The sequence below is a fragment of the Tiliqua scincoides genome, chromosome 5 (assembly GCF_035046505.1).
Source record: "Tiliqua scincoides isolate rTilSci1 chromosome 5, rTilSci1.hap2, whole genome shotgun sequence".
Lineage (NCBI taxonomy): Eukaryota > Metazoa > Chordata > Lepidosauria > Squamata > Scincidae > Tiliqua > Tiliqua scincoides.
The window spans coordinates 35,638,448-35,763,301 of NC_089825.1; the positions used below are offsets into that span (position 1 = coordinate 35,638,448).

A 124,854-nucleotide genomic window follows, 5' to 3' on the forward strand; every position below is an offset into this window, starting at 1 on the left:
ACGGGACACTGCTCTCTGTGCCCCGCCCCCTACCCCCATTAGTTAGAGACTTACCCTGTGCAGCTGTAGATTCTTCCCTACACAAGCTTGTTACAAGCTTAGCAGCTCATAGCGACCTTCAGGCTGCCTCTAGGCAGCCTGGTCGCTTAAAAAAAAAGTAGACAAGGTTAACACCTGTAACATGTAATGTGCAGGAGGCCAAGCCAGGGGCCTAAAGGCCATTTCATTGGGAACACTCTTGTCCTTGGACTCCTGGAACAAACCTACAGTCCAAGACCCAGCCTCAAATGGTGTCTTTTCCATGAAAGAAACATATTGCTGAAGGGCAATTTTAAGAAGAGTCGCTGTTGGGAGTGTGGAAAATTGAATATAATTTGATGGGGCATTAAGCAGGGCTTCAGAGGATGGAAACTGTGACAAAGGTCAGAAACTTTCCCCTAAGCAAAGGGCCCCTTCAGTGTTGCTAGAAGCAACATCTCTCAGCACCTTTGCTGGAAAAGCATCACAGGAAAGCTTGTCCAATGGTGGGAAGACAGACTGACCATTCTGAATCAACAAAGTCAACAGGACACGTCTGTCTTGCATATTGCAGGAGCATTTTGTAGAGGTCCCAAGACTTTTCCCAAGGTATCAAGGAATCAAAATTAAGGATTCCTCAGGGTTTGGGATACCTCAGAAGGACCTCTAGACATGTTTTCTATCCTGTCGTATTAGTCTTCTGTTTCTTTATTTAATCTTTTACCTACTCCCAGATTAAGGGGCTGTAGTGATGCAGATAGAGTGTGCACAAGGGGGTCCAAAGCTGCCATGATAGCAAAGGAGGGACACTTGGGAAATAGCTCCATGGCCTCAGAGTCTGGTTGCTAAACTAGAAAGGAAGGTTATCAAATGCTGTCAATGGGGGGTGTCGGGCTCATATGCTCAGATATGTGCCTTCATGGGAGCTAAGATTGTCAACTAAAAGGCATATGATCAAGGTGTTACACCACTCAATCAAAAACTGTGTCAGAAACTCATTATAAATGTGTAATTTATAACCTGGACGCCTTTAAAAGGGGATTGGACAAGTTTCTGGAGGAAAAATTCATTACGGGGTACAAGCCATGATGTGTATGCGCAACCTCCTGATTTTAGAAATGGGTTATGTCAGAATGCCAGATGCAAGGGAGGGCACCAGGACGAGGTCTCTTGTTATCTGGTGTGCTCCTTGGGGCATTTGGTGGGTCGCTGTGAGATACAGGAAGCTGGACTAGATGGGCCTATGGCCTGATCCAGTGGGGCTGTTCTTATGTTCTTAATTTCATGTAGTATGCAATGTATTTGTATATTGTATATATATAAATGTGTAATTTCATGCAGTATGCAGTGAAACAAACCGTTTTGAAATATCTCTATTCTATCAAAAGTTATAGCCAAAAGACAGCAGGGGGTGGGGCAATGGTACATCACCAGACCCAACACCTGCGGTGTTGCCCTGCCCACTGCATGGGATGAGGCCCATCACAGAGGTGATGCACTGGCTTTCCACACTGGGTGACACAAGCCCTAGTGACGTCACTGCCACTATTATTATTGTACCACCTATAGCAAATGAGAGAGGAGCAATGATAAGAAAAAGCAACTTGCTTAAATCCCACACAGAAAGTTCATGGGTACACTGAAATCTAGACTCAACTCACACAAACTCAACTCAAGTTTCTATTCTGGAAAGAGTATACCACACCAGCCCATGAAGTGCTACTCTAGGAACAGAGATCAAAGTGGATGCATAAAGGCAAATTTCATTAATGTGGTTTGTATTTTGAAAAGCAATATTAAAAAATTCTAAATGTTAACATTTGCTTGTACAAGTTTTAGGTTCATATTGCTTGGCCATTTTGACATAAATTATTGCTTACTAGCTTTCATAAATACACAACACAATGATATATACAGAGGCCAACAAGCATGAAATATATAAAGGGATACATTGGCAACCATGTTTCTGGTAAATTAGAGCACTTCATACATATCAGTTCTAACAAGAGTGGATAAGTACAAGGTGTGGTCCCTGAGAAGTTAGGCAAATAACCTTGGTTTGGGCTTTCTATTCTATGACTGTTAATGCAAATTGACAGCATGATGGCACTTCAGGGATAAGACTACAATGGGCTAGACAAGTGGCCCTTCCCCTATTTGTTGACAGTGCCCTAGTACTTAGCAGTGTAAGAAGAATACAATAAATAGGCTATGCAAATAAATAGTAATTAACTCTGCTAAAAAGATTAATATTTACAGTTCATTTGTATTTTTTACAGCCCAGTATTTTTTCACTGAATTTGTGGCACCTTTTTTTTCTTTGTTCACCAGGGTGCAACACAGGTTCAACTGATAAAGTGATGGTACATCAAAGTATTGTTGTGAAACACTGGCTTCTCTGTTTTTGATTCTTTTAGCTATCACCTCTTTCAGCTGATATGAATTAACTAGGCATACAGGACCAAGCCAGAATGAATCATTTTAAGTTCCATCAAGTTCAATGGGAGAATAAAGCACAAATTCAACTCTCTCCCATTGAAGTCAATGAGATTTTATGGTAGAGAAGTAAGAACAGATTTCCTCCCATGGGTGAGCCCTGCTTTGTCTTGATATAAATGACAGACATACAAACTAGCAACTCAAACACTGGTTCAGTCTTGCTTGTCCCTCCTTATGCTTCAGAAGGGATGTCCATTTATCAAGTGGCACATATAGATTTATTAAATTTTAAAAATCCACTTGTAACTTTGTTCTTTAAAATCCCAGTCAATTTAAAGAGAGTTACAAAGTGCTTCAGGAATGGTGGGGGTTGCAAAGCATATGTGTTAGTCAATCAGTGCTGTGCAGAGCCAACTTTTGCTGCATGAATAATTTTTCCTGAGCTCAACCCTGGAGAGAAAGTTGTTCATTTAAACAGAATTCAGTGAGTTTGCCTCCAGAGCAGCTACACTAAAAATTATCACATCAATTTCACTTTGACTGGATTGTAATCTTGGGTGTTTGCAATAACAGACTGCAACAAAGTCATGGTCATCTTTATCACAGGTGCAACACTGCCCTATATATCAGCATCATTTTTAAAAGGACAAGAGAAAAGCATTACTGTATGCTGTTTTCTAAAACACTTCCTAGTTTTTATAGATATATCTTATATTATTTCTGTACTCACCAACCATTATTCTCTCTATGATATGCTAGACGAAATATAAGTTTTAATACTTAACACTAGCTCATTTCTAACTTCATGGGCAATCTTATGATTTATTTTTAACTTGTCTCTTTGGCTGAGAACTGGCCAAGTGGCTGATCAGGCTGCAAGTCTAACCCTTACCTAGGAAGAAATCCTACTGTATCCTGTGTGATTTATTTCTGAATAGACAGAAATAAGGTTACTTTATTAATATCTCAAAAAGTGCACTCACTACTTTCATTAGTTACGGAACACTGATGAGAACTGTCTGTGGGGTACAGTACCACTTAACCTAAGCTAGCTCAGACTTAAGATTTGAAAACCATCAGATCTTTGAATTGTGCCACATGGAAGAATACGCAAATGGGCTAGATAATGAACGGAGGAAAAGGATTTCAAAACTGCAACTGAACATGAAAATGAAAGCTGAATTAATGTCATTGCCTTGCTACTCCCACCCTCAAAAAGATTAGTGCACTGAAGCTAGTCCACTAAACATTTTGTTGGCAAATGTGCTTCCAAATATGGGTCTGCTGGTTAACATAACTAAAGAAGAGGGCATTTCACAGGAGATGCAAAAATCATTTTATGTCCACTGATGCTCCCTTGAAAATGCCCCCATTTGTCTGGTCTCAAACGGGGGCATTTGTCCGGTCTCAAGCGGGGGCATCCCTCCTACGTAGGGAACAAAAAAAATACAAAACCAAAACAGTAAGGGCACATCTGCAGAGGAGAATCACAGGTGTGGGAAAAGTTTAGCATTTGCCTACTGATTCTCCCCTAAAAAAATCCCCCTACCACTGTCTTAAACAGGGTGTTAAGACCCCTTTATCTGCTTTTTAATATCCAGTTTTGCTTTCAGAAAGATTGGTTTGTTTGCACATGTAAAATACTATTTACAACAGCTTCGATCTAAAGAAGCTATTTATGAATGTGAGCAGAACTACTATATGCAGTCAAAGTTTTATGTTGCAGCAACTCCCACAGCCAAAGAGACAAGCTGCTATTCAGATTCAAATGCATTCATAGAAAGCTTCATTAATATGCCTAAATAGCTTATCTGGAGTGTTATCAATATGTGCTACCATGTTAGCAAGAGGTTAATTAACTCATGACCAGTTAGCTTTTCCCCCTTTTTATAGGGGGAAAAGCAGTTTTAAAAGGAAAAGAATAATACAATACAGTATATTCAACTAGTACAATCGGTTACATTGCTGAAACATATGATCTCTTTATATTATGCTTATACATTATTTTTGCTTTGCTCATATTGTTCATATTGGGAAGACCAAAATGTATTTCAAAGAATCTCCCTTCTCCATCTCTGCAAAAAATAAAAAATAAATAAAAATTAAAAAAAAAAATGCTACGCCACTTAAAGTTGATTTTAATTTTTCTTCTGTTAGGGCACAATCCCTTGAAAAGGAGCTTCTGCAGTACAAATTCTTCAAAGATTATGTCTTAATAGCCATGAGAAACCAACTGGTAAAGAGGAGAGTTAGCTGCTTTACTTGTCTCAATTTTGAAGGAGGACTGACCTCTCCAAGCTCCCTTCCTGGTCTGGCATAGTACAGTATTGCAAAGTAGTACACTCTCAGTACCACTATAAGACAGTATTTTGTATAAAGCTGCATATAAACAGATTTTCACAGTGAAATGCATTATTACCATATACTCTGGGCAACTACTAGAGATCCCTTAACATTATGATGAAGCCATTCTGGCGACATGTGAAATGCAGATATATTTTCAAGAGCAGATCTGAAAACAGCTTTACATACTGCTATGAAAACGAAAATTGATGCCAAGCAGGAGGAATATTAGAGGGAATTATTCACTTTTGAGTCACATTTTGACATCAGAGAATGTGACTTTTTGACACCAGAGTTTGGGTCTTTCCAGACAAACTGTTCACCATGCAACAAATCAGCATCTTCAAATATTTGCTGAATGAGACCGAGGTGCCTTCTTCAAGAAAATTTTTATCTGGAAAATTTTGATTTCACTGAAAGAAATTTTGATCTCAAGAAAGAAAGGTCTGGAATGTAGGTATGGAAGTATCACAGAACCTGTGGAGAGTGCCTAGGATTCTACAGATGAAATGAAATGCAATGCCCTTCCAATGCTGTACCATGTTATAATCCTAACAGCATTCAGCTTTCAAAGAGTTGAAACTGACTAATCTCAAGGCAATGTGAAAAGCTGTCTCTTATCAGATTCAAGCCTAACAACAATCTTTGGATTTTACTTTGAGACTTGATCTGGACTTGCTGCGGAGGTTAACCTGATAAAGGGCGTTGCCTGGAGTCTAGTCATTTTCAGTCCCTATCCCAGTCTTCATTTTGTAGGTTGCTGTGCTCCCCCCAACTTTACATGCTGGAGTGCACACAAAGCCTTTCAAAAAGCAGGGGGAAGCAGAAAAAGCAGGGGAGGTGACCATACCCACAAGCACAGCTTCTTTTTTTCTTTTATGTGTAGATAAATGGATAATACTTTTGAATGCAGAATTATACAAACATCCTACAAAGGCTAAAATGTAGTAGGGTCAAGACTTGAACTAACTCTCTGGATAAGCAGTTATATTCATTTTGCCTTTCAATATGCAAGAATGAAGAGTGTGTGCTCAGCAGCTCAGATTTTGCACAGCCGTACAGTATTTCTAAACATTTTCAGTAATGGTGGTAGGTGAACCATATGTCCCCAGAGTTGCGGGGGGGGGGGAAGGGAGGGAGAGTTATTGTCACTAGCTGAGTTGTCATATGCGGTACATGCATGTCCTTTCTGTGCAACAGAAAACATTCCAGACCAAGACTCTAATACAGGTTGGGCATCCATTACCCGAAGTAATTGGGACCAGAAGCATTTTGGATATCGGATTTTTATGTATTTTGGAATACTTGCATATACCTAATGAGATATCCAAGTCTAAACAAGAAATTCATTTATGTTTCATATACACCTTATACACCTAGCCCAAAGGTAATTTTATACAATATTTTAAATAATTTTGTGCAACCTGTCACATGAGGTCAAGGTGTGGAATTTTCCACATGTGGCATCATGCCAGTGCTAAAAAAAAATGCAGTTTTTGGAATCATTTGAATTTCAGAATTCTGGATAAGTGATGCCCAACCTGTACTGCAGGTACAATTTGTACAACCCAGTACAAATATTCTGCTTTTGTGGCTTTCACACAAGAGCTGTTGCTATCTTACCTCCATGCTGGAAGTTGATAAATTGTTGGCTGCAATTATGCTTGGATCAACCCTTGCTTACCTATTCAGTCACTGCTTAGAGTACACCTGAGTCTATCTAAGGTAATTGCAGTAGTTACTGAAATTAGACACAGGACAACCATCAAGGAGTAAAACATGCAGCATCTCTTTGTAATAAGCTATAGGCACATCAGCTGTGAAAACTGCTTGCCAAAATCAGAACTAGGAAAAGAGCAAAAGATGGTTCGAAAATGTAAGAAGCATTAGTTGGGGGGGGGGGAACCAAACTTTGGAAATGCCATGTTCTCTATGAATCAATTGAGCGTATTGCACTTTATACCACATATTATACCAATGCAAACTTTTGCTTTATGCTATGAACCACTTTTTGAAGGTAAATTAATCGGTGGCTGCTTGGGTATAATTTTACAATCTGTTTTAATTCTATCTGTATTATGTGCTCTAAGAAGTTGTCTTTATGCTTCAGTTTTGCACTGGTAGCTACACATCACAGGGAAGGTAAGATTGCTCAGTACTTTCTCTCATTTTCTCTCTCCTCTTTTTTGGGGGGCAGCAGTCAGTACTTTGGCAGCATACGATTAGCGAGGTACATCCCTGTGTGGTGAATAATGAACACCTTAATCACATGCTGCTGCTAGTTAAAAAGTTCCTTCATGGAATTATGCAAAGTTTTCTTTCAATGTAACACTGACAGAATCTGGATTGAAAGCCATTCTGGACCAACACTATTTTTCAAGGAAACCAAGTTTTTGAATGTGGAGAAGGTTGTTTTTCAATTCCCCATCCGGAAGTTGAAAGGAGCTGGCTTTTCTCTCCACCTGGAAGGCAGTTGCATATAGCCCTACTTCTTGCTTTGTGGGAGATCTTTGCGGATGTTGTGGTATCAACTACTGATAAAACTCAGTAAACATCTCTCTCCTTAGGGAAGCAACATGCTTGACATAAACATCCACTTCATTCAAAGTGCTGCAGTTGTGTGAATCCCCAATGCACATGGGGCTCACACACGGGGCTCAATCCTGTGAGAAAGCTCAAACAACATCTGCTGGTTATCAATGATGTGCAAGTGATGGACATAGGGCTTCAGCTCCTGATGCTCCTTTGGGGGCACTTCACTTCCTAACGTTTTGAGAAGAGAAAAACAAAGAAGAGGTTAGTTATTTTGCAGCTTTGCTCTTTTTCCTGAACTCATACCCAAAGTGCAACAAACCATTACACAGTGACACTATACAGCTTTTCTTGCCAGCTAATTTGACTTCTAAGTACATGTGGCCATGGATGGTGATTTTCAATAGACCCAAACCACATCTGGGTCTGCAGCTACTGACTTTGCATTTCTATGCTCCTCAAATGACCTCCACAGGAGTAAGGAAGGTGAAAGGAGAAACATTGACTTTATACCATTTGAGTGTTGTCTGATCAACACAATTAGTGGAATGAAGTAGAAATATGCAGTACTGTAGCATGAAGGTTGTGGAATGGATGTACCATTTTAAACTGCAGGTGGAGGTTAATATTTTGAAAATGTCTCATTATGTAAAGAAACTGTGCAAACAGAAACCAAAGGCAGCAAAGAACAGACTAAGTTAGAACTCCCTTCTCTCCATATGCTGGGTTTTTACTAGTTTTTTGCAGGGAGGGGATTTTTTCCCCCCCACTTGGGGAACATTAACCTGCTATCACCTCACCTGCAATTTTAAAATGGTAGTATATATTCTACTACCTCAAGACACTTTGTAATTCTGCTATGTGCATAATTCAGGTCCATTAATGAGTACTCAAATAGCCTTAATAGTGAACCAAATATCAGTGTTTTACAATAATATTGAAACAAAAACAAAAATGTTTTGGGACCTTTTCCAGGTACAAATCTTTCAGTTAATGTGAAAGATAAACATTCCAACAATGCAGAAATATCAGTCCCAAATTGGTAAAAATATGTGCATGTCATAAACCTATGAATCTCTTGCATATCATCATGGCTTTTTGGCCCCATTGTTTACATTTACTTTGCACATTTGATATGGGGTGCTCTAGTCCATGAAAGCTTATGCCATCATCTTAGGCACATCTACTCAGAAATAAGTTTCACTGTATTCCGTGGGGCTTACTCCTACGAAAACATGTACAGGATTGTAACCTGAATGTGTTTAAAGTACCAGAAGCCTGCTGCTTTTGTTAAAAATATGACATTGCATCATAAGAGTGGTCAGAGAGGCCTGCCCTGAAGAATATTTTTCATACTTGCCCACAGGTTTGGCTAGAGAGAAAAATCATAAGTATAAATCTACGTACCAAACTGGTTGTGCCTGCAATGTCTTAATGATCTGACTGCATCTGCAATCATGTGCTGTAAGGATAAAACGTACAAGTATTATTGAGCCAGTGATTAGAAAGTAATAGAAGAATATATTGTTTAAATTCCAGTAGCAGTACAAGAAGAATATGCATTACTTTTCTGGGCCAGCCATAGGTGGCAAGACATAATCCCCTTTTTAGGTATTTTTTTCTTTCCCTCTCCCCCCCAAACACAGGCAAAAGAGAAGAATATTGTGATGCCCTAAGCATTAACCCAAGGCTGCTTAGCATATCACAGAAGACAAGGTAACCATGTGAACTGCGCATGCATTCACAGTCAAGAACATGTCTCTCTCTTTTTGGACCAAAGTATTATTGTGAATATAACCACAGAGACCCATGATTAGTTCTAGGTAATGTGGTAAGTACATGTAGCGTGCAGAGAAAACTGCATATTACAGGCAACTTTGCAGGTGTACACTGATACAACTGTACCTAGCAATTCTCTTTAACATGTGGTGGGCCTGAGGTGCTTCCTAGATCTTTACAAAAACTGCTTTGCCTTTATTGCACTAAGGAAGACAGCACAAGAACACAGTGGTGGCAATTCTTCACTTAGCCTGTGAACTTCTAAGTGCAAAGAGGAAAGCAGTATCAGGATCATCACCCACTATGCCTCTAGGAAAGCCACCTGGATGCCATCACTATCTGCCTCTTCAATGCAGAAATTCCTGGGTTGAACAGAAAAATGTTCCTTCACTACATTTCTTCAGTGCTGGAAGTTCTTCAACAACAGAGGTACTTTGCTGATAACTAGAGTAGTATGTTATATTGCAACTGATTGTACTACACAAGTGTGAAATTTGGTGCTCTTATTTTCTTTTAAATGTTGTTAAACATGAATAATGCCTGGGGAAACCTGAGAAGTCAAAGATGGAACAGGATATTCAGCAGTTAGCAGCTTAGACCTCAGAGCTATGTGTAGCTTTTTGTCTCCACTTAGGAATAAAAGAAACAGAATATACTGTACTTTATACCAAATAAACATTTGTCAGTTTGCTTGGGCTGTGAATTTTCTATAGGCTGCAGAATTAAACCATTCTGGATACAGAAGTTTTGCATTTTCTGCAGAGCTTTTTTAAAAGCATGAAGCTGTAGAGCACTGGTTGTAGCTATCACACTTCAGAGTAATCAATCAATGTAACAGAAGCTGGCAAGGTGCACACATGCAGACTGACATGGTACCCATAACTGCATGAAGTGTGATCTCCAATACTCAGCCTCATGCCTTTCACTTTGACTAAAATGGATAGACTAAAATGGATGTACACAAATCATGAGAAGCAAACTGAAAAGAAAAAGTGACAAAACAAGTCTCCTCCTTTAGTAAGAGCTGGCAGCTTAGCCATGTTTGAATAAAACTAATCATTTCTGATTCATGATGCAGCTGTCAATAATCTATGGGGTCACATTAGCATAACATTTTTCTAATATGACTTCTAAGCATGCTAAAAAGTGGCAGTAACCATAGCAGGAAAATTCTCTCATACTGCTTCACCGCTTCTAGCCTTAACACTAAGAACCTTTATGAGTACCCATTAGAAAAAAGCTGGAATTGGTTTTGTGCCAGATTTTGATCTAATATTCTTTTCATACTTCCTGCTCTTTACTATCATGGGAAAGATGCAGAAATAAAAAGGAGTTCTAAAAAAGAAAGATGAAACAGAGGCTTAAGACACTGCTAAAAGTCTGACTGTGGTTGCTTAGAATAATTTCATTCTCTGATTCTTTGAAGGCTTCAATAATTTTGCTGTAGGAATAGCAATAATGTCTTGATGATGGAATTGAAATTTGATCTCTTATCTTCAATTTCTACCAGACTATCTCACAGGCCTCAGTTCACAGGGTTACTTCTTAGAAGATGTGGTACATATATTTGAGCAGAATTCAACATGTCAAGTGTTGTATCCAAACCAAGATGCCAGGGTCTGCAAGTGCATTAACATGATAGCATGCAACTGTTCTGACTAAGAAATCCTGGTTTGCTAATCCTGCATGTGCATGCAAGGTTCTGATTGCACCTGGGAGGTCTACAGTGGGGTAAATCCATGGGTTTGGTACCTGCGGTAAGCCAAATTCATAAAGAGGCCCTACTTGTACATGTGGAATCTGCTAAGCAGGCCTGAAGTGACATCATTAAGCAGATGATGGCCAGAAATAAGCACTTTGTTCTCACACAGAAACTCATTAGCTTCAAATGACAGGAAAAAAAATATGCAAATCTTGTTCATAATTTCAAGATATGAAAGAGCCCAATTATCAAGCTGGAAGAGCCCAATTGCTTCTGGGGGGGGGGCTCACATGCCTTATATTTGAACCTAAACCAGCCAGCAACCTGGGCCCCACAATTTTTCATTAGGGAAACAGCCATTCCAATGAATGGAGCTTCTAACTAATGAAGAACAGCCTATACAACGTCGGAAACCAGCGAATTTTGAGAAAATTTCCTACCCACTATGGCTTAGGAAATAATGATTTAGTATTAATAGCTGCTTATTTGAGAAATGATTTTCTTCCTATGCTGTTCTTTTCTTAGGCAATATAGGTCACAGATGGCTGCACTGATTAGAGAGAGGAGGAAACCTTTCCAATTTCATTTCACATGTATGGTCAGATCTCAGGCTGATATGAACTGGCACAGATCCATGAAGCTACATTGCCTTATTCCAGCTGAGGGCTTGGTCTATAGTGTTTTTCTGTAATTATTATTTGATCACAGTTGCAATCTAAGTGGAGGATACAATCAATGGAACCAAAACTATTTAACTGTATGGCAATTAATTTGAAGCAACCTGTCTGCAATTAGCTTTGGCTACCTGGCATCATACAGGAAAATAAACACAGCCTGACAAGCTTGCAAAGAAGCAAAATGGAATACCTTCCCAAATAAGAATATGTGTTGCTTGGTATAATGCGATATAGAGCATCCCTCAGTAGCCTCATGAACTACTGCTGAACAAAATAGCATCCCTCAGTAGCCTCATGATGCTGCTGAACAAGATAGCTGATAACTCTGTAGAAATGTCAGTTCCCCTGATTGTGCAAATGCTGCTTCTTCTTTAAATACTGTACAGGCCTTCCATTTATCCTGAAATTTGATCATCTTTTTTATTCTTTTCTCAAACTGAAACACAAAATCTAATGAAGCAGCCAAGGTACCATGTTCAATATAAATCTTCCTTCTGACAGCTACAACTCATCTTTTTGCTGTTTTTAAGGTAAAACTTCTAGGTTTAGTAACCCATTTTGAAAAGGTTGACTTTCTGAACAAGAGGCAAATTTGATGCATGACAGTCACCTGTATCTTTTTGTTATTGCAAGCTTAATCCATGTTCTGCCCTTCCAAAAGTTATTCATAATTACTGTATCAAAAATGTTTCATTTTTAAGTTTCATAATCCCTGATCTTTCTAAACATGGAACCCAATAAATATCTCTGCAAAGGCTTAAATCTAGCTACTTAAATGCACAGTGAGAGGAATAATGGGCTACTGTAGAGGCCACAATTTTATTAACCCTTCGAACCATCAAATTGCTTGGCAATTACCTAAGGCAGCAGCAGTTCCCAAACTCTCTGGCTAAGTGTTTGTGGGGGAGGGGGAAAGACAGCAATGCAATTGCCATGATTGCACCACTGCTAAGGACATTTTTTTTTTTTACTTATCCCTGGTAGCACTAGCCCTCTGGAGAGTGCAGGAAGCCTGCAGACCCTTCTGCAAGGCTCCCTAAACTTTAGAATACTAAAAGAAAGTGATCACAACTTACTTCTGGATTTCTAACTCATAATTTTTTTTCATAAAACTCAATTTAATAATGAGGAATGTTACATACCAGCTTTTCAAAGTTAACCAGGTTGTCCAAGAAAGTTTTATTTCCTTCATGTATGAATGTTACATCTAAAAAAACAACAAAGATATTGTCACTGAAATTTTTTTCCTATTTTCATGCTCAGTGGTACAACATGATAGTAATGAACTGTAAACAATGATTATGTTTTTCTGCATTTTTGCTCCTAGATAAAAAAAAAAATCAAAGTGCTTAACAGCCATTATTGCATCATTTGCTACAGCAACTAAACATTCATGATTCATAAACCTCCTCCACTTTTTCAGTCCAGTTATTTTCAGTTCTTTAAAAGATGGGCTTCCCCACTTTCCAGCACTGAAGCATACATTTCTCTTGATTTAAAGCAGGCAGGAAATAGGATTGCAAAGCTGCCTTCCTAAGCAAGGTTATGTCCCCCCTGCATCATAGGGACTGCCACTGGTATGGCATTTTTGCCTTTGAAACTATACTGAAAAATCTGCAACGGCTGAAATGTAGCTGGGCAAGCTTTGGCTCTTATAAGGTAGAGATCAGCATTTAGAAGACCATGGACAAAATTAGAAAGTTGCCAACCTTAAAGTGGAAGAGAAGTATGGAGGTAGCAGTAGTTTTTTCTTCAAATGCTACCCCCTTCTCTACCTCTAATAATTGAGCAGCATCCTAAGAACACGTTTCTAGGATGTGTTCGCTGCTCATGCTTTGGATCCAGTGTTACAGTGTAAAACTGTATGCAAGAAGGACGGGACAAGGCTGGTACTTTTTCTAAGCGGCAGTCTTGTGCATGCAAATTAACCACAATGATGTACCACAACAATTGGCTACCTTTCTTGTCATTCTTTTAATGTTATCTGCCGCTAATATAAACGAAGGATAGCAACACTGCCAACATCACAGTATATAGGACAGCAAATCTGCTCCTAGATAGCCTTTGCATTCACAAACTCTTTGGGACTAGCCTCGGCCAATTGGTTATGCAGACTGGCACACTTCTCCCCTCCTTCCATACTGCTGCACTTCCCTCCAGCCTCGATGCTTAAAACCAGGTGCAGCATTACACACTATACACTCCTAGCGAAATTGCTTCGCCTGCCCATCATGAGAACAAAATGAAGAAGGTGAAATTGTTACTGTCAATGCTAATAAAGAAGGCTTTCTCCTGAGGACAGAAAAGTCTGAATGTGTGCACCTTAAAGACTGCATTGGAAACCTTATGAGGACAGAGAAGGGGAGGGAAAGAATGGAAGAAGAAAAGAAATTTGCTTTGCTGCCAACAACTATAAGTCTAGATAAATTCAGTGGAGCAGAAAATTGCATCTGAGCTACATTGCAAGAGCGAAACAGTGTTTTATTAAATATTTGAAAAATCAGACAGATTTTCAAAAGCAGTGTATGTGAAACAACAGGCTTGGTGTTGAAATTCAATTACGTTAAAGGGGATATTATTTTCAAGGTACTTTTCCCCCTATTTAAAAAAAGGGAGGCTACTTAAAATTTCCTTTGAACACCTGTACTGAATCCATACCGAACAGATGTTGGTGAATCCACTCAAGGAGACTAAGCTACAGACCAGACCCAACATGGTGAATCCAAATGGAACAATTATGTTTTCTGTTCTGCTGATCTTTCTATCCATGTTATTGTCCGTGCCCTGCTCCCATAATCCAGCACTTTTTGTGCATTATAGCTATCAAGACAAACATATAATGTATACAGTGAAGGCCCAGGCACATGATGTAGTATCCTTGCTGAAGCAGGTTTGGGCAGGCAAGTGCGTGTATGCTTCCTAAGAATCCTATGTATGCTTCCTTGAACTTCCTGTAGGAAAAGTGGGATATAAATGCATTAATTTATTCATTACAAGGAGAAACTAGAAATTGCTAGCAGTATCCCAGTGTTCAAGGCTACTTCACACCTTTTGTGAGTTGCACTGCTGAAAAACATTTTTGCAAGGCAGAATCTCTAACATGTGTACATTATCATCATGTGGATAAAGCCAATTCTGTGCAAATTACCCTCACCAGCATCACACTTTCCCAGGATTGTTGGCACTGAGACTTTCTCAGTGAGTAGTGTGTCATGCCACCCAAGTAACAACATTTCACACCCAAAAGGTGTGGTCTGGAGGTTGAGCTGCTGCCTTGCCTAAAAAAGCTAAGCAGCATCAGCTTGGGTCTCACCTTGGATGGGTGATTGGAAGCTAGAGGTGATTAGAGATTAAGGAATGTGAGCTGACAAGAAATTGATAACTTCCTGAGAAGCAGCCTAAGGTGTTTTGCAGCTGCCTGTGGAAACTTGAGCTATGAAAGTTTCTAGAGGCTAGAGCTATGCAGTCAGGATGATTACTGCACCATGAAGGGAAACATCTGGAGAAATGGAGGATTCTATGAGTTTCTCTCATAGAATACTTGTAAAAACCCCATTTGAAAAAATGGAGTTTATGATCATTCTACTTATGTAAACAGCCTTGAGTCTATGAGACTTGAGTCTACAACAGGGGTTCCAAACCCCAGCCCGGGGGCCACTTGCAGCCCTCGGGAGCTCCCAGTCTCCAATGAGCCTCAGGCCCTCTGGAGGCTTGCTGGAGCGCGTGCTGGCCCGATGCAACTGCTCTCAGCATGAGGACGACTGTTCTACCTCTCACCTGAAAAGGGCTCCCTCCACTACTTGCTGTTTCACATCAGTGATACAGCAGTGGCAGTGAAGGAAAGGCTGGCCTTGCTTTGTGCAAGGTCTTTTACAGGCCTTGAGCTACTGCATGACCTTCATTCATTCATATAAGTTCCATCTCTAATAAATTCATTTATGTAAATTTATTCAAATTTTAAATGTAAATGTTTTTCCCCAGCCCCCGACACAGTGTCACAGAGATGATGTGGCCCTCCTGCCAAAATGCTTGGACACCCCTGGTCTACAACAAAGACAGTATATAAATACCGTAATAAACAAAATAAGTGTGAAGAATTTAGGCCTACCATAATGGGGAATGATTCACACAACTGATATGAGCCACAGAGTATTGTGGGAAGCTGTGCTAATATTGTCTTTGAGCTCTTAAAATCACATGGGTTCCCAGTATACATGAAGTTCATGAAACAATAGCTGTGGAACAACTAGCAATGGTTGTGTGACTTTTAGAAGCTGCTGCAACTGCCCTTGGGGCCCTATTCCAACTAGAAACTACTGAAATTGTTGCTGGATAGCACCTCAGGTATGCCAGGGTTTAGCTTCTTGCACAAGACATAGGGAAAGAGAGGTATAGTATAGTAACACCTTTGTATTGACTCTGCCCTAAAATTAAGCTTCTTTGAAGATTACTTTTTATTCAAGTTCTTTATTGTAATGTTGTATTTCAAAATATGATGAATTAATCCTATTATGCCAAGGGTTTTTTGTCCTTTTTATGATTACATCATGTCAAGTGACTTTAATCCCTTGCCTACATAAAAAGAGAAAGCAATTGCTGACTCATCATACAACTCTATGCATATAGTTTCCCAAAGAAGGTTAGGGAAGGTGGAAACAAAGAGTAATTATCAGTCATATAGTTGGACAGAGCTATTGGGAGAAGTGGAGTGCTCAGCAGTAATATTGACACTGCAGTGTGTTCCATTAAAGATGCACCCAAGTGTGAACTAGATCCATTATACACATAGCCTGCAGGGACTACAAGATCACTAGCATAAAACAGAGGAAGATATCTTGCTGTGAATTTTGTATTAGCATTACTAGTCAATATCTGAGCTATCGTTTATAATGATCATCCCCATAATAAAGGAATTGTATCAGAATTAAGAAGACCAAAGAGAACACATTGTACAACAGCAGTTCAGAGGGACAGGAAGAAAGCATAGTAAAATCCCATGGCCAGCAGAACAGATAAAGAGCACAGAACCTGGCAAAATAAGGGCAGGCTGACAATACAGGTTCAACAGAAGACTGATGCTTACTATTCATGATATGCTGAATCATGAAATCTTGCTTACTGGGCAATATACCATGGAACACACAAATATTAAGAATATTTATATACTGCTTTTCAACAAAAAAGAAGTTTACAAAGCGGTTTATATAAAAAAAAATCAAATAATTAAATGGCTCCCTGTCCCAAGTGGCTCGCAATCTAAAAAAAAAAATGCATGAACCAATAAATGCCTATTTTGTTCAGAGTTATAAAGTTAGGAGATAAATGGAACACTGTTTTTATATTGACGTTCTAGGGTCAATCTCATGGCTTTGGAGCAGGGTCACCTCTTGCAATGTCTCCATGGTATGAAAGATCATAAGAGTGATCCCTCCATGATAATCAGGCTGCAGAGTGGTGATCAGGACACTGCCTTGCCCCTCAACCACAGTGGGTGACACCTGGAGCCAACCCATCCTGTGCATGTGTGACTAGCTGCCCTTATTGAGAGAGTAGATGGATGAGGGAAAGGAGTGACCGAGGGCTGGAAGTCAGCAAAGCTCCAGCCAGTAATGTACACCTGAGTTATGGACATCCCATTTTATGGACAGCCACAGTGGTGCTTTTTCACAGACATATTCCATCAGGCCTTGTGGTTTCACGCAGGTGCGACAACACTGTTCTAACTTACGTCGGTTCTGACTTACCAACAAACCTCTGGAACAAAACCAGGATGTAAGTTAGGGATTTACAGCCCAATTCTATGTATGTCTACTCAGTAGAAACTCAAATTGAGTTAAATGGGACTTCTTCCTAGCTTAGTTGTATAGGGTTGCAGCCTTAATGTAGTTACCTGAGACAAGAAGGCAAACAGCTGACAAACAACCCCTCCACTCTCAATCTGAGAGGCGGGGTAAAGGCATTACAATCAATCAATATATTAATTAATGTAATGCTTGAAAGGTATTTGTTTAGTTAGTTAAATTTTAAAATAAGGATTTATTTATTAGGGACAACGTACAGCTCTTGATCAAACCAAATACTCCTAACTCCCAGCTCTAGAATCTTGTCTGCCGAAAGGTTTCCTAGGACCCTCATCTTGTCTGTAACTTCATGGTCCTATGACTCTCCTTCCTTGCCACTCATTTTTCAGCACACACGCTTTTCCTTTTGATTCTTCTTATAAACATGCACTATATATCCATTTAAAATGTAGACACACTGTTGATGCTGCAATGCAGACAAATGCTGCTATAATTAAGCAATGTCACATTCTAGTTTAGATTAACTAACACAAACAAAGGTCCACACAGAATTTAGCGTTACCTTTCAGTAGCAAAGGCATGAAGGGAATTTTCGGAGACTTCATTTTCTTGAATGTATTCCTATAGGCTTTGTGATTCAGGGAAGGGTCCTGCCAAAACAATTTGATTGTAATGAAAGGAAAGAAGAAAATCAATATGCTTTTAAAAAGGACAATTTGAAATCCATTATACACCCACAAGCTCAACATGATTTAGCTAATAAGAGGTTTCCTTGAAAAATGAGGCAGAAAAAGGATTCCTGAAGCAAAAGTGCTCATTAAGTTGCAATATTATGCATGTGTACTGTACTTAGGATCAAGCTTCACTGAAGACACTGATTTACTTCCAAGTAAACTTGCATATGCAAGGCATGTTCATTCACTTTTGGGGCTATCACACCCAATGAGGCATATAAAGGAAGTAAAAAAAAAAGAAAATTCAGGCCCAGCTTTCCATTAAGCAATAAACCCAGGGAAACAAAACTCTTTTGCAGGAATAGCATTTTACTTACTGTCAAACTTTCAAGTTCAGTGAAGAGCTTCTTGAACTTTCCAGGGATTCTCTGTGACACAGAAAAAAAAAATCAAAGGCAATGGAATTTGAGAGGATCAAGTATGCAGAAATTTACTACTTTAGTGACATAGTAGAAATTTACTACTTTAGTGACCATCTCATAATTGGCATGCCTAATAAAAAATAATCAAGAGACCACTTCCTCTGGCAGTTCCTTTCCTCAGTACCAGAATTCCCCATTATGAATAATGCTTAAGAGTGATGCAAACCAGCTTTCCTTTTGAGATTCCTCCATTCATAATTCTTTTATGATAATTGCTTCCTAACATCTGCGTTTACTTTCTTCACCAACCTCTCTGCCTGTCTCATTTGTCTCGAGACCTATCCTGATGATTAAAATTCAAAAAGTGTTTTTAAATCACAATACCATTGCTAGCCCCAGTACACTACTGGTACCGCAATATTCTTTGTACAGGGGAGAATAATGAGGGAGGGAGCAAATGGAGGGAGAAAATTGGCTTGCTAATTTATTATTATGGCAGTAATATGCTTTCCATGATCAAATGGGAGAATGCACAAGCTAATGTTGCTAAATTTAAAAAGAGGGACAGTCTCAGTGGGGCATTGCTGAAGGGAAATAGTTACCTTCCTGGTATTCACTAGCTTTTAAGCATAATGATTACTATTGTTGTGAGTTGATGCAACAGGCACTAGACAATGTGTGTCTATTATACTGATGCAACTTTATTCCACATCATGAGAGACTTGTTGGCTCTTGAAAACATGGCATTTTTTTCCAGCAAAAAAATGTTAAAGCTTGAGTGCTGGGGAATGCAATATCCCTGCCACAGAAATACTACCTTGGGCAAAATGCCTAGAAACCCCCACAGCAATTAAATGACAGCTGCAGATGGAGACAGCAATGCAAGTTGGTATTTTTCATTCAAGATCTGAAATATGAAATGTTTAAATAATCTCTCAACCTTCTCAGACAGAGTCAAATTCAGCAATATCTTGACTTTCATCGCTTTGCTCTTTCAACCATTTTCAGTTATAACCGTATTTCACATTTTGTCCACATGCTTTCCTCTTTTTGCCCAATTTCACCCAACCTTTCACGACACTTGTATGCTTATTTTTCTTTTATTTCTGTTTACAGTAGTCCCTCATCTGAGGTTTGGCACCATGGATTTGACTCAATGAGGGTGACAAGCCTGTGTCTAGATGGCCACAAGAACCTCCCAGATGCAACCAGAAGTGCCTTTCAGTCAGGTCCAGGTGGTGTTCTGAGGTACAGGAGTCATGGATAACAAAGAGGGTCTAGAGAAGGTCTAACATACATCTAAACACACATACTAAATGTAACATCTCTAACAGCCTCAGGAGCACAGGACCTCAATTATTGATTGATTAAAAACATTTCTAGATTGCTTTTTAAAAAAATTTTGGGCTAGTGGGTTATGATAAGATTGTTGTTTTAAAAAGTGGGTTCCAGTGCTAAACAGTCTGAGAAGCACGGGTATAGACACTAAGGATAAAATACTTGTGATAAAGGAGAGTTCACCCTACAGTTTATTGGGGGAATTTTTTTATTTGTAACGTTTTGGTTTGCACTCTGTCTATGCTTATGAACTAGTTTTCTCAACTAGTTTTTCGAAGTTTAGATTCAAGTGTTGTCGTCAGCTTTGAGATACAGATGTTTCTCTCTCTCTCTCTCTCAAGAACAGCAGAGTGGTATTCGAATTTCTTTCTGAGTTATGCCTGCAATTTAATTTCATCTGGACTTTTTCTTTCCCAATTTCAGGGTAAGACAAATATGACAAAAAAATCATCTAGACCAACTAAAACAACAACAAGAATGCAATACTGCTATTACCTCCCACGTCTGAGAAAGCCGGCTGACGGATGCAGTGTTGAGACCCATAACAATGGCAAAGAATGAATTCAGATTTTTTTGGGCTTTGCAGCTATGGAGTTAAAAAAAATGGTGTCATTTCCCTTTCATACACATTCTTATATTACTGGAATGAAAAAGTATGTTAAACTGTTCCAGGTAGCAGCATCATCATCAAAGGGCAGGCTTACCTGGGAATGTCCAGAGGGGGGGGGGCAATCCCTTTCAAGGGCCCTGCTGATCTGACTTATGGTTTCCACAGGAATCATGGCAGTTCTAAAGTTTCTACTTGTAAATTCTAGAAATGCATGGTGACTCTAGATTTTCGTAACTCTATGTGTGACCATCTATGGTTTCCCCAGTAGACAGTACGTCCCAGATAGTGCACCTGCTGCCTTTGCAGGATGGAAAGGGGTGGAAACACACCTGCCTTGTCACCTGTGAAGAGTTGCCCAGTCCCTAGGAAAGCCAGCAGAAGAAACAAGGAAGAAGAGGCAAACAAGGTGAGCCAGGGAGCAGAGGCAGAAAAGGACCCAGAACTGAGTATGCCTCAGTGGATCCTGGTTTCAATAAGTTACACTTAGGCTGTAATCCTACCCACACTTACATGGAAGTATGCCCCATTGACTATAATGAGACTTACTTCTGAGTAGACATGCATAGGGTTAGTCTCTTACTTACAGACTGCAGCTTAGCAGTATAGCACATACTTTCAATATCAAAGGTCTCAGGTTCAGTCTCTAGCATTCTCAGATAGGACAGAGAATAGCCCTGGATACGTGCTGCCAATTGGTGTGGACAATACTGGATCAATGGTCTGACTTGGTATAAGATGGCTTCCTAAGTTATCCTCTCTGTTGTTCCAATAAGTACCAGTCCAACCAGTGAATGCCTGCAAATTACTTTTCCCCTCTCAAACTTATCAAGAGGGCAAACATACCCCTCCTGTCAACATCCATGAACTTTTTTATAACTACCAGCCCCTTTGTAAATGTTTAAAACAGTGCTGCACAGATTTTTTTTCATGATATTATACTTATTTCTGGTGCAAGCACCCTCATTTCAGAAAGTATGGAAAGGACTATGAAAAATCCCTACCTTCCATTGCTTCACAAATTGTTTTGTACTCGATATACAGCACCAAGTCTGCTGCTGCCCTGATGCACTTAAATACAGTACTGGACTTTAAAAGCCAATTGTAGGAATTTGCTCCCACCGACACTTTTATGGCTTTTAAGCATGCCTCCACAGAGAATTGATGAAAATAGGGAGAGTAGATTTTCAAGGGGTGATAAAAATATCCACAAAATGACCTCTGCCCAATTAGGCCTGGCACTAGAATTACAATTACACTTTATTTATTATTATTATTATTATTATTTATTATACCCTTTTCAACAAAAAGTTTAGCTTATGTGTATACGTTATGTGTAAGAGTGTCATATGCAACACAATAGAAATTTATCACATTTATTGGAAACTACAACATACATCCTAATGCTTAATATCTCTATTATTAACATTCAGACTTTTCTCAAAAATTCAGATTGCTAATAAGCAATCTTGTTCTTGTTTCTTGACCCTGGAATTAGTATTCCTTAGCTGCACTGTTTGGAGCTTTATCTAAATTAGATCTCTTCTCACTGTTGCCTTCACATATTCCTACAATCCTTGGATCATTCTTCATTTATTTTGCTGTATACTCCAGTATGTTCTGTAGTTCATTATTGCTGCAAATTTAATTAATATGCAACCTATACATTCCACTGACAAGTAGGTATTGCTGCTCACATTCATGTTACAAGCATTACCCATAAGTGTCTGTGATATTCAAAGAGATCATATTCCACACAGCAATTGCATGTAGAATGTTAGTGCTGCCTTATACAATAATCTCATTGTTCCAGCAACACAAAACAGTAGTTTTTCATGCTTGGGAAATGCAGTATTCCTACACATAAATATATATCAATTACACATTTTCGTTCACTATGCACTGATAACAGTGGTGTATCCAGAGGTTCTGGAGTCCAGTGCAACACCTAATGTTATGATGCCATGATGGGGAAGCAGTTGGAGTGTGAGCACATGCTCGCCTGCCGGCTGGGTGATTTCACCTAAACGACTGCCAAGAGAACACATGCGTCCCAACTGCTTCCCAATGGAGAAGGAGTTGGAGCGCATGCTCTGGCGCCCCTCCCCATGACATGCGCCATATTACACCACAGGAGCGGTATGTCTCTGATAATCTGGAATGGAATTTACTGACAGCACTACAGCTTACTCACAAATTAGCAGAATTTGTTTTAAACAGTGTTTAAACAGTGTTTTAAAGAGTAAGCTAAGTCAGCTGTCCATTTCTAAGCTCTATGGCAGCTGTTTTAAGAACATAAGAAGGGCATCCGGCCCCCAGGCCTTATGTCTGACACTCCTGGTCTAGGGCCTCTAAAAAGTTTGGGAACCACTGCATTATACTACTTAGAGCAGTTCCAGTATCAATTAACACAGAACACTGATGTTTAGAGGACAAATGTATTAAAATCTATGTCAATCTTTTCCAATGATTGAAAAGCAATGGAATCTCGCAAGTCACATAAAACCCATCCTTTCTATAAAAAAACAATCAAAGTTAGTACAGGTTGAGCCTCATTATTCGCTTGGGTTCCGTTCGAAGCACTCACGTGGATGGCAAAAAACACACTATAGCAAATCAATTTAAAAAACAAAGTTTCTTTGCTCCAGTGATTTAAAAACAGCCTTGCTAACCTTTGCGATGTAAGATAAGAGTCATTAAGAAGACAATCCATCAATCAGTCCTCCTCCAAGCGCTTACAAAGGCGCTTCACTCAGTTCCTCCCTTCACCAATGCAAAGTGATCACCTTTCTTTCTTTGCTCAGGGGGAAGAGAGGGGTTACCTGGAGAGAGAAGGATTGATGGATTGTCAGCCAGCTGCCCTCTCTCTCTCTCATTAACGAAGCTATTGTTAAAGGACTGTTCAGTTTTTTAAACTGATTTTAAAGGGGTGCATTTTTCCCCTTCTCCAGGGAACAGCACATTCCTTCTCATTTGCAATGGCCATTCATGTTGAGTCAAATTCATGTATAAAAAATCCGTATATAACAAGGCTGGACCTGTATTTGATGATAATGATGGAAATTAACATGCTGCTCACTGAAACAAACTGCATTTTCTGTGCAATTTATCAGAACACAATTCATGAAAGAACTTTGTTCAGATGGCAGAAGATTTGATAGGCACACAACAGATCATGAAATTGCACTTTACTAATAAATAGTAATAGTTTAATGAGATATGACGCAGTGCTCTGCATACAGAGACTAAAGATTAAAACACAGAAAATATTGAGTAGATAGTGCTTACATCTTATACATCTCTACATCTTATAACAATCATGCAAGATTTAATTGCTGAGATGCAGCTGGGGCAAGACCAGCACAGATTTTTCAAACTGCACTGGAAGAATAAAGAGAGAATCACATAGTGCATACCTATTTTTAGACAGAATACATTACTGTTCTTGTCTCACATATTTTATATGTGCATCAGAATGTCCTAACCAAATTGGACAGCGTAGCAATACATTTATTTTTATTTTTTTTGTGTTAAAAGGCTGACTATGCACAAAAGAGGATTCCAGTTTCAACATTCACACTGCACGTAACTTACTGAGCAGCAATTTTAATGAATTTTTTCACTAGCTGGACACGTTTGCAGAGTTGGTTGCAGAGGAGGATTTCTGTGGCCACCCAGAGTTGAACTTCATTGCATCTTTGCAGCAAAAGGCTAAGATTCACAGTGTTTTCCCCACTGCCCTGTCTGCTGAAGGTGAAGTATATCAGCTCTTGCTGTAAGACATTTAAAAAGTAATTAGGCATTTTATAAAAATGTAACACAGATTTTAATGATCTGGTGCATAACTGTTGCTACTCTGTCAGACAGCTCTTTTTAATAATATATGAACCGACCTCAAACAGTTCAGAAAGAGTTCAGAATCACAACTAATGTTGTGATAACTTTAGCAATTAACTCTTCAGGTCACAGCTATGAAAAATGCAAGAACAGTCTGGCTTGGAATTCAGTAATTGCTGATAGGTTTCAGTCTAAGAACTAATGAACTTGCTTTAGAGATCTTGATAAAATCTGTTTATTTTCCTTTGTCAACACTACATATGCATTTATACTTCTAAGGATGGTAACAAGAACTTTCTCCATAAGCCACAGAAAACATTCCATTTTTACTTAAACACATAACTTGCTGACAGCTCAATCTTAGGCATGCCTAAGTCAGAAGTAAGTCTCATTGACTTCAGTGGGACCCACCCCAGGTAAGCAAGTACAAGATTGCAGATAGTAGAGTCTGATGCAACTTTTGAGACACGCTTAGATTTTTACAGGTGGGAATCTTGAGTTGTATTCTAAGAAAGCTAGTAATGATTGTCCCACTGAAATTAATGGGATATTTAGTCATAACTAATTTGTTTCATTGCCTTCAATGGTCATGACTAATTTTCTTAGGATACAACTCTAGATTCCTACTGCATCCTTTTCTGGGACCAATTCATGAACTTTACAACTTTAGGAAGCTCCTGAAGAAAACTATTGCAGCAGCATCAAACAATTGTTTTGTTGAAATTACCCCATTAAAATAAAAGTAGTCAACAGAGATTACAGTCAGTATGTTCAAATTTTGCTTCTCACCTCGTGAACCAAGTTGAAAAGACTCCAGTCAAAGTTTGTTAATTCCAAAGCAAGATCCCAAGTGTTAATTCCCAAAATTCTCACTGATCGTTGCTGGCTTTCTTCATTTTCAGCAAAAGGGTTCTAAAAAAATCAGTGGACAGAAGGCAAACATTTCTGAACAAACACACATGACTGAAATCCCAACCATATAACAATCTCTATCTAGTAACATGTATTTTCTCTAAAACGTTTTGGCTTCTAAGATTGAAACAGTTGTCAATACTATAGAATTCATTCCTCAGTAGAGGTCCAACCTTGTTATACATGGATTTGACTCAATACGAATGGCCACTGAAAATGAGAAGGAATGTGATGATTCCTGGAGAAGGGGAAAAATGCATCCCTTTAAAGCCACAGTTTTAAAAAACTGCCTTTCTTACTGTTGTAGAGAAACAGTCATGCAAGAAATCATTTCATTCTTCAGCTGGGCCAGGCAAGGCATGGGGTCCTTTGCATTTCTAATTGCTGACGGGCAGCCCAATCCTGTGCTCCCGTGGTACCTGGCTGCGGCGGCACTGAAAACGGCCGCTGCATCCAGCACACCCACAGCAGCCACGGGCGGCACCTCTCTTTCCCTTCTCCCGGGTAAGGGAAGTAGGCCTGCAATGGGGCTACTCGATTCACCGCTGACCAAAAGGTTGGCAGTGAGGGAAGAGCGTTTGTGTAGGGCGCTGAACTCCACACGAACGCTCTGGATCCAGTGAAGCGGAGCTCCACTGGATCCGCCTCCCTCCCTCCCCAGTCCCTCTCCCAGCATGTCTCCCACCCGCCCTCTCGCTGCCTCCCGCTTCCCCCCACCCCCATTTACCTTACTGCGGCTCGGCAGTCCGTGCGACTGCCAAGTGGTGGAGGTCGGACACCTGCCCAGTGCTAGCCCAGAGCCAGCCAGCGCTAGGCTAGCACGGGCGCTCGCCCGGCAGTAAGCCTCATGAACTTGCCTTATGGCACTTTTGCAACAGTGTGTGCCGGCGGTAAGCCAGCACGTCGAGCCCAGGATTGGGCTCTGCCTCTCTGTAACAGTAAGAAAAGCTGTTTTTAAACCACAATTGAAAAGGGATGTACTTTTTAATTTTTTTAAACTTTTGTTTAATACATTTTATGGTATCAGCAGAGTCCTGGGGATGTCGAGGCATGACCTTATTCCCGTAGGAGCAATGGAGGAAAGAAACCTGGAAGTGGGTCTTTAAATCTATTTTTCCACTGTTTTTTTATCCACAGATTTTTTTTATCCACCATCCCACTATCAACTTTTTTTAATCCAATGGAACCCCAGTGGATAATGAGGGATGACCTGTATCGCTTCCTTATTACATTAGGTAACCTCCACCCCACCTCTTTTAAGTATTAATTAGGGACAAAAAAGGAAAGCAAAACTAATTGTTTGAAAAGTTAGGTAAAATATTGAAACCATTATCACATCAGATATCACAAAGGAAAGAATATCACAAAGGATATCACAATCATTATCAGAAGAATAAGCCAATAAAGCTTGAATTATGATCAAAATTCAAGCCTCAATATGTTTTGTGTTGCAAGTAAAAAAATGTTTTGCTGAGATTTTAGTGAAAAGCGGTATATAAATACTGTTAATAATAATAATAATAATCTAACAAATACATAAAATTATTGACCATGCTTCCATGTTAAGTATTACAGATACCTGTAAGAATATGATAAATTCCTCCATTTCCCCCTTATTTCCTGAGAAATAAGCCCAATGAAGTTCAAAGGGACTTAGTTTCAGGTAAGTGTATATGAAGCCTAGTAAAGTTTCAGAATTGCAGCATAATAAAGTTTCAGCTGAATATGACTTAATTAAGTTTTTATTTTCTAAACATGGTTTTCCTGGTTGTAAAGATTCTATTAAAATGTTACTGCAACACTGAAAGATTTAATCATGCAACTATGAGGGCTATTCCGAAAGTAACCTCCATTTGGCTGTTAAAGAAACAAGACTTAAGAAAAACAATTTAATACTGCTCAAAAGTTACATATCATACAAAACATCAGTATCATAACTGATACTCAAAAACACACATGCCCAGTTATAGGCATTTCACAAGAAAAAAAAACTAAGGAAAGAATACATAGGTGTGCGCTCCTTAGCGATGTTCCAGCTAACACTGGGATCGCATATCCGAAGACCACGTGTAGTCACGTGATCATCAGGGGTGCACACCCCTACCCTCTGAATGCAAGGGGAGCTCTGCTCCCCTTGCCTACAGAAGGTTGTCTGAGCCTCCCAGAAAAAAAACCAGGAAAACAGAAGTTGCACAATAGACATGATTTCCCTCAATCTGAGCCTTGCAGAGGCAGCATGCAAACGTGCACTGCCTCTGGGAGGCTCAGACAAGCCTCCAGAGGCAAGGGGAGTGGATTATCCCCTTCCTTGCAGAGGGTTCACATTGTGTTAAGCGCTGCTTGACAACAAGGATCGCAGTCCCGATCCCTGTCATTAAGTGGCACACGACTGTACACATCTTTATTTATAGTAAAGATATGTGAAATAAATTAACTAATCATAATCTTCAGGAGAAGAAAACTAGAAAATTCTTTATGCAGTATGATTTTAGAAACTCTCAGCTACCTAGTTTTTAGAGAGAAGTCTTAAAGATTCTGAACACACAGCCTTACCAGAGTATCAGTCAGATCTTTCCGGAATACAAACATACGAGCAGAGGACTCAAGGGATTTGGAGATTGCCAGATCATTTGGTTGTAATTCATGCTTTTCTTTAATAAGGATACAAAAAAAGAAACATATTGTAACTTCATATTTTGACACTGAAACACATTCTCAAAGTGGAAAGCAAATGTACCTTCTCTACAGTAGCTAACTATACATGCCTCCTAATTTAGAACCTAACAAGAGTTTCTCTAGAACAATGATTTTCAACCTTTTTCATCTTATGACACACTGAGAAGGTGCTAACATTGTCAAGGCACACCAACAGGTTTAGACAATTGACAAGGCACACTACCCTGCTGGTGGGAGGGGGCTCATATTCCCCAATGGCACTACTAGTAAATGACCCTTCCCCAAACTCCTGCAGACCATTCACAGCACAATGTGCCACAGCACAGTGGTTGAAAATCACTGCTCTAAAGGCTTGTTGATCAGCTCAATCTTATTCATCTGCTCCTCCCTCTGCTGGTGGCTGCAGCGTAGCACAGATTAAAAATTCAACAGCTTTACAGGCTCTTATTTAGAAAAAAAAAAAGAGGATAATGCTATCTAGGTACATCCCACTTGCCTTTAACAACTCTTACGGCAAGTTTTGGCCAAGTGATGCTAGTGGATAAGGTTACACTAACAATCCCTCCCATCTAAAAACGTCTCTTGTGCATTACTTGCGCAATGGGTAGAAGCTTACAGTTAGAACTAGCTTAACAGTGCTGAAAGCTGCTGCTGTTGGCACAATAGTTGGGGCCTGATCTCAGCATCAAGGATCAAGTTCCCTTCTAAGTATATCTTGTGTGCCACAAAAATTAATTGGAAGCAAAAGAGTGTGTCAAACTAGGACAGATGCCTGCAGTAACAGACATCCTCAGAAGTGAATTTTAAATCACAATGTGTAGTACCTGTGAACAAACTGTAAAATTACAAGTCAGAAGACTGTGAAAGACTTTTGATGCAGAACATCTGAAACATCCATAGTGCAATGTTAAAAAAAATTTTAGGACATTATCTCTAAGGGCCCAATTCTATGGTTCCCTGGCACCCAGAAAGGCAGTGGTGCCAAAATGTCTGCCACTGTATCCTATGTGGCCAGGAAAGCTCCCAGAGGTCTCCTCATGGTAAGGGGACATGGTTCCCTTATGCCATGTTGAGCCCAGGTGGCCCCAATGAATCTACTCAGATCAGCACCCACTATTGAGCAGGCACAGAACTGAGGAGAGTTGTGTCAGTCTCTGCAGCTTGGGAGGGGGTTTAGGATTTGACAGCAGTCTCTAACACTGTCTCCACTCCTCTCCCAGGCCTGATACTCCCACCAGCCAGTTCTGCCCTCCTCCATCCTTCCCCCTATCCTGAAAAGCCTCACTGCCAATCGGTGGCAATACTGATTGCCCAGCACTCACCCAAGGCACCGAGGCCCAGCGCCAACTGGCGCTGACCTCAGTGCAGGCACTGCGACCTTACCTTGGGCACCAGAGTGCCTTATGGCACTTTTTACAATATCCAGAACCGGTGGCAAGGCTAGAGTGTGGGCAGTAGATATTATCACTTAGACACAATACATGGGAATTAATATGCTTTACCACAGATTAGAGGAACAAAACTACCACGCTTGGCTTATGTGCACCCTTCACTGAAATAAATGGGTGTAGCTGCTTTTGTCCTATTCATTGCAGTGAGGCTGTGTGAATCGCACTCTGTGCAGTTATATTTATTTTTCACATTTTTATACTACCCTTCCCCCAAGGAGCCCAGGATGGTATACATAGTTCCTCTCCTTTTTTTCTCACAACAACCCTGTGAGGTAGGCAAAGCTTAGAGATAATGATTCACCCAAGGTCACCCAGGAAGCTTTATGGATGAGGGGGGATTGAAACCTGGATCTTCCAGGTCTGACTCCTAAACCACTACACCATCCTGGCTCAGTGTTCATTAATGGAATGCACACTAATGTTTTCAGATTGGTAAACAGTATCCTATAGCAAAACAGAAGTATTACAACATGGCTTTGATTTTATGTTAAAAAACAGTCCGATGCATTCTAGGCATGTTGTCTGCTTCAAAAGGAGCAGCTCTGAATTTATTCTAAATTCAGTCAGTGGCCTTTTGATACATTCTGTCACATTTATGGTTAAGCTATTTCTTTTGAGTTTTCCTCATATAATATCATGATGCAACAAAACAAAACAGATTTCCAGAGACCCAAATACATTGCTGTAAAACACTGTGGCCAGACAAATCATACAGAGCAAACATAACAATATGTAAGCCATGTGATTTTTGTTTCAGAGGCGAGTAATAAGTTTGGTGCTGTAAAAATTAAATTATTTTCTAAAAAAGGTGATTGGGCTCTAGATTAGGGGTCTTCTACATGTAGAAAGCATTACTTGCGGGACACACGTTTATATGCCCAATTTTCTCTCTCTTCCAGTTCCTGTACATTTAAACACACCAGTGCATTTTCCAGTCCAAAAGGGAGACCCATCCCTTTTACAGATGCCCCACCTCAATGCCCTAACTGTTAATATAAATCATGAACTCAAAGACTTATCTGTAGTGGCAAACTGTAAAACACATTTTTGAACATGAGAAGTCCTTCACAATCCAGTCCTCATGTGGAAATGCATTATCCAACAATACCAAAGAATTAGCTGTTGTCATGGAAACTCCTCTCTGCTAAGCAGCTCCTTATTGTAACTATGGTCATCCAGCTGTGGACCCATAGGGGAACAGACCTATCTTTGCAGTAGAAAATGTCAGCGCTCTCTTTCAGATAAGATAGAGGAGGAAAAAAACTGGGAATATTGATAGCTGAAAATAATTTACCTCCAGAGAACGAAACAGCTACCAAAGCCAGGTCTTCCTGTGAATGCTGAAGCTTTTCTGCTACAATTTTCAAGATCTCCTGAGCTGAAGTGGATACTTTAGTTTTTACGCTGACATAAGAATGTTCTGTTATATATACACGACAAAAAACTGCAGACAGGCAGAGAGAGAGGGAGAGAAAGGAAGAGAAAAATAATTCTATCAATAGAGACAAAATTTAGTAAGGGCTGGGAAAACTTCATAAATTGAATTACGGAAATGCTTTGGTTATAAGAACATAAGAACAGCCCCACTGGATAGGCCCATCTAGTCCAGCTTCCTGTATCTCACAGTGGTCCACCAAATGCCCCAGGGAACACACCAGATAACAACAGACCTGCATCCTGGTGCCCTCCCTTGCATTGGCGTTCTGACATAGCCCATTTCTAAAATCAGGAGGTTACGGTCATTCTTTGACAGCAGAAGCCACAGCTGCTGTACACTGACCTACAGGCACATTTCCTTTTTCCTAGAAAAACGCAAGAACAAAACAACAACACAGCACTGACAGATGGTGCTTCCAGACTAGAACAAAAAAGTGTGTGTTTTTGGCTGCTTTCATAGTTATTATTGCTAGCCCTGTTCAAGGAGAATAGTTATGCTGGGGAAACTTCACCCATTAACTATTAAAGCATTCCCTCTTTCTTACATTACTAATTACACTGCAGTAGCTGCTTGGCAAGCTTCCATCTGTCCATCCCTCTCACCTTGATGAGAGCCCTTGCCATGGCAGCTTATCCCAACTGCCCTCTATCTAATAGTGCCTGCCATTGCAGCTACTGGTAAAAGCTCTCCTGTCTGTCTACCACAAAGAGTACAATGAAGATTTCTTGCTACCACCATTGTTGCTGTTGCTACCCTGTGAAGGGGAAATTTTTTCTCCTCCCTGTTTGCATACCAGAAAGAGACGCCTGAGGGGGGGACATGATTGAGACATACAAAATTATGCAGGGGATGGACAGAGTGGATAGAGAGATGCTCTTTACACTCTCGCATAACACCAGAACCAGGGGACATCCACTAAAATTGAGTGTTGGGAGAGTTAGAACAGACAAAAGAAAATATTTCTTTACTAAGCATGTGGTTGGTCTGTGGAACTCCTTGCCACAGGATGTGGTGATGGCGACTGGCCTAGATGCCTTTAAAAGGGAATTGGACAAGTTTCTGGAGGAAAAATCCATTACGGGGTACAAGCCATGATGTGTATGCGCAACCTCCTGATTTTAGAAATGGGTTATGTCAGAATGCCAGATGCAAGGGAGGGCACCAGGATGCAGGTCGCTTGTTATCTGGTGTGCTCCCAGGGGCATTTGGTGGGCCACTGTGAGATACAGGAAGCTGGACTAGATGGGCCTATGGCCTAATCCAGTGGGGCTGTTCTTATGTTCTTAAATAGAGCTAAACAGCAAGTGCACAGCCACATTTTTAATTGTTTAAAAAGAAAGATTTCCCACGGGATAGTGACAGATGTGGGCAAATTGCCTTGCTGCAAAAAGAGAGAACTTTACTACATTGTACATCTTTTTCTTTCCAGTAAGGGAAGCTTCAGTCATTCCACTTGAAGAGTGGAGTAAGTGAAATGGACAAGGTTCCCACCCCCTTCTCCCTCTGCAGCAAGTTGATCTGGAGAAGCTTTTTTGCTGCTGATGCAAAACTAACTTTAGCTATGTAAGTACCAAAGTATGTAAGTATTTCCACTTGAGCATGGTTTAATTGCAAGGCTACTGTTATGCCCTACGTGCTTCTATGCCTGTCAATCACAGTGCAATCATGTAAGTAATGGTGCAACACACAGTACATGCAACACATACAATATCTATATGGAGGCACTGGTTCTTATAAATGGTGCCTCTGTATGTGTCTTGCTGGTTGTGAGTCTACAGGTGATCTCTACATTCCACCAAGGTGTCTGCAGGAAATGGAATGCCCTAAGCATGAACCAGCCACAGGTATGCAGTCTATAATATTCATTGAAAAGATGCAACACTACAGCCTTATCCAAAAACAAGGTCACCTTCCTTCTACTCATACTGTTGAACTTCGCAGTATTGTATAAAGTTGGAGTTTTGCAAACCAGAGTTCAAATTTCTGTTTTTCATGAATCTCATTCGGTGGCCCAGCATAACCTTTTAGCCTAGTCCACATCACAGGATTTGTGAGGATAAAATGAAATAACCCTACATACATTGCATTGCACTCCTTAGAAGAAAAACAGTATGGCCCTTATTGTTCCTGTTCAACCCAGCAGAGTGTATCTTCTACACTATATGGCTGTTGTTTCTTCTAAATGTTTTTTAAGGCTGTGAGCCTTTTTGAAATGGGAAACTATTTAATTATGTGGACTTCTTTGCAAAGCGGTAGATAAATATTCTGAACAGAAACCCATTTTCTGTTTTGTGAAGAGTAAATCTACGCAGTTCTGGAACATTGTGCAAATTGAAATGTTTGCACTATAATGGAATGTTTCTGCTGAACAACTGATTGCAATATGTGCAGTAAGTAAATGTATCTTTGTTTGCACAATGCAAAGAGTTTGGCATTGTGCGCTTGCACAGGATATTGTCACTGTGAAAGCTGCACAATATTCACACAAGTTGCCTCTGGGTGGTTTGGGAGATTTCCCTTCATCCTGCATCACAGGTCATTCCTGAGAGCAGCCCCCCCCCCATATCCTCTAGAGCAGCTTTTTGGGGAATGATGGGGACTGAAAGGGGAAGGAAGGTCTGCTCCTGTGAGCTTCCTTGCACTCACAGTACTCTGGATACAAGCTACTACGTTATGCTAAGCAAAGTATTTTTAATCATTTTACTTTTATAGTGGCTTTATTGCTCTTTATTACTGTGAGTCACTGTGGACATTATTTTACAAACAACAAGGTAGGATACAAATCTGGCATAAGATTAAAAAGCACTACATACTGCAAAATACAGAAAGGGATTTTCACTAAATTGAATAGTTCTCAACTTGTAATAATGCCACTACTACTAAACATTTTCATAGTGCTGCTTAAGTGTGCAAAACACTTCAGTGGCAGTATCTTGAACTAATCCTTACAACAACCCTGTAAAAGGAATAAGAATTCCCTTTCTGCAGCTGGAAACTGGAAGCTAAGAGGGACCACCTTGTCTAGGGTCACCTAGTGTTAATGGTAGAGGTGATACTTGAATTAGCAAAGTCTTGATCCACAGTACAATCTACTAGTTGCTACTATACACCAGCTCCCACAGCAATACTGGATTTAATGGTGACTTTGTTTACACCATTTATGTAGAAATGTGAAGATTCTGCACCAATCGGATCTCTTTCCATTGCTCCCTTTCACTTCTTACCTTCCTCTGTTTCATTCACAGTTCCTCTGTTCTGGAGCCAGTTCTCCTTGAGACTAAACTGATGCAAAATGGCTTTATGCTATGGGAGAATGAAAACAAACAACACTGAATAATAAACAAAGCAATAACTGCAAAGCTCAAGATAAATCTGGCCCAAAATTGTTGGGTATCCTTAAAAAGAAAGAAAAAGGAAATCCACCCATCCTGTCTTGGCTAAATGAACTGGGAGTTGTCTCAGGCAGTAGCAAGAGAACTGCAGAGTGAAAGAGCACTTAGAATAGCAGCAAATTGGTTTTGCGAGAAATTTCAGTGCTGTCTTATTTTCTACAGTTCTCTCTGTGCTTCCCCAGTAGTATTTTAAAACTCCTTAAGCTTTAATCTAGTTTATTTCCTGACCACAGCAACACATGGGAGCTATTTATATCAGGCTTGTTGCAGCCTTAAGTACCTGCAGCAGCAGCCATAGCACATGATCTGGAGTGAGGACTCTTGTCAAATTCAGGTTGCACCAGGCATTTGGGCATTGGCCTGACTGGGGCTATTTTACACTTGTGGCCCCTACCATGTTTCGATTTCTCACATTTGACAATCTTTCTTCCAGCCCATCATTTGCTTGCTGTGTTTTTTTTTCTCTCTCTTCCCTTCCTCTTAGCTTCTGTCATATTCTCCCTTCTCTCTCTCACTCCTGCATAGCAGGCTGGGCACACAGTTCCTCCCCCTTCCAGTTATAATTGCTTTAGGAGGAAGTGAATTAAATTTCCCTCCTCCCTTCCTTCCAACCAACAACCAAGTTTAGGAGTTGTGCAAGCTATGGCAGCTTAGAACTGTGTATAAAAAAAGAAAGAGTGGTGCTGTAACTTGTGTTTTATTATCTCAGTATACTAAGCCAAGTTGCAATTGTTGCCTGCTGTCAAGTTGTTCCTGGTGGCTATTTTTAATCGGTTGTCATTTATAATCAGGCCTGCTGCAGCCTTAAGAACCAGCAGCAGTAGCCAGAACACCTGATTTTGTGTTTCAATTCATGCAAACTACTTTGAAAGGCCTTGGCCTGAAAAGTGATATATAAACAGAAAGAAAACATTTTCACAGCAACATTGTCCCAACTAAACTGTAGGACAATGCTTCCTCTTGCCATTACCCTCCACTAGCTAAACAAACTCTCTCTCTCTCTCTCTCTCTCTCTCTCTCTCTCTCTCTCTGCACAACCATCTCTACCCCGATAAACTACCTGACATGTGCAATCAATATCTTTGCCCATATTTGCTTGCCCAAGTCTATTCAGATTTAAAACTGCCTTTTTGCAGACAGGCAAGGACATTCTGACTGGCTCTTGCTGGATTCTGGCATCTCAGCATATACTGGCTAAATGCTAATAATGCCACAGCCACTTTAGCTTAACTCACATGGCCAGAAGGAAAACCTTACATCCTGCTGTCAGGAAAAAATGCTTTGAGAACAGTGCTACAAGGTCTAGCCCAGCTCATACTTTTGGCCACTAGCCTTCAATGACTTAAAAGGAACCAAGACAGTGAAAAATAAGGTCACACACCAGTAATCAAGATAAAATGCAAATACCATACAGCTCTGCATTACCTTTCTGTGAGGTGAATATTCATCTACAGTGCTGAAACAAGAAAACAATACATTACTCTCTGTTCAAATACAAAGTCTTGACGTTAACCAAGCAACACAGGTGTACACATATTTTGTTGTCTTAAAAGTCATTCTTGAGTATATTTGAGAATCCCAAAATGATATCAGTTTTGCCCAACTGGCTCTAGTTAAACATAGCCACCTTATATGCCGATTCAAGCAGCTTATATAGCCACCATATATGCCGATTCAAGCAGCTTCCTTGTGAGGAAGTAATGACAAATCGGGAAAAACAGATGCCATTTTTTGATTCAACATCCCAAAACACCCCAAAAATATCCTAAATTCGTTCAAACATCCTTGACAACATCCTTGACAACTTTTTTAAAGAAGGTTTTCTTGTAGGCCTGTGTAATAATAATTACATATTCTTCCCATTTATGTCTACGTCCCTTGTTGGTTCCCTTGTGTTGAATTGTGGGTTGTAACACCTCAGGGCAGGTATCTGTGTCCTGTGTTTTGTTGCACTGACAGTATACCATCACCACCTAGTCCATTGCCATAATGGGAACATCACAGGTTACAAGTTGCGATGGGTATGTGAAACCTCCTGGTTTAGAAGTAGGCTACCTCAGAATGCCAGGTGCAAGGGAGTGGCAATAGGATGCAGGTATCTTGCTGTCTTGTGTGTTTCCTGAGGCATGTGGTGGTCCACTGTGAGATACAGGAAGCTGGACCAGAGGGCCTTTGGCCTGATCCAATCGGGCTCTTCTTATGAGAGTGACACTCTTTAGACAAAAGGGGGAAGCATGCAGTATGCAAAATTTAGCAACTACAGAAAAGCTTACAAACAAAAGAAATAATTTAGAATACAAAGTTCTAAATTAAAAGCACTTTTAATTCCTGTTGCTGCTTTTGTGTTGTTATAGCTGATTTACATTTTAATCTGCTCCTGTACCATTGTTTTTTAACTGTTTTGATTTTTTAACTCAGATATTTTATTTCTGTGTTGTATACCACTTTGAGCAGCATAAGAGTGATATATAAATAAACAAACAATTATTGGTAATTTACTTCCTTTCAAACTGCGTGAAACCATTACATTCAGTCACATTTTGAAAACTAAGTAAAATTTAGTCCATGCACTACACTTCATAACTGATAAGGATCAGCCACTCTCTCAATGCTTATTCCTGCAGGGAAAAAATAAATGACTACTCCTATTGTCTAAACTCTTCCATTGCAAGAGAACCACCCGATAATTATTAATGATTTCACAACACAACAAATATTCTGTTTGCAATGCTAGTTGCAATAGAAAGCTAAAATAATGTTTGACGGTATCAGAATTTCCCTTTCTGCCAACACTGTGTCTGTCAAACATGTCATTTCAAATTATTCCTTTGTAGTTGCAGAAAAGCCAAGCTTGCCTGAACAATATTAAATGCGTGAAATTATACTTGTGCTGCATTTGGCACCATTTCATTCAAAGAAAAAGAAAACAAAGTGTCAACCTGAAACCAGTAACTCCCTAAGAAAGATTTAAAGATGACCAACTTACTGGCGACGGTGCATTCCAAGTAGTTTTTGAAATTCTTTCAAATCCTTCTCAAGTATGGGATATTCATATACATCATCTAACACATTCCTGTATATTGTCTTTAAAAGGGGGAGAGGGAGAAAGACAGAAAATGAATGAATCAGCTAGACAGAACCGATGGTTAAAGCATAGAATATCAGACCACTGTCTTTCAGAAAATCAGTTGCTCGCTTGTTAAAACAAAACTTCACAAATGCTTTCAAGCTGAAATTTCTCAGTGCATAATTTCTGTTTAAAACACAGACACTAGTGAAATGATAGCTGCTGTCTTCGGAGGCAGTCTTTGTACCATCTCTAAGTAATGGTGTTAAAAGTGTCAGCACTCATTAGTCTGTGTGAACACTTTAAAGTGACATCTCAGGATATTACTTAAAGCCTGCCATAAGCTTGCAAGCATATCTCCCCTTCAGCATGAACACTCAGAATTCATCATAGCTCTGCAACCTGACAATCAAAAGTATAAGAGTACTACTAGTAAACAAGTTGGATACTAAAAGTTAATTATATTTTCACTTTTTAAAATGCAGTAACCTCAATTTCACACCTCGGCATCCTTTGTATCCACCTTTACAACATTCTATAAATCTTAAAATTGATGTGAGCTTGAGTTTCTGAAACTTTTCAGGCATTACATTATGGGAAGAACCTACCCTCTTAGCCTGAGCAAGCACCATGGCCAAACTTCTCCAATTATATCCCCCAACTTCATTGCCTTTTCATAGCCCCATTCCTGATATTCTGCCTTTTGAAAAGGTAGTATGTTATGATAGGGACTGGGAAACTGCTCTAGCTAGAGCAGCCACCATTCTACTTCTCTCTGCTCCCCCCCCCCATTTTTATTTTTTTATTTTTGGGGTGGATCAAGGTGGCAGAGCCATGTCTGGGAGTGGCTTGCCCTCTTGGCCAGTCCCTCACTCTCTCAGCTGGGCAAGAGAGCACTTGACTGGTGGGATGAAAGCACTTTCTGGCTACTTGCTGGTTCGTTCAGCTGAAAAGCAAGTGCCAGGTGAAGATGACAGGACCAGGCTGTATGCAGGGTAACTCTCCTGCCAGTTCATCACCACAGGCAGCTGATTCACCATGCCTCTTAGGCAGGTTGGCCCTGGGAAGGATTCTCAACTCAAGAGGAGCCTTGGAGTTCTCTCACACCCTCTCCCTCCACTGCATTACAGAAACAAATGGTTCTTTCCTCTTCAAAGGAAGATTCCATCATAAACAAAATAGCCTTGTTGCAATGTTTCAAATTTACTGTACAAAACATTTGGTAGTGTGGAGGCAATGGTTGACCAAGAGACAATGGTTGACCAAGTGCCTCTGATGAGTCAGATGCATTTACACTGTCACTATTACGAAGTCACAAAACTTTTGGAAGCTTAATTTAGACCATTTTGTTTTTCGACCCAAAATAAAATCATCATATGGCACTGAGTCACAGCTCTAATGACATACCTTTAGAAACTGTTTTAAATGCTCATCTTCGTGCAACCAGTCTTTGTAAAGCGAAGTCCACTGAGAAACCAAATGTAAGACTTTTCGCTTTCTGCAGGGAACGTCTAGACTTTCTTCTTTGCCTTGGTGGTTTTTAGCACAATAAGTAAAGCAAGTTAAGAAACAAAGAACATCAAATATGAAGAATTAAGAAATGCAAGAAATTCATTTGGGTTCTTTTCCTCACCTACTGTTCATAGTTAATGCTTAATTATGCTGGTGACCTAGGCACCTCTTTTTGGGATGGTACTAGCTGAATAGTTCCTCCTCAGTGAGAGAGCTGGTACCTTGCCCCTCCTGCCCCTCCTCCTGCCCCACCTCTCTCTCACAAGCTGGCTGGTGCTCAGTGGTGACATCAGCACCAAGCGCTGATCAGCACCAATCAGCTCTTGGTCACACCCTGCTGTTCCTGCCTATGCTGCCAGCACAGAAACTGGGGCCCACACTCTCATATTAGTACTTCAAGGAAGTGGAAATCTCTTCATACCCTATTTACACAAAGCAGTTTTCAAAAAGAGATTACATTGCTGTACCCATGCTGAAAAATGAAACTGTGGCTAGTCCATATTCCTGTGCACTGCTTTTGAGAAAGGCCTAAGACCAACATTTCTGTCCAGGAATCAGACTTGTTCTCCATTCCAGAATCCGTCTACTTCAGCCTCCTCACATCATGTTCTCAGGGATGCTTGAATTCATCCCAGCATAATATTTTCCACCAGTAATGAATATCAAAAATCACTAGTTAAGTATATTGGTCACAATGCAAAAATAAATTGCACCCTTATGTTGCAAATTAAGATGCAGAAGTTCTTTATTCAGTCTCAGGAGAACGATGGAGGGAACTGAAAGTGCCTCTGCAAATTCAAGGACAAATGCGCGAAGCTTGCCATTCCTGCCAACGAGCATGTCAACTGCAGAGGCAGAGAGTAACCCAACCAGTTCGGTTTACTAGAGCTCACTAGATAAAGGGGAAAGCAGGAGGAAAGTTGTGTATTCCTTCTTTTTGCAGAAGAAAGGATATTGCCTCAGTAGTGCCTGACACAAGTCATCTGTTGTCATGAAAACTGTATATGTGAGAAGGAAGTCATCCAGGAGAGTCTCTGAAAAGAAAGTTACAAAAACCAAAATAAATTTTTTGTAATCGAATTCATTTGATTTTTAAAGGAAGAAGCAAGTTATCCAACTGTTTCTCTTTTATATTTTGGGTATTCAACTGAGATTATGCAACTCGGGGCGCAATCCTAACGCCTTATGTCAGTGCTTTCCAGCACTGACATAAGGGCAATGCAGCTCTGAGGAAAGGGAACAAACATTCCCTTACTTTGAGGAGGCCTCCATGAGGGCCACCCAACTGCAGGATGCAGCACACATCCCATTGGCACTGCTATGCCAGTGCTGGAAGTACTGACATAAGGGGTTAGGATTGTGCCCTCAGGCTGCAATCCTAACCACACGTTCCTGAGAGTAAGCCCCATTGAACAAAATAGGACTTATTTCTGAGTAGACCTGGTTAGGATTGTGCCCTCAGAATCATAGGCACCCATCATAGGCATAAAAAAATTCAAAATTTTTTGATGCACAATTTGAATTTTTATATTTTAAAGTAAACCACAGAGCATTCACATCCGAGCTATAGAGATGGATGCCTGTGAAAATGGAGATGTGCATGTTCTTCCACTAATGGAGACATCATAATCCAGCACCCTTCTGAGTGCACAAAGTTGCTTCAACCACAAGGCATGTAGACAGAGTATCAACGAACACAGCACCCTTATGCATATATAAAGGTTAAATTCAAAAGTCATGATTAAGCACTATTGAAAACAATGAGAATTTTATTCATGCCTAACAAGCCCCATTCATTTCAATGGGCCTTAGTCATGACTAAATTTATTTGGTTACAACCTATAGGTACAAATTCAAAAAGCAGATTCATGGACAGAAACCTACACCCAAGTGCAGATTTCTATTGCTGGGTTGTAGCATCAATAGCATTAGAGCTGAGGTATTCAATCTGTGCGTCCCACTTCCCTAGGGAGGCGTGGCTAGCTACCAGGGGCGTCATGAGGCATCTCCAGGAGAGAGGTGGCCATAGCTGCAGGACCGAGTAGAGTAGTATAGCTTAGCTGCAAGTGCTGCATAGCTTGCTCTGCTCAGCTGCAAGTGCTGCCTCCCTACTTGCTGCTTTTCCTTGGCTGAGAACGAGGTAGGTGGGGCAGCTTGAGGTGAGGAGGGCATGGTGGGGGGAGGTGGGAGAGAAGGCTTGCTGGGCAGTGGCAGAGGTGCTGCATCTCATCAGCACAGGGCAAGCTCCTCACAGGCTTCAAACTGAGAGGAAAGAGTAAGTCTGTCACTTGGGGAGACCAGCCTGCTCTTGGGGGGGGGGTGTCCAAATGCCCAGCCTGCATTCCTCCATCTTGCCTGGGGTGAATAGGGTTGGCATCTGCATGTTGGGTGTATGTGTGTGAGCAGCCCCCATCTACTCTGGGGGTGAATTGTAATCTTGCTCAGTGCAGCTGCAATCCTTTCCACACTTTCCTGGGAGTAAGCCCCATTGACTCAAATGGGACTTACTTCTGAGTAGACCTACTTAGGCTTGGGGTCTGTGTCAGTTTAACCAAGGATCCTCACCTTTCTCTTTTTCATCCCCCTTCAAAAAAGAGGAAGAAGCCACTCTTGATGGCTTTGTCTCCAAAAATTGATTAACACATAAAAATACCCACTCCTTTTCAGCCACCCCCCTTTTTCCTCCTGCCTCCTGGGGGGAGGAGTTACTTCCCATGTTATTATTATTATTAACAACAGTATTTATATACCGCTTTTCAACAAAAAGTTCCCAAAGCAGTTTACAGAAAAAAATCAAATAACTAATGGCTCCCTGTCCCAAAAAGGCTCACAATCTAAAAAGATGCAACACCAGCAGACAGCCACTAGAAAAGACACTGCTGGGGGGAAGAAGGCCAGTTACTCTCCCCCTGCTAAATAAAAGAGGAGCAGGCACTTGAAAAAGTGCCTCTTACCGGTTAGCAGGGGTTAACTGTTGTTAGCTGCTATTGTAAGACAAAAGGAACAATCCTAGCTAGGTCTACTCAGAAGTAAGTCCTATTGTGTTCAATGGGACTTACTCCCAGGAAAGTGAGGTTAGGATTGCAGCCAAACAGTCTCTGGGTCTCAGTTTGCAATTAGCAGATGCACACAAAACAAAGCAAATCCCCTCCCCCAGCAAATTCATCACTTCCCCCCTCCCTTTCCAAAACCCTCCAGGTGTGCTGCTAACAAACTCAGGGCACAATCCTAACCAGGTCTACTCAGAAGTAAGTCCTATTTTGTTCAATAGGGCTTACTCTCAGGTAAGTGTGGTTAGGATTGCAGCCTCAGAGTGCTGGCAGCTGTTTTTTTGTTTCAAGTGTATGATTATAACACCTTCATCCCCATTTTGGGGGTAACTGAGGTGAGGAGTTGTAATGGGGAGCCATGGCCAATGGCCACAAGGATCAGGGGAGCCGCAGGCTGGAAAAGTACGAGAACCACTGCTTTAGACACTGTACATCAGTGGTTATCACACATTTAGCATTGGGACCCACTTTTTAGAATGACCATCTGTCAGGACCCACTGGAAGTGATGTCATGACCGGAACTAACATAATCATGCAGGAACATTTTTAACAATCCTAGGCTGCAGTCCTACCCACACTTACCCAGGAGTAAGTCCCATTTACTATCATTCTTAAAAGCTTGTAGCTTGTTTAAAAGCTCAGGTCTGTAACATTTCCCCAAACGCAGTCATATACCATGGTAGCATAAGTCTAATCTACTAAAAATAAAATATTGAAATGAATGGGGACCCACCTGAAACTGGCTCGCAACCCACCAAGTTGGTCCCAACCCACAGTTTGAAAAACACTGCTCTACATGTTCAAGTTTTTTCTAGATACATATGGATTAAAACTTTGCAAACTTTTAGAGAATTAGTCAACCTAAATACCACATTTTACATTAAAATCCTGCTCTTAATTAATGGATGGTGTTAACAAACAGAGATTATGGGACTTCAGAGTTTTAAACTGTGTGCTAGCATGCAGTTCAGATACATCGAAATGCTTTATTTTCTGAAATTTAAAAATGCCTTTTCTTTCCTGAATTTAAAGCATGCACACAGTGCAGTCAGCCCACATCTTATGCAAAGTTACATTCCAGAGTTAGTTCCTGAAACCAAAATTGTTTATATTCAAAATTACCTTGCAAATCCCTTCAAGTTGAGAACTACACACTGTCTCTTTAAAAACTATGAGAGGCAGATCATAATGTAGACCAACTGAGGGTACAGCAGCTTTATTCTCCAGTCTCAGGCTCACTCTGGGGCATGTATTTAGTATGTAGAACAGCGGGTAGACTCACCTGCACTATTTATTATTTCTCACTAGGTCTTTTAGCTTTTGTTTGCCAAGTGCATGTAATTGAATTTGTGCAAGTAAAATTTGCACAAGGCAGCACTCTACTGAATTTAATGTTAATATATCTTTTAAATCTGGATCTTTCACAATACCAAAACAATTTGAATTAGCCAGCCTTTCCCAAGCTATGGGTTGTGACCCACTGGTGGGTCGAGACCCCAAGTGCGCTCTCCCTGACATGATGTTCCTGGTAGTCATGCAAAGCCTTAAGGGGAATCTCCAGAGGCCTCTTCTAGGTCATGCCATCCTGCAACCCACTCTATTGGCCTTCGTGGGCCTCAGAATGGCCCGTCCAGAAGCAACTGCCGGTTTGTGGATGCAACTTCCAGTTTGACTGAAAGTCAATTCTAGATATCCCAGACCCAATGCAACCTGAAAGAGGTCTCTGAGGCCTCCCTTTAAGGCTTTGTGGAACTACCCAGAGCAATGCATTGTGATCTACCACAGAGGACAAGGTGGGTTTCAGCACTAAAAAGTTTGGGAACCACTGCTTTAAGTCATTTTGGTGACCAAGTTCAGACAATCCAATGAACTAAAGTTTATTGAATTGTGATAGTTTGATATCCTGGTATACTGGGATTGCTTAAACCATAGTTTCCCAGTTCAGACATCATAGGAAACTGTAGTATAAGAAGTCAGGATGCTCTGCACTTAGCCAGGCACATAAGTGGAGATTGTACATTGGCTTGTTGGTTCACTTGCAACACAACAAATGATGGTTTTTGGATTATCTGAACCAGACCTTATGGTACATTACTATATTAGAATATTCATTAAGGAAAATCTCATTTAAAAAATTAAAGATGTACTTCTAACAATGATAGCTTGTTTACTCATTTGTAAATTAGATTTTAAAATTGCCCATTTCCTTCAATATCTCCAACATTTTTGCAATTGTGATTTTGCAGTCTGTACATGTATCTGAATTTAATTAGTTGAAAGTCAGTTAATTCATCAACCAAGAAATCTCTAGCAGGTTGACAGCCTTAGGATTAAGGATTTAATAGCCTTTGTCTGATATTCAATTTACTGCTATGAAGCACATACTTGCATATGATCAATGCACACGTTATTCTTTTTTATAATCAAAATAAAACCAAAAGCTTTTTCAATTACTGAAGGTATTAACATTGCAGAATATGATATATAGTATGTCATATTTTAAAATGATCTAGCATGCCTTTTTTACCAGCACAAAATAGGTGATTGCTAAACAAAGAATTCAAAAGTATATTAATTCAGTATATATTTTACTCTGGCAGCCTCTTCAATTCTATAGACTTCAAAGCAGAGTTGTTTAGAGAATCAAAAGCAAAGTATGCTTTATACAGAAAGAGCCACATGTTAGAGCCATGAAACTCCATGGGTCCAATTTCCGCATCATTTGCACATTCTCCTTTCTACTGAACTCTACATGTATGCGTGAAATTGACTGGATAATAAGACCTCAGGAGGTTTACCGTTCAGGATTTCCCAATCACTACTCTAAAAGAGAAGGGCATGTCCTTTTCCAATGAGCAGAGTGACCTCTGAGCACAACAGGCCTATTGAAACCGACTGCAAATGCTCTCACAGGAGTGGAGGAAAAAAATGACTTTCCCAGCTGTCAGTTTTTAATGCCGTGAAAGCTCCTCCTATGGTCACCTCAAGCTCTCTAGACAGAATGTCTACTTATTGCCACTGTACTCATGACACTCTTTTTACACTGAGACAATACTGATGCATGTTGTCATATATGAAGTATGGCTCAGGTGTTTATTTTGCTATTAGCTTCCTAGTATGTGCCAACACCCATGCACAAACAGTATTCACACTTAACAAAATGTCTCTCTGGGTAGAATCTCTCTGGGTAGGAAAACTGTTAAGATGTGAAACAGCTCCCATGGTTATATATCAGATTTAGCAAGGGAAAGGTATTAATAAGGTAATGAAGGTAGAGCTATATAACTATATCCAAAAGTTAAAATGTATCATTTCTAGACAAAATTAGGAAAAAAAAGTGCATGTTCTTCAACCCTGTAAGTACTTCCTTATAGAGCAGTGATTTTTACCATATGAAGAATTATTTGCAGGGAAATGAATTCCCATCTCCTTCACAAGAGAGATGCATGACCACACAAGGATCTTTGGATCAGGTTGCCTGTGTATAAACTACACTTTTGCATATGCAAAAGACTACTATTGGTTTTATTTAAAGTGTGATTTTGGAATCTGGAATACACTCACTGATTCCATTCCAGTTCCCATGTGTTCATTGGCACTGTCCACAGAGCCTAGGCATAATCCCTGGATAATGAAGGACAGTACAGATCCTCCATATCTGTGGATTTGGAATCCATGGATTTCATCATCCGCTAGTGCCAAACTCACAGATAGACCTACTGAAGACCTCCCAGAGCTTCTCTACTGAATGCAGCCTCTGTGGGCCTCAGGCAGCCTCTGCAAGCCTCAAAACAGCTCTGAACACAACTGAGCGAGATTCCAGTCACGTTCAGAGCCCCTGTGGGTCAGAACCCATGGATTCAATTATCAGCGGTTTCAGTATCTGCGGGGGTTCAGGAACGGATCCCCTGCAGATACCAAGGGCCCACCATTGTGCGTAGGCTTTGTTTACATAGGAGTCTTGAATCCATAGTGGCCAGGGGATGGGGGAAGCACGTGTGACCTCCCCAGTTCTATTTCTACTTGACTGAATGCCTGGATAAAACTAGCTATTCTCAGCTGCAGCTCATGTCTGTGCTGACATACTGGTTCAAAAATGGGAAGCAGAGGAGGGGATTCTTCAAATAAGGAAGGCCTTTACAGAGCTGAAGTATCATTCTGGAGCCTGAGGGCCCAATCCTATCCAACTTTCCAGTGTTGATGCAGCCACAATGCAGCCTTGAAGTAATGAAACAAACATTCACTTACCTTGAGGAGGCCTCCAGGGCTGCCCCTCCACCTCAGGATGCAGCATACACCTCATTGGCAAAGCCGTACCAGTGTTGGAAAGTTGGATAGGATTGAGCCCTGACCAATTATCCTGGTTATCAGGAGCCAGTATTACCTCTTCAGTAGTCTTAGTAAGGCATTTACACTAGTTCTGATCAATATCTTTTTTTAGTCTTATTCTCAATTGCCTCTTACAAAAAGTGTTGAATTACAGTATTTAGTAGCATGTAGCATATTTAAAATTTTACACTTCACAGGAATATAAGCATGATGACAAAGTCCCAGAAGGAACAAAGTAGCAACCTCTATATTAGTGTCCCTTCACGCACTGAAGATTGTACCTTAGAATACTTTCTCAGTACAAGAGCCAATATTGTGTACAGTTACAGCTCCAAACACACAGTCTGTTCTTACAGAAAGAGCACAATTTATTAACTCCATGCAGTAATGTAGAATATAAAATTTAATAGCCAGAAGTAAATAACATCTAATTACAGAATTGCAGCAATATATGATAACAGTATAGACCAGGGCTGCCCAAATCCCAGTCCCCGGGCCACTTGCAGCCCTAACCCAATCCGGCCCCCCCAGGGAGCCCCCATCTCCAATGGGCACTTGGCCCGCTGGAGACCCGCCGGAGCCCTCGCTCTTCGCAGTGACAGCGAGGAAAAGGCTAAGCACTCACAGCAGAGCAGGAGCGCCGCCCATCAGCAACCCTCCCAAGTATCTCTCTTCTTTAGCATGTAAAGGGAAGAGGGAGAAAGTTTTTATTATGAAGTAAATCATAATTTCCCCATTGCATCTGAATTCAGGGACCATGGCCGACTTCGGCTGCAATCCTAACCACACTTTCCTGAAAGTAAGCCTCACTAAACAAAAAATGACTTACTTCTAAGTAGACCTGGTTAGGATTGCGCCCTTCAAGGTGTACTTGCCAGAGTTGACCATGGTTTTGATCCTGGTTTGTTTTTCACTAAATGTTGTTTGAAGTAAACCACATTTCCCAAGCTCAGATGCAATGTGAATTATTTCAAAGCGGAAGTTAAAGCTTTCTCTCCCCATCTCTAATGTATGAAAGAACAAGAGGGGAGGGGACCAACAGAGGTTCATTTATGTAATGGGAAGCCATCATTTCTTGTTATGTTTGAACTGAGTCATTGATTGCTTGGATTACACTTACTGTACAGATCACTTTATCTGATACATTTATGCAACAATCTATTCTGGGGACACCCCCAGTATATTATTATGTACCTCAGACGTATCACACACCTTGTCTGCAGATGCCCTTTATTTGTGCCACACTGTGGTCTGGATTACTCAGTGCAACTTCATGTGGGACTATTCTTGCCTTGTCTAGGAAGATAAATTTAATGGCATCCTACACCCTTCCAGCCTGTAATCCTATGATACTGTCCACATTTTGTATGATTTTGTACTGCAACTAGATACAGTGAACATTTGGAGAAATAACTGGCCACTACAAGGTTGTACTTCTTAATGTGAGCCAGCAATATAGAAGTCACATATTCCTTTTGCCCTGCCTATGGCAGTTAAGGTAGTCACTAAATTATAGCACAATGCAATGTGACCTTGTTTCTTCTAATGCCTTTTTCTGCACACGTTCACAGCATGTTTGTTATAACAACATGTTGGCAAAGATATTTCTAATGGGATACATTACTATAGCTCAAGAAAGAAAGCTCAAGGAGTAAGTGACATGACAGTAAAAATGGAAAAGAATATATGTACAGTATTTTGAATGCTTTTGAGCCACATCTATAAACATTCTGACGACAGATATTCCACAAGGAGAAGCTAAATTCACCACAAATTATACATTGCAAATGATGCATTCAGCTGTGTGAAGAATGAGTTGCATGAGTAAAGTTCTGCAGAAATAACAATCTTAAATGTGCAGCCTGGTTTGATTAAATACGAACAAGATTTCATTAAACACATTCATTATTAGAGTATTTCTATATATCAAATGCCAAGAAGGAGTGCTCATCTTCTGAAAGAGAATGCCACTGTTACTGCAATTTACACCATGGCTTTTAATTTTCCATCTCTGTTCCACCTCATACATTTATAACAGATTAAAATATTTTATAGTGCAATCTTATTTGGGCTTCCACATTCCCCAGGCTCTCACAACAAAATGCCTGTCAAATTTGCAAAGTAATCACATAAATTCCATACCAATACCAAAAAAAAGGCTTTGAAATTACTCTCCATTTGTATTACAGCCCATCACGCCTTCTTCAGAAATTCCCCTCTTCATGCATTTTTAATTTAACTGTTTTCCTGTAGCAATCACTCAGGGGGGTTTCCCATTCCATCCAATTTTTCTTTATTTGGATGGCCAATTATTAGGAAACATATGGTTATCTTGCAGCTACCAAAATATTTTATTCCTGAGACGATTTCGATCTTTCAGACTTCATTAATAGTATTACTATCGTCTTCCTTTGGAATTAGTAAGGTGACTGGTACTGATTGGCCCACCTCACCCCAGCAGTGTCTTTTCTAGTGGCTGTCTGCTGGTGTTGCATCTTTTTAGATTGTGAGCCCTTTGGGGACAGGGAGCCATTAGATATTTGATTTTCTCTGTAAACCGCTTTGGGAACTTTTTGTTGAAAAGCGGTATATAAATACTGTTGTTGTTGTTGTTGTTGTTGTTGACTGGTAGCCACAGTGGGCAGTCCTACCCAGTTGTGATCCTGGCCCCTGTGTTGCTGGGGCCAGAACTGCAAAACACCCCCCCCCCCAGCCTAAACACTTCTGGTTTTCAGAAAAAACCGGAAGTGATATTTGTAGGCCTTCTGAGGGCCAGAGAGGCCGTGTGCAGCCTCCCCAGCCCCCAGTAGACCTTCAGAGGCCTGCAGAAAGCTTAAAAACATCACATCTGGTTTTCACCAACAACTGGAAATTATGTTTTTAGGCCTCCCAGAAGCCTCAGAAGGCCTTCTAAGGATTGGTAAAAGGGCCTAAAGAAACAAACCAAAAATAAAAAAAAAATGGGCAGCAGAGGGGGGTCGCAGCGCCACCCTCTGCCAAGTGGTGCCCCAGGGCATTCCCCCCTGATCCCCCCAGGTACATCAGTGATCATACCCATAGCCTAGCTTAACCAAAGTGTGCTAGGGAGCAAACTACATGTTACACATAGACCTATAAAAACCAAGCCCCGATGAGTTTGCTTTTTCAAAGGAAAACATAGTGGCAAGTGCAGAATGAAAAAAAGAGAGTGAGCATCTCTGGATGAGTGGCAGTCACAACCAGCACAGCTGGAGAAGCTATGAAGGGCAAGGAAGCTTCCTTCCATAAATGGAAGTCTTGCCCTAATGAATTAAAAAAAAAAGTAACACAAACTCTGGCAAAATAAATGTAATATGACAATTCAGGAGGCCAAGAAAGACTTTAAGGCACGTTTGGCCATCACCATTAAAGGGAATAATAAAAGTGTCTTCAAATGTAAGAAGAAACCTGACAGGCCCACTGAATGGTGAGAGAGGGAAAGGAGAGATGAAAGGGAACTTGGAGATTACAGAGAAATTAAATGAATTATTTGCATTTATTTTCACAGCAGAAGACCTTGGGCAGATACCAATGCCTGAATAGCCCCTCCTGACTATAGAACCAAGTCAAATACAGGTTAAAAGATATTTCAGAACTTATTGACAAATTAAAGCTCATTAGGTCACAGAGACCAGATAACATGCACCTTAAGGAACTAAACAATGAAGGGCACAATCCAAACCAACTTTCCAGCACCAACTTAAGGGCAATGCAACTCTGAGATAAGGGAACAAACATTCCCTTACCTTGAGGAGACGCCTGTGACTGCCACCCAACTGCAGGATGCAGCACATGCCCCACAGGCACAGATGTCAGTGCTGAAAAGTTGGTAAGGATTTGGGCTGAAGTTGCTGATCTCTTGACTAAAATATACAACTTGTCCTTTAAAACCATCACTGCGCCAGAAGACTGGAGGATAGCAAATGTCACACCAATCTTTAAAAAAAAAATTGGACGGGGCCTGGGAAATTACAGGCCGATCAGCCTAACACCTATTCCAGGCAAGATGGTGGAACACCTCGTCAAACATAAAATTTTCTAACATACAGAGCAGCCATTTTCAAAAACTGTGCCATGGAATACTAGTGTGCCATGAACGGTCTGCAGGTGTGCCATGGGAGTTTTAGAGAGGATCATTTATTAGTAGGGCCTTTGGGGGAAGTGAGCTTCCCGCCAACAGCATGGTGTGCCTTGTCAATTGTCAAAAAAATGATGGTGTGCCTTGACAATTTTAGTATCTTGTCTGTGTGCCATGAGACAAAAAAGGTTAAAAATAACTGGTATAGAGCAGAGGTTTCCAAATCTCAGCTCGGGGGCCAGATGCAGCCCATGGCAAGCCTCTATCCAGCCTCCCCTGACAGCCTCTGGCCCATTTAAGAACATAAGAACAGCCCCACTGGATCAGGCCATAGGCCCATCTAGTCCAGCTTCCTGTATCTCACAGCGGCCCACCAAATGCCCCAAGGAGCACACCAGATAACAAGAGACCTCATTCTGGTGCCCTCCCTTGCATCTGGCATTCTAACCCATTTCTAAAATCAGGAGGTTGCGCATACACATCATGGCTTGTACCCCATAATGGATTTTCCTCCAGAAACTTGTCCAATTTCCTTTTAAAGGCATCTAGGCTAGATGCCAGCACCACAACCTGTGGCAAGGAGTTCCACAGACCAACCACACGCTGAGTAAAGAAATATTTTCTTTTGTCTATCCTAACCCGCCCAACACTCAACTTTAGTGGATGTCCCCTGGTTCTGGTATTATGTGAGAGTGTAAAGAGCATCTCCCTATCCACTCTGTCCATCCCCTGCATAATTTTGTATGTCTCAATCATGTCCCCCCTCAGGTGTCTCTTTTCTAGGCTGAAGAGGCCCAAACGCCGTAGCGTTTCCTCATAAGGAAGGTGCCCCAGCCCCGTAATCATCTTAGTCGCTCCCTTTTGCACCTTTTCCATTTCCACTATGTCTTTTTTGAGATGCGGCGACCAGAACTGGACACAATACTCCAGGTGTGGCCTTACCATCGATTTGTACAACGGCATTATAATACTAGCCGTTTTGTTCTCAATACCCTTCCTAGTGATCCCAAGCATAGAATTGGCCTTCTTTACTGCCGCCGCACATTGGGTCGATATTTTCATCGACCTGTCCACCACCACCCCAAGATCTCTCTCCTGATCTGTCACAGACAGCTCAGAACCCATCAGCCTATATCTAAAGTTTTGATTTTTTGCCCCAATGTGCATGACTTTACACTTACTGATATTGAAGCGCATCTGCCATTTTGCTGCCCATTCTGCCAGTCTGGAGAGATCCTTCTGGAGCTCCTCACAATCACTTCTGGTCTTCACCACTCAGAAAAGTTTGGTGTCATCTGCAAACTTAGCCACTTCACTGCTCAACCCTGTCTCCAGGTCATTTATGAAGAGATTGAAAAGCACCGGTCCCAGGACAGATCCTTGGGGGACACCGCTTTTCACCTCTCTCCATTGTGAAAATTGCCCATTGACACTCACTCTCTGCTTCCTGGCCTCCAACCAGTTCTCAATCCATGAGAGGACCTGTCCTCTAATTCCCTGACTGTGGAGTTTTTTCAGTAGCCTTTGGTGAGGGACCATGTTGAACGCCTTCTGAAAGTCCAGATATATAATGTCCACGGGTTCTCCCACATCCACATGCCTGTTGACCTTTCCAAAGAATTCTATAAGGTTTGTGAGGCAAGACTTACCCTTACAGAAGCCATGCTGACTCTCTCTCATTTGACCGAACACGACTGGAGCTGTGCTCTGGTTGCATCTGGAGGGTGCTCTGAGGGCCAGAGAGGCTGCCTTTTAAAGGCCTAAAAACATCACTTCCTGGCTTTCCCAAAAATCCAAAACTATTTTTGCCCTATGAAGGCTTTCTGAGGGTCAGGGAGGCCTCCCCGGCCCTCAGAACACTCCAGGTGTTTCCTGTGATGTGCTGGTTCTGAGGTATTTAGTCCTGTATATTTAAGTAATCTGCTTGGGAGGTGAGGAAATAGAGGTCCATTTGAATATGTGCATTATTTCTGTGGTGGGTGTTGGTGCTTGGAGAAATTCTGGAAATTTGAGCCCATTCATTCGTTCATTCATCTAAGTTCCATCTCTAATATATTTAAATTTTATATTAAAAAAAAATTTTCCGGCCCTAAGCACCATGTCAGGTATTTGATGTGGCCCTCTGGCCAAAAGGTTTGGATACAGAGTAACAAGTTTTACTAAGGAAGAATCAGCATGGCTTCTGTAAGGGTAAGTTGTTTCACAAATCATTTAGAATGCTTTGAAAAGGTCAACCATCAGGTGGATGTGGGCAAACCCATGCTATTATATACCTGGATTTTCAGAAGCATTTGACACAGTACCTTACCAAAGGCACCTGAGAAATCTCCACAGTCAGGGGATAAGAGGGCAGGTCCTCTTATTTATTAGGAACTGGTTGAAGACCAGGAGAATGAATATAGACAATTTTCACAACAGAGAGAGGTGAAAAGCAATGTGCCCCAAGGATTAGTCTTGAGACTGGTGCTTTTCAAATTGTTCATAAATGACCTGGGGTTGAGGATAAGCAGTGAGGTAGCCAAGAATGCAGATGACACTAAAAACCTCAACCTCATGAAATCCAGAAGGGATTGTAAAGAGATCTCTCTAAACTAGGAGAATGGGCAGCTAAATGGCAGGTGTGCTTCAGTGTAAGTGTAGTCCTGCACATTGGGGCAAGAAATAAAAACTTTACGTAAAAGCTAATGGGTTCTGAGCAGTCTGTGACGGATGAGGAGCTGTCTGAGGACAGATTAAGGGGGTGGACAGCTCAATGAAAGTGTCAACTCACTGTGAGGCAGCTGTGAAGACTGTCAATTCCATGCACTGGATAATTAAAGGATTAAGAATAAAATAGTCAATATTATTATGCCAGTCTTCAAATCAATGTTACGGCCACATCTGGAGTATTGTGACCAGTTCTGCTTACCTCATCTCAAAAAAGGATATAGTGGAACTGGAAAATGTGCAGAAAAGAACAATCAAAATGTTTGGTGGGCTGGGGCACCTCCCTTACAAGAAAAGGCTTTTGGGACTCTTCACCCTGGAAAAAGGCACCTGAGGAGGGACATGATTAGGAAACAAAACTATACATGGAGTGGATCGAGGGCAGCTCTTCTTGTTCTCACCCAACATCAAAATCAGGGGACATTCACTAAAATTGAGTGGCTGAAGAGGTAGAACAGACAAAATAAAATATTAATCCAGCAAGTAATTAATCCGTGGAACTCCTTGCCACAGGATGCGATTATGGCAATTGGTTTAGATTTAGGGAGGAAAAGTCCACCACAGCTTACAAGCCATGATGATTATATGCAACCTCTGAGTTTTAGAAACAGTCTATCTCTGAATGCCAGATGCAGGATACAGGTATCTTGACCATTCCCCGAGGCATCTGGTGGGCAACTGTGAGATGGAAGCTGGACTAGATGGGCTTTTAGCTTGAGCCAGCCAGGCTCATGTTCTCACTTGTGTACCTACTGAAAAATGGTGAGGTCAATGAGGTTTTAGGAGTTCCTTTGCAGGACTTAATTTTAGGGAAACATTCCATTCTACCTTCATAAAAAGCAGGGATCTTCCAAAAACAGATTACTAAGAAAGGTGCAAAATAAAATATAATTTGCCAAAATCCAAGTACGCAGTATTAGCAGCCTTGGTAATAAGAAATTCTGACGCAACATCAAGGCAGGAGGTCTGGTCTAGAGGTAGAGCCTCCGTCTGCCTGAAGATAACATCCACAAGGTCGCCAGTTCGAGGCCACCAGCACCGTGCGACCTTGAAGCAGCTGACAAGCTGAAGCCGAGCTATTCCATCTGCTCTGAGCATGGGAGGATGGAGGCCAGAATGTGAAGCCAGATCGGAATGAAACACCTGAATGTAGTGGTTCTTGAAAGAAAGAACCTTCTTTCAAATTGTAAAAATCCCTATTTAATAAGGGATTTAAATAAAGCCTGCCTATGTAAACCGCCTTGAATAAAGTCTTGAATAAAGACCAAGAAAGGCGGTATATAAATACTTCTTCCTCTTCTTCTTCTTCTTGCTGTTGTTGTTGCTGTTGCTGCTGCTGCTGCTGCTGCTGTTGCTGCTGCTGCTGCTGTTGTTAACATATAGCAAATTGATGGATTCAATAAGCACAATTATTTATCTCTATTATCCTTCTGCCAGACAACAGTGTGAAGCAAATTCTGAACCATCTTCAAGGTCAGTCCAACATAATCCAAGTACAATGCAACTTGTGTATGGACAACCATTGTTCAGCCAAGGAAATAAACAGCAAGACACTTTGGAGTGTGTGTGTTGCAAAAAGAAAAACACATTTTGTGTGTCCCTGGAAGTTCCTTCGGAAACCATGCTGAGATTTCTTTTATCCAAGGCAGGTTTCAAGCATGTTTCTCTGTAAGAACTATGTACGTACATTTCAGTTGCAGCTTTTATCCTTTATGATGGATTGTGACAGAATTAAAGTTTAATGTAAAACGGCATGGCATGGCAGAATGGTATCTGGCCGTCAGCCTATACATAAAAGAAGCAGGGCTTAGCATGCTGAAGTCTACTATCACTTTATGTTCTCATCTCCTGTGATCCCTATTTGCAGTTTGCATATCAAAAGATTCTCTCTCTCTCTGGTGTGGCCTCTCTTTACATTCAGTTGGTGCATACCAGAGGAACACAGCCTTCCCACCACATCTTCCAAAGAGTGAGTTTCCACCGCAGGGGGCAGAGAACTTCCCCAGAAGCATTCAACTGACCACCACTAGAAACAGGCTGTTGGACTCACTAGATGAATCCTTGGTCTGATGAACCTTTGGTTCTTATGAGAATCTAGGCTAGAAATGGACTCTGACATAGAAATAAGAGACATCCAACGAATCTGAGTGATGAATGATTTATAATGGACAAAAGATACGTCTTCACACAGTCCACAGTAAATCTGTGAAATTCACTGCCACTAGATGAAATATGGCCACCAACTTAAATAAATTTAAAAGAGGACAAATCCAAACCATAATACATCTAGGTTCAGCAGGAGGACACCTCTGAATACTATTTGCTGGGGAGCAATTGCTTGTTGACTTTGCAGAGACTGATTGGCCACTATAGGAAACAGGATTAAGGACTGGATGGTCTTTGGATCTGATTAGCAGAGCTACTCTTATGCTATGCTCTTTTGACTCTAGCAGCTGACATGAGAACACATAGGTAGGGAGATTTTGGAAGAGAGAAAATTAGAAATGAAGAAGAGTAGACCATAAGAACATAAGAACAGCCCCACTGGATCAGACCATAGGCCCATTAGTCCAGCTTCCTGTATCACACAGCGGCCCACCAAAAGCCCCAGGGAGCACACCAGATAACAAGAGACCTGCATCCTGGTGCCCTCCCTTGCATTGGCGTTCTGACATAGCCCATTTCTAAAATCAGGAGGTTGCACATACACATCATGGCTTGTAACCTGTAATGGATTTTTCCTCCAGAAACTTGTCTAATCCCCTTTTAAAGGCATCCAGGCCAGATGCCATCACCACATCCTACGGCAAGTAGTTCCACAGACCGACCACACACTGAGTAAAGAAATATTTTCTTTTGTCTGTCCTAACACTCCCAACACTCAATTTTAGTGGATGTCTCCTGGTTCTGGTGTTATGTGAGAGTGTAAAGAGCATCTCTCTGTCCACTTTATCCTTCCCATGCATAATTTTGTATGTCTCAATCACGTCCCCCCTCAGGTGCCTCTTTTCTAGGCTGGAGGCCCGAACGCTGTAGCCTTTCCTCATAAGGAAGGTACCCCAGCCCAGTAATCATCTTAGTCGCTCCCTTTTGCACCTTTTCCATTTCCACGATATTCTTTTTGAGATGTGGTGACCAGAACTGGACACAATACTCCAGGTGTGGCCTTACCATCGATTTGTACAATGGCATTATAATATTAGCCGTTTTGTTCTCAATACCTTTTCTAATGATCCCAAGCATACAATTGGCCTTCTTTACTGCCGCCGCACATTATGTCAACACTTTCATCGACCTGTCCACCACCACCCCAAGATCTGTCTCCTGATCTGTCACAGACAGCTCAGAACCCAGTAGCCTATATGTGAAGTTTTGATTCTTTGCCCCAATGTGCATGACTTTACACTTACATTGAAACGCATCTGCCATTTTGCTGCCCATTCTGCCAGTCTGGAGAGATCCTTCTGGAGCTCCTCACAATCGCTTCTGGTCTTCACCACTCGGAAAAGTTTGGTGTCGTCTGCAAACTTAGCCACCTCACTGCTCACCCTGGTCTCCAGGTCATTTTTGAAGAGGTTGAAAAGAACTGGTCCCAGGACAGATCCTTGGGGCACATCGTTTTTCACATCTCTCCATTGTGAAAATTGCCCATTGACACCCACTCTCTGTTTCCTGGTTGTCGACCAGGTCTCAGTCCAGGAGAGGACCTGCCCTCTAATTCCCTGACTGTGGTGTTTTTCAGTAGCCTTTGGTGAGGGATCATGTTGAACGCCTTCTGAAAATCCAGATGTATAATGTCCACGGGTTCTCCGGCATCCACATGCCTGTTGACCTTTTCAAAGAATTCTAAAAGGTTCGTGAGGCAAGACTTACCCTTACAGAAGCCATGCTGATTCTGCCTCAGCAAGGCTTGTTCGTCTATGTGTTTTGAGATTCTATCTTTGATGAGGCATTCCACCATCTTACCTGGTATAGATGTTAGGCTGACCGGCCTATAGTTTCCCGGGTCCCCCCTCTTACCCTTTTTAAAGATCGGTGTGACATTTGCTATCCTCCAATCTTCTGGCACCGTGGCCATTTTGAGGGACAAGTTGCATATTTTAGTCAAGAGATCAGCAACTTCATTCTTCAATTCCTTAATAACTCTTGGGTGGATGCCATCAGGGCCCGGTGACTTATTGATCTTTAATTTATCAATGAGGTCTGAAACATCTTCTCTTTCAACCTCTATCTGACTTAATTCCTTGGTCAGGAGGGGCCTTTCGTGCAGCGGTATCTGCCCGAGGTCTTCTGCCATGAAGACAGATGCGAATAACTCATTTAATTTCTCGGCCATTTCTAAGTCTCCGTTTATCTCCCCTTTCCATCCCTGACCATCCAGAGGGCCAACTGCTTCTCTGGCAGGTTTCCTGCTTCTAACATACTTGAAGAAGCTTTTATTATTCCCCTTAATGTTGCTGGCCATGTGTTCCTCATAGTCTCCCGTATCACCTTCTTACATTACTTTTGCCACAGTTTATGGTCCTTTTTATTCTCCTCATTAGGCAAGACTTCCATTTATGGAAGGAAGCTTCCTTGCCATTTACGGCCTCTCTAACTTGGCTCATTAGCCATGCAGGCACCCTCCTGGACTTAGTTGAGTCCTTCTTCCTTTGCGGTATGCACTTCCGCTGGGCCTCTATTACTGTTGTTTTAAGCAGCCTCCATGCACTCTGGAGAGATTGGACTCTTTTTACCTTCCCTTTCAACCTCCTCCTAACCAGCCTCCTCATTTGAGGGAAGTCCGCTCGTCGGAAGTCAAGGGTTTTTGTTAGAGATTTGCCCGGTATTCTTCCCCTGACGTGCACGTCAAAACAGATCGCAGCACGATCACTGTTACCCAACAGCTCAGTAACACTGACATCTCTAACCAGGTCCTGAGTACTGCACAATATTAAATCCAGAGTTACCTGTCCCCTGGTGGGCTCCATGACACAGGCACAGTCATTTAACATGTCAAGAAATTCAGTCTCCTTTTTGTGACCAGAACACAAATTGACCCAGTTTATAAGAGGATAATTGAAGTCCCCCATGATTACAACCCTGTCCCTCCTTGTCACCTCCCTGATCCGTTTCCTCATTTCAAGGTCCCCTTCCAGTTTCTGGACGATAGTACGCCCCCAGTATTACATCACTCCTCAGGCCTGATAATTTAACCCACAGAGGTTCTACGGTGGAGTCGGACCCACCTTCAATCTCTATTTTGCTGGATTCTATCCCTTCCTTAACGTAAACGGCCACCCCACCTCCAACACACCCCTCCCTGTCACTTCTGTAGAGTTTATAGCCTGGGATTGCGGTATCCCACTGATTCTCCGCATTCCACCAGGTTTCCGTTATGCCCACTATGTCAATGTTTTCCCTAGTCACCAGACATTCCAGGTCTCCCATCTTTGCTTGGAGACTTTGGGCATTTGCATAAAAGCATTTGTACATGGAATACCCCAGGATGGGCTGCTTATTAGTTCCACTGTCCCCGCATCCTCTCACTGTGCCAAACCATATATCACATCCCATCATGCTACTATTCCCAATTTCTTCTTCTACTCTGCCTTTACCTTGTTGTTATCTAACCTCTTCATCCTCGTCCCATAGGGATGAGGAGTTCCGAACCGGATGCCCCTCAGCTCCTGTCAGCTTTCCCCAGGGAACAGTTTAAAAGCTGCTGTGCCACCTTTTTAATGTTATGCGCCAGCAGTCTGGTTCCATTCTGGTTCAAGTGAAGCCCATCCCTCTTGTACAGGCCCCGCTTGTCCCAAAACGTTCCCCAGTGCCTACCAAATCTAAACCCCTCCTCCCTATACCACCGCCTCATCCATGCATTGAGACCCCTGATCTCCACCTGCCTAGCTGGCCCTGTGCGTGGAACAGGTAGCACTTCCGAGAACGCTACCTTTGAGGTCCTGGCTTTCAGCTTCCTACCTAAAAGCCTAAATTTGGCCTCCAGGACTTCCCAGCTACACTTGCCCACGTTGTTGGTGCCGACATGCACCACAACCGCTACCTCCTCCCCAGCACTGTCTACCAGCGTGTCTAGACGAGAAGTGATGTCCGCAACCTTTGCATCAGGCAGGCAAGTCGCCATGCGGTCCTCACATCCATCGCAAACCCCCCTCTCTATGTTTCTAATAATTGAATCCCCTACTACAAGAAGCCCCAGACCCCCCTCCTGCCGAGGAGTATCCTGAGTGCATTTGGATATGGGCCAGTCCCCTGGAGAAGGGGTCCTCCTAGGGGATTGTTTCCCTCCTCTCCAGGATGACGTCCTCCAGCCCTGAGACTTCCAACCCGAGCAGCTGAGGAGCTGCACGCCTGAGGTTGGAAGGAAGCCTGATTGTCCCCAGAAGTCTCCCCACGGTCCTTCTCTGCTTGCCTCTGCTTCTCTAGGTCGGCCACCAAGGCTTCAAGGGATTGCCTTGCTTCAAGGGAGTCCTTGGAGCTTCTTGCACTGAGGACATACCCATGACTTATGCCCCAGAGGCACATAGTCATACATGTTGCACTCAATGCAAAACACTGGATAGCCCCCACCCTGCTGCTGGCTGTCTGACTGCATAGTTTTTTTGTTTGTTTGTTTAGGGGTACTTAAAAACCCTTCACTGGTTTGCTGCCCTCTTCTCAAGGGAAGAGAAGGACAGTGTCTGGGGCTCTGGCTTCCTCGTCCTGCTGCTGAACTCGCACTGAGGCTAACCTCACAGTGCCTTACCTGGCACTTTGTTCCCGAGGCACTGGGTTTCCCAGAGGCCACGCGCACTTCTGCAGAGGGCTCACATGGTGGCAGGCGCTAGCTTCATACCTCTAGCTAGCTCCTCCTCTCTCCATCCTTGCTGATTGAAAGGGGGCTGGTCTTCCCAGGTGAGATTACAAAAGATTAGGAAGACCATGATGCCTTCATCACCACTGGAAGTAGAAGCTGATGAGAGAGGCCAAAGGAGTCTGGCACATGACCAGAATTCCCATTTTGCTAATATACTTTTAATAGACAAATAAAAAATAAATTGAAACGAAAGACCTTGGAACACCCCTTGACAGTTAACGTTTATTATTTTAACAGGTTATTTTGAGTAATTCCATTCATCCTGCAGTCACTACATATTTTCTCTTTCTGTTTTAGGTATTTTCATTCTTTTGCATATTTTGCAGTTAAAACAAGTTCAATTATAAAAATGGAATTTCCATCATTAAACAACAATTTCATGGCATCCCTATCTTAAAGACCACCTGGACTGGTGACAGATGAGAGTTTTATAGTATCATCATTACATTCTGCAGAACAATAGCTCAGCTAATCAGCTTTCTTCTAAAACTCAATAGCACCCTGAATCAAAATCTATTCTACATAAGGCTTGACACACTGCAGACTTAGAGTTTTCACTAAAGCTACACAAAGCCATAACAGGAAAAACTGAAGTACTAACTTGTAATACTAAGTGTTACATCCTGAATCACAAGTAGTTTGAAATCATGACTTATACTGTCTGAAATCTTAGCACCTGCATAAATATTCTGCCTCCTTAAAGTCTTGTGAAGGGACAGATGTCAGAACCTGCTTGTAGTCGGTCCCCCAAAATGGTGGAGTTGTAGCACATGCAGATGATAACCAACTCCCTTCTTTCCTCCATCTTCAAAGTTGGTGGCTGAGGTCCTGGAGCATTACTTAGAGGCAACTGGGTGTTGGATGAGGGCTAACAAATTGAAATTACATCTGGACAAGACAGAGGTCGTCTTACATAAGAACATAAGAACAGCCCCACTGGATCAGGCCATAGGCCCATCTAGTCCAGCTTCCTGTATCTCACAGCAGCCCACCAAATGCCCCAGGGAGCACACCAGATAACAAGAGACCTCATCCTGGTGCCCTCCCTTGCATCTGGCATTCTGACATAACCCATTTCCAAAATCAGGAGGTTGCACATACACATCATGGCTTGTACCCCATAATGGATTTTTCCTCCAGAAACTTGTCCAATCCCCTTTTAAAGGCGTCTAGGGTAGACACCAGCACCACATCCTGCAGCAAGGAGTTCCACAGACCGACTACACGCTGAGTAAAGAAATATTTTCTTTTGTCTGTCCTAACCCGCCCAACACTCAATTTTAGTGGATGTCCCCTGGTTCTGGTATTATGTGAGAGTGTAAAGACTTGGTTCAGAAAGCTTCAATGCAGGTGTTGGATCATCAACGTGCTCTGAATGGGGTTGCATACATACCCTCTGCAGGAAAAAGTCTGCAGCTTGGGTGTCCTCCTGGTTGAGCAGCTGCTCTTGGATCCGCAAGTGGTGGCTCTTACCAGGGGGGGCCTTTGCCCAGCTTTGCCTGGTGCACCAGCTGTCACTGTACTTGTGCCGTTCTGACCTGGCTACAATGACCAGGTCATTGGTGATATCACAGACTACTGTGACACGGGGCTGCCCTTGAAGATGCTCCAAAAACTACAATGGGTACAGAATGCTGCCAACCATGTGGTTGTGGAAGCGCAATGGTTTGAGTCTGTTGGACTGTTGCTCAGGCAACTACATTGGCTGCTGGTTCATTTCCAGGCCCAATTCATGCTGCTGGTTTTAACATTTAAAGCCCTTAACAGTTAGGAGCAGCAGCCAGGGAATCTAAAAAACCATCTTCTCCCATATAAACGGATTCATTCTCCTGAGATCTTCAGAGTAGGCCGAGTGTCCCCCCTTGACTGAAGCAAGGGGGCAGCAATGAAGCTTTCTCAGTGGTGGCTCCCAAATGTGGAGTTCCTTCCCAGATGAATTACAACCCGGCTCTTCCCTGGACTTTCCAACAGGGTGTGGAAATGTTTTTATTTCAAAAAGCTTTTGGGGGTGGGTGGGTGGGAATTTCTGGCAGTTGAGGACAGTGGAGGGACATGTTGGACTTCTCATCTGGCTTTCATCTGCTATTTGCCTGCTGTTATTATATTTTAATCTGCTGTTTTTGGCCACTGCGATTTTAAATATTGTTTTTATGTATGTTTTATTATGTATTTTGAACCTTGTTGTAAACCGCCTTGAGTCCCAGGCTTTTAGCCTGGGGAAAGGCAACATAGAAATTTTTTAAATTAAAATAAATAAATCTTTTCAATATGGGGTTAAGGAAGAGGATTAATCTCAGACTGTCAGAGCTTGGGCTTTTTCTTTTTCCCTTGACATGTACAGTACAATCTAAATATTCTATGACCTCTAGTAACCCAGTGCATCAGTATCTGGAAAATAGATGCCTGAGCACTATGCAGTAGTACGAATCCTACCTTCAAAATGTCAACTATTGAAATTTTCAATGTTTAGTATCTATTATTTCAAGTGAGCAACAAGGCTATACATGGTTTTCTTTCTCAGAAGCCTTCTGGCTAACTGGATAAAAGCTACAAGCTACCATTTCATGTTTCTATGATCAGTCCAGGACAATTATCTACTTTTCCCCCTACTTCATATCTTGGACAACAGGAAACAATACAGTGGAAACCAGGAGATGATGTTTTTAGGCCCTCAGAACTCCCTCCGAACATGACTGGAGAACAGCTCCAGTCATGTATGGTCAAGTGGGCTAGAGGCTCACAGGGGACCACAGCCTGGCTGCAGGCCAGATAGAGGCTCACAGAGGGCTGCATCTGGCTCCTGGGCCAGGGTTTAGAGACCCTTGGACTAGGGCAAAAAATCACTTGATCAGGCTGGCAGAGTGATGGAGTATACGGTAACATTTCAACAGTACAGCACCTTTGTTATCTGAGTGGGCCCAGACTATCAGGAATGCCAGAGTATCAGGAAGTGCTATTCTACCTAAATGAACCCCGGATGTAACACCACCATTTCTATTACTGCCTGGATCTAGCAACAGGGTCGCTACGTACATTACTGCTAGGGCATTTGAAGTTGTCCCCAAGCAGCTTCTGTAGTCTGTTTCAGTGATACCATCACTGAGCCAATGCACAGGTGTCAATGAGGTTGGAAGACTGCACCTGAGTCAGGACCGCTCCTGGACAATTTTAACGCCAGATTACCAGGAGTGCCAGACAACTAGAAGCCTAATATTAGAGTTACTGTACTAAGGGCACAATCCTAACCAGGTCCTACTCAGAAGTAAGTCCTATTTTGTTCAATGGGGTTTACTCTCAGGAAAGTGTGGTTAGGATTGCAGCCAAAATTAACCATGCTGAAGGTTAAACAGGGCTTAATTTCATCAGGATCAAGTCTAACCATTTAACCCTGGGTGCAAATCCTGGTTAAGAAAGAGAACTCCGCTTACGCTTAATGTTGACTATGGTTAAGGTGGGACAGGGAAACTTCCTTCTAAGAGGATGAATTAAGAGCTTGACTGCATCAGGAGTACCAGCTCTCTATATCCTGTGGTATTAGATAGTTATACCAAGCTTTTGTTCTTCATTAACTAAGATTATGAGTATCTGTGGAAGAACTTTATTAGCTATCATACATGTATACGCATGCCTGTAATTGTACATGCAGATAGCTTTTCTATTCAATGGAAGCCATAAAATGAAGTACTGTTATAATGTGAAAAATGCTATGCCAACATAAAGATACAACATAAGGGGGAAAAAATGAAAATTACTTTGAGGCAAAAAAGCCAGTGACAAAGAGTACCCATGTGCAAGGGCTGATAATACATTAAGTAATTATTGTACAGTTATATCTACTGTACTGAGAACACACACACAGAAAAAGTAATTTATTTCAGTTATTAAGGTAGTCAAATTAGAATAGTTAGCCTACATTATCAGAAACCTTTTAGAATGCAAAACACGTATCTGGGAATATTTAAGCCAGAATCCAAGACTTATTGTTTTGAAACCTAAGGGGGACAACAACAAAAATCTTTCTTAAAATTACATTCCAACTGCCAAGCTGTCAACTTGAAGTTACCTGAATATTATACGGCAATGAGTACAAAAAAGATTTATTAAAATTAGATTAACCAGGCATCCTGTTATCACTATAGATTGCGACCAACACTAGATAAAAACACATGTTCCTGTTCAGGTACATTATTTCCATATTCTCTATTCTTTTTGTTTGTTGTCTGGAACTAATAGCTATCAAGCTAACCAGGTCTCATCTGCACCAGGAAAACAAAGTAATAACTACATTTTATATTGCCCTGCTACAAATTGAACAGATAACCATTTAGTACAATTGGCTTGCATGTACAGTACTTGCTGATTAGTCCCTGTGCTACTACTGCTCACTCTTGTTTCTATGACATTGTATGTGCTCTGAAATCAAAATTCTTAAAATGATCTGGATGGACATGGGTTTCTTTATAATTAGTGTGGGTGTTCCCACCAGCGCTCCAAAAAGCATGATTACACTTGTTCAATTCTCTGGCTTTGCATTTTCTACAGTGCCTGTTAGCTTTCAATGCTGGGTCACAGTAGACTCTAAGAACAGGGATCAGGAAGAAATTCAACACCAACACACTACAGGCAATTCAGGATAAGTTTGGAGGCCTTGGCATACTTTTACATGTTACATGCCATTAACATATGGCTAGAATCATTTTCATAAGCATAGCATTTTCACGTCCGCTGAAGTTCTTTTTATATGTGAATTCACTATCTGCTAATTATCTTATACATGAAGGACAGAACTGCTACCTTCTCTCGTTATCTGCACCTCTGTTCTCATTATATGCTATGTAGACTTTCCAGAGGCTGCAGCGACCTTCAGAATGGCACTTGCAACCAACATGGAAAACCTTTAAAATGGCTGGCGGAAAGCTGCATTTTAAAGTCTGGAATGGACGTAGGAGCTGTTCTGAAGGTCTTAGTAGCCTCTGAAAGGTCTCTGCAGTATTCAGAGATCTTTTGGCACTTCCTGCTGTTCTGCTAGCTTCCAGAGGGGGTCTGCTGGATTCTTCTGATGGATTCTTCTGATTCTAACTCTTAGCCCAAGGGTACCCTTTGCACCTAACTCCATTGATCCCACAGGATCAGTGGTTCATTATCTGCAAATTAACTATCTGCTAAGTTTTCCAGTAACCTAATCCTAGTGGATAACAACAACTGACTATACTTACTCCACAATATTAAGTGTAAAGATAAAAAGATAACTCACTACCTTCAAAATTATAAAAGTCCTATAATCATAATGAATGGAATAAAAAATAATGCTAGGTGAAAATCACTACATTTGAACTCCAAGTTGCATCTTTTTTTATCCTCAAATACATTCCCCAAAAAATTAGAACTAAAACTTTTTCCTTTCAAATAAAATCTCAGGTTTTTCAATACACTGCATCTTTGCTCCAAGACTGATGCTCAGCATTCTCCCTCCTTACTATTCAAACATCTGTACTACAATAGCCAGCAGCACTTTACTTTTTGTCTTACCGTCCTAGTTGCACTAACTGCTATTGCTTACAGCAAATAATGTATAAAAGGACAGACATACAAGTTGCTTTCTCCCGACTACTATTGAATATCTTTCAAACACATCAACTTAACGCTTGGGTGAGTTCGGCAGACAGCCTTACAATCCAAGTCTAGCATTCATTCTGAGTGGTGCCTGGCATCCACATTCTTTTTTCAGCAATGGAAAAATGCAACAATGCTAGTGATGTGCTGGAAATAAATCTTGCCCTCTTGTGCCAGTATTGCCTTGCTTTGCTTCCAACAGGAGGCATCAGAAGCAGATGTTTTTTAATGCAGCATTTTTGGCTTGTAGTATTTGGAGATTTGGCACTGCCAACATGGAAAGTTAGAAGTATCATTAGGGTTCCCTTTTGTCCAGCAAAGGAATACACAGCAACACGTTCACTCTTCCTGTGAGAGAAGGCAAGATGACCAAGATCTGAAGTCTTATCTGGAGAAGAGAACCCTTCCAGTTTCAAGACATGCCTTAAGCGGTCAGGTTAATACAGATAACAAATAGATAAAAATTTGAACATGGTCAAATTTGAGTGAAGAAAGCAACCCAAGAGATAAAGTAGTTAAGGCAAGACAGAAGGGATTCCTCAAGGGGTCCTTGATAAAGAGATCATATCCAACATGACTTCTACACCCAAATCCACACTGAGTGACACCCGAAGGGAGTCTCAAGTAAATTCAATTTTCTGTTCATTCAATTGGTAGGACATAAGGCAGTAAAGGAGTGGCCAAAAGCAGTGCCTACAACCCAGAGTAGGAATTAGATCACAAGATTAGCCCTGCAACAAGATGTTGCAGCACGCATATTTCTTTGGTAATAAGTCCCACCAGACTCCACCAAGATTTTGGGAGTAACGATTATTATGTTATGCATGAGTTGGGTGGGAGTCTTCAGCATTGAACTAGTTGGCCTTAACCTTCTCTTTCTCTCTGGTTCATTTCTCCCCAGTTTTATTTTCTCCCTCTGCATTTCAAATCAGAGAGAGAGAGAGAGAGAGAGAGAGAGAGAGAGAGCGCATGCAAAAGTTTCCACATACTCCTGTTAGTATTCTGGCTTGAAACAGAAGCAGTGAAGCTGTAAGGCAAGACAGCAATTTTCATCCAGTGTGATGTGGCACACTGGTGAGCCATGGGAGTTTGGGGGAGGGTCATTTATTAGTAGGGCCATTGGGGGATGTGAGCCCCACCAGCAGTGCAATGTGCCTCATCAATTATCGAAAAACTGTTGGTGTGCCTTGACAATTTTATCACCTTGTTAGTGTATCATGAGATGAAAAAGGTTGAAAAATGCTGCTATAAGGTCTCTACTTCCCTGCCTCAAGCTCCAAAAGATAGTGACGCATCTAATGTATAGGAATTTTGACCTTCTCCTTGTTGTCCCCTTTGTGAGTAGCAAGAAATCTCAATTTTTTTAAATGGATGGTCACGTTAAATTATAATCCTATTGACACATGGCTGGGAATTTCAGAAAGAGGGAGACATATTTTACAGAATCTGCTGGAGGACCCTATAAGCAAATACAGGAGGGCCATATCCATGGATTCACTTATCGCCCCCCACATGCATACCCTCCAGAGGGTCCCTCTGCTCCCCTCACTTCCAGAGGGTCCTCTGAGCCCAGCAGAGGCCCCAGACATACATCTGCGGTCCCTGCCAGGCTCAAACTGAGACTTAAAGTTTAAAAAAATGTGACTTCCAGTTTTTCAGTGAACTGGAGTTGTATTTTTTAACTCTTAAGGCTCAGTCTGAGTCCAGCAGAGGCTAAAACCTCAGAGGACCCTCCAGAGGTGAGGGAAGCAATGTTTCCCTCAGCTCTAGAGGGTGGAAGACAGGCATTTGCCCATGTCTACAGTGTCACTTAACCGTGGGGGAACAGAACCCCCTTGGCTGCAAGAACACGCCTGTATCCGCAGCAACAAGGAGATAGATATATACCCTGCTGCTACTTCCTGAGATGCACTACCACATTGATACCTTGGAGAAGTTCCTGGGGGCAAGTGAGAGACTGAATGGGAGATCCATTACCAATGCTATTTGGTATGCCTGTATTGGGTTGAATCGTGCAAAGAAGTCTCTTGGCTAGATTGCTTTTGCCATTGTCTATCCATCTGAAATTTTTCAGAAAGTGACTGAGAAACCTGAAGTCTAGAACTGTTCTTCAGTGCCCATTTTTCTTGATATCTACAAAGAATATTGAGAAAATAGAGGATTTTCCTGGTAGTGGTAGTGGCTTTATAACTTCCATGTAGAGAAGGTGGTCAATGGCAGTTACAACCTATCGTTATTGGATTCGAAATTAAGTCGGCTCAGTAATATAGACCACACAGATCGAAGGTTGTCAGTAACTTGGAAAAACACTTAAACCTAAGTATCATACCGCCAAATATGTGTTACTGCATACATGTGTGATCTCCTTCAAACACCCACAACAGTACAGAAACACTGCATCCTGTATCATTTAAAAATTAAGCTCCTTCCTCTTTCAATAATTTCTGGTCACAGACAGTTAAATCATTCACTTTGCTGGGGAAGCCATTTTACACATACAGTGGTCCAGATCTTGTCTTAGCATAACCAAAACACTACTAAGGAAGTAAATTTATTTTTGCTTTTCTACTTACTGTATGTCCCGATTACTCCGATTTTAATTTCTTTTAAGTCTCAGAACACTGATGAAGGTATTGCATGCCTAATTGTTATGGAGGACATGAAACAGTAGGGCACACAAATGCAAATATACCATATCTGTACATACTATTACATAATTAAAAGACATCTTCCACGATTAATGATAAAGACAGGGAAGTGAAATATGAGATTTCCTTTCACTCAAGAAAACCATGACAACTGCATGCCTCATACTGACACTGCAATAAAGAGGAACAATAAAAGTCTTTGCTCATTCTGTTCAAAGATATAAAGATACAATACATGCAGGATAAACATTATTTGTATTTTAGTAGCCTAAGGCTATTCAGAACAACTGCCAAAGCTACTATTTCAGACAGCAAAAGAACAGTATTACTGTGCAAAGAACCACTGTGCAGCCTCCATTGTCCCTCCAGCCATCTGCTCTGCACAAGAGATTAATGCTACACGTTCTTTTATTGTGATGCTGGTCAAGTTACATTTCCATCTTTAAAGAGGTGTGACCTCGGTTTTGCAGCTAAACTGTACCATGTTTACTTAAGAAGTTATGGGCTTAACTTAAACGAACGTTTTTTAAACATGGCAGATGCTGCATTATAGGAAAGGCATCTCACTTCCACATCACCTCACTGTTGGTGTTTTCTAATTCTTAATTTATGCACAATACAATGGCTCATTTCATAACCTTTGAAATACAGGCATAAATAATATTTTGAAGGCCTTCTCCCAGAATTACCGTTTTGCATCTATTTACATAATAAAACGAACAAAATATTATGCTGTAAGGCAACAAGCTGCTTCTCTATCTGCACTGGCAACATAACTCAATATGGCATGGGGACACATCCATCTACTAATCATGTTCTTAATAACAACTCTTGACCCTTTACTTCCGTGACTTTGTTCTGCTGTCCCTTAAAAAAACCCTGAAAGTCGCATTTCTGAGTTTGACGAAATCATGCAAGAAGACAGTTATTTTTCTTTTCTGCAGCTCCATGCAATAGCCACAGCATAAGCATGGCGCATCACTCTAGGTCAGCCATCTTCATCCACTGTGCCATGGTACACTGGTGTGCCACAGATGGTCTGCAGGTGTGCTGTGAGAGTTTGGGAGAGGGTTATTTGTTAGTAGGGCCACTGGGGGATGCCAGCCCCTGCTGACAGTACAGTGTGCCTTTTCAATTGTCAGAAATCAGATGGTATGCCTTGACAATTTTAGTGTCTTGTTCAGGGGTATCAAACTCATTTCATATAATGGGCCAAATAGCATTCATGGCACCTGTGGAGGGTCAGGAGTGACATCAACAAAGGACCAAATAGCATTCATGGCACCTGCTGAGGGCCAGGAGTGACATCATCAAACAGGAAGTAATGTCATTAAGCAGATGATGGCCAGAAATAGACACTTTGTTCTCACATAGAAACTTATGAGCTGCAAATGGCAGAAGAGAAAATATGCAAATCTTGTTCATGATTTCAAGATATGGGGGAGCCCAATTATAATGGGGGCTAGATAAATTGCTTTGGGGGTCACATCCAGCTTGCAGGTCTTATGTTTGACACCTATGGTCTTGTCAGTGTGCCGTGAGAGAAAAAAGTTGAAAAATCACTGCTCTAAGTTGTGCAGCCCCTGATAAGAATGTTACTATGATGTAACATGTCATAATAATGGACATGCTGAATATTATCATGGGTCTATGGCACAACAAACATTCAAACCACCAGTGATACTGCCAGGAGATACAGCTGAATATCTCTTTGAAGGACAGCATGCAAAGAGAAAGGTATTCCCCCAAGAATGCCAAGAACATGCAAAAACTGCCAATTATGTGGCAGTTTCCATATGCTAACATTTGCTACTCCAGACCCTTCATTGCAGGTTGCTCAATAGCCTTGAATTAACCATCATATTTACAGCCCTAAGTAATTAGTACAAATGACATTGTGAATTATTCTCATTCCCCAGGTCCACTGAGAAATCTGAGAAAATGTTTTGTGTTGATATTGGCTGAACAAAAACAAAAAGACAAACAAGGCATGAAAACCTGACCAGTGTGCCCAGATTTCACACATTTTGCTTGCTGTCTCTGTAGGACTGATACATACAGCAGAAAAAGAAATAATGATCCTCAACCTACTTATTACACAGTTATTATCTCTACAATGAGCCGGTTTGGGGTATTAAGGCAAGTTTAGTCATAGCAAAGAGGTAGTTAAATTTAATACTTAAACTCATGGCTAGAGACTTCCACCAAGCAAAGTATTTTCAAAAATGTTATATAGTTGTGGTTGCTTTGAAAAACCCAACACAATTTTTGTTGTTGTTCATAAGCAATCTGGAGTTGTAGCTAAAGTAAGTAGATATGCCAAGTTTGCATATGACAGCAGATTATTCAGGATGGTAAAAACCAAATCAGAACGTGAAGAGTTCCAAAAATGGGTGAATGGGCAACAAAATGGCAAATGTGGTTTAATGTCAGTAAATGTAAAGTGATACACACTGGGGCAAAAAAAAAAACCAAAACCCAGCTTCACATATATACTGATGAGATTTGAGATGTTAGTGATGAACCAGGAAAGAGATCTTGGCTTATACTAGGATGAAGATGTAGACTGAATGTGCAACAGTAACGAAGGCAGCAGATTCCATTCTAGGGGTAATATAGGAAGGAATCAAAAATAAGGCTGCTAACATTATATTGCTCTTATACCAGGGATGTGCTGTGTGGGAATGGCAGGTGGGACAAGACCATCCCACTGGTGTCCTCTGAAAATTGCCGCAGCCGGTGATGGCACCCATGTTCCATCTGCTTACTCAGGTGCAAGCAGGCAGAATATGTATGCAACCAGTGAATTAGTTGGGGCAATTTTTGGAGGATGCCAGTGGGGTTAGTACTGTCCCACCTGCCACTCCCATACTGCATGTCCCTGCCCTATACAAATCTATACTACTCAGCTACAGCATTCATTTTCAGATTGTAAGATGCTGTTGGTTGTAACTTGTTGGGAAAAGCAGGGTGAATTTTTAAAAAAATTACTTTGAGTTAAAAACATAAGAAAAACTCTGCTAGATTAGCCCACAAACCATCTATTCAAGCACTGACTTTCCTATGATGACCCACCAGCTGGCTCTGGGAAATCCACAAGGAGGAAAGAATTGTGACACAGAAACGCAGCAAATATACTTCATTGCTAAAGAAAGAATACTTTATATCCCTTATCTTTTATCAGGTTCACTTCTGCATCGTTCATTTTTCATGAAAGTTCTATGAGTATCTGCCTTACCTCATTCTCCTTCGTTAATAGCGAACTGCACCAGACATTTCCTGAATTAAGACTAGGTTATCTTGCTATACAATACCCAGATTCTAAACATTTGCATCACCACAGTGATGTGAAAGGGAAGAAGAGGGGAGGAAGGTTCATCAGAAATACCTGTGATGCTTTGCTAGCACTGAATTTGTTATGCCCAATCACCTGCATTTAACTACTAGCAAAGCAAGTTTCCTGAACCTGACCCTTTTCTTAAATACTGGTGTACCATGTCAAAAATAGAAATATTTCATCTTTGTCCACAGTCATAGAATCAGTACTGCTTCTAATTTTAGGACATTATTTCTGTTTCTGAACACTTATACATAATTTAATAAACAAGTGCTAACCTGCTAACCTGTGTTCTGGTTTAAATAGATTATATCCACAAAAAACTGAATCATAGGTGTGAAGAAGGGTCATGTTACAAAACACCGAAGAGCTGGAAATAAAGAGTTCATTCACTACCATGAGCACCACTGGTTGTGTCTTGAAAAGTGGTGATAAGAATCCATATAGTGCTACACCAATCAGTGGCGTCACTAGGATTCGCATCACCCGGTGTGGGAGGCCTGTGCGTCACCCCATACAGTGGGCGGGGCAACACCCCAGGTGGTGGGAGTGGTGATGTGCCATCGCCCCGCCCCCACTGGTTTTTTGGCTGTACCTTTTGTTAGAACACAGATATTTCAATGTGGTTTGTTTTATTGCATTTTGCATGAAATTACGCATTGATGGATATAACACATGATGGCATTATTCCTCCAAACTCTGATCTTAGTGATTTTGAAAACTTGTAGAGTCTCACACACACACACCCCGTGTCAACTTACTAACACCTTATTGCAGCAGTTCTCAAACTTTTAGCACTGGGACCCACTTTTTAGAATAACAATCTGTCCAGGACCCATTGGAAGTGATGTCATGGCCAGAAGTGACATCATCAAGCACATTAAAATAAATAATTATAAATAATTAAACTAAAATAAAAGAAATAATTAAATAAGGGGGAGCCAGTCCTGTTCCACCAAGTGAATCTACTCTGAAATAAGTCCTGTTGTGGTCAATGGGGCTTACTCTCAAGAAAGTGTGGGTAGGATTACAGCCTGTGAGCCCAATCCTATGCATGTCTACTCTGAAGTAAGTCCCATAGTGGTCAATGGAGCTTACTCTGTAGCCTGTCTGCAATAACCCCCCCCCCCAAAAAAAAGAATCAGTGAGATCTTCAGCCCTCCCCAGTGCCCAGTTTAAAGTTCTTCTATTTCAGGCATATCAGGATAAAGACCCACCTGGCTTTGCAAGTGCAAAATAGAAAACTTCGTCATACCAGTTGAAGCCTCTTTTTTGTCCTTCTTAGCGGGGGGGGGGAGAGGCTGCCTTCTGGAGAATTTGTAGCACTCCAGCTCCATCAGATCAGGACCATTCTGGTTACCTCACATTCCCCTTTGCCTGGCCTGACCACTAGCCAAGGTACATCTGCCTACTCACAAGTAAACACAACCATGAGGCTGCTTCGCTTTCCAAAGGGCTCAATAGATTACAGCTGGGAGGGAGGGACCTCCTTCTCCCTTTTGTATTTACTCGTGAGTAAACATGACCACGTGGCTTTGTTTCCGGCTCAATAGACGCAGCTGGGAGGGAGGCAGGGACCTCCTTCTCCCTTTTGTGTTTTTTGGGGCTGCATTCATTGGATTGGGACCATTCTGGTGTCGTTGGATTCCTCTCAGCTTGCCCTTTCCAACAGACTAAGGCAAGTCCGCCTACTCGCGAGTAAACACGCGATACAGTTCACTTTCACTTTCCATAGGGATCCATGCATTTTTTCTTTCTGGTTTCTGGCCATAACTTTTGAAGTAAAGGAGCTATTTCAATTCTGTGTTTTGCATTGCACTCTGCTGGGAATTCCGCATCCAACAGCATATGGAATGATGGGCTCGCTCCTAAAGCCGCGATGTTAGCACATCCTCCCCCAGGGCACGTCACCTCCCTGGCAGCCCGCACCCCCCACACCCTCCTAGCGACGCCAGTGACACCAATACAGATATCATGTGCTACTGGTTTATGAGAAGAGTGTATGGCAGGGGCGGTGGGGGAGCTGACAGAATGAATTGCTGGATGCTTTTGTCCAAGTTGTTATTACACGTGTTGCAAAGGACTGCTGTTCTTTAACTTGGCCATCCTTCATATGCTATGGTAGAGCAATGAATATACTCCTTTATATTTCACAGAAAACATTACATCAAACAAGAAAATCTTTGTATTAAAACCTTTGAGCTTGGACTACACTAGAAACACTGAAATGAATGTACACAATGAACAAAGTAGCTGGGTTGTGTTCTCTGACTAAGGATTTTGTTCTGTGAATGTGGGCATTTTCAGTATTATACCCTGGAGTTATATTCTATAGTATTTTATATATGGCAAGTACGTAAACTTGCATGCTCCAAGCAGAGATGCATTCCTAACTCCTACTTCAAACTCCCGCCTGCTGCCTGGGGCTAGTTGAAGTGTGTATATGGGCAAACTCTTGGAAACTGTCAGTTTATTACATACAGGTTTACAGGAGGCAGATAATTATGTCCTAAATTTAATGATTGGGATTCATTACATTGCTTTATTTTCAGCAATCAAAGTGGCTTCTGTGTTAAGTCTGTGTCTAAAGAGTAGGACAAGACTAGAATGTTATAAGTACATAAGTGATTGCCATGTGTCTAAACTTTCTCTCTAGTTTGTTAGAGTAAAAAAAATGAAATTTTGGTAATGCAAAGTTTCTCCAGAATATCTAATCACAAATTTGCAATAACTATTGGCTTGAGAGGTTGCAATATCCTAGAAAAGTAAAAATACCTCAGTGCATGGCATTACCTCACTTACAGCAATTTACCTCCTGAATGCATACAAATGGAATGCTTAAGAAGGTGATAAGAGAAAGAAATCCCTTGAAGGCAAAATGGTGACAGTATTGATGTTAGAAAGCTACCATATACCATTCTTCTTGCTTGCTTGGACAAACCTTGCCTTGTCTGGACATTACTTACTTGTCTGGACAAGTAAGTCTGAATTTCACTTAATATTGCTCTTGAGTAGGGTACACAGCTCAAGTCACTTAATACTTTTATACTAGGGGCGGTTTTATGTTTTTACTAATCCTCCATGACATTAAGTGAGACATTAATTGGTGCAATTTTAACTAGTTTTTATCTTTTTGCACTAGTTTTACCAACTCTTGGTTAAATGCTTGCTTTCTCTATCACATAGTGTCAACTTTCTCCTCCTGCACCATGATGGCTCTGTGACTGCCACCTTAATTTTCTGTTTCTTCTCTCTCTCTCTCTCTCTCTCTCTCTCTCTCTCTCTCTCACACACACACACACACACACACACTTCATAGCATATTCTCTGTTCCCTTGCTCATATCATCACAGGTCTACACTCTCATGCTACTTCCTCTTTTTTCATTCCATATGTTTCTGTATCCCATGTTACTCCCTTTTTCTTTCTGTGTACCACTTATGCATCTCCATCTCTGCTACCACCCTGTTTTCTTCTCATTTTCCTATCCCATCATATCATCATATCTAATTCTCCATGTTTTCTTCCTTCAGCCTTTTCCTTCAGAAAAACTGGAGAACTGTTGGTCTGTCTCCATGTAAGTTTCTTACCCCTTCATATACTAAGTAAAATGAAATATCCAAATGCCCATAAACCAGGCAGCATACATAATAATTCAAGTAGTTGATAAAAGCATTTTTAAGGCTTGAGAAACCTGAACGTTTGCTTTTGGTAACAAGAAACAGAAAAATTAAACATGAAGAGGAAAGACAGGTTTTTACCATGCTATATGGCAAGAATATGGAACATTTGGTATAGTGAGAAACAGAATGACTCAGAAACAGATAGGGTTGTAAACTTGAGTCAGTGACTCAGACTTTAGTTGTGAAAATGTGCAATTTTGCTGACTATGCAACTTGTAAGTTGCATATGTGGAAGACTCTGAAAAAGACTCAAGTCAGGGCCTCCCTGACTCAGCACTCATCCCCACACGTGCTGACTTGAGTCTGCCTGTTCCTGGATGTGCTTGCTTACTGTTTTTGTGGCGTGAAAAATCTTGTGGGGCCAGCATTCCAACCGGGCAAGCAGCAGGGAGTTCCAGCCACAAGGCAGGGAAGGGTTAATGCTTCCATTCCCAGCTGAGTGGGGAGGGAGGCAGGAGTGGGCTTTTTGCTGTCTCTGATAGGAAGGAAGAAATCGATTATCATTGGACAAAGGATGGGCATTCTCATTGTCTTTGGCTGAGGGAGGGCAGGAGGAGCAGCTAAGGGGTTTTTTGCCTTACAGTCGATTGGTGGCAGAAGCCCAGGGAGAAGGAGAAAGGGGAAGGTTTGTAGCATCAATCACACTTTCCACTGCATGGCTGGCTGCTGTAAACTGAGCTCTGTTATTACTTGGGAGGGGGAAGCCTCATTGAATGACCTGCTACAGTGGGACTTACTTCTGAGTAGAGGTGCCAAGGATCAGGTACCCTGGTAAGCCTTGCTGCTGCTGCATGTGACCCTCCTCTCTCTTGCCACTTCTGTCCCCGCTCTCTTGCAGTGCCTCCCACCCCTCCTGCCCTCTTTACAAATTGGAGGGGAAATCAAGGGAGTATTTAAAGTGAACCCACACACACACCAGGCAGTAGCCCCATTTTTTCTGCAGAGCAGCGGCAGGCTTTTTAAAGGGGGGGGGCAACTCAACTTGAGTCTTTTAGGGTGACTTGGCAACTCGGAAATTGCCCTGGTTATAACTCGTTTTCGAGTCAAGTTGCAAGGGGCAGTGACTTGGCAACTTGACTCAAGTCAAGCCGTGCAGGGTTTTCCCATCCATGGAAATGGATTGATTCAGTTAAGACATGCAACATGACAAACACTTTAATGATCAAAATCTGCACAAGTTATAAAGGGGACTATACAGTACTGTGGACCACTCTGTATATTATTGAAATACTAAAACTAGGCTGCTAGGCATACGTGACTGGGTGCACTATAAAACCTCGCAACTTCTGAACTTCCTCAAGGAGGTGGAAATATATTCTCTGGGCTGCATATCATTATCCTAATAAGTGTCTGTAATCCTATGTGTCCAGACCTTTGAATTAGCCCAACTGTGTTCAGTGGGACTTCTAAATAAACATGCATAAGATTGCTCTGTTAGTGTTTGTACAGCACTTTTTAAATTTGCAAAGCATTTCACATACATCATCTTGATGTAGTTCTTTCAATAACCCTGTAAGGTAAGTATTATTGTCCCCATATTGCAGGTAGGAAAGCTGAGGTCAAGAGGAATGCTTAATTCTAGGCTAATTGGCAAGTTCTTAGGAGAAGTAAAATTTGAACCTGGGAAGTCTCAATTTGCAGCTTGGTTTTAGACATGACGATAAACCACATCTCATACTACGAGTATGTATGACATAGAAGTGACCAAAAAGAACAACCCCATGTTTTTAACATGTAATGATGTTCAGGTTAAAGATAGTTAACTTCCACTGATGAATAATATGCCTAGAGATATCAGAAGTTTTGCTGCGCAATCTGGAAAAAACATGAAAGAAGCATTTTGACCCAGAGTTTGGATTATGATCAATGAATGACTGCCCCCAAATAATTCATTTAGGGACAACACATTTCCCTAAATGCAAAATATTGAGCCAAGGCATTCCAGGGACTCAGTGTTAACATGTTTCACGTTTTTGTGCATGTTCAGTGAGCTCATTTCTGCATATACATTGCCAAATCCCAGAATTCTCCATAAGGCAATGTTATATATGGCTATATATATATAGCCAGAGTAGCAGTACTATAATATAAACAATTTGGCTCATAATTATCTAGAAAGCACTTAACTGCCACATTTCTGAGATTCTTATTCTGTAGCACAGACACCTGCTGTCTAAATATATTCACAAGCTAGAAGATAATTGGTTCAATTCCTAACATTTGCAGCTAAAAATGCATTAGGTGGCAGGGCTGGGCAAGGTCTTTGCCTAAGACCTCGAAAAGCCAGTCAGAGTGAATAATTCTCAGCCTGACAGACCAATAGTTTCATTCTGTATATCTGTAGCTTCATATGCATTCTATTCATGAACTTGCCTGGTGGTGAATGAATATGATAATAATGCACTTTCAAAGAACATCCAGTTTTGTTCAGATATGATTGAAACACCATTCTCTGCAGAAGTGTAAAAAAAAAAAAATCTAAATCTTGCATTGGAATTTACCAAAAGAGCAAAATAAGTTCCAGAGCTCAATACAATAATTTTGAGCATGCCCACTTGAAGCAAAACTTGATAAGTTCTAAGGTGAGCAAAGCTATGAGAGAAATAGTTGGAAAATTGCCAGAGTATTAAGTAGCTCCCAGGCAGGAGCAGGTGACTTCCAGAAAAACCCATGAAGCTGTAGAGATTGAAAAGTGTTAAGGGAGAAAGAGTTCTACGTGATCAGTTGTCAGGCGCCCAGCACAAGCAGAAAGTGAGCATATGGGCAAACGTTAAGACTAGACCAGGAGTTCAGAAGAAGCTGGAGGCAGCAACAGCCACTGCTGGCCTGGCTGAGGGTAAATAGCATAAATTACTTTTTAAAGGAGATGCATCTAAGTCTAGGGCAGTCCAATGTCTATTGGTCAGGGGGGCTCACAAACCTGGGGTCACCCCCCCCCATCACTATTAATTACTTCTGGGTTCTGAGCCGTTGAAGTCATCTGGCAGATTCAGTTGGTTGGAGGCAGTGGGGCTTTTCTGTCTCCCAGCTGTACTCCAAAGAGAGACAGGGAGACAGAAAGCTGCTGGTGAGAGGAGGCAGGTAAGTGGTGGCTGCAGCAGGGCTTTCAGGGGCCTCAAAAAAGGGCCTAGCGGGCTGCATGCAGCCCGCTGACCACATGTTGAACCACCCCCATCTGAACCCATCTAGTCCAATGAATTGTATGGACCTATCAGGCTGTTAAGGTCTTTTGAAGCCCACTCACTCCTCAGAAGGTTTTGGATGGGGGTCCCATATTTGCTCAGTAACATCATGCAATTTCACAGGATCAACCCCAAACCATATTGGGAAGGCTTTGCAGGTTGTAGAAACAAAAAGGAACCTTGTTGATGACTTATAGGCAATACTGCCACCGTCACAGTCACAGAGCACTCTGTGTTTTCTACAGTTCAATATGGTATGCCTAGATCCAAACACATAGCAGATCAACTCCTGGGGGAAATGCTTAACATTATTTTACCAAAGTAACACAAAAACCCACACAGGAGTATGAACAGTCATATTTCCATGCCATATACCATCTTAAAACCACTTCATTTTGTTATTGTGCAATCCTATACACAGATACTCAGATGCCCTAGTCCCACTTTGTTCAATAGGACTTACTCCCAAGGTAAGCATGTTTAGAGCTGCAGCATTAATGGATATATGATTAAAACACAATATATACCAAATGAACAAAAACCTTGGAGTTCTTTTATTGTACCTAGAAACACACAGTATACACTGCTAAACAGTCGGCTTTCAAGCAGGTGTTAGAAGGGCAGGAAGATTTAGAGGGAAAAATCAACCAAGCACTAAATATATTATCATCTCAGTCAGTCACGCTCAGATGGCCATTTTTCACCTATAGTCTGGAACAATGAAATGTTAATGAGCAGCTGGGTTTAAGTTTGAGAGATGGGAAGGAAAAGAGGAAATAAGAGACACTGAAGGTATTCTTTCTTCAGAAGTTAAAAGCATTCAAGAATAATGTACTACATTACTGGAAAGCCTATCACTGTTCAGTAGTATTCCAAAGATTCATGATTAAAAGCTGACAGTCTACAGGAGATGCTAGCCAATTGTGCTAAACCTAGATGCACAAGTATTCGGAGGGGATTCCCCTCACCTCATGGGATCTATGCAGTCTAGCTAAGAGTATCATTGCATGAAGCTCCTTTATTACATAGGCTATGATCTGGCATCAGTAAAATTATACACAGCCTTACTATGATTATACCTGAAGAAGCATAGCAATCAGACAGCAGTGCTTTCTCTGCACAAAATAATCCCTAGTCACAGAGAAGCAGATCAATGGGCAGCACAAAAATCAGATATTTGGCTTCTCCTTTGGGCTTATTCTATAGGAAAACTCCAATAAGGCAGGTTAAACACAAATGCCTTATGCAGAGCAATATTCTGCTGATTTGTGCTTAGAGAACATTGTCAAGAGTTCTCTAGGAATTCACAGATGTTATTTATGCTTTAATCCTTTTAATCCTTGTAAAAGTGTTTATTTTTAGTAATCTCATTTAGAAAAGAGCACAAAGAATGTGCATTGTAGCTCCACTGAGAACAATAAAAAGAGACCAACTCCATTCTCAGCCTGCAACATTTCATAGTCCTGCAATTACCCCAAAAACTCTGAAGGACAGCTACAAGACTGCTCTAATTAAAACTGTAAATAAATTGCAGGTGATCCTGATAAACTACCAAAGGCGCTCTAGTGACAGCAAAGTGTACATTAAAGCCAGGAGAGCAAGCTGAAAAATAACCTGCATGTCAAGCAACCTGATCAATATAATAATTGCTCCAGGCTGGAACAAAATTACAATCCTTGGTTAAAGGCAGTGCTACAGAATGTTATATTGCTGCATCTTGTGCTTTGAGAGAAATCTATAAGCTACCTTCAGATGCTGTTATCAATGCCCAGGTACATAGATGAGAGCAAAAATATGAATTTATAAGAAAATGTACTGCTATGTAAAATGCACACTTGATCAATATAGTAATAGCTTCAGGCAACAGAGAATTACAGTCCAGAAGAAGGGTAATTAGTATTGAATTCCATATACTAGAGCATGTACTATCAAGGCAATAGGTAAACAATTAAAAAACAAACAGAAGTTGATACTAAACAAGTAGCTGTTGGTTACTTTCAATAATTACTGACAAATCTGTTCAGCTGCAATATACCAAAGATTACCACTCTTAAGTATCATCTTATCATACACACCCCCTTCTGTATGATTCCTTGCATTTCATATATCGAAATAAATAAGCTATTGAAAAGCTTAGCAGGAACAACAATCTTTTTTAAAGTAACTTTTCTTTCCTAGCCTTGATTTCCTTTTGTCAAATAGGTGTCACCTTAGGATGATCAAACAACATACAGAACATAGCAAAATAAATTTTAAATAAAATACCATAATAATATTTTAAAGTCAAATACTGACAGTAAAATGCCACACTGTACAATATTTGTACTGTGGTTGCTCAAATGTTTGCTAAAGAGCATGAGTGGACATACACAGAGAGAGCTGTTTTTCAGGAGAGGGTGCAGTTGTAATTTACCTGTCTCTTTGTCCTGTACTTCTTCCAGGTGTAAGTCATTCAGAAGGTGCTCCAAAATCTTCTCTGGTGTTCCGGATACCACCACATACCTGTCAGAAAGCAGAGAGTCCACAGAGTCATCCTCTGTCGATGACTGAGAACGGCTACTCCACTCATCCTCCTCATCCTCTTCATCAATGTATTTAAAATAAGGCACATCAAATGTTGGTAAAGGCAGCTCCCTGCCTAGAAACAAGGCAGATTCCTTCTTTTCTACATGCGGGTCAAAGATTCTCAGCCTGGAGCTTCCCATAATGTAGGGCAAACAACAAAGACATTCCCTACATGTTGCTGTGTCTTGCCATCTCAGTTTTGATGTCGGTAACTGAGTTCATCTGAGTGCTGAGAGCTCTGCAGTCAGCTTGTGTGTGTGGCTGTCTGAGCACCCAAGGAAAAAACTCTTACCTCCAATCACTCTGGGCACTCCCTGATGTGGGGGCTGGGCTATGTGACGACACTTTCCTAAGCACCAACACATCTTGGTCCAGTTCTTTCACTTGAATTGTAGTCACTTCATCATCCAGCTTTAATTTGGAGAGAGGGACAAACAACAAAGAGAAAAATGAATAAAATCTCCAGGGACTGAGGAAAGGAAGGGATTGGGAAGCCTTGATTAGAGCTACATTTTCTCTCTACCAGGACTGCCAAGCGCAGCAGTCACTGCTCTCAATTTACATTCTGAGAATTCACAATGCAGCAGATTTTTAACAGACCATTCCTTTCTCAGAGACAGAGGGAGAATGCTGTTTCTTATAAAAATAATATTCAAAAGGAGGGTTAATTAATAATAAAGAAAATGTAAAATATTTCTATTGGTCTTCAGCATGTTGCAACAAGCTGTTATTCACCATTATGGAGCATGTCTCTTCTGTTTAATGCATGATCCCTTTTTGTAAGTGCTGATCTGCTGATTTAGCTAGTGACTAAACAGATCAAATTGAACTGCCAAGAGGGTTACAGTAGTCATAGGGCACTTTACAGCATTAACAAGAGAGTGTTTGCTACACAAACAAAACACACTATCCTGTAAAGGTAGTTGCGTTCTTGGGAACAGGCAATTAACTAAGGGGGGAGAAGACACACAGCATGACATTGTTCCTTGCCCTTAAGGCTCACAACCTCTACAATAAGCTCTTGAAACCAAAAGCTACTACTAAAAGTTTGGGACAAAATACACAAACCAGTACCTGCACAGGAATCTGCACACGTTACTGCACCAATTTTTTTTCCCTCCTCTGGGTCTCCTGCCTCTGCACATATATAGCATAAACCCATCATCTCAAAAAGGCAAAAGCCACTGACTATGCAATGCACATGGAGGGTTTGTTATCGACTATACAATCTGCAGTGAAACTCACAGGCTTGACAAAGAGCCTCCATTTGTTTCATATGAGAGGCTCCTGATAAGCCTCTAATGTGCCTAGGCACTAGGCAAAAATAAAAATACTTCTGATAATATTTTAAGTCAAATGCCCAACACTAATGTGGTTTACAGTTGTACTATTTAATATACAAGATACTCTGAAACAATAAAACTATTAAATAGTACTATGCCATTAAACTGGCCTCATACAACAGAAGATTTATGCTACAAGCAATATTACAGGGCAATGTCATTGAATGGTTAACCTTTTCTCTTCTCCATTATATCTCTTAATGGAATGATGGAATTCCAAAACTAATCAGCAGCAAGACCATGATCTGCTAGATGCCAAAAGAGCCTGTATAAAGATATTGACTTGCCCCAATAAGCTTTCTAGTAAGATCTTTATTTATCCCCACACACATACACCCCCATCAGGGTAATTATTAAATTTTTGCAATGTCAGACATACAGGTACTGAGCCAATTAACACAGGGTATTTGTTGAAAAATTCCCTGGGGACATTAGCAGACATCATGTTGCAGGAATACTGATGCATAATTGTCAACTTCCATTTCACGGTGTATGCTTTTGTTGCCTACACATTTACAGCACAGCCATAAAATAATGAGATAAGAGTAGGCTATATTATATATTGGCAACCTTCAGTCTCGAAAGACTATGGTATCGCGCTCTGAAAGGTGGTTCTGGCACAGCGTCTAGTGTGGCTGAAAAGGCCAATCCGGGAGTGACAATCCCTTCCACACCGGGAGCAAGTGCAGTCTGTCCCTGGTCTGTCTCCCTGGCTATGGGCCTTCCTTCTTTGCCTCTTAGCCTCAGACTGTTGGCAAAGTGTCTCTTCAAACTGGGAAAGGCCATGCTGCACAGCCTGCCTCCAAGCGGGCCGCTCAGAGGCCAGGGTTTCCCACTTGTTGAGGTCCATCCCTAAGGCCTTCAGATCCCTCTTGCAGATGTCCTTGTATCGCAGCTGTGGTCTACCTGTAGGGCGCTTTCCTTGCACGAGTTCTCCATAGAGGAGATCCTTTGGGATCCGGCCATCATCCATTCTCACGACATGACCAAGCCAACGCAGGCGTCTCTGTTTCAGCAGTGAATACATGCTAGGGATTCCAGCACGTTCCAGGACTGTGTTGTTTGGAACTTTGTCCTGCCAGGTGATGCCGAGGATGCGTCGGAGGCAGCGCATGTGGAAAGTAGCGCATGTGGAAGAGTAGGCTACAACCTAAAATTATTCAGTTTAAAAGGAAGTTTGTGCCACAGTCCTCTTTTTCCCCCCCAAAGTACCCATATGCTCAACTCCCACCTTAAATTCATAGATAATAGACAAGGGGAGGCAAATGGAGGGTAGAGAGAGGGTGAGGAGGAGGCGTGATGGGGAGACAGGAGGTGGGGAGAGGGTGGGTGGGAAGCGTGCCGGGGTGAGGAAGTGGGAGGGAGGGAGGGAGGCAGGTTCAGTGGAGCTCCACTCCACCGGATCCAGAGCGTTCATGTGGGGCTCGGCGCTCTACACGAACACCTTCACCCTACCGTCAACCTTTCAGTTGGCGGTAACTTGGGTAGTCCCACTGTGGGGCTACTTCCCTTACCCAGGAGAAGGGGATAAAAGTAGCCCGTTGCACGCAGGATCAGGCAGCAGCCGTTTTCTGTGCCGCCGAAGTTGCGTGCCACGGGAGCTCAGGATCGGGCTACCCGTCTGTATATATACAGCAACTTAGCTTCCACCTTCATTGTTAACCATAACCCCTGAAAAAAGCATTGATGGTCAGGGACTTTTGACAGCAGCACCAGATGAGACATGAGGAGCAGTTGCAGGAAGGAAAAGAGATCAGCCTCCCCTCCACCCCAACATGTGCATGACATTCCTTTCTGAAACCCAACCAACATTATGTATTTTATATAAGAAACTTCTTTATACCTTCTTTATAAAACCAGACCTGTGGCCCTTCTAGCTCAGTACTGTCTACATCAGTATTCAACATGTTGGCTGTGAACCCAATGGGGTTGCAAATCCTCATTTAGGGGGGTTGCAGCAACCTTTCAAAGCCTGTGCAAGAGAGGACTTTGACCCAATCCAATAATGGTACTGCCTTATCAAAACTGAGTTCTTTGTATACTCCTGCACCACCTCTTCTCACTGTCCTGCCCTGCAGCTCCTCAGGTCAGTCCTTACAGGGTTGTTGTAAAGACATGAGGTAGGAGGAAATGGGGCAGGTGGAGGCAGGGGAGCAGTTAGGGTCCCAGGAGGGGAGAGGGGTCATCAGTGTGGCCCCAGTTTCATACTTTGTTTTTAGGGGTTGTAGCATGAAAAGGGTTGAAGACCATTGGTCTACACTGAGAGGCAGTGGCTTCACCAAGCTTTAGACAGGGGACTTTCCTCAGTTCTATCTGGACTGAAATTAGGACCTTCTGCATGCAAAACACATGCTGTTCTTCCATTGACCTATAACGAGGTTTGATTTTTTTGGTGATAAAGAAATAAAAACACATCAGAGAAATCTGCAAAAAAATAAATAATGGGCTGGACTGGAGGAGTGCATGGATAATGACTGTAGCTGCATCTGTACCACCTACTTAGTACACTTTTAAAGCAATTATAATTTATAAAAATGCATCGTTGGAATAAAAACACATAACACCACTTTCTACACTTTTCCTCCTAGTGGAAAAAAAACCTGCAAAAAATAAAAACGTTAAAGAACACCTCTACCTACGGCCCATCTCCAGTTAAGTTCCTACATGAAAGCAATCAAAATATAATGGGCATGATCCAGCAATAATTAGGCACTTTAGCACAATTCTATGAATGTTTACTTGCAAGTAAAAGTCATGGAGCTCAATTGAGTTTGCTCTCAGGTAAGTTTACACGGGATGTATTTCCAATTCCATTCATTTCAATGGGAGAATTACACACAAATTTATACGTTACAACACAGGCAACTTAAAAGTGCTTGGTTTTGGCTGGATTATGTCTTATATAAATATTTATATATCTAAAAGAAACTGAACTAGAAGTCCTTCCAGAGCAGGTCTTCACTTGTGTAAGTCTCCTTTAAATAAGTGGAGATATGAACCAGTTATTTCATGAGTATTAAAGTCTATTAAAGAAGAAAACATAGCACATAAACAATTATCAAAAGAGTAAAGTTGGAGTGATTTTTTTATTGCAAATGACTGGAAAACATAAACATGCTATTTACCCAGCATATAATAGCATTTGCCAGTTAGAATATTTGTCTTTCCTATTATATTAAAGTATTGCTCTCAGCAAAATGACCTGAGAACCAGAAGGACAGTTTTAGAGATAATCTGACCCTGCCAGTTTAAATAGCAGCAAGAACAAAAGACAGTTAAAAGTCTAATTCAAATAACTGCATTAACTAAATAAGGCATTCAAACTACTCAAGCCTTTACATTGCCTTTCTGAATCATGAGCAGGAATTTAATACACAAAAGGGAGCTCTTCTTTGAAGCAGTAGAGCAAAATGTTCAGAAAAATATAGGCTGTAAAAAAAATCACATTCATCATCAACAAAAGAAATACCTTTATTATAAGGCCATGCAGAGTAGGAACCTTTTGTTTTCACAGCTGCATTTGCTAAAACTGACACAGCATAGCTCCATAATGCTGATACATCTAATGCTGATCAGTTCTTCAATCTTCCCACAATTTGATGCTGGTACTAGGGCACGACCTTGAGTGATAAGGCAAAGTGTACATTCAGGGATGAATGCTGCCAGTACCACTAAGCTAGAGAAGACCCCTATCTAGAAACTGCATGTTCAGGTAAGAAAAAAGTGCCAGAGATCTTACGCATCTCTGGAACATAAGTGGAATTAAAAGATTTCTGTCTCTACAAGATTTATTATCTGGGTAAATATAAGAATGGAAAAGGCTTAAAACCATTTAATAGACTGGTAGATAGAATCATAGAAATGTGGCAACTGGAACAGTGCTCAAATTATGGAAGAAAAAGTAGGGACTCTTACACAATCCTGAGTCACCCTAAACTTAATCCTCTCTATGAAGGTCATCTGAAAGGCAAAGAGAGCTTGACCCTCTCTGTTTCCCAGTAATTCAAGCACTGGTTTGTAAATGTATCTTTGTCCAGTTACCTAAACTACAGGCAGGTTCACACCTATATCAATTACTATTTTTGACAATAGTATCAAATTAATTTGCATGTGCAATTCAGCTAACACAGACAGTATTTTCATATTGTCCAATATTTACGAAATCCAGTATTTTTCACACTTTCGGTTGAAAACCGAGTGATACAGTAGAAACCGAATGCACCTGAGGCAGTCCGTCTTCTCTATGAAATACTTCATAGTCAGCACCCAAATATACTGCATTGGCATTTAAAAGCAAAGAGGAGTGAACAGAAGAACCTAATGTCAAGAATAAAGTTTGTTAAGGGTGGACCCAAACCTATGGATTTACAAGCAACTTGCTATTGATGTTTGATGAAGGAGGCACCACAGAGCACATCCTACATCCTGTCATCTGTTCCTCTTTAATGCTGCAATTTTAATTTTTTCATCTGAAAGCTTTATCATTAAAAAGAGCCATTAATAGCCTCAGGGACAGACAGACCAGGGACAGACTGCACTTGCTCCCGGTGTGGAAGGGATTGTCACTCCCGGATTGGCCTTTTCAGCCACACTAGACGCTGTGCCAGAACCACCTTTCAGAGCGCGATACCATAGTCTTTCGAGACTGAAGGTTGCCAATACAATAAAAAATAGCCTCAGCTTGCTGAATTTTCAGACTGTATATGAGCAGACATAGTAGAGGGTCTGAGGGAGTGTGATCTAGAGAACTGCAGCCCATCGAGACATGCTGCAGAGAGGTCACCCACTCAGTTAACAGGCAAGCCCTTGTCAGGCTATTAGCAGTCACCTGACTTCAAGGACAGGCACCCTCTGTGTAGAATATTTCCAAGTAATACAGATAGAATCTGGATCATTTTAGAGAGAGAAGATACATAAGATACAAGGACCTCCTTAATGGAAGGGGGGGTTCAACCGAACTGTAGCATAATGGGAAAATGTTAAATATCTTCTCCACATGAGCCACAGTACCACTTCTGATTGGGGGCCCTGTGGCTATTTTAATGTTTAAAAGCAGGAAAAAAGATGAAAACACAAATGTTGCATTTAGTATCACATAGTTTGACCCTTAGAAACTCAAGAGGTTCCAGTGCGCACAAGAGAGATTTGATAGAGGACCAAAATAGATACAGGTGTTTGCCACTTAACAAGGGGATATGTTCTCCCATTCCTGTTGTTATGCTATTTAGGTCATTAAGTGAACATTCAGTTCAATCTATTGCCTTTGTTGTGTAAACAGACACTAGCTGGTTGCACAGGCTCCTGGAGATTGCCTCTTCTTTGCATTATGAGTCTTTTTGTTGTGTTAACACAAACACTGCTGCAGGCTATGAGAGACAGGATTGCCTGATTAAGAGCATCTTTATTGTGCTTTGACCACCATCATATATGTGCTCTGTTGTTAAGCGGGCACGCCTGTATTACACTGAAGCTCTGGTTTTGGAGAGCCCAACAAATATCTTTATAAAAAGCAGAGCAGGGGGAAGCCAAACTGGGTTTGGACCACAGCACAGGGGACTGAACCTTTCCCCATATTTTCCACTGGAAGTCACTCCAAGCAGGGGGGGGGGAACCTTTCAGGCAAGTTATTAATGTGTCCTTCTAATGAAACACACTGCAGAATGCAAGCATTGTTAGTCTTTAAAAGTGCCACACAAGACTGTCTTTAAATTAACTCCAGCTGAAAGCTGGGGATGAGAGGTGCTAGAGGTGCTTGAAAAGGTGCTAGAGGTGCTTGAAAACAGTATTTATTTTACTCCAAAGCAAACCCATTGTATTCACTAATCCTATCTTACCAGAAATAAAACATCTCTAGCCATAGCACAGAGATTGCATGCAGAAGGTCCCAGGTTCAATCCTTGACATCTCCAGGTGCAAATGGGAAAGATCCCTGACTGAAACCCTAAAGAGAGACCCTCAGCAGCATAGATGGTACCAAGCTAGATAGATCAATGGTCTGACTCAATAAAGGAGTTCCTAAGTTCAGCCACCACATCAAAAATTAGCACCCAGCCAGAATAGCAAACTAACATTATGCATAACACAAATTATGCATGGGGAGGATAAAGTGAATAGAGAGATGCTCTTTACACTCTCACATAACACCAGAACCAGGGGACATCCACTAAAATTGAGTGTTGAGAGAGTTAGGGCAGACAAAAGAAAATATTTCTTTACTCCGCGTGTGGTTGGTCTGTGGAACTCATTGCCACAGGATGTGGTGACGGCATCTGGCCTGGACGCTTCTAAAAGGGGATTGGACAAGTTTCTGGAGGAAAAATCCATTACGGGTTACAAGCCATGGTGTGTATGAGCAACCTCCTGATTTTAGAAATTGGCTATGTCAGAATGCCAGATGCAAGGGAGGGCACCAGGATGCAGGTCTTTTGTTATCTGGTGTGCTCCCTGGGGCATTTGGTGGGGCGCTGTGAGATACAGGAAGCTGGACTAGATGGGCCTATGGCCTGATCCAGTGGGGCTGTTCTTATGTTCTTAACATGTGTTGCAAGAATACTGTTTTAGTGCATGGTGAAGCAATCAGTCTCCACCTCAATGGGACAGATAAAGTGTCCAACTTGTAAAGTGAATTCATTCTCAAGTCTGAGAAATGTTTGTAAAAAGCTACAGCTTCATGCCAACTATGCACCTGTACAGCAAAAGCCCTCATCCTTCTATAGTAAAACCTAGTCATCATCAAAAGGTGTAAGACAAGAAAATTCTGCTTACCTAAAATAATTTAAAAATATTTTGTTGCCAAGATTTTTTTAGATCAAACACAGAAATGGACACACTAAGCACCTTTCCAAACTGCTGCTGTTATCTTAATGATGATTTTATCATAAATGCATGTTTAGTGTAATCCTTTTATATGGAGCAAGGAAAGGGGGCTATCCCTCTAATTTGCAAATACAGTTGGGGGTCATATTTGCAGATTCACTTGACCTAAGATCGGGTCTATGGCCCTCCCCACATGCCCCTCAAGTATCGATGGGAGTTCCTGCTCCCTTTGCTTCTGGAGAGTCTTCTGAGTCCAACAGAGGCCTTGCGCGTCTGCCCTTGGCCTCTGCCAAGCTCAGAATGATTACAGGACAAAAACATGAGACCCGGTTCTTGGCCAAAAACTGGAAGTGACATTTTTGTGTGTTTTTTTTTTGCCAAGAATCAAAAGTTGCGTTTTTAAGCCTCTAATAATTCTGAGCTCGGTAGGGGCTGCAGGTGAACATGTGCAGGCTCTGCTGGACTCAGAAGACCCTTTGGAAATGAGGGGAGCTCAGCTCCCCTCACCTCCTCCAGGGGGTGGGGACATTCCCTCGTATTTGTGGTTTCACTTAACCCCAGGGGGTTACCAGCTGGACCCCCCACAGATACCAGTATACCAAATTATTATTCCAAGCTTTTGTTTAAGAAGACAACTCAAACAGCTATAAACCTGCTAGTCCCCCACCAACCACTGTTCCATGGTAAATATGGAATCTGGGTCTGTAAATGAGGCAAGGTTGGTTAGAAGCAGAATGCCAGGGCTCCCCAAATTAATTCAGTACCTCCAGCCCAGTAGTTTTCACTTCGAACCAGTGGAGTGAAATTACCAGCGGTGTAATTGCCAGTTCAGATGATGGTTCTGTAAATCCCTAATGCACAGTGAGAGGACTGTGAAAGACTGTACCCTGCCTCCTCACTCACCCAGCATACCTGCCCCTCCTTGAACACTGCCAGCTTTAACATTCAGTTAGGGATTACATGTATACAGTCCAAAGCATGTAAGTTCAAATTAGGTTTAACTCCAGATTTCAGTGTGGGGAATCACCCACATGATTTGAGCCAACAAACACAGACCCATGTAGACTCCAGTTGGATATAATGCTCCCTGTGAACAGCCAGTAACAACCAAGCTGAAGCACACATCCCAGAAAAGCACAAAGGCAAGATGTATTCTTGCCTTACCTTCCAGTCTCCATCTGATGTACAGCCATGATGGGTTCTGAGCTGTCTGTGACAGATCAGGAGAGAGATCTTGGGGTGGTGGTGGACAGGTCGATGAAAGTGTTGACCCAATGTGCGGCGGCAGTGAAGAAGGCCAATTCTATGCTTGGGATCATTAGGAAGGGTATTGAGAACAAAATGGCTAGTATTATAATGCCGTTGTACAAATCTATGGTAAGGCCACACCTGGAGTATTGTGTCCAGTTCTGGTCGCCGCATCTCAAAAAAGACATAGTGGAAATGGAAAAGGTGCAAAAGAGAGCGACTAAGATGATTTCGGGGCTGGGGCACCTTCCTTATGAGGAAAGGCTACGGCGTTTGGGCCTCTTCAGCCTAGAAAAGAGACGCCTGAGGGGGGACATGATTGAGACATACAAAATCATGCAGGGGATGGACAGAGTGGATAGGGAGATGCTCTTTACACTCTCACATAACACAAGAACCAGGGGACATCCACTAAAATTGAGTGTTGGGCGGGTTAGGACAGACAAAAGAAAATATTTCTTTACTCAGCGTGTGGTCGGTCTGTGGAACTCCTTGCCACAGGATGTGATTATGGCATCTAGCCTGGACGCCTTTAAAAGGGGATTGGACAAGTTTCTGGAGGAAAAATCCATTATGGGGTACAAGCCATGATGTGTATGCGCAACCTCCTGATTTTAGAAATGGGTTACGTCAGAATGCCAGATGCAAGGGAGGGCACCAGGACGAGGTCTCTTGTTATCTGGTGTGCTCCCTGGGGCATTTGGTGGGCCGCTGTGAGATACAGGAAGCTGGACTAGATGGGCCTATGGCCTGATCCAGTGGGGCTGTTCTTATGTTCTTATGATTTACAAATGTGTCATATGATTGGGTTAATATTTTAAAACAGACAATTCACATAAATAAATCCTGTATTTTGTGTGCAAATTAACAAAAAGGAAGAAGAAAAATGAATATACTGTATAAAGTAATACTAATGAAGCTGTCAATTGTAGGATAACACTTGAAACTTACAATTTTCCAAAAAGCTTCCAGTCAGTGGTCAATTAGGCCCTTGGGAGTAGTTGTGAGTTGGCCTCTTGACCACATGGGTTAGAGACGTGCCTGGGCATATCCCAGCTGCCCTCTCAATTCTTTTACTTGCAACCAAGAGTTCATCCAAACTTCTTCCTCAAAGTATAGCAGTACATTCCCAGTAGACTGCATGTGATGCGGTGGTTCCACTGACCTGAGTGATGGCAACATGCACAGTACACAGATCCCTGACTGAAACTGAATCTCCTAACACACTTACAGTATTTTGACTTAGAAGCAAATAGGGAGGAAAGGACACAAATGAGATCAGGTAGTGGAAACTGGGGAAGAGAGTATTTAACCTCTTTATCTACATCAGTGTTTCTCAAACTGTGGGTCAGGACCCACTAGGTGGGTTGTGAGCCTATTTCAGATGGGTCCCCATTCATTTCAATATTTTATTTTTATTATACAAAAAATCTATTAGACTGCGACCATGGTATGCTTTTAACAATGACAGTAAATGGGACTTACTCCTGGGTAAGTGCGGGTAGGATTGCACCCTAGGATTTTTCTGCTTGATGATGCTACTTTCGGTCATGACATCACTTCTGGTCGGTCCTGATCGCTTTGAGGTTTGAGAACCACTGTTCTGCACTATTGTACTTATGTAAACTGTGTCCCATGAGAAACGTGCCTCATGAGAAAAAAAAGAATATAGGTAGTGGTACTTCAGGAGCATACACTTTAAATTGGAGAAATTTGGAGGAAGGGGATTAAATATCCCCTTCCCCAGACCTGCTCTACAATTTCAACAACTTGTACCCTCTCCTAGCTATTTACAGATCAAAATAAATCAGGGGATTCAACTGAAGATGTCTCACATCATGGCTCTCAGAAGGCTGCTAGTTTCTCCACTGCTCTTCCTCACAGCTTGTCTTTTGGATGGTTCTCCCGCTCTAGTTCACTCTCTTTAAAGCACCTCAATCTCTTATCTCAGTCTCCTCAGATGTCTACCCATTACACAGAAAAAAATTCTCTTGCAAGGATCCAACAAAGGCCTCTAATCACAGCTCATAACTGTCTTACCCAGTCAGACATGGGTAGGAACTATAAAGGGGCCAGTCCCTCATTTAGTTGGAAACAGTCCCATTCATTTCCATTAATAACCTATACTCAAGTATACAAACTTAAGGTTTCACTTTCAGGCGCACCTACAATGGATGTGCATTAACCCAATGACACTCACTCACCACCACCTGGAATTTGCTTTTCAACTGCCTGCAGGACAAAGGTCAATTTTTCCATGATAAAAGTGTTTAGCAAACAATTGAAAAAGCAGCAATTCCAATATCAGTAAACTCTATTACATGTTCCTTGAGATGAAAAGATGCTATAAATATAAATCTTAGAGACTACAAAAATATTATGATGAATGCACAACTGAGCTAGCCTAATGTAAAAAATACCATAACTTCATAGCAAGTTATGTGCTCAAGAAATAACGTTTCCCGATTATCAGTTTATACCTCAATAAATGCATAGTTGTGATTCACTCATTGCAAAAGATCTCTTCATCCTTAACATAACATTTTGGAGAGAGGGAGGACTGCATTTCTGAATAGGGGAAAATTAGGTGTTTTCACTCACTGGCTACTGGTTCTTGTCAACCACAACATCAAATGCATTGCAAAATGTGGCAGTGACATAGGATAGCTCCCATGACATCACAGTGACTTAACGTCTCAGGTCTGCTTCATTTTATGAATTTCAAAACCTCAAATTCATTAGATTGAAAATTTCCCTGCTATATCCTTGCACTCATGCAACCCTTAAAAATATGTAAAGGGATAGCTGCATGGATAGCAGCAATGCCCATTGTCTTAAGGACCTGAGAATATCTTCAAAAGCACAGGTACATTTTTATAAGGCATTTTGACACCAAGTCTCAGTCCCCATTGGCTATTGTAACTAGACTTAAGAACAGATGTGTGTGTTCCCCCCCCCCCACCCATTAATGTTGTTTAGATCAGTGTTTCTCAGACTGTGGGTTGGGACCCAGTGAGGGTTGTGGGTCCCCATTCATTTAAATATTTTTTTTTTAACATATTAGACTCCGGGCACAAGCCTAACCAGGTCTACTCAGAAGTAAGTCCTATTTTGTTCAATGGGACTTACTCTCAGGAAAGTGTGGTTAGGATTGCAGCCTCATGCTATCATGGTATGTGACTACATTTGGGGAAATTACAGACCTGTACTTTTAACAAGCTACTATGAATATTCTTTTAACAATGATAGTAAATGGGGCTTACTCCTGGGTAGGACTGCAGCCTAGGACTGTTAAAAATTTTCCTGCTTGATGATGTCACTGCCGGTCAAGACATCACTTCCAGTGGGTCCTGATAGGTTCTCATTCTAAAAATAGGGTCCCAGTGCTAAATGTGTGAGAATCTAACTGGTTTAGATGCTTACCAGGGTGAAGTGTTTCTTTTATAGTGAACACAGGCAGGCTGCAGTCAACCTGAATGCTTGAAGAGAAATAGATCGAACATTAACAGGAGTTAACTTTGCCCCCATATCTGCGATTTCCATATGAGCGGGGGAGGCGGCTAGAACAGATATCCTGCAGATATGGGAGCTGGTGCCTATACTAGTAGGTCTAGATTTACACAGACTTAATTTGCACACTTTTGAAATAGTGTGATTCAAATTAAACTTCCAGTCTTAATTTGCATCCTGGCAATTTTTTTAAATAAACACAACCAATAAATAAACTCACCATGTGTCTCTTTCCTCCCGCTGCTGCAACCACCTTCTTCCCCACAGGAAGCTACCAGCGTCTTATGGGGTTGCCTGTTAGCAGCAATTAATTTACTGCTTTATTTCAAAAACAAGCCCATGCAAATCGCACTTCCAGCATTAAAGTGCAAATTGCATTATTTCAAAAACATGCAAATTAAAACCGTGTTAATCAAAAGCTGCCTATAAAATGTTGACAAAGGGGTTGGTATAGAGAAGCCATTGGGAGACAGTTGAACAATTCTGCCCCAAAGAGGCTACTGTTGTAGCTGCTGAGGCTCAAGTGGTATTTCCTACTGCTACAGGGTCAGGCTGTCAATAACTAGAGAACTATGCAAGTTCTAAGACCTACATGGTACAACCTGAGCAAGGATCGAATGCAGAATCAAAACACTACCACCTGGTAGTGAGTGTGGCTCATGACTGGGACCTGCTCTGTCATTTCTTAATCAGTTAAAAAATGCTCACTCATGTCATTGTGTGATCTGGCATGACAATGAGGGATTCGTATCTCTGTTGCATTTTTTCAGGAAAGGGGAGGGGGAAGGTGCTTGTAAGTATTTTAAGATATACTTAAAATATACTCATACATATGCACGCAACATAATATTATTTTATGTTTTGAGGTTTTATTATATACTCCTGCCAGTGGTCACATATTCTGCCAGATAGTTTCAGGACACTATAGTAACCCCATAGGCCATAATAAAAATCCTCTTTCAGAACATGACAGCACAAACTGCCCTTAATAGAAAACTGAGTGTTGCATTGCTTTACTGAAAAAAGATGCTTTTTCTCTTTGATATATCCTTCAGTCACCTGTGGAAGAAATTCTGCCTCTATATTTTTTACATTACCTATGGGTTAAGATAGTTCCATGTCTTTGTCAGTTAATCTTCTGGTTGTGATGGTTTGGAATGTCCTGGGTGGAGGTTAATGAGATGAATTCAGTTCTTCATTATATACAGTAGTTATGCTAAATAAGACTCCGCACAGTAGATACACAAAAGGGACAAACTCCATATTTGCCTTGCTAGCTAGCACCTGCTCTCTTGCCATTTCAGCAGCTTTACTCTCCCTTTTTCTGTGTGACCAATCTCAACACAGAGGAAAATGAGCAAACAAAATTTGAATCATTTATAACATCGCAGCATATTTTTCTATTAGTTTATTTAGAGATTTGTGGGTAGGAGAAAAAGATGAGAATCAGCAACCGGCTGCAGTCTTTGGCATGGCAAGCAGCATGATAACCGTGTACTCGGACTGCCATTTCCTGAATCAAATGCAGGCACTGAGCATAATCTTCTGGGAGTATTTCATGAACATGCTCCAACCGGAACAAATGAAAATTAAAAAGTCCCATCCATGTCAGCAGGCCTTGTGCAAAGAGGTTGCAGCGGCTTCAGTCATAATCTACAAATCACTCAGTTTAAAACTGCACACATTGTGTTTGTCATGAAACCGTTACATGAAAAAAAAATGGACATAATTATGCAGGAAAAGATGAATATATTGCATACAAATATAAACATTTTACTGCTGCTACTACTACTATTACTTCCAATAACTTGCTAACAGTTTTCTCTCATGAAAAAACATAACTACTGCATGCTTGCAATTGTTCCAACAGGAATAATGTAAATTACTGTATCTTCACCTATCTCTCATTTGTGGTTCTATCAATTTAAATAGCACAAAGTTTCTTTTTCTCTCTCCAGGCATTGCTTTCATTATCATTATACTGCACAGTGGTATACAACTTCAAGAAGGGAATAAGTTATCCCAACAAGGGTGATCTGAGCATTTATGCAAGTTATGGAATGAAAAATGCATAGCTACCATGGAAACAAGTAAGTCACATGGTTGCTGCAATAAAATGCAAAGCATCATAAGTAAACACTGACATGTTTTGTTGTACTGTGGAATCTCCAAAAATGTTCTTCTGTTGGATGATGCAAAATAATGGGCTTTCAGTGGTTCATTCAGCACTTTAAAAATATGCCTATGAGCAGAAAATTTTGGGCATCTCCAGAAAAACTTTTTACAGAAGTTTAATTGACAACCATAACAAGAAATAAGTTATTTGAAATTTGAGGCTCTCTTACTGCTCTAGCACAGATTTTAAAAAGGAAGCAATGTACAGTGGGCCCACTGTATCTACAGATTTGGGACCCACAGATTTCACTATCCGAGGGTCCCACAGGGTCGGTCCCACATGAACTCTCCAGAGGAGACCCAAAAAGGTTTTACTTATTTATCTTTTACTTATTGTTTCATTTCTGTCCCCCCCCCCCCCCGAAGAACTCAGGGCAATGATTCTAGAAGTCCAGTCCATTTCAGATGCCACGCTGACCATGACATCCATCACATCCTGAGCACTGATCTAGACTGGAAGTCCCTTGAAGCAGGGATCTCTCAAGTACCATGTTCACTGATGGCATAATAGTAATAATAATTACCACCCCCATAAATACTGATGGCAGTATATTAAATCAAGGCAAATGGATTCAATTCCAAGATTTTACATACAGCTCAAAGAAGCAAAATCCAGTTTTTTATATAGAATATGCACACCAGGGAAAGTATGAGATCATGTGACATTGGCACAGATTTCCCATGTTGAAGCAGTTTCTCCTCCCCCTGCCCCCCCTTTTCATTTTTATAAAAGCACTTGCTTGTTTAACATTTGATTCCTTTCCTCAGCAATGTAATACAGTTGATGTACATTAGGTACACTGCCAGTGGAAAAGAGGCAGGCATTTGCAGCGGCCAGCACTTAACATGTACATGGAAAATTGCAGGCAAGCAACTGTAAAAGGATTGAAATAATTAATTGTCATAAAAGCAAAAGTGGTACATGCACTCTTCCTGGCTTTGATTCGATCCAATCCTCAGAGTGCTAAACTGGCACCAGCCCCATGTATTCCAACTGAGCTTATGCTTTTGAAAGCAGTCTCCACGCCTGAAATGCCTTTGTTCCTCTTTGTGTCACACAGGAAATAAGCTAAACTGCCAAAGAGATAAATTCCCATAATGAAGTATGTTTTGTAGCTTAATTAAGGTATATTCCCAGGTGTGAAAAACACTCCACATGTCCATACAAATCTGTTCCACATGTCAGTATATAAAATTCAGGAAGAAGCTCCTCTATAAATTATGCAAAACATAGGGTGCCTCTTTTTTTTAAGCAAATGAAGGTTACAGTAATTTTTTGCTTTATTAACAGAAAAGTACATAACAGATTGGAAGAGCATATGCCTATTAGAATGCAAAAATTATAGTTTGTTTTTATTATGTGTACAATATGAATACATAGAATATATTCTAAAAAGTTACCAGTTGCTTTACTGAATATTTAATAATGCAAAAAAAAAAAACACCCAATTGTTTAATAGCAGACTTAAATACCATTTCTACAGAAAATTTATTGTCTACAATACATTAATATGAAAAATACTGTCAAACACATAACTAACCAAGGGTTGCTTTCAATCCCGGTCCAATCCTAACCAAATTCCTGTGCTACGTGCAGTGGGGTCAGAGCAGCATTTGCTGCATCCAGAGCAGAAATTGAGGCTGCTGGAGGTCTCCTCAAGGTAAGGGCTAAGCCAACGCAAATCTGGACTGCTCCAGGTTGGGCTTTCAGGCTCAGGGGTTTAGGATATGATGGAGGCCTCCTCTGCCATCCCTGCCCCCCTCCCAGGCCTGATCTGCCCCATCTCCACCCTCCCAGTGGAGCACCCATTTGCTCTGGCAGGCGCTAGCCTCTGACTGGCTCAAGGAGGCTGGCAGGCTCTACCAAAACATGCCTTACAGCATGTTCGCGACAGCGCATGTGCTCGTCAGACCTGCGGAGATTGGCATAGGATTGGGCTATTAGTCATCACCAACTAAACTTAGGACTGAACCCTTGGATATTACTAGCAGACAGTCCCAAATGATCACCTCTGTCAGAATGATTTTTTAAGTCCCAGAAAGCTGTTGGGCCAGTTCTAATGTGTAAGTGTGTATCTATCTGTGTACCAAAAAATACAGAATTACCTCTTAAGTGAATCCTGGCTAAATTCCACTGAAATCAACTAGATCAAACATGTTAAATCTAATCCCCATTCACTTCAATGGGATTCTGTGATGACAGAATCCAGAGTGTGTTTTAAAAATTAAATTATTATCCTTGAACCCCAAGCTTTGCAGGAGAGATCTGAAAGGCAGCCTCAATATATGGAGAAAGAATTTTATTCATTTCAAAAGGCTTTTTTTCTTTGTTTCCAGTGGAAGTGACCTGAATTCTTTAGAGTTCCAAAAGCACTTGTGAATTTTACAAGTCTATAAGAGACTTCAAATACGCTGAATCTTAGTATAACAGATTTGTATCTTATACAATGAATACCTACACATTTACAAGTCCAAAGAAACAAGGACATTACCGACGCACCCCCCAAATAAATGCACCAGACTGCGGCTTGGGTTTAAACTGGGCCACTTTATTGATCTTTAACATTACAGCAGGGTGACTGGGGTAGTTGACTAAAGACACCCAGTCCTAAGTCATGCGGGGTCGCTAATAGGGGGAAACGAACCTAGTCGTCTACCTCCCCCAAGGTCAAAGGGCGAAACCGTCTGACTCGAGGCTGTCACCAGATCAACGGCCTAGGACAGCCTGTCAACGTCGCCCAAATGGATAAAACAGCAGGACTGGAGGCCCGCAGGTCAAGCCTGCCAGGCGTGCCAGTCCAGTCAAAGGGGCTTGCCAGCCAGCCTCTTTGAGCCAGGAAAGCATCATGTGAGCGGTACTGGCTCACCCCTTGACCTTGCTGTCTTAGACGGACACCGGGGTGTGTCTGCCTACCCTGACCCCGCACGCACCATGCCACAAGGAAAGACAGCCTACTGCTTGTCGTTCCTGTCCCCACGAAGGAGGAAATGCTTCAAACCCTGCTGTAAATCGGTCAAAAATATATCATAGCCCAGATGAACCCCGTCGCTGCGGAAAAGGGCGGGGCTAGACCACACAATATTGGGATGAGGAATGACGGACCCGCCCAAAGCCACAGTGACCCTCCCCAGGTAATCACTAAGGCGGTGTCAGGCAACATCGACACGATGCATGCAACGCGCTCCCGTCCACACCCTCCTGGGTAGCAGGTTGGACCACAGGATCGAAGCCCCGGGGAACCAGCTGCGGATGGTGAGAAAATCGCTATGGAAGGCTGGGTCGGGCAACCGCCCGTCTCCAGCCTCTTGTGCCTGCCCAGAACAACGGGCAGGCCAATAAGAACAAGCCCCCAGCCTGTCAGCATCAGGGTGGGGGCGTGGTAATAGCCGTTAGCACTGAAAGCGCTAACGGTCCTATCTAGTGATAGTACAAATATTTCAGCAGGTGTTGTGCAGTCATCCCCTTTACTGGTCCTAATTTTGCATATGGCAGGAAAATACAAATACAATATTCAGAAAGGCAGGTATCTCTTTGAGAATTCAGATAAAGGATATTATTATGCAAAATATATAGGATTAGCTGCACTCCTGATGGAGTCTGTCATAATGCCACTGCTTGGAATAAGAGACAACCTCATGTTTAGCACTGGTCATACACCCCACCCTCCTATGCTGTATTCATAATACCATTAATCTGCTCATTATACACTGCAGAGGAAAATGGAATAGATACTTCCCCCCCTAACCCCACAAATATTGAATCAAGGCAAGACAACAGATCACCTGGTTTTAGGATGAAACTGAAAGCAATGCTTTTTTCTTACAGTCATTCTGAGAGCTGCGGAGGCCACATGGAGTTCAGAAGAACCTCTGAAAGCAAGGGAAACCCAGATCTCCTAGCCTCCAGAAGGTGGGGTCATCCTCTGTATCTGCAGATTCAGCTAACCACGGGGCTAACCCTGCGGATACAGGGGCACACCTGTACTAGAAGTGTAATCTGTCCGGGCTAATGTTTAAAATAACATGGTTAGGATTAGTGTCAGGATCACATAAACAGCTTCTTCTGAAGTCTGCTAAATGACTGGATTGCTATTACTCCCCTTGAGGTTTAAGGGGAAGACTTTAAAGCAGCCATTTTCAACCGGTGTGCCATGAATAGTTCCCAGGTGTGCCAAGGAATTTGGGATGTAGTAATTTATTAGTAGGGCCATTGGAGGATATAAGCCCCCCCCCCCCCACTGACAGCACAGTGTGCGTTGTCAGTGGTCAAGAAACAGATGGTGTGCTTTAACCATTTTAGTGCCTACCCAGTATGCTGTACAATGGAAAAGGTTGAAAATCACTGCTTTAAAGTGTGTTACAGGGATAGGCAAACTTCTGAAGGCTGCAGTAATGGGGGGCAGCTTCAAACAGGTTCTTGGGAGGGTTTGTTACACCCATAGCTACTGATCAGGAAGATAAATTATATTCAGCTTTTGAATCAACAAAAAAATAGAACTCACCAAGCACTTTTGTGCCAGTTCAGGGTGTATGGTGTGTTCACTTGCTTAGGCGTTTGAAACCTGGGAAGTTTGAAAGTTTAGGAAGTTTGAAAGTTCAGGAAGTTTGAAACCCGTAGTAAGTCTTTGCAGGGGCGGGGGGGGGGAAGGCAGCAGGGGCAATCCCCAGGATCATGTCGCTCAGGGGGCAGTCGGCCCTGCAGACTGGGATGCACTCACCAGTTCCTGCAGCAGCATACTGGGGGTGCGGGGAGCCCTGAATGAGCATCTGCAGGGCTCCCCAGGTCTGGGAAAGTGAAAATGGAGCAACTGCATCCTGCTCTGCTAAACCAGAAGTGGGGCGCGATCGCTCCACTTTCACTTTCCCCAGGACACTGCTGCAGGGACTGGTGAGTGCATCCCAGTCCCTGCAGCCCCATCAGAAGAGTAAGTGGAGTGATCGCATCCCACTTCCGGTTTAGCAAAGCGCGATCACTCTGCATTCACTTTCCCTGATCTGGGGAGCCTTGCAGAAGGTCGTGCAGGGTTCCCCACACCCGGGGATCACGCTGCTGCCTTCTCCCTGCCTCCTGGCTGTCCCCGCCCCTTAAGGGGAAAGAGGCCAGGGCCCTCAGGTCTGAAAACCAATGCTCTATAGGAAAAGTCATTCAACATTTGCACATTTTTTTATATGTGCAGGATTTTTTTTCAGGAACCTAATCCTTGTGTAAATCAAGAGCTGCCTGTATGAAGTGAACCATCACTGGCCAAGGCACCACCTGGCCAAGTTAGAAAAGGTTAAAAGTTACAAGCACTACACTAGTGGTAATTAGATAGGAGCTTGTTCAGAACAGGCATATCTGTACATAGGCCTTTCATATGTAAAACAAAGCTGTCCATGGGACTTTATTATGTAAACTGAAAATTCAGTAATGTCAGTTTCAATGGGAGCAGTGCATTCTGGACAATCAGTATCCATTTCTTCCCTATAAGTTTATCAGCATTTTCCAATACTGCCGTTTCACACAGCATTTGATTTTCAATGAAATTATTTCCTGCATTGAGGTATTGTTGAACCTTGAGAGTCTTAAAATTATATCAGAATAGGAATCCATAGGCAGAAATAAACAGCTAAAAGAAAGGGAGAAATGGTCAGGAGGGCATAATTTGCTTTCCCTGATCTCAATCTGGCCACCACTGAAAGCATGATGTTCAACTAGATATACATTCAGCCTGGTCTTAAGCTTTGAAAGGGATTTTTTTTTTTTGTTGCAACAGATTAAATAGGAGAACTAAAAACTCTTAGTATTGCGGAGTATTTAGATTCCAGAGTACCCACATAGAGAGGTAGCTGGGTTTGTTGTTGTCTGCTGCTGTTGCTACAGACTAAGAATCTTGTGGCACCTGAAAGATTGTCACGTTTATTTCAATGTGTTTAAGGTGCCATAAAACTCTGTTAGGCTCCATAGTAGCCATAAGGCCACAGTAGTTTATAATAAAATGGACTTCTATTGCCTTATGTGGGTTGTCAGTGCAGATGGATCTAGAAATAATAATTAGTTAAGACAAGGAACAATTCCACACTGAATTCAAGTATTAAATCTCTACTGACATCTCCAAGGGAGGAGTCTTGCACCTGGTGTCATAAAATTTTATAGTTGTGCAACTGAAGTTCAAAGCTGATTAAAATTGCCAATTGTTGCAAGTCCACTTCACAGACTCAGGAGGACTCTAAATCAGGGCCAGACAACTTAAAGACCCAGGGGCCACATCCAGCCAGCCACAGCATTTTTCTCAGAACCAACTAACCAAACAACCAACCACTGATGAGATAGGATTGCACAGCTAAGGAGAAAAGCTACAGTAGGATTTGGGCTGGATATACATTTTAAACTGTCTACTCTGTTTTACAACCACAGCGTAATTGACTAACAGCCCAAATCTATGCATGTCTACTCAGAAGTAAATCTCATTGCATTCAATGGAACCTACTCCCCAGTAAACATCTTTTTTGGGGGGGGATGCAGCCTAAACCAATTATTCTCTGAAAAAACATAACAAAGCTTTATGCTTAACCAATATTATGCAACACATTCAATAGAGGAGGGACTCAAAGCCAAAGACTCTTTAAAGCTTTTTGACCTACAGGTGCTTTTTATTTACCTAAAAGAGTTTCCAAACAGGACACACAATAATCTCTCAGCCAATACTTCAGGGTGCATAGCAAGACGACAACTGCCTCAAGAGTTTGAAATCTGATAATCTGGGATTATTTTAACCTTTTGCATGAGCTAGCCATCTCCCAAACCAGTGTGCACAGTAGCAGTTTACTGTACTGAACACGGCAGATGAAGGAAATGAGGCATGTCTAATGAAAAAATAAATCCCAAAGAATCTTTCTCTGCCTTGTCATCTTAGAATGTACATTTTAATAAGGAAATGGGATCATTATGTAGAAAGCGTGCTACTTGTCTAGCTATCTAACAATGTGTCAATGCAAAGTGGAAAAGGTAGCATATTTGTTGATTCTTCTGCATACTCCTCTTACCCCTCACCACTTGAATAAGAACATAAGAACAGCCCCACTGGATCAGGCCATAGGCCCATCTAGTCCAGCTTCCTGTATCTCACAGCGGCCCACCAAATGCCCCAGGGAGCACACCAGATAACAAGAGACCTCGTCCTGGTGCCCTCCCTTGCATCTGGCATTCTGACATAACCCATTTCTAAAATCAGGAGGTTGCGCATACACATCATGGCTTGTACCCCGTAATGGATTTTTCCTCCAGAAACTTGTCCAATCCCCTTTTAAAGGCGTCCAGGCTAGACGCCAGCACCACATCCTGTGGCAAGGAGTTCCACAGTCCGACCACACGCTGAGTAAAGAAATATTTTCTTTTGTCTGTCCTAACCCGCACAACAGTCAATTTTAGTGGATGTCCCCTGGTTCTGGTATTATGTGAGAGTGTAAAGAGCATCTCCCTATCCACTCTGTCCATCCTCTGCATAATTTTGTATGTCTCAATCATGTCCCCCCTCAGGCGTCTCTTTTCTAGGCTGAAGAGGCCCAAACGCCGTAGCCTTTCCTCATAAGGAAGGTGCCCCAGCCCCGTAATCATCTTAGTCGCTCTCTTTTGCACCCTTTCCATGAATCCTTCAGTATCTGTATTCTATCAAAGCAGTTCAGAGACCCCACTAACCTGAGCCAGAGTAAATATTTACACTGATGTATGGGGCAGGGTTCGGTAGCACCTGAAGCACTTCCCACCCAACAAGGTACTTCACTCAGCACCAAAGAATAGTTAAGCAAACAAGTGGTGGGTTTCTAAAGAGGATATAAAGCTCGGGCGGGGGGGTATGACTTCCATGTATTGTATTAAACCTCATAATTATCCTCCTTTCTATTCTATCCTCCTATCCAATACTTTTATTTTCTACTCAATGTGCCTACAAAATTCCATTTATGTGCAATCCACAATTCTATAGAACTTTGCATTAAATTACTGCATTTTCTAAGGAGGTCTCTGAGATATATTGTGCAATACATACGGGCCAAGCGGAAGGAATAAAAAGCACACTTAACTGGCCCAACAGTTTTGACTATGGATAGTCATGTACATGCTGACTCTTGTTGGTCCATACAAATTGTCAGCTCACTTGTTGTACTCTAGTTAAAAAGAAATCCGGTGGTTTAGAACCAACAGGGATATGTACCAGAGGAAAGACATTTTCAGTAGCATGGGGAGGTTTCCCAATATCCTATGCTGAAAGGTGCCCCCTGATGCTCTGAACCGGCTTTTTAGGGTGCATAGGGCTGCAAAAGGAAGGACGTGGCAGGAAAGCCCCATTCTATGAGCAGACTCACTGGCCTCCAAATCTAACCCACTGTTCCCAGTAGCGAAATTACAAACTGGTTCATGCTTCTCACTTGACCACTGCAAAATTTAAAGTCAACCTCCATGTGTGAATGAACCACTACAAAACGTAACCTTCATGATGTCATCTCAAACTGTCTACTACAATTCAACTGGTTCACATATTTAGCCATCAATTATCCAGAGTTATTATTAAGAGTATTTATACAGGTCTGCCCACGTTATGTGTGGATCTGGAATCTTTATCCGCAGGTTCTCTTGAACCCGTGGGTGGGCAGACCTGGACCCACCAGAGGTGAGGGCAGCATAATGGCAGAATGGCCATTTTGGCCAAAAGAAGTTACTTCTGGTTTCCCTTGGCTATTCTGAAGCCCACTGAGGCAGTGGGCATTTGCGTGCTGGCCTCAGGAGACCCTCCGGACTTGACCAAAGCTCAGCTCCAGTCAGATTCAGAGGGTGGGGGCCCCAAAAACTATGGGTTTGAATGCCCACAGTTTTCCTTTATCAATGGGGGTTCCGGGAACAGAACCCTTACAGATAACAAGGGCCCAATACGGCTTTTCAACTAGAGTAGTTCACAAAGAGGTTTACATAATAAAATAAATGGGAAAATAATCTATCAGCATTTTTCAAACGGTGAGGCTGGACTCACTAGGTCGGTCACAAGCCAATTTCAGGTGGTTCCCCATTCACTTCATTGTATACTTTATTTTTACTATATTAGACTTGATGCTACCATGGTATTGTGACTACATTTGAGGAATGTTACAGATTTGTACTTTGAACAGGCTACTATGTATTTTATTTTTTATTTACAAATTTATATTTCACTTTGTTTCCCTAGTGAGCTTTCAAAGTGGCTTTTATATGTATAGGTGCAAACTCCATACCCATGGGGGTTCAGTTCCAGAAACCCCCATGGATACTGAAGTCTGCAGACACTAGAGTCACCATTTAAATGCCCTTAAAGAAAAATGCAAAAGTCACATTTCTTACCTTCACGCAGTCAAACTGCATTATTTCCTACCCTCTCCATGCTAAAAATAACTCAAAAGTTGCACTTCTGAGTTTAACAGCTTTGGTATATACCACATTCAGCCACTAGAGGTACTGAAAGTAATGCAATGGAATAATTCCATTTCATTACAATCTTGTGGCTAAATTTCATTCTAAAAAATGGGTCCTCGTGTGAAACATTTTGAGAACCACTGATCTATATGCATGATGAAATAAACTTGTATGCACTCGTCACATGGTACATTCAATTTCCTATTGGAAGTCTTGTGTGAAGAGGTTCAGTGTTATTAGTTCCAATTTAACTGTTAAATGTTAAAGTTAAATATAATCCCACTTGAGCTATTTTTGAAGAGCCAAAAAATGACTCACCCATGTACATTAACAAGGGCCTATCCTAAGTACAACTCTTATGGAATTTCCTTCTATACTAAGCTGTTACTCCATATGGAATAAGTTACTAATAGAAGTAATTAACACAAGAGGATCTTTTTAAAGATTTGTTTTGTTCAAAGCTAAGCAACCATCTGGAACAAATGTGAGAGAAAAATATATGCAGAGAAAATAGTTGAACTTTCCAGTACACTAAAATTTCTCAGATTCTTTGGCTCTCCAGTTACACCAATAACATTACAACATATACAACATAACATGATGCCTCTGCAAAATTCAATTTGAGAGACAAAGTAATTAACCAAAATCTGTTGTGTTATATAGATTGTTGCACATGAGTGATCTTCAGCGCACATATGCATGCATAGGTAAAGTTGGTCACCTTAAGGACCAAAGCATTACCATTAATTAAGAGAAAACAATATTGGGTTATAATCCAAAGAATGTGAATGCTGACTAAGCACTATTCAAAAGAGACTAGGCTTCATGACTAATTTAAGCCCCATTTATGCAATGAGATTTAGCCACAATTCATTTGATCCAAACCCATTATGGAACCCACTTCAAATAATTTGTAAATGGGACACAACCACAGGAATTAGTGCAAAGAGGGATGGGCAAGTGAACAGTCACACTGTCATTGTCATGGTTGCTGTTCATATTTTTTCCCTCCCAGAGGTGGCCAACAAGCATGCGAAGACTCATTCTGCCCTTTTTCTTCCAGACCAGGGGTGCCCAAACCCCGGGCCTGGGGCCACTTGCAGCCCTTGAGGCGCCTCAATGCAAGAAGCCCCCAGTCTCCAATGAGCCTCTAGCCCTCCAGAGATTTGTTGGAGCCCGCACTGGCCCAACGCAACTGTTCGCAGCGTGAGGGTGACTATTTGACCTCTCACATGAGCTGTGGGATGAGGGCTCCCTCCACTTCTTGCTGTTTCACATCTGTGATGCAGTAGCGGTAACAAAGGAAGAGCCCTGCTTTGTGCAAGGCCTTTTATAGGCCTTGAACTATTGCAAGACCTTCATTCATTCATATAAGTTCGTCTTTAATATATTCATTTATGTAAACTTATGTAAATTTATTCAAATTTAAATGTGAATTAATTCTTTTTTCCCCCAGCCCCCGACACAGTGTCAGAGAGCTGATGTGGCCCTCCTGCCAAAAACTTTGGACACCCCTGTTCTAGACCAGTCAAAAGGAAAGGATGGGTGGAGTGTGGCATGGCAACAACATGCACTCAAATTTGAATGATGGAGGAAGAGAAAGAGAAGAGAAAGAGAAAGCAGGGGGAAGGGGAGGTAAATAATAGGGAGTGTAGCAAGCGAGAGCAGTCAGATGAGCAGGAGACCAAGAAGGCTGTTGAGTATTGGGAAGCTCCAAAGCATCCCTATGATGAAGCTGAAGACTTCACTGAATTTACTTGATCTACAACCTCTTGCCCTGGCTACTGTTCAAACTCTGCAGCTTGTGTCTCAAAACAAAATGACAGCAACAGTACTGCCATGACCCACTTCTGATTCCCACAGGTTCTGATTCACTTCTGGATCCTGAAACACCAGTTGAAGACCTCTGATCTATAGAAAAAACTGTGGGTCCAAGTGAATAAGTTACGATGGACTGCTATTTACAAAGGAAGCTTTATACCGTTACCCCTCTTTTGGCTTTACAATAAAGGCTATGCAACAAAGGAGTGTCCAAAAAGTGAAGAAAAGGAACAGCCAAAGAACATGAAGTTACTTGGAAGGAATCCACCTCTGCTTATATTCAAGAACATGTGTTTCTGAATTATTAAGAAATGTGTTGAAGAAACTTCTGAACCTACCAAACAAGAAACTATAAATCTTTAGCAGCAAAAGTTTTGAAGTTTTCATAGGCATTTTGGCATCCTTCATTCTCGGAAGACTATGGTGTCACGCTCTGAATGGTGGTTCTGGAACAGTGTCCTCTCCAGTGCGTGAAGCCTGGGTAAAGCAGGTATGGAGGATAGGCTGTTACCCATGCAGCAAATCCCCCCTCTCCACGTCGCTGAAATGGTCCAATGGAAAGGCAGAGGCCAATACGGTTGGTTCCAGCGGCGTCACAGGAGTTGCCAGAACGTGACTGTGTTCAGCCGTGAACTGCCTCAGGGACTCCGGCTCCGGATTTTGCCTCGAGGTTGACTCCTGAAGCCTTTTCCATAAGGAAGTTTTCATAAAAGTAGTGCTTATCACTGCCATCAGAATCAGTAATGACCAGAAAAATCAAACATAAAAATGCAAGGTATCTGCAGCTATTGTTACAGAGAAAGTCAACATCTGGGGCTTGTTCAGATCTTACACCACATGGGGCAAGAGCTTATATCAGCAATTTTCAACCACTGTGTCATGGCACATTAGTATGCCATGAATGGTCCACAGGGGGAGGGTCATTTGTTAGTTGGGCCACTGGGGATGAGAGTCCCCAGCCAGCAGTGCAGCGTGCTTTGACCATTTTAGCACTGTGTCCGTGTGCCATGAGATAAAAAAGACTGAAAACTGCTGGCTTATATGCTACTTTTCAGCCCTTGATGCACTTTGCCAAGACAGTCATGGATATCAGAGTTTTTTAAATTAGGAAATATTACAATTATTAAAAGGGACTTCTCTTATCCTGGGCACTGAAATTGCTACAGCATATGGTATCTCATGAACAGGTATGGGAGTGTGGAGTAACACTGCAGTAGGCCCTTGGAAGTACAAGACTCCCCCTCTGCAAAATCAGTGTCTAACTTTGAGGTAACAGATTAGTTTCTTACTCATATCTATGTCTCCAGGCACAGTAGGTTTTCACCCATCTAGATTTCTGATGGACAACCTCCATCAACAAGGTGCTCTAATAACTACTACAAAAGCCCCCAGAATTCATATATTTTTTCTTTTACCATATATGGCAGATGTACTAACTCTTATTTTGCAAAGTAAACTGAAGCTTACCTCAGTCTGATGAGGTTTTTCAAACAGTGCACTGATTATTGAAGGGCAATTCAATGCCAGATCAATGCAAGGCCACATTAACAGATATTGCACACCTCTGGACATGTTCTAATACCCAGTTTAACCCATTAAAAAATTAACAGTTGGATCGTTTGAACCAAAACTTGAGGGAAAAATCTTAAAGGGAAATCAGTACTATATAATCTACACTGACTGATAGTTAACATGGGAATTTTGATTTAATTGTCTATTTATGGATTAAGCCTAATCACTATCCAATTTCAGTGAGCTGATTAGTATTCACATTCATCATCAAAGCACAAGATGCTTCACAGAGAATGAAAAAGATTAAAGGAAGCTGATAATCCACATTTAGGGCGATTTCCCATATTATGGAGTTAATGTTTCTCAAGTATGTATAGTGCCTGTTTGAAGAGGGATTCACATAGGATTTGGAGCCCCATTTTTTCACTCCCTTTGGACATGGGTGCAGGCAGATTAATTGGGCCATGATAGGGAACAAGAGACTGATCCATATTGCCCATATGCCCATCCCACTCTCTCCCTCCAAAGGAAGAGGGCTATTAGATAGGGACACGCATAGGCATCCCATTACCTAGACTCTGCTAACATTTTCTGTGTGCAGAAAGGAAAGTGGGGGAAAAAATGGGGTTCTGTTGAATCATATTGGGAATCCTTCCATTAATGTGCACTATGTTCATACAAGGAAGGTTTACAGACTATAATTTTTTTTTTAATCAAAAATTCTTGCAAGGTATTTCCATAGCTAAGATTAGACCAAGGAAAAGATTTCTACCAATGGCTTCATATTTTCATATGTGAGATACACACATGCTATACTGCTGCTGACTTTTCTACAGAACACTGTATTACAACTATTACAAGATGTGCAGAGCCTTCAAAGAAGTAGTTTTTGAATAGCGAAGGGGGAAGTGATTGAAATGAATGATACAAAAGTTATGCTTTGACAAAGCAAAATTTAAAAGAATAACTGTAGAGTTGGGAGAACTCTGAGGAGCAATTTGATAGCCAAGAGGTGGCATAACGTAAGTATCCTGACCTGACCTGGCCACCATATCATTAGGGACAGCAAAATAATGGCCAATGTGACTGAGGCAGCAGCCCCGGAGCCATAGCTCAATAGTACGCACATGCCTCATCATCATCGTGCTTTTTCAGCATTGCACACACCTAATCTTATTATAATCTTACACCAACTCTGTAAAGTAAGCAAGCATTACTCTCCGCATATAGCAACTGGAGAGCAAGGCCCTCTAAAGAGTTAATGTGGAAAGATCTGAACTGAGAAAGTCTTTATTCACAGCTCAATCTCTTAGCCACTATGATACAGTAAAACCCCGTCATATTGTGCCCCAGGTAATGTGAATTCAGATAAAAACATGATTGGCTCCCATCCTCTGCTACACCCATGTTCCCAGCCCCAGTGGTTAGGTTAGGAACAGAGGTGGATGAAGGATGGGGAGGAGTCTGGAAGGAATAAAATGACTGCCTTGTTATCATTTGGGACTTGTAGTTCAATGCACAGCCAGTTATGAACAGCAAAAGTTTCACTATCCTAATATAGTCAGGCCGTGTTTTGAACAAGGGTTGCATTCTGGACCTTACTGCATGCAGTCAAAAATTGCATACAGACAAAATTGCATTAAAGGTTCCCGACATGTGAAAAGCACATACTGTCTCTTTAAATAAGAAAAACCACAGGCTGGAACGGAAACCAAAAGCAGCTTCTTTTTTGAGCTCAAGCTCCCTCTGGGGAATGTTAACTGCTGTTATTTTGTTTGCAAATCGAGTGTGTGCAAAATCACATTAAAAATCACGCCTAAAACTAGGTCTCACTGTATATTGGTTTTCATTAACTTCACAATAACGCAACGCTGCAATTTTCACAATTTGGGGGGATCCCATTTGTTGCATTGTAACAGGGTTTTATGGTACATTAACATTCATTATTAATCCAGTAACTCTGTTTTCAAATATAAAGACTTTATTTAAAAAATGCTAACAGTATTTTTATTTTTATTTACAATACCTCAGGGACAGGAAGGCAAGGAGAGAGTAACAGAAGGGCAAAGATATTACAGCCAGATGGCAATTTGAGTCATATAGAGAGTGAATGTAAACGTAATTTCCTTTTCTGGCATAGGTAAGCAGATGATGCAGGAGCAAGATAGGGCTCTACACCATCACTAAGACAGTTGCCTCACTATAACAGAACTAGTAGGCAGTGGGCAAAGAATGTGCACAGCTAGTTTTATTCTGTACAGCTGAACCAATACAAGAAGTTTTAGAATTTACTACTTCCCTTCATAAAACACAAAAAGAAAAATAGGATGTTAGAGTAATACATTTAGGGCACAAAGTTTCTTGCATTTAAATTTGGAGAAGCAGTGCACGCATTGCCAGTTGAAAGTGCATCTTAAAAATAGTAAATAGTTTATGGTGTGGAATGGACAATAAGTGAGAACTTGACTACATACTTCCTCTAAGACAGACAAATCAGAATGCATGCAATATCTGTGGGCTGAACTTTAGGAAATCTAATTTCAATGATATCATTTTTCTGATCCTACTAGATGTTTTATAACCATCTTGGCATCCCTACTTACCCCGGTCAGGTGTTCTTGGGTGCCCAATAAGCTAGTGCATGCCAATCCCAGCAGAAGGGCTGGCTAGAAGTTATTGTTTTTGCTGGACTCAGACAAAGAAGCTAAGAAACAACTTTTTGGCCTGGTCATACCATCTTTCTGCAATATCACTGATTTCAAGTGTCTCAGAGAAGCTTCCCATTACACATGGAGAACAAGAAGGAAACTAGGAAAGCTCAATAATCACACTCTAACATTAAATGTTAAAATAGACAACATATTAAACAGAAAACAATGAATACCGTAGATACTCGCCTATAAGGCGAAAAATTTCCCCCCTGAAATGCAGCCTGAATTATTGCCCCGCCTTATCTCTGGGGCAGGCAAGCAGCAAGGGTGGTGGGAGGAGAGTGAGCCAGCCGGCCAATCGCTATTGTGGGAGGGGGGAGGGAGGGAGGGAGGGAGCCCTGGGATGAGAAAGAAAGTGATCTTTGGAGAGGAGGCGCTGTGCAGGCTGGGGCTGCTGCTGAGTGTTTGCAGCTGCCTGCGGCTGCGCTCCACATGCTCCTTCAGGCTGTTGCCCAACTGCAGGAGCTTGATGCGCTGGGCTGGGCTGCGCAGGGCAGGGCAGGGGCATCTGCCACAGCAGCCATCAGCAGCCCCCTCTCGCTCGGCACCACCGCCCAAGGAGGCATCGCTGGAGCAGCAGAACATGCAGGAGACAATGAGCTCTGTGTGCGCGCATGTGCAGGAGAGGGGCACCTGAGCGAGGGAGAAGCAGTCATTTGAAAGGGCTGAGTCCATCTCCTCTTTCCTTCTTGTTCCCCCTTCCCCCCTTTCCTACTGTATATAAACTTCAAGCACTCTTTGGAAAGCCCAACTTGCTAAACCCCTTCCCATCTCCCCACAGATGAAGCTGGACAGGGTGGGGGAAGGGGGGAGAGTGCTCTTTAAAAAAAAATAGGAGAGAGAGAGAGGCAGACTGTAGAAGGCTGTACCTTTGTTTTTCAAGCCACTGAAAGGGTTAAGTCCATCTTCCCTTTCCTTCTTGTTTTTGCCCCCTCCCCCCTTATTGAATCCAAACTTTAAACTCTGTTGCAAAGCTGAGGCTTGCTAATCATTCACCACTGATGAAGTTGTACTGGGGGGGAGAGGAAGAGTTAACTTTTATAAAAAGAAAGGTTTGTGTGTGCGTGAAAGAGAGAGCACTTAAAACAGTTAAGGCTACAATCCTATCCTCACTTTTATGGGAGTAAGCCCCATTGACTATTAAGGGACTTGCTTCTGTGTAGGCATGCCTAGGATTGGGCTCCCAGTCTCTTCCCTCTTCTTGTTTTCCTCTCCACCTCCCCCCTTACTGTATACAGTCACACTTCAGTCTCTCCCTTGCAAAGCTTTTTACAAACCGCAAAACACTTCAGTCTCTCCCTTGGACCGGAGGGGAAAAGTCCCTGCATTTGTGTATGGGGAGGGGGGGAGCATCTGTGAAAGAGAGAGAGAAAAGCAATCTCCTTCTGCATGTGTCCTTTACACTGGAAGAGTCCTGGAGACCTTGCAAAGATGAAAAACACAGGAAAAGCAGAGTAGAATTTAAAGTAGAATTATTCTGCAGCAATAGGTATTTTAGCCAGAGATCTTCACTGCATGCTGGCAGGAGCGCTGAAGCACTTGCAACTGCTGCTTATGTTGCAACTGCTGCTTAAGCTTTGAGGAGAGCATGTTTGCCTCTGCAGTATCCCCAGGCAATCAGGCATTTATGCAGCAAAGTTTAGCTGCTTCTGAGATCCAATTGCAATGTACTGCACCCATGCAGGAGCCACTGACCATGCAGGTCAACTTATACTTGAGTATCTGCGGTACTTATATCCTTCTATACCCTCTACTTGCATTCATTGGCAAATAATGAATTCAGGATACTAGCATACAGGTTGAGCCTCATTCACATGGGTTCTGTTCCAAGCACTCACGTGGATGGCGAAAAACTAACTATAGCAAATCAATTTGAAAAACAAAGTTTATTTGCTCCAGTGATTTAAAAACAGCCTTGCTGACCTTTGTGATGTAAGATAAGAGTCATTAAGAAGATAATCCATCAATCAGTTGGTTTCACTCAGCCCCTCCCTTCACCAATGCAAAATGATCACCTTTCTTTCATGTGCTCAGGGGGAAGGTAGGGGTCAGCTGGAGAGAGAAAGATTGATGATTGTCAGCCAGCTGCCCTCTCTCTCTCTCTCTCTCTCTCTCATTAAGGAGGCTATTGTTAAAGGACTGTTCAGTTTTTTAAACTGATTTTAAAGGAGTGCATTTTCCCCTTCTCCGGGGATCAGCACATTCCTTCTCATTTGCAGGGGCCATTTGTGTTGAGTCAAATCCGTGTATAAAAAATCCATGTATAAATAGGCTGGACCTGTATATACCAATAAAAAGGCTGCAGTCAAGATTCTGTATTCTGCCAAAAACTCTTGCATTCTATGTAAGAAAACCCAAATTCCATAGACACTGTAAATCATATACATTAAGTAAAACAGCGTAGATGTGCTTTCACTGCATAAAGATTGTTCTTCCAAAACGTAGTATATTATTTTCTGATATGATGAAACCTCCACTTGATAATTTTATTACAACACTTGTGCATAGTGAACATGTTGTCTGAATGTACCCTGATACAATAATAGCACATATTTACAATACCACAGTAAGTTCTAGTCTTCAGTGGCTCCCTCTGCCATGCCAGCTCTCATCATGAACACAGTTAGACAATATATTTACAAAGTGAAATGAAGTGGCAAAAGTCACCATGGTGAATTCAATACATCCCAAAATACCACACGATGGTGACAGCGTTCCAAGATGGGACCCATGATGTTAAGACAGATGTTAGAGGTTAGATAGCCAACAAGGGTCTGGACTTTTACCAAAAGAAAGAAATACGTAGAACTATATAACAATACAACAGCCTGTCCTCTAATCATGAAAAGCCATGCACAATCCCTCTATTTTGAACCTTCACTACTCGTCAATTTCCAAGTGTTTCTTCCACAGTTATGACAGCCAAAACATCTTGCTGTTGAGTTGAATACTAAATTATGGGCATATGTTGAATGCTCCCAGCCTTGGACATGCTGGTTTATTAAACCCAGAAACTGGTTTATGAATTTGGAAGTCAGCACTGTAAATGATCCAGGCCCCAATGCAATGCCTAGCCATTGTGCCTGGGATCTGACCAAAGAGTTAACAACTGTCAATGATCCACGATGCTTCCTTTACGAAAGATCTTCCTGGAGGGTGGAAAAGCCATCTGAGTGAGAGGAAGCAATTAGAGCTGATTTGTCCTTCCTCTCCAATTCCAGGAGGAGGATATATAACAAAAAGAGGTAGAGTCTCTGAAAGCTTTTGAATGAGAGAGAAAATGAAATGAAAGCCAAGAGTAACTGGGCTAAGAGCTGAAGCACCTTGGAATGCTGATATAACCTACTGTTACTTAGAAGTTGTGCTCATTCCTATCTTTATCCAATACTCACCCTACATATTTGTAGATAAAGTAATTATAGAGCTACCACTAGCCTCCAGTGTTCTCTCCTCCAAAGGAAGTCAAAACCTGGACAGTACTGCCCCCAAGGGTCCAATCCTATCCAACTTTCTAGCACTGATGTAGCCATGCCAATGGGGCTTCTGCTGCCCCCCGCGGTAGTGGGTAGACCCAAATGTCTCCTCAAGGTAAGGGAATGCATCAGTGCAGGAAAGGGGATGGAAATGAGTCCTAAAGTATCTTACCACTTGGGGAAGTGAGGAGACACATAACACTACCAAGGAAGTTCTTTCATCTCTACTCTTCATCTTCATCTTACTCTTACTCATGTTTTCCAACATGCCCTCAGATGTCAGAAAAATGACCATTATGACAACTTTTTGTGGTTTAGTAAAGGAACAGTTATTTTATAGGGCTATAACTTTGCCTAGTTATTCACACATTGTATTATATACGCACTTTTTTAAAGGCAAGAACTTACAGTGCTGTTAAAACTGCTATGGTGCCCTTAAATATGATTTCATTTCCTGTTGCCTTTGTAGGAGCCATATATTTTGTTTAGAAAGTTATTTTTCCAGCTTGCCACAAGAACACCACAAGACCAGACCTTGGATTTAAAAAAAATTATTGGCAAGCCACATACCTCCATATCAGGATTCAAGCAAACATTTTTAGTGTTTTGGTGCTAAGAGTTCTAAATAAACATGCAAAGTTTTCCATTGCCCAAAAAACAACAAGAAATCCTTGAGAGAGAACAAAAGTTACATTGAGCTGTCTAACAGGGATATTGGGAGTTTAAAGCTTTTTCATTCAAGTTATCATCTGAATAACTACATTAAGGAACAAAATGCTGTTTTCTTAATTGATACAATGAGACTTTTATTCCCATACATGGCACTAAATTTGAAACAACATTTTGCCTGAAACCTATCATTAACCAATGTTTAAAAGTCCCCCTCCCCCTTTCATTCCTTTTAACAAAAGGTAGCTAGCTACCCCTTCAGCACAACACAAAAGTCACAACTGGGCAGTCTGCCCCCTGACAAATATTGAGGCAAGAACATAGTCAACAGGTTTTGCAGCAACTGTTCCTCTGGGATTCAGAACGTAGTTTTCTCTAGAGAAACCGGGAACAGCCTTTTATTATTTTTTGGAAGGACAGTCAAACCTTCCTGGGTAACTTTTGGCAGCTTATACAAGGGCTACTCTGATTTAATTTAAATTATGTATTATTTTGTCAAGTTATTGTTGATGATAATGTGTTTAAGTAAGTTTTTATATTCATTACATTTCTATGTAAACTGTTTTAATTTAGGTACATCGATATATAACAATAATTAAAATAAATTCATCAGAACATAAGAGCTCCACTGGATCAGACCAAAGGCTCATCTAGTCCAACTTCCTGTATCTCATAGTGGCCCACCAAATGTGTCAGGGAGCACACAAGACGAGACCTGCATCCTGGTGCCCTCCCTTGCATGTGGAATTCTAAGGTAACCCACTTCTAAAATCAGGAAGCTGCACATAAACATCATGGCTTGTAACCTGTGATGGACTTTTCCTCCAAAAATTTGTCTAGTCCCTTTTTAAAGGCATCTAAGCCAGATGCCATCACTACATCCTGTGGCAAGAACTTACACAGACTAATTACATGCTGGGTAAAGAAATATTTTCTTTTGTTTGTCCTAACTCTCCCAACACTCAATTTTAGTGGATGCCCCCTAGTTCTGGTGTTGTGGGGGGGAAAAGAACAACCCTCTATCCACTACCTGCATAATTTTGTATGTCTCAAACATGTCCTCACTCAGGTGCCTTTTTTCATAAACTGAAGTATCCGTTTTACTTTCCTAGATTCAAAGTATCTGTTTTACTTTCCTGTAATTTTATCTCTCACATACCAACAACAAATCATGAGAATTGCCAAGAACGTATTTTCAAAAAAATTCATTCATTTTTGAACCCAAGACCTCTCTGAACCTTTCAAGCTTAACAGCCATGATTCAATACTGGCCAGGACAGTCTTCTGTGATTAAACAGGTGTAGTTTAAACACTAAGAACTATTTAGGATTACATGTTTATTCCTCATGGTTAGAGGTGTTTGTTTCCAGTGAGTAAGATAGGATTAAAGCCCAAGTCTTACTGAACACAATGGGCTTACTTCTGAACAAAATAAATAACATTTTCAAACACCTCTACTCATGGTGCTATTTAGGATTAATATTAAAGTTCATTTATTTTGAAGAGTAAACCTCTGATACAAAAAGAAACGAACTCATATTAGAGATTATATATTTCAGTTAATGCCTGCCTGCTTTGAATGAAGAAGGTCCTAGACAAAATCCCTGGCATCTCCACGTAGGACAGAGAAAAATTTCTGCTTGAAACTCTGGAGAGCCACTACTAGTATTCAATATTGAATTTGTTCAACCAATGCTCTAACACAGTAAAAGGCAGTTATTATGTACAATCCAACAAAGGTTAGTAATGACTACATTTCTTTTAAAAAAAAGGAAAAAGACTAATAAGTGAATAATTTAAATCTGATATATTTCCCTTGGGCATTTTTGCAAGTGAGTCTCAATGTCCAATAACTCTCCTGAAAAACCACAAACTGAAGACTGTCTTACCTGGTCTGTCTTCTCTGACTCTTTTTTATCAGCCTGCAAAAGGTGACAGTTTTCTCTTGCCAGTTTCTGAACAAGTTCAAGGCGCCCAATGTCCTCTCGTTCCTGAAGTTTGCACATAACTCCTGCCTTGAGAGTTGGAGGGAAGGCGAAGAGATACTTAAATCCACAATCCCAGGACATGACCTTCACAAGCTTCTAACTCTACAAAAGGGACATCTTCCCCACCAAGTTGCCTTAAACTCTGCACTTTTTGTGGAACAGAACAATATTGTTGCTTCTTCCAAAAGGGCACCAAAAGTTGTCACAGATCACACCTCTTTCATGCTGTGCTATCTGCCTAGCAAAATGAAGACAGCATGAACTAAAATCAGCTGCTATTATGGGTGCAGCTGATATGCTAGCAGTGTGTTTGTTCCTGACAACCTATTTCCTGTTACATAAGAGAACTGTAGCAAGAGGTTAGAAATCCATGGGAAAGTTAGCCAAGAACAGCTCTGGAAAAGGATGGAGAGCAGGAGAGTCATCCCTAAAAATAACAGCACAATTGTCTACTTCTCACACTACACCCTTTTTAGAAGGCATGAAATACAGAAGTTGTCTGGTAAAAACAAAGGATAGCAAACACATATTAAATAATTCTTATGTTGCTTCAGATGCAAGATGGAGGCAGAAAACATTTTAAAGCTGATTGTTTAATCCTGTGAATATTAAGTGCTCAAGTAAGAAAACCTACCAAGAATTTTTATTTACTTTGTGCAAGTCTGTTCACATGTTTGGGTACATACTATAACCAGGGAAAAACATGGGGCTGGAATTAACTGGTAGATTTTCATCTTTAGCCTTTTCCCAAGGTGAGGACATCTATTCAACCATCAGCAGATTTAGCTATTTCTTATTTATGTAGTGTCACTAGTATATAAAATGCTTTACAGAGAGTGAAGAGACAGGTCTAGGGAATTATGCTCTAGATCAGGGGTTCCTAAGCCATTTCTACCCAACATTGCATATACGCAACAGGGACCAAATGTGTACACCTGTGGGCTGGGCAAAAATGGGTTTTAATCTTTTAATTATTACAACCCCCCCCCCCCCCCCGCACATGAATTGCCCAATGTATTCCCATACCCTTCTTTGCCAGGCTACCAAAATCATAATCATCATCAGTCCTATTAAGTACCAGCATGACTTCAAAAGATGTCCTTGGTTTTACTTTACATGGATAGCTAGGAACTGAACACCTCAATCCGTACTGATAATGGTGATAAACAACTTTTTTTTTTAATTGTTCAGAAATTGAAACCCATATCTCCATCATTTGGTTTCCATGCCCCCAATGGTTATAGATACCTCCAGTTAAGAATCACTGTTCTAGATTTTGATACAAGCAAGACAATGGAAGGGACAATACAATACAAGCACAATACAAGTGGGACAGCAGAAGGAGGGAAGGGAGATGTGATTGTTTCAGCTGTCCATATTTAAAATTTAGATAGGGAATGGGCGCTGAGGCATGGTGTCATAGGCTGATTAACAAACTCACAAAACAAGACCAAATCAAGGGCAACACATCAAAGTACTTGTACAACAAATAGATCCTGATAACCCAAATTATAGCAAAGATCTAAAACAATTCAACTTGGCAGAACATTTATTCCCATTCTAGATATACTACATTGGTGCTTCAAGCAAGTTCTTTAGGGTCTCCTCAATTTGCAGGGAGAAGGGGTAAGTTAATACTGACTGTATGTGACTGCCACGTGGCTTGCATGGATGAGGCATTTTTCATCAGCCATCTACCAGTGCCTTCCAGAAAACAACCACCCTGTGCAGAAACAGCCCAAACAGCACAAGTAGCTTGGGTCTCTCTTTCTCACACGCAGAAAATCACTAGCAACTCTGGGTTTTGCAATAGTCATGGCCCATAATGTTGGTGCTGCACTTTCTAATGCAAAGCAAGTCCTGGAAAAGATTCCCTAAGGAAAAAAACATAACACTGATAAATGTATAAGCTAGAAGTGGCATAAAGGTGATCTATTGGAAAGCTGGGGAAACAGAAGGCCAGTCACTTATCTGCAGGGATGGGAACGCAAGTTCAGTGACTCAGACTCAAGTCACAAAAACAAGCATTTTTCACTGATTTCATGAGTTGTGCACACAGACTTGGAAAAACATTCAAGTCAAGGGCCCCGACTTGGCATTTGTCCCCACATAGACTTGAGTCTGACTGTGTCTGGGTGTGCTTGCTTACTGTTTTAGCGGTGTGAGAAACCTCATGGAGCAGTCATTCAGACTGGGCAAGCAGCAGGAAAGTTCCAGCTGGGAGGAAGGGAAGGGGTAATGCATCCAAGCAGGAGGGGGAAGGCGGGAGCGAGCTCTTTTGCTCATTTCTAATAGGAAGGAAGGAACTGATTTTCATTGGACAAAGGATGGGCAACTAATATTTTCTTTGGCCGGCGGAGGGAAGAAAGAGAGTCACGGGCATTCTTGCCTTGTGATTGGCTGCAGAAGCTCAGGGAGCTTTTTTCCCTGAACAAATGAGAGGATAAGGCAGGATAGGTTGTTCCTAGCTATCCCAGAGAAATTCATGGCTCCAGTAGGCTCACTGAATGACTGGCTGAAGCAGGACTACTTCTGAGTAGAGCTGCTAAGGATTGGGTCCCAGTAAGCCTTGCAGCTGCTGCATGTGACCCTCTTGTCACTTCTGTCCCATCCCCTCCTGCCCTGTTTACAGATGAGCAGGGACATCACAAGCGCGTTTAAAGTGAACTCTGACACACACACACACACACACACACACACACAGGCAATAGCTGGGTTTTTTAAGAGGGTGACTCAACTCAAGTCCTATCAATTCGCGGAAGGCAACTTGGCAAATGCCCTCATTATGACTCATTTTTGAGTTGAGTCGCAGGGGGCGGTGACTCTAGACTCGACTCAAGTCGCGCTGAATTTGCCCATCCCTGCTTATCTGATTCAACTCAAGAAGATTTACTTCAACAAGATTTACTTCATAAGCTAGGTTTACACCAGGACTACAGAAACTCCTTCTGGTTACAGATAAAGATTAGCTCTGCTTCCACCACACTTTAGGTTTTATATTCCATCAGTGATTCCATACAGATGATAGTCTATCAAGAGGCTACTTACTAGGTGTGCACATAATGACTTGGCAAGCCACTTCTGCCAAGTGAGCAGGTAAAGCGTCCCACACTTTGAACTGCAGCTCATCAGAAACAGGGAAGCAGAGGAGGAGTGGCAAGATTCTGTTCAATCTGGCAAGACAACTTTTGGAGTGATAAACATTTCCTAGTAAGCCCACCTGGTATTGGCCATCTGTATTCACCCTGTTGTGGTTGCAGGGACAAAAAACCCTCAATATAAAGTGCAAACTGTTTTATATATAGTACTCTTGCCCTGATTCAATCTCTTTTTTCCATGTCATCACCTCAATTTCCTTGAAGTCAAAGAAGCAGTAGTGAGCATACATTTTACCATATTTGTGAGCATTTCAAAGTAGCTTCAAACACAAGCTGAATGACTGGAATCACTGAAATTAAATTACTGTTGTTTTCTATAATCCACCCATATAATCTTATTAGCATGCTGCTTATTAGAACAGATGAATACTTAATGAATTCTTTTGTTTTTAAATCTTGAACAACAAAACCTTGAAATGAGCATTCGTATAAACTAATTATGATACCAAGCAGAACCAGACGGGAAAATTTACAGACGTGAACAGCAGCTAAATTATAGGTCATTTCAGCTACTCTGTAGTAAATACTTTTGCTGTAGGGGATTCAGTTTATTTCTGATTGAAACACCCCCATTTCTATAATTACTTACGGAGTTTCTTGGGAGTATGGTGACCATTTATGATTTCCAGATAACTATACAATTTGCCTTGCAGATCAAACAGCAAATTAGGGGGAGGGAAATTTACATTGGAAAATGGCATGGAGAAGTTTTTTTTACACACAAAATGGAGGGAAAGCATAGTTGCTTTTAAACTTAAAAAATCACATGAGATTCTTATTACAGTATGTACGTCCTGCATCACATCTAATTTGGGAGGGGCTGAAACTCAGTGGTACAACACAAGCTTTGCATGCAGGAGGTCCTAGATCAGCGTTTTCCAACTATGAGGCCAGGACCCCACCAGTGGTTCACAACAAAATTGTTGTTGGGTTGAAAAACTGACAGGGCAAATTAGGCTATGTACATCGAGGGTTAAACAAGTTGCTACGGGGGGGGGGGGGGAGTACTGCTGCCCAATCACCATTATAGCCAAACTCTTAGCATTCATAAATTCAGGCATCAGCCTCTGAAAAGTTTGGGAACAACTTCCTAGGTTTAATCCCTGACATCTTCAGGCAGGTGAAAGACCTATGTCTGAAACCCTAGTGCTAGTTTTAATGTGTAGACGATACTGACATAGGTGGACTAATTTTTTAATTTGGTATAAGCTAAAAGCATTCATACGTATGCAGGAAGAACCCACACATCAAACAGGATTTTCAATTGTTAGGTTTTAAACAACTGCCCAACAGGGCAACCAGGTTGCTGGATGTGGAGATTCAAATGCTATAAAGGATTTATAAATGCCATACCATAAATCCTATGTATGGTAGGAAAAGAGACAACTCTGGTGGGGTTGACGGACAATGGAAACAAAGAAAATTAACACAGAATTACTTTTAAATTAGAAACTTTTTTTTAATCGGAAAATTTCTATGATCTTCTGTGAATGGAGGTGCAGCGTGTAAATTTCAGAGGCATAACTGTGACATCGCTATGTTACTATGCACACATAAATACCACCTTATAACCCAAACCCAGTGACCACTACACACTTACTGACATACATATACTTCCAGCTATCAACCAGGCCAAATACCACCACATAACCCATTGCTTACAGTTAAGCTGTACAAAACCATCACATTTGCTCCAGTTCCTTCTTTGCTCACTTGAAGAAATTACATCAGGCATTCTTAATACTGCAATACTCACACAACAGAAGTGAAAAAAACAGAACAAGCCCAAACCAGTATACTCCATAGTTGCCTACTATTGAATTGATTATGCAGCGAAAGTGACAGACCATACCTGTAGCTTACAGCCCCTAGTTAAAACCCTTCCAATGCAACATCAATGACCTATGGCCCATCCTGGACAATGATACTTTTCTCCAATAGGCCATGGGTCCTAAATTCATCCTCACTTACAAACAACCTCTCTAATCTACAACAGTTACTTAACAGCAAGAACAGACTATCTAAACCACAGAAGTACAGGGACTAGACCCTGCCGCAAACCCAGATTTCAGTTTTGCATCCATATCTTGGACAACACTGTTATCAGAACATGATAACAGTAGGTATATCATCAGGGAGCCATTAATCTGCTTATATGCCATTAATCTGCTAGTATATATGCTACCACCAGACAATAATACCTTATTGTGTAGGGTTAACAGACCACTTTCTGCGCAAAAGAGCACTGCAGATACTCGCCCATAAGTCGATCTCATAAGTCAAGGGCAGGTTTTGAGCAAAAAATCATGGGATTTTCTATGAGCCCTCGGATAAGTTGGCGGTTAAACTTAGGGGGGTGTCTGACTAGTTTTCACTGATTTTACCCGAGGCCAGATCCTGAAAAATAACCTACCACCAATTGTTATCTAAGAACTGTACAGTCCTAATTTATTAAAAACATAGTAAAATATCATAAGATACATTTTTATTCTTTTTAAATTTTGGTTTTCACCACCTTTTTGTAAACACTATCCATGCAATGTGAACATACCTGTAGAAAAGTTTATTTTCATTAGCACCTTTGCAGAATGTTCTAGGAGTAACATCTGCACAGGAATATATTATGTTTATGAAATATACATAAAAGGTTGGCATCAGAGTTGCCAACCTTTGCTTGCCAAGAGCTTCTAACGTGCGAGTGTTGTATTCCCACAATCAATATGGTGCATGGTTAACTGAATTCAAGATCCTGACACTACTTAACTTCAGAAATCAGACTAATCAAACCGTTGTGTGGAAATGCCACTAAGATACATTTAATGACAAAAGGTACATGTAGAAATATAAAAACAGATCAAGTGAAATATAGACACAGGTGCTATTTCCAGTTGGTTTGTTCTTTATTTCAAAACAGCAGATAACAGGTAAGATCAAGTAGTTTTCCATTTAAAAAAAAAAACTTAGCTACCCAGGGGTTGCCTATTTTTCTTCAGAACCAAGTAGTAGATTTTCATAAGAAGGTCCAAAACGCACAATATTAGTATTGTTCTTTACCTGTGTATCATACACTTCCTTGCCATCTTCCTGGTCTGTTGCATCTTCACTGCCATATTCATCATTTTGATTCATTGCTAAGGCTAGAAGAAATGAGACAGTGTCAGTGGTTTCAGGCATCAACACAGAAAGTCAGCTAGTAATATTTTTGGAAAGCTCTTGTTGTACACAATTTTGCAGTCATTTACACTTAAAACAAGCTCCAGTAATTTTAATGGGACTTTTTTAGTACCTCCTGATTAAATATGGGATAGAGTTGATGTCTCTAACTCTGAAGAACTGAAAATGTTAATGAGTGCAGGACATCTTACAGTATGGCAATAATATGAGAAATTGTAGCTACTGAAATTCTTTCCAAACAACTCATAAAAGGTACTGGAATGCTATAATTAATCTGCTGAACCCAGCTTGCATGCACAAGCATTACAATATATATAAGAAAATCATTACAGTATCAACAAAGACACATATGGGGAAAAATTCTTGGGACAAGACAGCACTAAATACAGTACTTGTGTGTCTCCATATCTGTGAGGTTTCAGTTCTGGGAAACCCTCCCCCATTTAAGTGAAACCATGGATATGGGCAAACACCTCCCCCTCTGCCCCTCTTGCCTCTGGAGGGTCCTCTGAGCCCAGCAGTGAAAAAAAACCCAGCTAATGGTTTCTCCATGAAACCAGAATTGCATTTTTAATGCCTTATAAGGAGTTTTTTTTTCCCCCACTGTTGGGCTCAGAGGACACACTAGAGACAAAAGCTCCCCTTGGCTCCTGAGGGGGCATGGAGATATGGGGGGGCCCTCTGCAGATTGGAGGGGGCTGCAATCTACAGCTATGGGTGCCCTCTGTACTAGGTTTAGTTTAATTTGAAAGCTGAAGGAAATTAAAAACACAGAACAAAATATAGGTGGTATGATAACAGTGCAGCAGCATCCAGCTAATTTTTCAAGTACATAAGAACATAAGAACAGCCCCACTGGATCAGGTTATAGGCCCATCTAGTCCAGCTTCCTGTATCTCACAGCGGCCAACCTAATGCCCCAGGGAGCACATCAGATAACAAGAGACCTCATCCTGGTGCCCTCCCTTGCATCTGGCATTCTGACATAACCCATTTCTAAAATCAGGAGGTTGCACATACACATACAGAGAATTAATATTGTCAAATTCAGGCATGCTTATAAGTCAGATAATAAATTACCACTATTTTCTGAAATTAGTAATCAGTATGCTTAGCAATTTGAACAATTCATCTCACTTTTGCACTTCCTGTA

General features: G+C 41.4%; 1 protein-coding gene across 1 annotated transcript; it reads right to left on the reverse strand.

The window, feature by feature from the left end:
- Window positions 1-1,796: 1,796 nt before the first annotated feature.
- RAPGEF5 (Rap guanine nucleotide exchange factor 5) lies at window positions 1,797-117,599 on the reverse strand. Its single transcript, XM_066628338.1, has 18 exons — window positions 117,271-117,599; window positions 80,975-81,093; window positions 80,531-80,619; window positions 39,573-39,651; window positions 38,513-38,657; window positions 37,025-37,122; window positions 35,464-35,494; window positions 33,871-33,949; window positions 30,503-30,652; window positions 27,635-27,732; window positions 24,959-25,081; window positions 23,927-24,105; window positions 20,221-20,311; window positions 18,343-18,393; window positions 17,854-17,941; window positions 12,633-12,697; window positions 8,740-8,794; window positions 1,797-7,563 (listed from the first exon to the last, which is right to left on the reverse strand). Exons 1-18 carry the CDS (start codon window positions 117,448-117,450, stop codon window positions 7,445-7,447), a joined length of 1,839 nt encoding a protein of 612 aa, XP_066484435.1. The 5' UTR covers window positions 117,451-117,599; the 3' UTR covers window positions 1,797-7,444.
- Between the last annotated feature and the right edge of the window lie 7,255 nt (window positions 117,600-124,854).

Bases quoted from the DNA above. Each gene is read 5' to 3' on its own strand.
- RAPGEF5 (XM_066628338.1), bottom strand. From the start codon at position 117,450: ATGTCCTGGGATTGTGGATTTAAGTATCTCTTCGCCTTCCCTCCAACT. The intron at 27,733-30,502 runs GTAAATTATTTT...TCCTTATTAAAG, and splicing joins AGCTGTTTCGTTCTCTGGAG to AAAAGCATGAATTACAACCA. The intron at 24,106-24,958 runs GTGAGAAGCAAA...AATGTCTTACAG, and splicing joins TTTTCAACTTGGTTCACGAG to CAAGAGCTGATATACTTCAC.